Genomic DNA, 144179 nt, shown 5'->3' on the forward strand with positions numbered 1-144179 from the left:
GCAAACACAATACTTTTTATTCTGTGTATATTTTTAGATATGGTTTTCTGCCTGTTGCCTTTATAAATCTTGCCCCAAAATTGTGGTTTAATTACCGAGTCCTGGTCATTTTAAGTCTTAAATTTCTTCTGACTTTGCTACTTCTACTAAACTTTCTCCCCCCAAATTTCTCTAGATTTGTTTTTTGCCTTAAATAAATTCTGAGACCTTCCTGACACTTGCAAAGCTAGTATAAATTAGTTTTGGGTCCTTTCACTGTCCCTTGTAGTAGTTGAGTCTTGTGCAACTTTGTCAAATCAGTGATGATGCTACTTTTGTGATTGTCACAATGCTTTTGTAGAGTTTTTGTCCCTTTTCCTCGGAGATGTATGAACTTACTTCTGAAGCCTCAATTACTCCCCACAGATTCCTCCACAAAACATTCAGAGTTTTTCTGTTTCACTAGCTCAAATGTAGTCCAAGGGCCGAGACAGCAAATCTCTGCTCATGAAATTTCAGAGTGAAACCAAATGAGGATGAAAATGCATCACATTAAAAGCTGGGTTAGAACATGCAAATTACACTGTTGGATTGAGAAGCTGTGTAACCTGCTGAAATATGTAAAAAGATCTAAGCTTGCACAGTTTGAAAGGAAAATAGTTACAAATGAAAAAATTCCCCTTGAACAGATTAAGTCTCACTACATATTTTTAATTTATGAATTTGACAAATGACCTCTTAGAAGACAGGAAAATGGGACTCATCTATTTGCAGCATACCAAGATTATAAAGGAAAGCATTGTTTGATAAAGGAAGTCACTCCAGAAGCTTAAATGAGAATCTGGCAATGCATTCTTAGTTATTGAACTAACAAGTTGATCATCAACTGAATGAAATTAAAGATATTCCAGAGTGTTCCATAAAAGAACACATAATTTGCCCACACCCTCCATAACAATTACCATCAGAGGGCAAGTTAAAATGAATTGTTTGGAAACAAATAGAAGTTACAAAAGCAGGCTAATGATCCAGTTTGTCTATGTTGGCATTCTGCTCCACCTTCTTTGCTCCTGCACCCCCTTCATCTCAACCTTACAGCAAATCCATTCTTTCATGTGTTTGTCTATCTTCCCCTTAAAAATCACTTCATTATTCTTCTCAACTACACTTTCTGGTAGCTGAGTTACAAAGAGTTAAAGATGTTCTTTTTCCTGATGTTTCTTTTACCTTTTAAAAAGTAGACTTTGTATTAAGCAGTATATTGAAGTCAATTACGTAATGTTCAGATTATCTTTTTACACCTTTAGTTCAGACTAACGGAATGAAGCTGATATGAATGATCTGATATAATTATCTCTGTTATAAGGAGGAAGTGTTATGGGCAGCCACATAAGTTAAATGTAGGTATTAAAGAAACTTGATAACTATTGTGCAGAGGCTTGCAGTTCCGTTTCACACTCAGTACTCACATTGCATTACACTGGATGTCCAAGTCCAATGGTCCCAATGAGATATGATAACAGAGGGGGATTGCTGTCAGATTAGGAAAGTAAAAGCAAAGAGATAAAATCCCAATGTGTAAGTGGCAAGGCTGTATTTAGTGTCCAACTCCAGCTGAATTTGAAAAGGCAATGATGACCCTTTCCCTTGAATTAACCCAGCTCTGTTGGTGGTGTCCAAGCACAGAAACAGCTACAAATCTGGAAATGTAAGGGAGAGAGGAGCTCAGGAAGATCACAGTCACCGGAGAGGGGGGGAACTGGGTAAATTGCTGGAGCTACAGTCTGACAAGTATTTGGAACATGATGGACTTCATCCAAGAGTTTTTAAATAAATCGATGTTTTGGGTTTCAATTTTCCAAAACTCTACAGAGTTGGGGCATTAGATTGGAAGATAGCCAGTGAGTGTTTTTTATTCAAAAAACATAAGGAAGACAGAATGCGGGAAAGAATAGGGAGGTTAGCTTATCATCTGTCACAGGGAAAATGTGACATGCACTTAAATAAATTCAAAGTAATGAGGTAAAGTCAACATAGTTTCCAATCATAAAACTATATTTAACCAATCCATTGAAGTTCTTTGAGGAAGTACCACAATGCGGATAAGTTGGACTGTGAATATACTGAACTTAGATTTCTAAAAGGCATTTTGATAAGGTGCCGCATCAAAGGTTATCGCAATAAATAAAACTTCATGTTGTAGGGGGATATTTAGTCATTTTATTTAAGGAAGGATGTAAATGTTTTATAAACAGTTTGAAGAAGAGTTACCAGACTAATGCCTGAATGACAGGAAGAGTTATGAGGCAAGATTAGATTGGGTAGATATATATCCACTGGAGTTTAGAAGAGTAAGAGATGACTTGACAGAAATATATAAGATCCAGAAGGATCTTTGCAGGTAAAAGGTCAAAGGGTCAGAGATAATGGGAACTGCAGATGCTGGAGATTCCAAGATAATAAAATGTGAGGCTGGATGAACACAGCAGGCCAAGCAGCATCTCAGGAGAAGGGTCAAAGGGTGTCTATTTTTAATAAGAACTCAGTGCCTGTTTAAAAAGTTGTCTGTTTAAAACAGAGATGAGAAGAAATTCTCTCTCACAGCGATCATGAATCTTTGGAACTCATTTATTGAAAAGGCATTCGAAGTAGATGGCTGAAACCTAATTATTTTTTAGGCTTCTAAGAGTCAGTTTTGTCAAGTTTTTTGGGGCTCCTCTCCATGAGGTCAAAAGAGTTTTCTCACTGCACTTTACTAAGCTCACCTCATTAACCAGTGAATCCACCATTGTGCTGCCCCTCTCAACCCATCCCAGCCCCATTCTACTCTTGAGAATACAGACTCAGTTTGCACCTTCTCTCTTCATAGCACAGTTCTGCCATCCCAGGAATTATCTGGCGAACACTGGATACAATCCTGCTATGGTAATAACTCTCTTCCTGAGGAAAGACGACCATAACTTCACACAGTACTGCTGGTGCAGTTGAACTAACCTCCGAGACAATTAAAGTAAGACTTCACTACTGTACTCAAAGCCTCTTACAAAGGCTAACATTCCATTAAAACCAAAAGAGCTGCAGATGCTGTAAATCAGGAACAAAAAGAAAAGCAGACATTGCTAGGAAAGCTCAGCAGGTCTGGCACCATCCGTGAAGAAAAAAAATCAGAGTTAATACTTTAAGTCCGGTGACCCTTCCTCAGAGCTAATGGTAGCTTGAAAATCATTGGTTTATACGCAGAAAGTAGAGAGGGGATGGGGTGGGGAGTAAATGTTATATAAGGAATAAAGCCTGAAGAGAGATAAGAGCAGTTGGACGGACAAAGGAGTTGGTAACGATCTGGCTGGGAGAGTGAGTAGTTGTGAATGGGGACTGTTAGTGACTAACAATAGGTGGCGTGTAATTACAGGCTATGTGGTAACAAGATAACAAAGTATGAAGCTGGATGAACACAGCAGGCCAAGCAGCATCATAGGAACAGGAAAGCTGACGTTTCGGGCCTAGACCCTTCTATTTCTGAGGAAGATTCTAGGCCCAAAATGTCAGCTTTCCTGCTCCTGTGATGCTGCTTGGCCTGCTGTGTTCATCCAGCTCTACATCTTGTTATCTCAGATTCTCCAGCATCTGCAGTTCCTACTATCTCTGGTGTGTGGTGTAGGGGTTTCGGACATGGGAGAGATTAGGCCCTAAAATTACTGAACTCAATATTGACCCCAAAGGACTGCAGTGTCCCCAAGTGGAAAATGAGGTGTTGTTCTTCTGGTTTGTGCTGAGCTTTGCTGGAACACTGCAGCAAGCCTGAGACAGAGATGTTGGCCAGGGAACAGGGCTGTGCGTTAAAGTAGCAGGCAACAGGTAGCTCAGGGTCATTTTGCAGACAGAACATAGATATTCTGTGAAGCGGGCACCCAGTCTACACTTTGTTTCCCCAGTGTAGAAGAGACCACATTGTGACCAGCGAACGCAGTAGACTAGATTCTGGGAAGTGCAAGTGAAGTGTTGCTTCACCTGGAAGGTATGTTTGGGCCTTTAGATTTTGGGGAGGGAGAAGGTAGATGGGCAGGTGTTGCACTTTCACGGTTACAGGGGAAGGTGCTGTGGGGCTGTGGGGGTGGTGTTGGGTGTGAAGGAAGTGTGGACCAGGGTGTCCCGAGGGAATGTTCTATGCAGAAGGCGGACAAGGGAGGGGAATATGTGTCTGATGGTGGCATCTTACTACAGATGGCAGAAATGGCATCTGATGATCTTCTGGATGTGGATGCTGGTGGGATGGTAGGGAAAGACAAGGGGAACCCTATCGCTGTTACGGGAGGCAAGAGCAGGGGTGAGGGTGGAAGTGCAGGAGATGGGTCGGAACCAGTTGAGGACTTTGTCAACAACAGAGCTGGGGAATCCTCAGTTGAGGAAGAAGGTGGACATTTTGGAGGCTCCCTTGTCAAAGTTGGCATCATCAGAGTTGGCATATTCGATGGAGACAGAGGAACTGAGAGAGTGGGATGGAGTCTTTACAGGAAGTGGGGTATGAGGATGTATAGTCCAGGTAGCTGTGGGAGTCAGTGGGTTTGTAGTGGCTACTAGTGGCCAGTCTATCCCCAGAAATGGAAACAGAGATGTCAAGGAAGGGAAGGGAGAAGTCAGAGATAGACCAGGTGGAAGCCAGGACAGGGAGGAAATTAAAAGCAAAATCATTGAACTTTTTCAATTCTGGATGGCACCAATAATATTATCGATATATACCAGAGAAAGAGTTTTAGGTGGGGGCCAGAATAGGACTGGAACAAGGAATGTTCCACGCACCCCATGAAGAGACAGGCATAACTAGGGCGCATGCGGGTGCCCATGGCCACTCCTCTGACCCAAAGAAAATGAGAGAAGTTAAAAGAGAAGTTGTTGAGGGTGAGGATGACCTCAGCCAAGTGGGGGAGGGTGGTGGTTGGGGTTAGTTCAGACCTTTTGTCCATGAAGAAGTGGAGAGCCCTAAGGCCCTCCTGGTAGGGAATGGTCATGTAAAGGAATTGTACATCCATGGTAAAGAGAAGATGGCTGGACCCTCCAGACTGGAAGGGACTGTTTCCTCTGGGACACCCTGGTCCACTCTTCCTTCACCCCTAAAACCACCCCCACAGCCCTATGGCACCTTCCCCTGTAACCAGCAAATCTCCTCTATCCAGCTTCGATCACCTCCCCCTCTCTCCCTATTTATTTCAAATCCCCCTTCCCCTCCCCCATTTCCGATGAAGGGTCTAGGCCTGAAACATCAGCTTTCCTGCTCCTTAGATTCTGCTTGACCTGCTGTGTTCATCCAGTTCTACACATTGTTACAAAGTTGTAACACCAGCCCATTTACCTCCACGCTCCCCAGTATTCAAGGGCCCAAACATACCTTCCAGGTAAAGCAACACTTCACCTGTGCTTCCCAGAATCTAGTCTACTGCAATCATTGCTCACAAAGTGGTCTCCTCTACATTGGGGAAACAAAGCGTAGACTGGGTGACCGCTTTGCAGAACATGTACTCAAATTCTGCTCGCGAAAAAGACCCTGAGATTCCAATTGCCTGCCACTTCAACACACCACACACCACCCTGTTCCCTGGCCAACATCTCTGTTTCAGGCTTGCTGCGGTGTCTCAGTGAAGCTCAGCATGAACTGGAGGAAACAACATCTTATTTTCTGCTTGGGGACACTGTAGCCCTCCAGACTCAATACCGAGTTTGATAATTTTAGGGCCAAATCTCTTCCATGTCTCAGCCTCCTGCCCCACACACCAGGCTTTGCTATTACATAGCTTGTTATTACACACTAACCTATTGCTGGTCATTAACAGTCCCCATTAACTGCTATTCACCATCTCAGCCAGATCGTTATCGACTCCTTTGTCTATCCAACTCCTCTTCTCTCTCTTCGGGCTCTATCCTATCATTTACACTCTGCCCCACCGCGCTCCCTATTTTCTGCATATGAATCAACATTTTCCCAGCCATCAGTTCTAAGGAACGGTCACTGGACCCAAAACATTAACTCTGATTTTTTTTCTTCATAGATGCTGCCAGACCTGCTGAGCTTTTCCAGCAACATCTGATTTTGTTTATAATATTCTAGCAGCCTTCCAAATAGTTTGCTGCACCTACATGCCAGCCTTCGGTGGCTTATCAACAAAAGTACGGCTCCTTTGTACATCTACATTTTCCAAACTCTTAAGAAATTTGGGACAGCACAGAGGTGCAGTGGTTAGCCCTGCTGCCTCACAGTACCAGGGACGAGGTGCAATTCTAGACTCAGGCGACTGTCTGTGTGGAGTTTGCACATGCTCCCTGTGTCTGCGTGGGTTTCCTCTGGGAGATCCAGTTTCCTCCCACAGTCCAAAGATGTGCAGGCTAGTTGGATTGGCAGCACTAAATTGCCTGTAGTGTTCAGAGATGTGTAGGTTAGATGAGTTATATGGGGATGGAGCTCAGTGGGATGTCCTGAGGGACAATGTGGACTTGTTGGGCTAAAGGGTCTGTTCCCACACTATGATTCTATGAAACATTCTGCACATCTGTTCCACCTGCCAAGGTGGATAACCTTTCACTTTTCCACATGATATTCCACCCGCTGTGTTCTAGCACACAGTAAACCCATCCAAATCTTCCTGAACAAAGGTAGCCATTAGCAAATTCACACTGACTGTGCCAATCAAGTGTTGATTTATCATATCTTTCATTAAAAATATTCTTGTATTTCCCTACTACAAACATAAATATAATAGATCTGTAATTTCTGTTTTATCTCGTCTCACTTCTTAAATAGTGAGCTGACATTCGCCATCTTCCAATCTACAGGAACCATTCCAGAATCTATAGAATTTTGGAAGACAATCATCAATGTATCAATTATCTCTTTAGCCATCTCCATCAGCACTCTGGGGTATAGATTATAAGGTCCCAGGAGCTAATCAACTTTTGGCACCGTTCATTTTTCGAAAGCTGACTTCTCACTAATATTAATTTCCTTCAACTCCTCATTACTTGGATCTGTAATCCTGGGAGCTTACTTGCATCTTCTTCAGTAAAAACAGATAAAAAGGGTTGTGGAATCTCTCAGGGCTCAGAGTCACATGGCGTACGGTGAGCTGGGTGGCAGAATCGGGCCATGAGTGCAATATGGTTCCTCTTGATGTTGTGGTAATCTTGGTCATAACACAGTCAGGAACAGCCTGACTTCAAGCAGTGGGGTGAAGGGACAGTGTATGGTGACATCAGGAATGATCACCTTATATACCAGGGACCAGATGAGAAAGACAGGCAGGTGTAGGTGTGTGTTGACAAGTTTGGTGGGAACTTAGTGAGGCTAATGGGATGTGTTATTAGGGATGTGGATGTTAGGGGGAGCAAAATTACCAGCATGTTCAGGGTGAGACTGCAAGCTACTGGCAAGGAACATTAACTGTCATGGTGTCATACAGCACAGGAACAGGTCTTCCATCGTGATGGAAATTGAAGAAGATAATAGCTGTGACCACACCCAGAGTGGGTGGTGTAAGTGACTTCTCCTGTGAAGGGTGATCTGCAACAATCACCTAATATATACCATCTAAAGAGAAAGAATATTGATCACAGGTACATCAACCAGTTTGAGAATTCCGCCCTAAAATGGTTGAGAAACTTTAGGTTCTTCATCTCCCTGCTGGTTTTGACCTCTGGGCCTGCTTGTAGAACAGTTTCTGCAGCAAAGAGACAAAGGGGATTTGAGATACGATGGGAGTGGAATGGAAAAGCCATTTGTGGTGCTGGTCGAGAAAGAGCGGTGGTGAGGTATTCTCAGTGAGTGAGTAGGAAGCACAGAGGATAGGGAAGTGTTAGCAGTTTGGGAGAAAAAGCTGGATGAGTGCCGTTGTTTGGACATGACACACACAGGAAAGAGAGTAGTTTACCGTGGGTCTTGGTGAGAGACATGTGCAGTGATAGGCTGAGAGTAAGAGATGGCCCCAAGAGTGTGAAGTATCAGAGAAAAAATGGGGACACTTAGCCCTGTGGAGCACTGAAAATTATTGATAGAAGATAACAAAGTGTGGAGCTGGATGAACACCACAGGCCAAGCAGCATCTTAGGAGCAGGAAAGCTGATGTTTCAGGCCTGGACACTTCATCAGAAAAGGCAGATGGGGACAGGATTCTGAAATAAATAGGGAGGGGGGAGGCGGACCGAAGGTGGATAGAGCAGAAGATAGGTGGAGAGGAGAGTATGGGTGGGGAGGTAGGGAGGGGATAGGTCAGTCCGGGGAGGACAGACAGGTCAAGGGGGTGGGATGAGGTTAGTAGGTAGGAAATGGGGTGCGGCTTGAGGTGGGAGGAGGGGGTAGGTGAAAGGAAGAACAGGTTAGGGAGACGGGGACGAACTGGGCTGGTTTAGGGATGCGGTGGGGGAAGGGGAGATTTTGAAGCTGGTGAAATCCACATCGATACCATTGGGCTGCAGGGTTCTCAAGCGGAATATGAGTTGCTGTTCCTGCAACCTACAGGTGGCATCATTGTGGCACTACAGGAGGCCCATGATGGACATGTCGTCTAAAGAATGGGAGGGGGAGTTAAAATGGTTCGCGACTGGAAGGTGCAGATGTTTACTGCGAACCGAGCGTAGGTGTTCTGCAAAGCGGTCCCCAAGCCTCCGCTTGGTTTCCCCAATGTAGAGGAAGCCGCATCGGGTACAGCGGATGCAGTATACCACATTGGCAGATGTGCAGGTGAACATCCGCTTGATGTGGAAAGTCATCTTGGGGCCTGGGATGGGGGTGAGGGAGGAGGTGTGGGGGCAGGTGTAGCACTTCCTGTGGTTGCAGGGGAAGGTGCCGGGTGTGGTGGCGTTGGAGGGGAGTGTGGAGCGGACAAAGGAGTCGCGGAGAAAGTGGTCTCCGGCTATGCTAATTTGCCCATAGTGTTCAGGGGTGTGTAGATTATAGGGGGATGGGTCTGGGTGGGATGCTTCAAGGGGCCTTGTGGACTTGTTGGGCTGAAGGGCCTGTTACCACACAGTAGGGAATCTAATCTAATCCAATCGATAAAATACTAACTAAAAATGGAAAAAATGAGCCCACGGTGACCTAATCAATTTAATTCCTGGGCACTTGCAATATGAGATTTCAAAGCTGTTCAATGAAGATTTTTTGTTCAATTTCCATCTGTTCTGCTATTGGAGGAGTAGCCACTACCTGATGCCTCCCGTCAGTACATGGCAAATCAAGCAATAATTCGCATGGACAAACAAACCTCTACACTGCCACCCAAACTGCGTTGCATTGATATCTTAATCACTACACAGGTTCCTACATTTACTTTTTGTTTGCTTTTATAGATCAGTCATCTATGTCATCCAAAATTTATTTTTCAAAATAACTTTATACTTCTTAAAATAACAAGGCGTAGAGCTGAATGAACATAGTAGGCCAGGCAGCATCAGAGGAGCAGAAAAGCTGACGTTTTGGGTCTGGACTCTTCTTCAGAAACGGGAGAGGGGAAGGGGGTTCTGAAATGAATAGAGATAGAGCGGGGTGATGATAGAAGATGGATAGTGGAGCACATAACTGGAGAGAAGACAGACAGGTCAAGGAGGCGGGGATGAGGCTAGTAGGTAGGAAGTGGTTGTGGGAGTTGGTCAGTGAAGTGGGTGGAATGGATAGGTGGGAGAAAAGACGGTCAGGTCAAGAGGCGGGGCCGAGATGGGCTGGACTTGTGATGAGGAGGGGATGGGGAGATTTTGAAGCTTGCAAAGTCCACATTGACACCATTGGGCTGCAGGGTTCCCAAGTGGAATATGAGTTGATGTTCCTGCAACCTTCGGGTAGCATCGTTGTGGCATTGCAGGAGGCCTAGGATGGACATGTCGTCCAAGGAGTGGAAGTGGGAATTGAAATGGTTCGCGACTGGGAGGTGTTGTTGTTTGTCGTGAACCGAAGTGGCCCCCAAGCCTCCGCTTGGTTTCCCCAATGTAGAGGAGGCCACATTGGGAAAAGCAGATACAATATACCACATTAGCGGATATGCAGGTGACCATCTGTTTAAAGTGAAAGATTTTCTTTGGGCTTTGGATGGAGGTGAGCGGGGAGGTGTAGGGGCAGGTGTAGCACCTCCTGTGGTTGCAGGGAAAAGTGCCGGGGATCGTGGGACTAGTGGGGAGTGTGGAGCGGATGAGGGAGTCTCCGAGAGAGTGGTCCTCCAGAAGGCAGGTCAGGGTGGGAAGGGAAGTATATCCTTGGTGGTGGGGTTGGATTGCAAGTGGCGGAAGTGGCAGAGAATGATGCGTTGAATCCTGAGGTTGATGGGATGATACGTGAGGACGAGGGGGATTCTGTCTTTGTTGTTATTGCGGGGAGGGGATGTGAGGGCTGAGTTGCGGCAAACATGAGAGATGCGCTCGAGAGCATTTTTGACCACTGTGGAGGGGAAATTGCAGTCCTTGAAAAACAAGGGCATCTGGGACGTCTGGGATGGGAATGCCTCATCTCGGGAGCAGAGGTGAAGGAATTTGGAATGGGGTTGGCATTCTTGCAGGAAGATGGGCAAGAGGAGGTGTATTCTAGGTAGCTCTGGGAGTCGGTAGGCTTGAAATAGATATCAGTTTCTAGGTGGTTACCAGAGACTTAAGTTGGAGACTTGGACACATACTGCTTCAGGCATCATCAGTGTCATCATCAAACTTTCCCAGATCAGTCAGATGTTGAGTAAACCACTCAACTAGCCCAGCAGCATCCCTTGATCATGACAATAAAAGGGTATCCTTTTCTGTATTACTGTAACAATGTTTTCAATTTCCCACAAATCTTTCATAGACTCCATGAATGAATTGAATCCAATTCATCAAAAATCATAAATTTCAACTGGATTGGAACAAGAGATATCAAGTAGAGTGTCTATCCTGCTAAATCAGTGCAGTTCTATGTACTGTTAGACATGTACTATTGTCCATAAGTAAACATTATTAGGAGCCAAGAAATGCAAGATGGGCACTAATAAATTCAATACTGAAAAGAAAGCTGTTTTGCATAAAGGTTCTTAGTTTCACTGTCACTTTGTCACATCTCCTACCCAACCACCTTCCAAGCTTGTGCCTGGTTTATAATTGTACCATCACGGGATGGGGAGGGCAGAGTTTATTGTTTATCCCTACTTGCCCTGGAGAAGGTGGGGGAGGGGTGGCTGAATCATCTCCTTGAACTGCTGCAGACCTTGGGTTGTGGGTAGGCCCTCAATGCCATTAGGGAGGAAGCTCCGGGATTTTGACTCAAAGTCACTGAAAGAATGGTGATTTATTTCCAAGTCAGGATGTTGAGTGACTTGGAGGGAAATTTGTGTGGCTGGTGTCCCCATGTATCTGCTGCCCTTTTCCTTAATTACCTGGAAAACAATGAACAGCCAGTGTGCCTCCAGGTGCCAAAAATCTGACCTTTGACACGTCATGAGAGATAGCCAAAAATTTGGCAAACCAGCTAACCAGACATTATCTAATTCTGTGAGAGATAATAGGAACTGCAGATGCTGGAGAATTCCAAGATAATAAAATGTGAGGCTGGATGAACACAGCAGGCCAAGCAGCATCTCAGGAGCACAAAAGCTGACGTTTCGGGCCTAGACCCTTCATCAGAGAGGGGGATGGGGAGAGGGAACTGGAATAAATAGGGAGAGAGGGGGAGGCGGACCGAAGATGGAGAGTAAAGAAGATAGGTGGAGAGAGTATAGGTGGGGAGGTAGGGAGGGGATAGGTCAGTCCAGGGAAGACGGACAGGTCAAGGAGGTGGGATGAGGTTAGTAGGTAGATGGGGGTGCGGCTTGGGGTGGGAGGAAGGGATGGGTGAGAGGAAGAACCGGTTAGGGAGGCAGAGACAGGTTGGACTGGTTTTGGGATGCAGTGGGTGGGGGGGAAGAGCTGGGCTGGTTGTGTGGTGCAGTGGGGGGAGGGGACGAACTGGGCTGGTTTAGGGATGCAGTAGGGGAAGGGGAGATTTTGAAACTGGTGAAGTCCACATTGATACCATTAGGCTGCAGGGTTCCCAGGCGGAATATGAGTTGCTGTTCCTGCAACCTTCGGGTGGCATCATTGTGGCAGTGCAGGAGGCCCATGATGGACATGTCATCTAGAGAATGGGAGGGGGAGTGGAAATGGTTTGCGACTGGGAGGTGCAGTTGTTTGTTGCGAACTGAGCGGAGGTGTTCTGCAAAGCGGTCTCCAAGCCTCCGCTTGGTTTCCCCAATGTAGAGGAAGCCGCACCGGGTACAGTGGATGCAGTATACCACATTGGCAGATGAGCAGGTGAACCTCTGCTTAATGTGGAATGTCATCTTGGGGCCTGGGATAGGGGTGAGGGAGGAGGTGTGGGGACAAGTGTAGCATTTCCTGCGGTTGCAGGGGAAGGTGCCGGGTGTGGTGGGGTTGGAGGGCAATGTGGAGCGAACAAGGGAGTCACGGAGAGAGTGGTCTCTCCGGAAAGCAGACAGGGGCGGGGATGGAAAAATGTCTTGGGTGGTGGGGTCGGATTGTAAATGGCGGAAGTGTCGGAGGATGATGCGTTGTATCCGGAGGTTGGTAGGGTGGTGTGTGAGAACGAGGGAGATCCTCTTAGGGCGGTTGTGGCGGGGGCAGGGTGTGAGGGATGTGTTGCGGGAAATACGGGAGACGCGGTCAAGGGCGTTCTCGATCACTGTGGGGGGAAAGTTGCGGTCCTTAAAGAACTTGGACATCTGGGATGTGCGGGAGTGGAATGTCTTATCGTGGGAGCAGATGCGGCGGAGGCGGAGGAATTGGGAATAGGGGATGGAATTTTTGCAGGAGGGTGGGTGGGAGGAGGTGTATTCTAGGTAGCTGTGGGAGTCGGTGGGCTTGAAATGGACATCAGTTACAAGCTGGTTGCCTGAGATGGAGACTGAGAGGTCCAGGAAGGTGAGGGATGTGCTGGAGATGGCCCAGGTGAACTGAAGGTTGGGGTGGAAGGTGTTGGTGAAGTGGATGAACTGTTCGAGCTCCTCTGGGGAGCAAGAGGCGGCGCCGATACAGTCATCAATGTACCGGAGGAAGAGGTGGGGTTTGGGGCCTGTGTACGTGCGGAAGAGGCCTGAGATGGAGACTGAGAGGTCCAGGAAGGTGTTCATCCAGCCTCACATTTTATTATCTAATTCTGTGAGCTCATTTCTGCATATGTGTATACAACATCCATATATCTGTACAGATAATGGGAACTGCAGATGCTGGATAATCCGAGATAACAAAGTGTGAAGCTGGATGAACACAGCAGGCCAAGCAGCATCTTAGGAGCACAAAAGCTGACATTTCAGGCCTAGAAGGGTCTAGGCCCAAAATGTCAGCTTTTGTGCTCCTAAGATGCTGCTTGACTGGCGTGTTCGTCCAGCTCCACACTTTGTTATCTCCATATATCTGCAGCATGCTTTCTGTGGTTCACAGTGTCAACTCATATAGACCCGTTCCTGGTTTCAGAAATAAAAGCAAATACAAAATTGTGCAGAGATGCAAAGTAGGGGTTGTGAGCGAGGTATCAGTTCTACAGAATGTTGCCGCGGGATGACGATAAGTTAATTGCATCAGAAACAATTATGATTTTGAAATGTGAATGCCTATAATAAAACTATTCATCCCAAACTTTCTCATTATTGTAGGTGAACCATTGGTGTTATTAAAGTGGATAGGGAATTTAATACATGGGTCTAAAAGGGTTAATACTTAAATAAGATCAGTAAACACCACCCACTGTGAAGATGTCACAGGAATATGGTTCGAATAACAAAGAAGTTTGTAGGAAAATGATCTCTGTTCCCGAATAGTGTCTGCTTTAATGTAAGACACATTAATGTAATCTGTAAATATTATCATGAATGCAACAAACTTCATATTGTTTACTCAACAAGTAGTTAGATCAGAAAGATGGACATTCTAATCCACATTAGACTGCTTTGGACTTGACATAACCCACACACCATATGCTTGCAATGGTGAGCCCTGCCACAACACTGTAAGCAGTGGTAACCAGCACCATTTCAAAATGTTGCCAACGAAGAGAAATTAGAAATTAAGCCTGAAAAATAAACACCCAAGGAAAGCAAGACATGCCGGTGACCCAGAAGAGATGAAGAGAAACAGATATTGCTGATTGCTGATGACAGTGAACACTGCAATGCTTGGTCAAGATGGCGGCAGAGTAGGACACTCCAACTGGATCTCCGCCAATCCTGCTTAATTCCAGTTTTCTCTCTCTTTTTCCACCCTTTTCCCCTGTTAGTGTTCTCTCATGAGGCAGTGTGGCTGGAGGCCCAAGCGGAGCAGGGATAGTAGTTGACTGGGGACCCATGCAGGTGGTCAGTGGTTTACAAGCCCAGGTAGACCATGTGCGGAAGCCGCATTTGCGGATCTGGTGAAAGACTGGGATGCTTGTCTCTTTAACTTTGTTCTCAATTTTTTAACTTGTACTATGAACAACTGTAAGTAATGTAACATTTTTGTCTTTTTGTTTTCCTTTATTTCTCTATTTTGTACCTGGGATCTGTACCTAGGTACTTTGTACCTAAGACCATAGGAGTGGGAGTAAGGCCATTCAGCCCATCAAGTCCACTCCACCATTTAAATCATGGCTGATGGGCATTTCAACACCACTTCGCTGCACTCTCACCATATCCCTTGATTCCTTCTGAGATCAAGAATTTGTCGATCTCTGCCTTGAAGGCATCCAACGTCTCGGCCTCCACTACACTCTGCGGCAATGAATCCCACAGGCCCACCACTCTCTGGCTGAAGAAATGTCATCTCATCTCAGTTTTAAATTTACCCCCTCTAATTTTAAGGCTGTGCCCACAGGTCCTAGTCTCTCTGCCTAACGGAAACAACTTCCTAGTGTCCACCCCTTCTAAACCATACATTATCTTGTAAGTTTCTATTAGATCTCCCCTCAACCTTCTAAACTATAATGAATACAATCCCAGGATCCTTAGCCGTTCATCAAACGTTAAACCTACCATTCCAGGGCCCATCCATGTAAATCTCTGCTGGACACGCTCCAGGGCTAGTATGTCCTTCCTGAGGTGTGGGGCCCAAAATTTGACACAGAATTCTAAATGGGGCTGAACTAGAGCCTTATAAAGCCTCAGAAGCACATCGCTGCTTTTATATTCCAACCCTCTTGAGATAAACGACAATATTACATTCGCTTTGTTAATTACAGACTCTACCTCCAAGTTAACCTTCAGAGAATCCTGGACCAACACTCCCAGATCCGTTTGCACTTCTGATTTGCGAATTTTCTCGCCATTTAGAAAATAGTCCATGCCTGTATTCTTTTTTCCATAGTGCAAAACCTTAAATTTACTCACATTGAATTTCATCAGCCATTTCCTGGACCACTCTCCTAAACTGTCTAAATCTTTCTGCAGCTTTCCCACCTCCTCAGTACTACCTGCCTGTCCACCTATCTTCGTATCATCGGCAAACTTCGCCAGAATGCCCCCAGTCCCTTCATCTAAATCATTAATATATAAGGTGAACAGCTGCAGCCCCAACACTGAACCCTGCAGGACACCACTCATCACCGGTTGCCATTCCAAAAAAGAGCCTTTTATCCCAACTCTCTGCCTTCTGTCAGGCAGCCAATCCTTAATCCAAGCCAGTATCTCACCTCGAACACCATGGGCCCTCACCTTGCTCAATAGCCTCCCATGAGGCACTGTATCAAAGGCCTGTTGGAAGTCTCAATAGATAACATCTACTGGGTTTCTCTCGTCTAACATACCTGTTACCTCTTCAAAGAATTCTAACAGGTTTGTCAGGCACGACCTCCCCTTACTAAAACCATGCTGACTTGTTTTAATCTGACCCTGTACTTCCAGGAATTTAGAACTCTCATCCTTGGCAATGGATTCTAGAATTTTACCAACTACCGAAGTTGGGCTAATCGACCTACAATTCTCCATCTTTTGCCTTGATCCTTTCTTAAACAAAGGGGTTACAACAGCAATTTTCCAATCATCTGGGACTTTCCCTGACTCCAGTGACTTTTGAAAGATCACAACCAAAGCCTCCGCTCTTTCCTCAGCCACCTCCCTCAAAACTCTAGGACATAGCCCATCAGGGTCTGGAGATTTATCAATTTTTAGACCTTTTAGCTTTTCTAGCACTTTCTCTTTTGTAATGCCTACCATACTCAACTCTGCCCCCTGGCTCTTCCTAATTGTTGGCATACTACTCATGTCTTCCGCTGTGAAGACTGACGCAAAGTACTTATTAAGTTCTTCAGCTATTTCCTTATCTCCCATCGCTAGCCTTCCAGCATCAATTTGGAACGGCCCAATATCTACTTTTGCCTCTCGTTTGTTTCTTATGTATTGAAAGAAGCTTTTACTATCATTTCTATTATTACTAGCTCACCTACCTTCATATTTGATCCTCTCCTTCCTTATTGCTCTCTTCGTTATCCTCAGTCTGTTTTTGTAGCCTTCCCAATCTTCTGATTTCCCAGTGCTCTTGGCCACTTTATAAGCTGTCTCTTTTTCTTTGATATATTTCCTGGCTTCCTTTGTCAGCCATGGCTGTCTAATCCCACCCCGGATAATCATTCTTTTCTTTGGGATGAACCTCTGTACTGTGTCCTCAATTACACCCAGAAACTCCTGCCATTGTTGCTCTACTGTCTTCCCTGCTCGGCACTGCTTCCAGTCGATTTTCGTCAATTCCTCTCTCATGCCCCTGTAATTACTTTTATTTAACTGTAACACCATTACATCCAATTTTGCCTTCTCTCTTTCAAACTGCAGACTGAACTCTACCATATTATGATCGCTGCCTCTAAGTGTTCCCTTACTTTAAGATCTTTTATAAAGTCTGGCTCATTACATAGCACTATGTCCAGAATAGCCTGCTCCCTTGTGGGCTCCATCACAAGCTGTTCCAAAAAGCCATCCTGCAAACATTCCATGAATTCTCTTTCGTTGGATCCACCGGCAACATTATTCGCACAATCCGCCTGCATATTGAAGTCCCCCATGATCACTGTGACCTTGCCTTTCTGACATGCCCTATCTATTTCTGGGTGCATCTTGCACCCCTGGTCCTGATCACTGTTAGGAGGTCTGTACATAACTCCCATTATAGTTTTTTTTTGCCTAAGATGACACCATAAGAGTTGACATTGTAAACTTTTCACTGTACTCCCGTACTTGAGTACATGTGACAATAAAGGATATTCCATTCTACAACCTGGTGGCAGCACTCAACACAGAAGAATAATTCAGAGAATGATAGAAAAATCATGTTGCTCCTAACAGCCTTTATTGTGGAAAAGTGGAAATCAGCAGCTCCAGCTCAGAGTTACAGACTATAGCATGAGGAATGTGGAAGTGGTTCCAAGTCCGAGTTGAGATGTTGATTCAACCTGTTATCGTGATTGAGTGAGTCACAACCAAAAGTTCCTGGTGCATTCATTCAAGTCAAATGAGCAATAATTTTCTTTTAATTTGTAGCACCAATCAGGAGTTACTTCCATGGCACACGGATACCAAGAGGCAGGGCTGGGAGAATGAAACCACAAGAGAAACCTTCTATGTTCCGGGTACCAAGGGCCCAGGAAATCACTAACGTGGCCTTTCAAAGTGGATAAGTGTTTGGGATCTTTTCAGGAGGCAAGGAAAACACAGCAGGGGTCAGGGTGATAACACAGCGTGGAGCTGAAGGAAAACAGGCAGCATCAGAGGAGCAGGAAAACCGATGTTTTGGTTCGGGACCATAGTGAGGCTTTGAAATGTGGGAAAGCCATCCTGGCGGTGAGTGAAGCAGGGGTCCTGAAATAAGCAGATCAATCATAAGTGGAGGAGATAAAAGTTGACACAGCCCTCCTGTATCAGTTTTGTTTCTTAAACTGGAAAACCCTCAAACAAAAAACAGACCAGATAAGCCAAAGCAGAGGACAGAGTAGAGAACAGACACTAGAAGTCCTTGAGAATGCAGTAGAGCAAAGAAGTCTCAGAGCCATGGACAATATCCAGCTTTAAAAACCAAGCACGTTTACTGTAAGAAAGAAGGTCACTTTCAGAAATCCGGCAATGTAGGTCACAGCCACAGGAAAGTAAAACATTATAGAATTACCCACAGAAAGGGAGAAAATTGAAGTTGAACAATCTCCAGAGAATGATAAATCCAAAGACCTCCTAAGGTAAGTTGATAACTGAGACATAACATTTTAGAATGCGGGCAGTTACATCAATGAGTAACGCACCAACATTCACTGATACAAGTTCCAAAGAATTGTCAGATCGTGGACAAAGGGAGTGGCCATGGGCACCCGCATGGGCCCCAGCTATGCCTGCCTCTTTGTAGGTTATGTGGAACAGTCCCTCTTCCGCACCTACACAGGCCCAAAACCCCACCTCTTCCTCCGGTACATTGATGACTGTATCGGCGCCGCCTCTTGCTCCCAAGAGGAACTCGAACAGTTCATCCACTTTACCAACACCTTCCATCCCAACCTCAAGTTCACCTGGGCCATCTCCAGCACATCCCTCACCTTCCTGGACCTCTCAGTCTCCATCTCAGGTAACCAGCTTGTAACTGATGTCCACTTTAAGCCCACTGACTCCCACAGCTACCTAGAATACACCTCCTCCCACCCACCCTCCTGCAAAAATTCCATCCCCTATTCCCAATTCCTGTGCCTCCGCTACATCTGCTCCCAGGATGAGGCAGTCCACTCCCACACATCCCAGATATCCGCATTCTTCAAGGACCGCAACATCACCCCCGCAGTGGTCGAGAACGCCCTTGACCGTGTCTCCCGCATTTCCCGCAACACATCCCTCACATCCCGCCCCCGCAATAACCACCCTAAGAGAATCCCCCTTGTCCTCACATACCACCCCACCAACCTCCGGATACAACGCATCATCCTCCGACACTTCCGCTATCTACAATCCGACCCCACCACCCAAGACATTTTTCCATCCCCACCCTTGTCTGCCTTCCGGAGAGACCACTCTTTCTGTGACTCCCTTGTCCGATCCACACTCCCCTCCAACCCCACCACATCCGGCACCTTCCGCTGCAACCACAGGAAATGCTACACTTGCCCCACCACCTCCTCCCTCACCCCCATTCCAGGCCCCAAGATGGCTTTCCGTATTAAGCAGATGTTCACCTGCACATCTGCCAATGCAGTATACGGTATCCACTGTACCCGGTGTGGCTTCCTCTACATTGGGGAAACCAAGTGGAGGCTTGGGGACCACTTTGCAGAACACCTCTGCTCAGTTCACAATAAACAACTGCACCTCCCAGTCGCAAACCACTTTAACTCCCCCTCCCATTCCTCAGACGACATGTCCGTCATGGGCCTCCTGCAGTGCCACAATGATGCCACCCAAAGGTTGCAGGAACAGCAACTCATATTCCACGTAGGAACCCTGCAGCCCAATGGTATCAATGTGGACTTCACCAGCTTCAAAATCTCCCCTTCCCCCACTGCATCCCAAAACCAGCCCAGCTCGTCCCCTCCCCCCACTGCATCACACAACCAGCCCAGCTCGTCCCCTCCCCCCACTGCATCACAAAACCAGCCCAGCTCGTCCCCGCCTCCCTAACCTGTTCTTCCTCTCACCTATCTCCTCCTCCCACCTCAAGCCGCACCTCCATTTCCCACCAACCCAACCTCATCCTTGACTTGTCCATCCTTCCTGGGCTGACCTATCCCCTCCCCACCTCGCCACCTATACTCTCCTCTTCACCTATCTTCTCCTCTATCCATCTTCGGTCCGCCTCCCCCGCTCTCCCTATTTATTTCAGAATCGCCTCCCCATTCCTCTTTTCTGATGAAGGGTCTAGGCCCGAAACATCAGCTTTTGTGCTCCTGAGATGCTGCTTGGTCTGCTGTGTTCATCCACCTTCACACTTTGTTATCTTGGATTCTCCAGCATCAGCAGTCCACATTATCTCTGTCAGATCGAGAGCCTTGATTGACATTCAGCTGCATGATGAAGGATGTTCTGCATGCAACTCCACAGAAGACGTTACTAAGAAGAAATAAGTTGCCTTCTGTAACAGGGACCCCATCAATAACTGTAAAAGAATAGATCTCCACCCGTAAAATAAATGCAAGATGTTAAAAACGCTTTAGTTCCAGGGAGAACCACAGAGCTCAGACAGAACATTTCTGAATGAGAATTATACTGGACTCAAAATGTTACACGGTTTCTGTCTCCACAGACCCTGCCAGTTCTGCTGATTTTCTCCAACATTGTCAGTCTAAGCCAACTACCTTCTCTCCAACAACCTATCATTCTTTCAAAAGAAGAGAAAGAGAAATCATTTGGGGACAGCAGTGAAACCTCTAGATGATCTGAATTTGTAAATTCAAATGCTTGGTGAAAACAGGGTAATGATAAATGTAAAAATATAAGCAAATGCATAACAACATAATAATATAAAAATAATATAGGGAAGAAAGATTTGGAGGGAGATGTATACACTGACATACCTGAGGCTGGTGTGTTCATAACTGTCTCTGTAATGATGTAAACCATACTCATACAATCTATATATTGCTGCACAAAAGGAATGAACTTGTTTAGTCATCAAGACTCTTTTAGTTGGAGCAGAAAGATAGATATCATAATCACTCTAAACCACTTCAGGCTTGACTGAACCCACTTGCTTTGGGGATGAGCAAAGTCTGGTAGACCCTAATTTCTCTAATTCTTCACCTTTTTTCCTGTTTCCCCTGTGAATGGAACGTTTAAATTCTCTGGTGCTGGATGTTTTATTCCTCCTTTTATCGCTTTCAATGCAATGTGAACCTGTAACAGACAACCATTCAGAATTTGGCAGTGACAACAGCAGGCCACAGAAATTGCATAAGGTCAGTGTCCCTATATAAGCTGGATGTGGATAGGGTGCATTATGTTTCGACTTTTTTTATTCAGACTTATTGGCTGTGATATTACAAATTATGTATTCCCAGCCTTCAAAGCCTCCCATTACTCCCAGCACGCTACACCACCACCGCGCACCACCCCCCCCCCCCCCACCCCCAAGTGGATTTCCTCAGATGCTCCGATTGTGGTTTGGACGCCAGTCAAAATATACTATTACCCGATTCCAGGAATTCTAACAAAATTCAGCAAATAATTCTTTCATGCATCTCACCTTGCATCTTACTACAAGGTGGCTCAGTGATTAGTACTGCTACCTCACAACGTCAGGGGCTGGGTTCAATTCCACCCTTGGGCAACTCTCTATATGGAGTTTGCACATTCTCCCCCTGTCTGTGTGGGTTTCCCCTGGTGCTGCAGTTTCCTCCCATAGTCCAAAGATGTGCTGGTTAGGTGGATTGGCCATGCTAAATTGTCCCATAGTGTTCAGTGATGTGTAGGTTAGGTGGATTAGCTATGGGAAGTGGAGGGTACAAGGATTGGGTGGATGGGATGCTTTTTGGAGGATTGGTGTGGATTTGATGGGGTGAATGGCCTGCTTCCACAATCAGGGTCAGAACAGGATTGTTGGTCTGCAAGTCCATTAACATTAAATGGCACATTACATTAATCAGGTTCCAATCAACTTTATTTTAGGTTGTCATATGACTCTAAAATACGTACTTAGTTGCTCAGCAGTTTGAACTCTACATTATGTCCGTTCAAAAGTTACCTGCAAGATTAAGTGTTCAGTGGAGACTTCAGCAACCCATCTTGGATATCTATGTCAAGGAGCGAGGAAGAAATTATCATTTCAACAAAATCTTTTTGAAAACTCAGAGAAGTATGATGATATTGGTCTTATGTTTTTTCTGAATAGTTAGTATATCTATTCATCAACTGCTATGTGCCTCCAGTTTCCATATAATTCTACCTTTTGTAAATAAATTACAAATTGGTTTTGTTTGAGCCATGTAATCTGACAGCATAGTCTATGGTTTCTTCTGAAGTAAACGGGAGAACATTATGGACAGCCTATTTAATTTACAAATGCATAAGCTAAAAAAAATATAGTGGTCAGTCCTGTGACAAATTATCATTCAATTCACATATAAAATTCCAGTTAATATATGATAAGTTCATTTGGGAAAACATCATAATTTTGCTCTAAACTCAAATTAGGAGAAATCCCAAGTTATATCCCTGACCCTGAACTAAATGTAACAATGAATCATTTCCTGAACAAGTATATTGTATTCATCAAAACATTCCCAAGAGTAAGAGACCAGTAAAGAGTTAAACGATTTGCTGTTTGGTGAGTGTGCAAATATATTTTGATTTCCAGTCACGTGATGTTTTAATAACCAATGGCTTCAGTTAAATGTAGCACTATGAGAGGGTCATGCAAATCCAGTGTTAAATAGTCTGAAACATATATTTTAAATTCAAATACAGGTTGTGTGCAGTAAACCGAGCCATGGGAGATTATAACTGGAGCAGCATTTCTCTGACTCAACAAGGCTAAGCTTCAGGTACAGATATTATTCCCTTCCTTTAACTTGGGCCATCAAGTGAAAAATTTCAGCGGGTTTAATAATTAATGCATGATGCAGCACCTTTTGTGGTGGATGAAATGCTCCTTTGTTTCTCTACAATTAAACAAATAGACTATTAGATCAAGGCGACACTCCTGCTTCTCCAAGCTGCCTGGCGAAAGATGCTGTTGTCACCTCCCGAAATACTAACAAATGATCAGTTCTGTTTGACTCCTCTTATGGAAAAAGTTTCCTGTAATGGATCTGCTTCACTGAACTGTTCTTTATGAGTACACACTTACGTTTGAAGTACATGTAAGTAGCACCTTAGGCTGTTTTATAGACAAGTTTAGTTCAACAGATAGTCAACCAAGAATCAGGATATGTTTCACAAACTAATTGTGTTTTCTGCAGCTTTGTGGGCTTAAGACATGAATTCATTTTAGTGGGAAGTAGTTCATAAACATGCAACTAAGAAAAATGTTTGAATGTAACTTCTGGTGTGCAGCTTTGTTTTAAATTTGTTCAGTTTTATTCTTCAGCTTAAACAGATTTCTGATTCAGATAGAATGTTGTAGGTCTCATATGTGTTAATGTTACGCTGCGGAGAATTATAAGGAGACTGTGAATTCCAATGGTACACATTGTGCTAGCGGCACTCAATATACTTTTAGTTAGTGACTACAGCTGCACATCCTGGTAAATGTGTGTAATCGGATTTATGAAGAACCAGCGTATGGTTTGTTTTGGGGCCACACCCTAATGAAAACAGTAATTTAAGAGCAGGTTTATTTAAAAAAATCCACAGGGCAAGTATAATAAAATGTGAGGCTGGATGAACACAGCAGGCCAAGCAGCATCTCAGGAGCACAAAAGCTGACGTTTCGGGCCTAGACCCTTCATCAGGGCAAGTATAATGGTTTTTCTGCCTCATTATTACCCTGTCTCTGGACGTGGAGCTAAAACTAGTTTTATAGAACCAGTCCTGTAAAAGCTAAAATAGGTTTCATTTGGTGGTGAATCTTTGCTCTTCACAATGAGCTGATATGATTGTATACAAACAATTTAGACTGTTTTTATTGTAAGGAGTTTGGATAACATTATAATAGATGAATGTAGAGATTGAACACTCTTTAACCATGGCTTTGCTCAAACATAAGATTATTACAGGCTTGAACTCACTCACTCAGCTTAAATTTACATTTTTTATTAATCATACATGAAGCAACATTTATTGGTAATGTCTGATTCGGAAAATATAGTGTTTTGTTTTAATAGAGGCATAAATGAAAACTTTATATAATTTATATTATTAATGCCTGTAAAAGATTTTGTGTGGAGCTCCTTAATTGGTTGCAGGATATATGAGTATATGACAGGTGTATTATACTATACAACACAAACAGACTAGCTGTCAACTTCAGCACCTGGAAAGAAATCTACTGGAGCAGAACCTTCATTTATTGTGGAATCGCCTCATCCTCATTGATTGAAATCCATGCAAAGAAAAGTCTTCAGTTTTTCAATGGAAAGGCAGTGGTCCACTCCATCAAACAAAGATTACTCCATCTAATTATACAGGTCTCTCATGCTCCCAATGAAGAAAGAAAAATATACAAATATTGCTCAATGAGCAGAAATATACTTTTGCTGATGTAACATGAGGTTGCATGAATATAACACTGTGCACAAAGCTTATGAATCACCTATAAAGTGTTCTGACTATCAATATATTTTTGGGACCAATTGTGAAGAATTAGGCATGATTTTAGAACATCTAGTTATAATGGAAATGATTATAATTAATTATCAAGATTTTGTGATCAGCAATAAGTTAATCCTAAATAGAAGATGTGAGCTGGCATGTTTCCGGGGAGTGAAGTTTGAATGGTGTACTGTTCTATTTTATATGGTATCTGGTTGCCTCCTCACCATCAGTGCAGATGGTAGAGGTGATGTGTACTGTAAATGTTTGCATTATTTCAGAACAGTCAATAATGAATGTGGAACAGGCAGATCAGGCTAGCTGGCAATCAAAAATAGATTCTAGGAACGGATCAAGAGAAGGGATGTTGGTGTATGCTAAAGTTATAGAAGATAATAGAGATTTGTGCATTTTTCCAGTTTTTATTAGTTCATTCTTATGGAGCTCATTATTACATTAGAGGTGTTATTTCTACAGTTATGTGTTGGCATACACAATGAATCTATGTGGTTTGATTTTAAAGAAAATATCAGTGATGGCTAACGGAGCTAAAAGGATAGTAAATGGTAGTGACCTACGTACAGGCCCGAAATAACTGCATATGACCCTAATCAGAAATTGCCAATGAACTGTGAATCCCAAAAGGACATTTTAAGTAGCTCAATACTTTGACAAGTGCCACATTGGGCTAGTTGCCATTTTAGCAAAGGCTGTCAGTTAGGTTGTAGGAGAAGCAGGGGAGGGGAACCGTTAGCTGAAACTGGCCCTCAGGAGTCCTATAGAACAGTAAATGATGCATTTCTGCCCATTTCCAGCTCCGTACAAAGGCAAGTTTAGAAAAGCATTTACTTACTTCTAATGTTGGTGGTCTCCAGTGTCTCCTATCTGTGACGATTTTAACTGGGCCGTGTTAAATGCCAAATAAAATTAGCAGTTTGTAGCTTCTAGTTTTGCAAACATGTTTTCTGGATGCTTTAGAATTCCCACTACTCTATTCAAGAATCCCAAATCCTCTTTTAGGTGGCCACTATACAGTCAGAGGTATTTCAGTGCTTTGAAATTAATTTGATCTGCCATTTTCTGCACCTCAATGGGCCAAACAACCTCTATCAGCACTGTAGGGATTCTACAATTCTATGAACCTCATGCGTCTAAAGGATTTTCAGAAATCAAAATTAATGCATTTAAATTATCAGTGTCCATTGCTTTAAACAAAGGAAGCACGGTGGCTCAGTGGCTAGCACTGCTGCCTCACAGAACCAGGGACCCATATTTGATTCTAAATGTGGGTGACTGTCAATGTGCAGTTTGCACATTTTCCCCATGTCTGCGTTGGTTTCCTCTGGGTTCTTTGGATTCATCCCATAGTCCAAAGATGTGCTGGTTGGGTGGATTGGCAATACTAAATTGCCCTGCAGTGTCTAGTGATCTGTAGACTAGGTGACTTCGCCATGGGCAATGCAGGATTATGGGAATAGGGTAAGGTGCTAGATCTGGGTGGGATGCTCTTCAGGCAGTTGGTGTAACTCAAGGGGTTGAATGGCTTCTTTCCACATTGTAGGGTTTCTATGATTCAAAGTGCTTTGTGCCTATCGAAGCAATCTTTTTAAATCTAACGCATATGTTATGAACATTGGAACAGTTTACCAGATGCAACAAATCCATACCCAGAAAGAAAATGAGGTAGTATTTGTTTTTTATCTTGTGAGCTGCCTTTTATTTGGTTACCTGCCATTCCCATGCTTTGTTGTTTACACATACAACATCCGTCACTGAAAGTGAAGGAATAAGGGCTCTGGTGTAGTCAGTCTGGTTTTCCAAACAGTAGTTCACAGTTAATCACAAGACAATTATGAAATTAATATCCAGCAGGACAGCTTCCTGTAATTGTGATCTGATGCTAAGACTTGTTAATTCAGAGGCAATGAAAATAAATCCAAGCACATGCCCATTTGATTTAATACCTAATTAATGTATTTTATAACATATAATTCTTTGTCATTTTTATTTAAAATATTACCTTCCTTAGCCAGGTATAGTTAGACAATGTCTGCTAGCCATAATCTTTGCTTTAAGGTCTGGCACAGAATCAAAGTGTCAGGAAGCAGGATTTTCTAGTCTCTCTTAGCATTAATGTCAATATGAAACAGAACCGAGATTTGGAAATAAAGGAACATTAGTTCATAGATTTACTTCATTAACCAGATCTGCCAAAAATTAATTAAAGGGGTTCTTTCTCTCCTCCACCACCACACCAGGTATGAGTGCATTGAGGGAGTTCTGGCAGACCAATATCAGTCTTCTGTAGTCTGGCTCATCCCTCTGCAAGGAATAGAGCTCTCATTGTGCCGAATGCTCACAATTTTACTATGCCTGATTTGAATGCAGCACAAAATGCAAAAACCAAGCATTAAACTTAACCCATTGCAATCTTTTTTTATTATTTAACTTCAATTTTTTTCCATCTAACCTTACAAAAAAGAAAGCAATATTGCTGTAAGTGCAACAGAATAGATTGCTACATGCCAACAAGTGGAAGTGGATTTTCTTATTGGTCTCCAGAATACCACCAGCTTTTGATTGGTCCAAAAGCCATCTATCTTGGCTGTGGCAAAAGGGCGCTCACTATTGCGAGTGCTGAGGAGCAGGCCCTCATTGCAAAACAAAATGGGACAGGTACCGCACAGAAATTCTCCCACCTCCTGCCATAATTTTGATAAAAGATCATGAAAAACCACAGAGATGCATTATTAAAGGCACTTTCTGTCATATATCTGGGATTTCACCACACTTCCAGCAACATGACTGTAAAAAATAAGAAGTGTACCATATGGCATTTCTGATGAATATTCTTTGTTACAAAGAAATATACTAGCACTGAAACGCTGAAAGAGCATTTTCAGGTTTACACCCTATTTCTGGTAGGAAAGCAGTGAATATTCAAGGAAATTTCAAGGCCCACGTTTTCTAAACACTGTGAAGGTCCAGGTAGATATGTCAAAAAGAAGTGAGTCTATATCAATTACCAAAGAGCTGAAAGGATTAAAAGAACCAAAACTGCCCATCACTGCAGTATGGTTGAAGTAAATTTTTTTAATGTGAATTTTTATTTTAATAATGAAAAAAGAAGTTTGAAATAAGTTTTTGTCCTTCTAAGTGTCACAGATATTCTACAAAAGATATTAAAATAGGAGCAGGAAGTGGTTATTCAGCGCATTAAGCTTGATTCCCCATTCACTGCAATCATGGCTGGTCACACGTTTCAATACCTCTTCCCCCCCACACTATCCCCACATCCCTTTACACCATTGGTAATTAGAAATCTGTCAATTTTTATCATAACCATATTCAATGAGTGAGTGTCCACAGGTCTCTGGGGCAGAGAATTCAAGTAGAAGAAAAAACTCTGCAATTCTGTTTTAAGTGACTTCCCCCTTAAGTTGAAATTGTCCCTGCTTCTTTCTACGCTCTCAACTGTGATTGCCCAATCTAGCCCCTTCATTCTAATAAGACTGTCATTCTTCAAACTTCTAGAGAATACAGGTGCAGTTTCCCCAAACTGTCTTCATGTGACAGTGCTGCTGTCCAGTGAGCTAATCCGATGAATCATCACTGCACTCTCTCTCTCACAATAACAGCCTTCTAAGGTAAGAGGACAGAAATAGCACACAGTACTTGGTTGTGGTCTATAAAGGTATATCTTCCCTACAACTGAAGCAAAAACTTTCCCTCAAATCCTCTTGTGGTCAAGGTGAATCAGCTTTCCTACTTGCCTGCTGCTTATTCGCCTTCAATGACTTATTGATAAATATGTAGAGATGCATTTGTACATTTTATACTTTCTAATCTGTTACCATTTAGGACATAACCTGCACTTAATTTCCTCCTAATAATGTAAACAACTACTCATTTTTTCTACATTATCTTACATCTGCCATGCTTTTGTCTATTCATCACGAATGTCCAAATTCGCTTGAAGCCACTTTGCATTGTGTTACAGCAGACATACCAAATAGTTTTAAGCCATCTGAAAACTTGGAAATATGACTATTGGTCTTCAAATTTCAATCATTGAACGTAGGGGTCCAAATGCTGATCCTTGCAGTACACACTGGTCACAATGCCAATGTGAAAATTACCAATTTCCAACTTTGTTTTCTATCTGTTAGCCAATTCTTAAGCCATGTTAGTGAATTACCCCAAATTCCACATGTTCTTGTAGGGCACTTTTCAAAGCCTTCTGATAATCCAGGCTGGTGACTTCCATCAACAATTTTGCTAGTAATGTCCTCAAGAAATTCCAACAGGTTTGTGGAAGAAGATTTTCCAGTCATCAATCCATGATGACTATGCAATCAGATTATTATTATCCTAGTGCCTATTCATCATAAATAAAAACAAAGTTTTGTAGATACTGGAAATCCAGAATGAAAACAGAAATTACTCGAAAAACTCAGCATGTTTGGCAGCATCAGTGGAGAGTGACACAGAGTAAATGTTTAAGTCTAATATGATTTTTCTCCAGAAGTATCGATTTATTACATCTTTTAGATAATATTTTCCCTCTTCCTGATGTAGGGTTAGCTGGTCTGTAGTTCCTTGTTTTCTCTGTCCCTCATTTCTTAAGTTGTGGAGTGACAGTTGCTACTTTCAAATTTACAGGCTTTAATTCCAGAATCTGCAGAATTTTCCAAGATTAACACTAATGCATTAACAACCTCTACAGCAACCTTTCAACACTCAGGGGGCATAGAATCTCAGGTCCCAGGGCTTCTCTGCCTTCAGCCACATTAATTTCTCCAACACAACCTCATAATTGATCATTTTCTTCAATTCCTCATTTTCCGTTGCCCCTTGGCTTTTTAATACTGGACAGGATCTTATGTCTTTCTGATATATTATCTTGGATTCTCCAGCATCTGCAGTTCCCATTATCACTGATACAAGGATCTTATATCTTCATCAGTGAAGGTAGGCACAAAGTGATCTGTTAGCTTCACTGCCATTTCTCAATTTCCCGCAATAAATTCTCCTGACATTACCTGTAATTAACCACCATGAGACTTGTCCCTTCCTGTTAACTCACTTATGGGAATTTTTATTGTCAAGTTTAAGTTTTTTTGCTAGTTTAGGTTCATATTTTTTCACCACTTTCTTTATCAGTTTCTTGTTCCTCCTTTGCTGTACTCAAAAATCCTTCCACCCCCTGGTTTCTCATTATTTCTGGCTACTTTACAAGTCTTTTTTTCTTAATCTTATGCAATCCTTTACTTCCTTCTTAGCCACAGTTGCCTAACATTCTTTTGAATTTCATGCCTTGAAGGAATGCATAAATTGTTGTGAACTATTGAATAATTATTTAAAGGCTATCCATTGCCTATGCCTCATTATACCATTCAATATGTTATTATTACAATCCAGCTCAGACAGTTTACCTTCATACTTTCAGAAGTTCCCATTTTCAAATTTAACATCCTGGCTTCAGATTGAACTACCTCACATTCAAATTTAACATACAATTCTGTCAGATTACGGTCATTCATCCTTATTGGCTGTTTTGTAACAAGATTATTGCTTAATCTTTTTTCATCATGTAACAGGAGATCAAAATATACATTCGCTTGTCAGTTCCCCACCATGCTGCTCTAGGAAACCATCCCCATCACACACCAGAAGCTCATCAACAGCATTTTGTGCTCATTAGGTTTACCAAGTGTGTACACAGATGGAAGTCACTCATGATTACCCATGCTACATGCTTATCTAATCTGATTCATACCATGTCCCATTTTGCCATTACTGTTTGGTAGCCTTTAAACAATTTCTACTAAAATTTGCCCCTTGCTGTTTCTTAACTTCACCTAAAGAGATTTCAAATTTTCACTGAGATCTTACTGATATCATCTCTTATTATCAGTGCAACACCACCATTTTTTTCCAGCCCTTCCTCAATGTCAAATAGATAAGAATATTTAACTCATCTTACAGCTATGTTTCCATAATGACAATTAGATCATTCCCATTTACCTTTGGTATTTTAAATCATTTATCTTAAGAATTCTATATAGATTCATGCAGACGCTCTTAATGTTGTATTTTTGAAACTATTCCGCATTCTAAATTTAGTTGATGTTTGTCTGCATTTCACCTGGCTTCTAATTTCACTTGCCATGTTTCTACTTCCTATTACTAGCTTTACTGCCTATCGATTTGAGCTAACCCTGAAGGATCCCATCCCACTGAAACAAGTGTAAACCTTCCACAACAGCTCTCGCAAATCTCCCCACAAAGATTTGGTTCTGTTAAGATGTAATCCATTCAGGTTGTACAGGTCCCATCTACCCCAGAACCAGTCCCAGTGCCTCGGAAATCTGATGCCCTCCCTCCTACACCAGTTCTTCAGTCATGTGTTCAAACGAGAACGTGAAAATATTTTGGTTGTTAATGGGTATTCAGGACAACCGGGTCTACAGGAGAATTATACACAGTTCTCTGGAGTTACAGAAGAATCTGCATTTGTACCAGCGATGCAAGCTGTTCAGTGCAAATGTTTAATGAGAGTCAACTGACCTTAAAAATAATTGTACTTTTGAGCATTGATTGTGGCCAAATGCTAAGAGAGTAACTGTGAAATTCTGCCAGTTAGCTTGAGAAGCTATCTGCATTTTGATATATCTATAAGGTCTTGTTTGAAACTCAAGAATTACTTGTGAGGGAAAGGTTCCTTAGTGTAACAGATTTATGTTTAGGAAAGTGCCAAAATACAGAAGAGCTTAAGGGTTTATATACATTAGGACTATCGACAATTTGAGTGTAGTCCATGTTTTAGTTAAGAAGATGTGACTGAAACCCAGCAAACTGGTAATAACAATATCTCAGATTCTCTAGCATCGGCAATTCCTACTATCTCCATAACAATATGTGCATTGTGGGTATGATAAACAATAAAGAAAGATATCACGTATAGTTCTTACTGCAGAAGAATAATAGGAAATGCACTTATTTTGTCTCAATGCTATGTCAAGGGTCAAAGAAAAACCAAATGTCATTCAATAGCAGACACAGATAGTGAAGCAGAATTAGATGTTATTACATCATCAAGCCTGTTGTCAGTAGTGGAGGTGAGAGCAGCTGATAGAAGCCACTGCCCCAGCCTGTAGAGCTACTTTGTATGTTTACAACAGACCAGTTACCTTCCAGCTGGTTTATGTAACATGATCATCAGCAAACATCAGATAAGCCTGAGAAAGGTACACAATGAGCAAACAAGCCAGGATTTTGCAATGTATAATGAGACTGCATTAAAACGTTTGCAATGCTTCAGAATGTACCCAAAGACCAGGAAGAAATGCCATAAAGAATTTTAATCATCGAACAATTAATAATTGCAAAAAGCCTTGGTGAGAACATGCTATAGCAAATTTAAAACCAAAGAACTGCTGGAAATCTGAAAAAAAGCTGTTTTTGCTGAGTAACATTGATTTCCTTAGCTAAGGAAGGGTATTCTAGCTTCAGAGAGTGAGCAACAAACGTTTGCTAGATTGATTCCGGGATGCAGTGATTGACCTGTGAGAGATTGTCCAATCAGACAATTATATGCTAAACATCTATCCATCAAAACCTTTACACAGATTCTAATTATTTTGTTATTACTGACCTAATCCTAACAGGTCTGTAATTCCCTGTTTCCTCTTTCCATCCTCTCTTAAACATGGAGTTACATTTGCAAACTTCCAATCTCTAGGCACAGTGCAGAATTCGTGGAAGTTTGGAAGATGACTTGAAACCACAGCTTAAAGTCAGCACTTCCGTTTTCTCATGGTTTCTCTTTCAATTAAGTTTTCTTCCATTGAATCAATGCTGTAATGAGGTCAGGAACTGTGTGGCCTTGATGGAACCCAAGCTGGGAGTCTCTGAGCAGGTTATTACTGAGCAAGTATTGATGACACCTTCCATCAGTTTGCTGATGATTGAGAGTAGACTGGTGGGACAGTAACTAGCCAGGTTGCATTTATCCTACCTCTTGTGTACAGGTCATACCTAGAAAATTTTCCACATTGTTGTAACTATAATGGAACAGTTTCGCTAGGGGTGCAGAAAATTCTGGAACACAAGTTTTCAATACAATTGCCAAAATGTTGTCAGAGCCCATTGCCTTTGCAGTATTCGGTGCCTTTAATCATCTCTTGGTATCATGTGGAGTGAAAGAAATGGGCTGAAAGCTGTGGTCTGTGATGCTATGATCCATCATCCACTCAGCACTTCTGGCTGAAGTTTCCTGCGACAGTTTCAGCCTTATCTTTGCACCAATGTGCTGCGTTCTTCCATCATCGAGGATGGGGATATTTGTGGAGCCTCCTCCTCCAGTGAGTTGTTTAATTGCCCACCACCATTCACAACTGGATGTGGCAGGACTGCAGAGCTTAGATCTGATTTGTTGTTTGTGGGATCACTTAGCTCTGTCTATCACTTGCTGCTTATTGTATTTGGCACATGAATTATTGTGTTTGGTAGCTTCACCAGGATGACACCTCATTTTAGATATGCCTGGTGATGTTCTTCATAGAATTGCCAGAATCTGACCTGTTCCTGTAATCACTCTGTTTATATAGTTGGTCCAGTTAAGTGTCTGGTCAATTATAACTCCCAGGATCATGATGGTGTAGGGAAAGTCAGAAATGGAAATGCTGATGAACACTAAAAGATAAATAGGTTCTCTCTTGTTGGAGATGCTATTGCCTGGCACACATGTGGCACAATTTTAGAGATAATGGGAACTGCAGATGCTGGAGAATTCCAAGATAATAAAATGTGAGGCTGGATGAACACAGCAGGCCAAGCAGCATCTCAGGAGCACAAAAGCTGACATTTCGGGCCTAGACCCTTCATCAGAGTGGGGGATGGGGAGAGGGAACTGGAATAAATAGGGAGAGAGGGGGAGGCGGACCGAAGATGGAGAGTAAAGAAGATAGGTAGAGAGAGTATAGGTGGGGAGGTAGGGAGGGGATAGGTCAGTCCAGGGAAGACGGACAGGTCAAGGAGGTGGGATGAGGTTAGTAGGTAGATGGGGGTGCGGCTTGGGGTGGGAGGAAGGGATGGGTGAGAGGAAGAACCGGTTAGGGAGGCAGAGACAGGTTGGACTGGTTTTGGGATGCACTGGGTGGGGGGGAAGAGCTGGGCTGGTTGTGTGGTGCAGTGGGGGGAGGGGACGAACTGGGCTGGTTTAGGGATGCAGTAGGGGAAGGGGAGATTTTGAAACTGGTGAAGTCCACAATGATACCATTTGGCTGCAGGGTTCCCAGGCGGAATATGAGTTGCTGTTCCTGCAACCTTCGGGTGGCATCATTGTGGCAGTGCAGGAGGCCCATGATGGACATGTCATCTAGAGAATGGGAGGGGGAGTGGAAATGGTTTGCGACTGGGAGGTGCAGTTGTTTGTTGCGAACTGAGCGGAGGTCGGATTGTAAATGGCAGAAGTGTCGGAGGATGATGCGTTGTATCCGGAGGTTGGTAGGGTGGTGTGTCTCCATCTCAGGCAACCAGCTTGTAACTGATGTCCATTTCAAGCCCACCAACTCCCACAGCTACCTAGAATACACCTCCTCCCACCCACCCTCCTGCAAAAATTCCATCCACTATTCCCAATTCCTCCGCCTCCGCCGCATCTGCTCCCACGATAAGACATTCCACTCCCACACATCCCAGATGTCCAAGTTCTTTAAGGACCGCAACTTTCCCCCACAGTGATCGAGAACGCCCTTGACCGCGTCTCCCGTACTTCCTGCAACACATCCCTCACACCCCGCCCCCGCCACAACCGCCCTAAAGGATCCCCCTCGTTCCAACACACCACCCTACCAACCTCCGGATACAACGCATCATCCTCCGACACTTCCGCCATTTACAATCCGACCTCCGCTCAGTTCGCAACAAACAACTGCACCTCCCAGTCGCAAACCATTTCCACTCCCCCTCCCATTCTCTAGATGACATGTCCATCATGGGCCTCCTGCACTGCCACAATGATGCCACCCGAAGGTTGCAGGAACAGCAACTCATATTCCGCCTGGGAACCCTGCAGCCTAATGGTATCAATATGGACTTCACCAGTTTCAAAATCTCCCCTTCCCCTACTGCATCCCTAAACCAGCCCAGTTCGTCCCCTCCCCCCACTGCACCACGCAACCAGCCCAGCTCTTCCCCCCCACCCACTGCATCCCAAAACCAGTCCAACCTGTCTCTGCCTCCCTAACCGGTTCTTCCTCTCACCCATCCCTTCCTCCCACCCCAAGCCGCACCCCCATCTACCTACTAACCTCATCCCACCTCCTTGACCTGTCCGTCTTCCCTGGACTGACCTATCCCCTCCCTACCTCCCCACCTATACTCTCTCCACCTATCTTCTTTACTCTCCATCTTCGGTCCGCCTCCCCCTCTCTCCCTATTTTTTCCAGTTCCCTCTCCCCATCCCCCTCTCTGATGAAGGGTCTAGGCCCGAAACGTCAGCTTTTGTGCTCCTGTGATGCTGCTTGGCCTGCTGTGTTCATCCAGCCTCACATTTTATTATCTGTGGCACAATTTTAGTTGCCATTTACTAGTTTTGAGTGGAAGGGAAAGGAAGATACATAATGGGTAAAACTTTAAAAGTAGCAGAAGAACAGAGTCTTAAAGGCTCAGAAACATCTTATAAAATAGTAAAGTAAGTTAACAAAATAGCTAAAAACAAGCATGTTGAATTCCAGCTATACAAAGAGAGACTAATCCTATACGATTCATAGTAAGATCACCCTTAAAAAATGAGGACACAGTTAACTGCAACCAAACAACATTGTAATGGAAAAATGGTTTAGAAATCTAAATTTCAGTTTTGGCTGCTTTAATTTGTTTGGGTATAAGGGAGGGACAAACAAGCACTGAGACATTATGTTAAGAACGCCCAATGTGTTAGATGGCTGCATTTATTCAAGTGCACCACTAGGGTGGCAGAGCTACCAGCATATTCCAGAATGACCAATGTTGAGTCATGCAGCAAGGGAGGGGTGGGCAAGGCAGCAGCCTGAGGGATTTCTCAAGTGAGAAGTGGCCAGAAAGATTTGTCACACTTTCATGACTTGAACATGTGCAGGTGGCCAGTGGCCGTTTTTGCCTGCTGCTCACAAAACACTTTTTTTGTTTAAAGAGTTCTGTCATGGGATGTGGGTGTCGCTGGCTGGGCAGCACTTATTGTCCTTAGCTGCCCTTGAGAGACGTTGGTAAGCTGCCTCCTTGAACCTCTGCAGTTCCATTTGTTGTTGATTGACCCACAAAGCCAATAGGGAGGGAACTTTGACCCAATATCACTGAAAGAATGGTGATATAATTCCAAGTCAGGATGGTCGGTGGCCTAGAGGGAAACTTGTATGTGGTGGTAATCCCATGTGTCTGCTCGGTAGAAGTGTTGTGGGTTTGGAGAGTGCTGCCTAAGGATCTTTTGTTGCTGAATTTCAGCAGCACATCTGAGTGGCTGCTGAGTATCAGTGGTGGAGGGAGTAGATGTGGTGCCAATTAATTGGTCGTGGGGCAAGTGAGGCATATTTTGTTGCACTTCTGGCTTGTGTCTTGTAGATGATTGACCAGCTTTGGGGAGTTAAGAAGTGAGTTAATCCTTGCAGGATTCCTAGTTTCTGATCTGCCAATTAATTGGTCGTATTTATAAGACTAGTCCAAATTCGATTTGAGTAATAAACTGAAATATAATTGGTTGGGAGTGGCCTCAACCCCTGACTGTGTGGATACACTATGGTCAGGACTGCTGGCCAACTTTACTGGGCTCAGCTGGAGTCATTGCCAGCACTACAGGAAGGAGCAAAGAGAAGTTACCTGCTACAGAAAGGAAATTTCTGGAGTTTTAAGGAGAGGAATGGTCCAGAAGCCGAAGGATGGGTGGAAGGTGGCAGCGGTGATGCAGAAGGAAGGGCAAAGGGGACATCTTGGTGGGATTGCCCTAAAGAATGGCCTACATGACCACCCTTGACAGCTGGATTACGTCGTGGGTAGTACAATATGCAGATAACAAGACAAATTGACTTTTAATTATTTATTTACATATAGTGGGTGGGTGCCTGGCTGGCCTAGGCCTGTGCATGGGAGTGGGAGAAGAGGAATCAGGTTGCCCTTAATCCGTTGTCCTTAAATGCTTGGTAGAACTATTCTTCTTTGTTTTATCATAGTTCCAGGAAACCAAACAACTGGGTCCAATGATACCTATCACACTAATAACAACAGGAAGATACAGTACTCTCTGATAGACTGTCATGTTACTGCACATCAAGAAATATCCAAATCGACCACAAGACTCCTACAACCATTGGGCATCCGAGTGGCACACAAACCTATGTCAACCTTACCCACTATGGACAGAACCAACTTGATGCACAAGATTCCATGCGACAATATTGCATTGGACAGACAGAAAGGAATCTGACCACAAGAGTGCACAAACACCAACTAGCAACAAATAGACACGACCAGTACTCACTCATCTCCATTCACACAGACAAGGAGAACCACCAGTTAGATTGGAACATCATGACCCTGGGACAGGCCAAACAGAGACAAGCATGGGAATTCCGAGAGGCCTCGTTCTCCACTAAGAAGGCCATCAACAAACACATAGAACTAGACCCTATACGTGCTCCACTGTGAAGAAAAACTGGAAGTGAGGCAATCAAATCCAATGGATGCCAGATTTTAAATTTCAGGCGGGAAAACACAACAGCGCTTCATCGGAGGCTGCGCTGATGATGTTATCCAGGAGAGTAATGAAATGTTTGTGAACCCTCAAACCAGCTTGGTGAGCAAAATAACCACAGTACTTTTACAGTTTCAAGAAGGTGAAAGGCAATGGTCAGGAGTAATGTGATGTTTTGAAAATTGATTGTGATGTTGTCCTGTTTTCTCCTACTACCCAAAATAGGAGAGAAAATCCTGGTCCATGACTCTATGATAGTCTATGATGGTCTATGACATGGAATATGGCAGGTCAGGTCCCCTGAATTTTTTTCTTGTATATTGATGCCTGTATTGATGCCATCTCCTACTCTCCCTTCAAAGTGAATAATTGCAACAAACTTTCTACCTTGTCTAGCTTTCCACACAGTCCATCTCAGACTCTTCCCCCTCCCTGCCTTAATTTTTCTTGAACCAATATTCACCATAAATCCACAACTCTCTGCTGTCTGTGGGTTTCAAGGCTATGGGCCTAGTACGGGAGAGTGGGACTAAGTGTAGGTGGTAGTGTATATTTGGCAGTACAGACTCAATGACCAAAGGGCATTTTCTGTGCTGTATGATTCCCACTGCTTGACAATGCTTTGCAAGGACTTTATTCTGATCCCACAGCAACTTAATTTTAGTCATATCTGTTCTGATGGGCAGCATTTCAACATGTTCCTTTTTTGTTCAAAGGAGAATTTCTTTCCATTGTGGTCGATTTATTGATTGGCCTTTTGACTTTAAAGCTTTCTGGACACAGCACTGAGTTTAACAATTTCAGATCACAACATGCTTCTTTTTAAGTTGCGTAATTTTTTTTAAAAGGCTAGGTCACAAATCTTCTCCAGTAGACCGACAAATGCCATTTTCCCCAGGTCTGCACGTGGAAGCACAGAAGAGATGATAAATTCATGAGATGATGAATATTTACCTAAATATAAACTTTTTTGTCTCACAATGAACAAGAAGTGTGTGATATCAACTGTACACTGCACTGCAATTTTTAGTCTGTACTGTTTTGTAGCAGAACATGTTATGTCAATTGGATTGGAGAATAATCTGATGATGCAAGCTGATGGTAATATTGGACAATGCAGAGACAACAGTGGAACCTGCTTACTTTTCTTTTCTCAGAGACAAAAAAGACTGCAGATGCTGGAATCCAGATAGACAAACAGGAGGCTGGAAGAACACGTCAAGCCAGGCAACATCTGGAGGAAAGGAGCAGTGAACATTTGGAAAGGATGATACCTGCAACATGGACAGTTCCTTTCCTTCAGATGCTTCCTTTTTTTTATTTTCACTTACCATAGTGGTCAACACCGAACAGGTTCATGAGAGACTGTTATTGTATTTGCAACAAAAGAATATCGAAGATTATTACACAAAAAAAAACAAAACAAACTGTGTTACGATAGACAAAAAATACTGACATAATCTCAATACAAATATCAGAAAGAAAAGCTTATTGCTCTTATCCCAGCAATAGCCCTTATGTACAGTCAAACCTCAGCGAGCACTTGCCCCTATCTCCACTATAAAGCTTCTTACTCAGCTGGCACAGTTATAATTGATTTCTTTTTCAGGTAATTGCAATATTTTAAAATCAATTTTTCTATTTCACCCCACAACAAACTGCTAACTCATCTCACATATTATTTAGCATAGGCTCCCTAAACTCATGCCTTGAACAGCTTTGTAGAATGCTTTCCTCTTTGATATTTCCATAGCTACTGGAGGATTCTTCCCACTAACCTCTAAGCAACTCAAGATTTCTCTCCAGCACTGATTCCTTGAAGACAGCTACTAACAGCACCTCTGCTGCTAGAGGCCATTTCTCTCTACTTAAACCTGTTTCTACTCCCACCCACCTACACACACACACCATCCATCAACATCCAACCACACATTCTCCAGATCATAAAACCCAGGTTATCAAACACCATGGCAATATCTCCTTAGGTAGCTTGCCAGTCACTTAGCTGAAATCCCATGATTACTTATGAATGCTGTTTTGCTACAAGGGGGTCCATAAGCCAGAAGAACAAAACTTACTGCACAACCCCTAAATGAATATGTTACCAATTGAGATTTTTTTCGTAACTTTTACTTTAACTCTCTACATTTGCCCATGTGGTCAATGCCCTTTATCAGACTTCTTTTTAAAGAGCCAATGTTTCGATCTTTATCCCCCAAAGTTCCAAAACAATGTAACAGCTTATAAAATGGTAATTACTACAACTAGAATTTGAGGAAAGCTGCCTTATTGAACTGCTAATGTCTTTCTCTTTCATGTTGGCAACTCATTCAGACCCAAAGGCATCTAGGCTTTACAAACTGTGCTTCCCACAGATTGAGGAGAGGGGGAGATAATGATGTGACACACAAGGAAGGATTCGTTTGAGGAATCCCTGAAATATTTTTGTGTGGGGCCCCTCAATTCTGTTCAGCAGTGGGCAGCTCTTTATACAACACAATCTTAGACAGGTTGACAGTTCCAATTTGGTTCCCTTGAGGACAATGTTTGGTTGACATTATTTCTGATGTACAGGCTAATACATGATTTCAGTTTTCTTTAAGCTCATCCTCAGATCAAAAAGCTATGGCTCTTGGAAAAAATAGTTTTATGATTTGTTTCAAGACTTGAGCCAGGCAAGTGCAATCATCAATGAAAAGATCAAGGATGGGCTTTTCCTGTGTCTTTGTATGAGCTGAAGGTACCTGAGGAAACATACATGAATTGAATCCTTAACATCTTCCATCGTATCATGCTGAAGAAGATGCTGAATGAGGTCAGGACCACCATACACTCCTGCTTCACATGACTGGCGATTTGGAAGGGACTGAAGGGATCACTGTTGTATTCAGTCATCTGTACTGACTTTCACCAATAGGCCATAAAAAGTCTCATTGAACTTCGTACATCATGCTGGTTTGCCATACGTCAAATCTTCAGGTGGAATTCCATGCTGGTCTTCTTTTTATTGATGCTGATCACAGTGTGCTCCACAATTGACTTCTTTGTCTGAGATAACAAGGTGTGGAGTCTTCTGTTTTTGGATGTGGTTGTTGGCAGTATCAAACAACAGTTCATTTGGTGCTGAAGCGTGTTCCAAAGACCAGTGATATGAGGCTGAAAGCTTGTCAGAATGTTGTGCTATGCCATCAGTGAACCTCAAGGGGTTTCGATATGATATGCTGGTCTACTGACAGATCTGAGAGCTTCATAGATGTTTTTTGATTTGATTCATTATTGTCACAAGTACCTAATTACAGTGAAAAGTTTTGTTTTGTGAGCAGTACAGGAAGATCATAATGTACAAGGGTGTACAGATCATATGACGACTGAACAAAGTGAAACATACAAAGTTACGGCTGCACAGCAAGTGTACAAAAAGCAAGATGAACATTAGATTTTAAATTTGGGAGGTCCATTTAGTAATCTAATAACAGTGGAGAAGAAGCTGTTCTTGAACTTGTTGATATGTTTGTTTAAGCTTCTGTATCTTCCACCTGACAGAAGAGTTTAAAGGAGATTATAACTGGGGTGGGAGGGGTCTTTGATGGCGTTGGTTGCATTTTGCGGCAACAAGAAATGTAGATAGAGTCAATTGATGGGAGGTTGGATTGTGCGATATTCTGGGCTGTGTTCACAACTTTCTGTAGTTCCTTATATTCCTGGGCAGAGCAGTTGCACACAGCGTTATGCACACAGATAGAATGCTTACTATGGTGCATGTATAAAGTTGGTGAGAATCCTTATGGACATGCCAAATTTCCCTAGCCTACTGAGGAAGAAGAGACGTTGTTGTGCTTTCTTGACATTACACCAACATGGGTGATCCAGGACAGATTGGTATCTAGGAAACTGACACTTTTGAACACTTCCACTTCAGCTCCACTGATGTAGATAGGGATGTGTGTTCCTCCTGGTTTCCTGAAGTCCATGATCAGTTCATTAGAATTGCTGATGTTGAGGGAGAGATTGTTATCTTTGACCATGTCAACAGGCATTCTATCTCCTTCTGTCTTGTTACTGTTTGATATACAGCCTACAATGGTGGTGTTGTCAGCAAACTTGCAGATGGAGTTCAGATGAAATTTGGCCACACAGTCATGAATGTACAGGGGGTATATAGGAGGCTGAGTACACAGCCTTATGGGGTGCCAGTGTTCAGGATTATCGTGGAGGAGATGCTGTTGTCTATCTTCACTGATTGTGGTCTGTAGGCCAGAAAGTCAATGATCCAGTTGCAGAGGATGGAGCTGAGACCTAGGTTTCAGAATTTGGAGATTAGTTTAGTTGGGATTATAGTCTTGAAGGCAGAGCTGTAGTCGATAAGTAGAAGACTGATGTAGGTATCCTTGCTTCTCAGATGTTCCAGGGATGAGTGTAGGGCAAGGGACATGACATCTGCTGTGGACCTGTTGTACCAGTAGGTAAATTGCAAGCAATTGAGGCAGGCTGGGAGGCTGGGAGCTGATGTGAGCCATGACTAACCTCTCGAAGCACTTCATAATTATGGAGGTCAGAGTCCCTGGGCAGTAATTATTTAGGCATGTCACATGCACTTTCTTTGGGACTGGGATGATGATGGTCTCCTAGAAGCAGGTGGGGACTTCAGACAGTAGCAAGGAGAGTTGAAAATTCCAGCGAACACTCCCACCAGCAGGTCCATACATGACCTGAGTGCATGGCCAGGGACTTCATCTGGGCCAGTTACTCTCCTTGGGCTCACTCTCAAGAAGGTCAATCTGACATCGGCAACCGTGACTGAGGGGACAGGTGCCTCCAGAGTTGCCAGGGCAGGTGACACCATTTCACTAGCATTCTGCCCGAACCAAGCATAAAAAGCATTGAGTGCATCAGAGTGCATAATGTCATCACTATCAGCATACAGTTGACTTTTCTCTAAATGTGGCCCAACAATCGTTTTGGATGTTCTTCAATTTAAATTGAAGGGTGAATTTTGCTTCATGGAAGGAAATATTTTCTTCTTACTGGCCAGCTGAGCGTGAACAGCTAATCTTTATATTGCCAGCAGATCCTGGATTTATGTGTCATTTCCATCAAATCAGTCACCATTCATCTTGCTGCTGGCTCCATTGACCACATTGGAAGTGTCTAGTGAAACTTTGATATGTCCCCTTTCAGAGCAGTGCGATCCGTGTGTTCCAGTGTGGTCTCGAAGGCTGACGGATATCGGTCTCTGTAAAATGTAGTTTGCAAGTTGTTAATTTGACACTTCTTTGATGGTTTGTCTTCAGGTCTGTTCTCAGACTTAAGTTTGAAACACAAGTTCTGATTTAAGCAGATGAGCCACTAGTCTTTATGACAGTCATCAGTCGGCATGTCATAAAAAGTACAGGAGCACACTTAAGAGGGAAATCAGAAGAGCAAAAAGAAGGTGTGAGATGAATCTACTAGATAAGGTTAAAGATAATCCCAAGAGGTTCTATAGCTATATCAAGAGAAAAAGGGTGCCAAAGGAAAAAATAGGTCCCCTTAGAGATCAGTAATGCCATCTATGTGTGGAGCCACAGGAAATGGGGGAGATTTTCAAGGAATATTTCACTGAGCAGAGAACCATGGATGCTAAGGAAATAAGGGACACAAATGGAGATGTTTTGGACCACATACATATTACCAGAGAGGAGGTGTTTGCAGCCTTAGATCACATTAAGTTGGATAAATCCATGGGCCTGATCAAGTCCTTCCTTGGATGTTGCGAGAGGTTAGGGAAGAAATTGCAGAAGTCCTCACAAAGATTTTTGCTTCATTTTCAGCCACTGGTGAAGTTCCAGAAGGCTGGAGGGTGGCTAATGTTGTTCTATTGTTTAAAAATGCTGACAAAGACACTCCAAGGAACTACAGGCCAGTGAGCCTCACATCAGTTATTGGAGAGGATAGTGAGGGACAGAATCAACTAACATTTGGATAGTCAAGGTCTGATTAGAGATAGTCAGCATGGATTTGTGAACGGGGAGTCATGTCTGACAAAACATTTAGAGCTTTTCGAAGAGGTAACCAAGAGGATAGATGAGGCTAGGGCAGTGGGTGTTGTCTATATGGGCTTTGGAAAGGTCTTTGACAAGGTCGCACATGAAAGGCTAGTAATGAAGGTTAGGTTGCACAGGATCCAGGGAGAGCTAGCTAACTGGACATTGCCTCCAAGGTAGGAAGCAGAGGGTGATAGTTGTAGGTTGTTTCTCAGACTGGAGGCTTGTGACTAGTGGTGTGCCACAGGGGTCAGTGCTGGGATCTTTGTTATTTGTTATTTACATAAATGATTTGGATGTGATCATGAAAGGCATGATTAGTAAGTTTGTTGATGTTAGAAAATTCATTGATATCGTTAGGTAGCATTGATAGTAAGGCAGGTTATCAAAAATTACAGAAGGATGTTGATGAGATGGGGAAGTGGGCTAAGGATTGGCAAATGCAATTCCATACAGGTAAGTGTGAGCTGTTGCATTTTGGAAAGTCAATGCAAGATAGGCCTTATACAGTAAATGGTAAGATCAGTGTTGTGGGACAGAGGGACCTAGGATTACAAATATGTAATTCTTTGAAAGCATTGTTATAGGTGGGCAGGGTGGTGAAGCGGGCATTTATCATGCTGGCCTCCATCGGTCATGGCATTGAGCGTAGGAGTTGGGACTCTATGTTACAGTTGCATAAGTCAGTGAGGCTGCACTTGGAGTATTGTGTACTGTCTTGTTCACTCTGTTATAGGAAAGACATAGTTAAACTGGGAAATGTGCAAAGCAGGTTTACGAGGACATTGGTAGGATTAGTAAGCCTGAGTTATAGAGATAGATTGGCCAGGATAAGATTTTATTCCTTGGAATATAGGAGAATGAGATGTATAAAATCATGCGGGACATAGTTAGGATAAATGCATTTTGTCTTTTTCTCCCCAAGGATAGGGAATTGAAAACTAGAGGGCATAGGTTTCAGGTGAGAGTAGAAAGATTTTTCAAGGGCTTGAAGGACAACTTCTTCACATTGAGAGTGGTACGTATATGGAATGGGCTGCCAGAGAAAGTAGTTGAGGCAGGTACAATAACAATGTCTAAAAAACATTTGGATAGGTACAGGGATGGGAAGGGTTGATAAGGATATCGACTGAATGGGGGCATATGTAACTAGCCAAGTGGGCCTGTTTCCATGCTGTATTACTCTATGACTCGAGTATGTAGATCAATTTTAAGTCACACTAGTAACTGAAGGCATCTATCAAGTGCCAGGGATTGGAAGGGGGAAACATCTGGGCCTTTTGGAAATGATCTTTTTGTTGAAAGAAGGTGTTGGATATGCATTGCTACTTTTAAGACCATAAGACATAGGAACCATGGGAACAACAGTAGGCCATTCAGCCCCTTGAGCCTGGTCCACTATTCGATAAATCCATAGCCTGCCTTTGGCCTATATCCCCGAATAAATTTGCTTAACAAACATTAATCTACCTCAGATTTAAAATTAACAACTGATCTTACATCCCTTACCGCTGGTGGAAGAGAGTTCCAAACCTGGTTGGGGCCGCAGCTGTTCACTTTATATATTAATGATCTGGATGAAGGGACCGGGGGCATACTGGTGAAGTTTGCTGATGATACAAAGATAGGTGGACAGGCAGGTAGTACTGAGGAGGTGGGGAGGCTGCAGAAAGATTTAGACAGTTTAGGAGAGTGGTCCAGGAAATGGCTGATGAAATTCAACGTGAGCAAATGCGAGGTTTTGTACATTGGAAAAAAGAATACAGGCATGGGCTATTTTCTAAACGGTGAGAAAATTCATAAAGCTGAAGTACAAAGGTATCTGAGAGTGCTAGTCCAGGATTCTCTAAAGGTTAACTTGCAGGTTGAGTCCGTGATTAAGAAAGCGAATGTGATGTTGTCACTTATCACAAGAGGTTTGGAATATAAAAGCAGTGATGTGCTTCTGAGACTTTATAAAGCTCTAGTTAGGCCCCATTTAGAATACTGTGTCCAATCTTGGGCCCCACACCTCGGGAAGGACATACTGGCACTGGAGCGTGTCCAGCAGAGATTCACACAGATGATCCCTGGAATGGTAGGTTTAACGTATGATGAACGGCTGAGGATCCTGGGATTGTATCATTAGAATTTAGAAGTTCGAAGGGAGATCTAATAGAAACTTACAAGATAATGTATGGCTTAGAAAGGGTGGACACTGGGAAGTTGTTTCCGTTAGGTGGGGAGATGAGGACCTGTGGGCACAGCCTTAGAATTGGGGGGGGGTAAATTTAAAACTTAAATGAGGAGACATTTCTTCAGCCAGAGAGTGGTAGGCCTGTGGAATTCATTGCCACGGAGTGCAGTGGAGGCCGGGACGTTAAATGATTTCAAGGCAGAGATCGATAAATTCTTGATCTCGCAAGGAATTAAGGGCTGTGGGGAGAGTGTGGGTAAGTGGAGTTGAAATGCCCATCAACCATGATTAAATGGCGGAGTGGACTCGATGGACTGAATGGCCTTACTTCCAATCCTATGTCTTATGGTCTTTACCAGCCTTTGCTTCCTAACTTCAATTCACTCCACCTGACATCAAGAAATGGTTGGAGACACTGGATACCGCAAAGACGACAGCCCTGAAAACAATCAGGCTATAGTACTGAAGACTTGTGCTCCAGAATTTGCCACTCCCCTAGCCAAGCTGTTCCAATACAGTTACAACACTGGAATTTACTCAACAATGTAGAAAATTGCCCAAGTATGTCCGGTACATAAAAAGCAGGACAAATCCAACCCGGCCAATTACCGCCCCAAAAGTCTACTCTCGATCATCAATAAAGTGATGGAAAGTGTCATCAACAGTGCTATCAAGCAGCACCTGCTCAGTGGCACCCAGTTTGGGTTCCGCCATGGTCAGTCAGTTCCTGACCTCATTACACCCTTGGTTCAAACATGGCCAAAAGAACTAAATTCCAGAGGTGAGTTGAGAGTGACAGCCTTTGACATCAAGGCTACATTCAACCGCGTGTGGGTGCAAGGAGCCTTAGCAAAACTGGAATCAATAGGTATCGGGGGCAAACTCTCCAGCAGTTGGAATTACACCTGACACATTAGAAGATGGTTGTGATTGTGGGAGGTCAGTCATCTCAGCTGCAGGACATCTCGGCAGGAGTTCCTTAGGGTAGTGTCCTAGGCCCAACCATTTTCAGCTGCTTCATCAATGACCTCCCTGCATCATAAGGGCAGAACTGGGGATGTTCTCTGATAATTGCACAATGTTCAGCCCCATTCATGACTCCTCAGATACTGAAGCAGCCCATATTCAAATGCAACAAGATCTGGTCAATAAAAACCAAAAGAACTGCGGATGCTGTAAATCAGGAACGAACCCTTCCGAGGATGGGTCACCGGACCTGAAATGTTAACTGTGTTTTCTCCTCCACAGATGCTGACAGACTACTGAGCATTACCAGAAAGTTTGTTTTTGTTCAAGATCTGGACACTATCCAGGCTTGGGCTGACAAATGGCAAGTAACATCCAGGCCACCCAAATACCAGGTTATGACCATTAAGAATAACAGACAATCTAACCACCGTCTTTTGACATTCAATGATGCTACCATCACTGAATCTCTCACTATTAACATCCTGGGGGTCATCATTGACCAGAAACTCAAATGGCCTCACCACATAAACACAGTGGCTACAAGATCAGGTCAGAAGCTAGAAATACTGTGGCGAGTAACTCACCTCCTGACTCCTCAAAGCCTGTCCACCATCTACAAAGCACAAGTCAGGAGTATGATGGAATAGTCCCCACTTGCCTGGATGACTGCAGACCGAACAACACTCGAGAAGCTTGACACCATCCTGGACAAATCAGCCCGTTTGATTGGCACTACATCCAACAAGCATCAACTCCCTTAACCACTGGTGCTCAGTAGCAGCAGTATGTACTACGTGCAAGATGCACTGCAGAAATTCACCAAAGATTCTTCAGACAGAACCTTCCAAACCCACGGCCACTTCCATCTGGAAAGACAAGGGCAGCAGATATACGGAAACACCACCACCTCCAAGTTCCCCTCCAAGACACTCACCATTCTGACTTGGAAATTTATTGCCATTCCTTTACTGTCACTGGTTCGAAATCCTGGAATTCCCTCCCTAATGGCATTGTGGGCCAACCGAGAGTGGGAAGACTGCAGCAGTTCAAAAAGGCAGCATATCACCACTTTCTCAATGGCACCTAGAAACGGGCAACAAATGCTGGCCAGCCAGCGATGCCCATATCCTACAAATGAATAGAGAAGAAAAAACATCTCTCTTAAATGGGTTGATGCCAATTTTTAGACTATGCACCTAGTTCAAGGATTTTCAACCAGTGGAAATTGTTTATCTTTATCTAACCTGTCTTTTCCTATTGATATCTTGAAACTTCAATCATATCAGGCTTTAGCCTTCTAAGTTGTAGAAAAAACAGGTCTAATTTGTACAACAATATGTGGAGCTGGATGAACACAGCAGGTCAAGCAGCATCTTAGGAGCACAAAAGCTGACATTTCAGGCCGAGACCCTTCATCAGTAGGTCCGAAACATTAGCTTTTGTGCTCCTGAGATGCTGCTTGCCCAGCTGTGTTCATCCAGCTCCACACTTCGTTATCTCGGATTCTCCAGCATCTGCAGTTCCCATTATCTCTAATTTGTATAATCTCTCCTCATAATTTAACCCCCAAGTCCAGATATCAAGCAGATGTAGGATATTTGGCCTTTGAATTCTACTCCACCATTCTATGAGATCACGGATGATCTGATAACCTTCAGGTCCACTCTGCACTGAGTTCCAACAATAAGCATATGTTTTCATGGCGCTTTCCAATTCCAAGACTTCTGAGCACTGTCTTGTATATTAGAATATCACAGCCAACTCAGGCATCAAAATCACTACAAACACAATGTTGTCTTCATGAGGGGCATTATGGGTGAGTTCAGAGACCTGTGTAGAATATATCTTTGACAGCTGGGTTAACCTTCAGGGTTGGAGCAGAAACACTGCTGAGAGTTGTAGTGCTGGTCTTGAAGGGATAGGTGCAGGGATATGTTGTGTTTAGAATGGTGAATTGGTAGGCTGGAAGGTCCAGCAGTGATATTCTTCTTCAGCATGAAGCCATCACTGAGGAGGCATTGGTCAATTTCAGAGATCTTTCTTTCTTTCATCACTGGTAAACCAGCTGTCGATACAGTGTGGAGCTGGTGGAACACAGCAGGTCAGGCAGGTTCAAAGGAGTAGGAGAGTTGATGTTTTGGGCCTAGACAAACAATCAAGAACAACTAAGAAAATTATAGCACAAGAACAGGCCCTTCGGCCCTCGAGCCTATGCCGATCCAGATCCTCTATCTAAACCTGTCGCCTATTTTCCAAGGATCTGTATCCCTCTGCTCCCTGCCCATTCATGTAGCTGTCTAGATACATCTTAAATGATGCTATCATGCCCGTCTCTACCATCTCCGCTGGCTAAGCATTCCAGGCACCCACCACCCTCTGTGTAAAGAACTTTCCACGTATATCTCTCTTAAACTTTTCCCCTCTCACCTTGAAATCATGACCCCTAGTAATTAAGCCCCCACTCTGGGAAAAAGCTTCTTGCTATCCACCCTGTCTATACCCCTCATGATTTTGTAGACCTCAGTCAGGTCCCCCCTCAATCTCTGTCTTTCTAATGAAAATAATCCTAATCTACTCAACCTTTCTTCATTGCTAGCACCGTCCATACCAGGCCACATCCTGGTGAACCTCCTCTGCACCCTCTCCAAAACATCCACATCATTTCGGTAATGTGGCGACCAGAACTGTATGCAGTGTTTCAAATGTGGTCGAACCAAAGTCCTATACAACTGTAACATGACCTGCCAACTCTTATACTCAAATCAGGACAGGTCTCCTGCTCCTCTGATGCTGCCTGAACTGCTGGGTTTATCCAGCTCCACGCTGTATTGACTCTGACTCCAGCATCTGCAGTTCTTGCTCTCGCCTGGTAAATCAACAACATGCAATACACCATCTGACATTGCTGTTGAATTATCTATTTCCTCCTTCTCTTCCATGTGTATTTGGCAAAAATGTTCTTCCAATTCTTTGTGACCTGTAAACTCTCATCCTGTTCTTTTTCACTTCCATGCTTATCACTACTCAATAATGCAATCTCTAAATAGTATATCATTCATTCATAGCTGAAAAACTTCCCAATTCAGCTGGGAAAGAAGTACATTTATCTGTATTTTTCATTAATTCTTATTCCCATTTTACTCTGACGAGATACCACTTTTTTGGCTAAGATTTTGAATGTCTTCCTTTTCTCAAAGAAATCTTTCAGAATTCATAACAGAACATATATCTTATTACAATTTGCAGGTATTGGGACAGGATATGACTAACTGTCACAGAAAAGGCAAAGCTTCTAGTCCAGAACATGACAATTATTTAAGCCACTTAAATGCTTTCTTTGTTTTGTCATTATCAAACAATATATCCATCTACGTTTTGTCTGTGAGGGCGTGGCACTTGAAGCCTGCACTGAGAGTGGGGTCTCAATGAGGACAGTGACTCCAGGCCATCCTCCAGGCAGGATGCAGTTGACAGGAAACAAAGTAGTAGTCCTCTATGTCTACACCCACATACCAACCTGAATATTTATTACTAACAGATATAGTTGAAAATATTTAACTGCTCTGACAGGGAGAGAGAAAAACAGAATTAACATTTTCAGGTTGATTATCTTACATTGTTTCTCTGTCTACAGATGCTACCTGATCTATGGAGTAATTGCAAATTATTTTGTTTTTATTTCAGATTTCTATCCTCTAGAATATTTCGAGTTGCTGCGCAGTCATTAATTGGTTTTATGGCTACAAAGCAAATTATCCTCGTTGACAAATTTTGTTGGTTTTCTTGTGAAGTTGCATCTTTCAGCTACTGTGATATGGTCATTGGATAAAATCACTGCCTGGTGTGGCGCTATGGTCTGCAAAACAACTAGCTCAAGCTTGTGCAAAATTAGATGAACTCTGGCAGGACAGAAGTTTGCGATGTCACAGTTATCAATGTAAAAAGTCAGTGTCTTGGATCACAGTGTGTATCCAAGCGGTTCTTTTCAGATTCAGGTAAATATAATTAAGGGAAGGCTTGACAACAGTAGTTTGCTTAAATATACGTGTTTATTATGTAATAATAATGATTATAGTGGTAATAATAAATTATTATAGTGGTAATAAGAATGGAAGAGAAAAGAGAAAAAGCAACAAGTCTCACACCCTCCTGCCCATCAAGGGCTTTTTGATTAATGGCTGGTCTGGAAGCTTGGCTCAGAGGGGAATGTAGTTACAGCTTATACCCCAGACTGGCAGATTCAGAAGAGTAGGAGAGTTGACATTTTGGGCCTCTTCCAGAGGGTCATCCTCTGTGACCTGATGCTGACCTTGGGGTGTGTGGGCGGTCTGTCACCCCATTGATCGCAATGGTTGATTCGGCTGATCTGCCTGGCTAAGCAGGTATCCCACTTCCCTCACAGCTCCATGTACATCCCCCTCGAAGCTCAGCACCCAGTCGAGAGATGACCCCCTTGGAAAGGACCTGTCCACCGGTCTAGGGAATATGACTTAGCTACACTCCCCTGCTAGACCAAGCCTCCAGGCCAGCCATTGATTGAAGGGATTTCTCTCCACAGATGCCGCCAGACCTGCTGAGCTTTTCCAGCTTTTTCTGTTTTAATATCTCATCATAATCGCAGGTATTGTGACAGAATATATCTAACTGTCACAAAGAAAACTAAGAAGCTGGAGAAACCCGGAAGGTGTAGTAGCATTTGTGAAGTGGTAAACAAAGTACTGATGAAGGGTCATGGGGCTTGAACATTTACTCTGTTTTCCTCTCCACAGATTTTGCCAAGAACAGATGAGTTTCTCCAGCATTTTCTGTCTTTGTTCCAGAGTTGCAGCATCTGCAGTTCTTAGCTTTGTTTAATGTCAAACTGTAATTGTGTTTAATCATTTCATGATGTAATTTTGTTCTTTTATTTTTAAATTTTATACAGCTTGTTTCTCCTAGGATTTAACTACAACTGTTCAGATGGGGTGCAGATGCTGTAGAATGATAAGGAGGTGAGAAAAGTCTTAGATTCAACATATTTAAGATGATGTTAAATGACTTTGCCGGCTCAGGCTACACAAAATCCTAGCATTCTTTCTTGTCAGGCCTGAACTCAAACCCTAAATGCTAACCATCATGACTATTTTCTATGCCACAATATCACCCAATGCTTTAGTGTCATTTTCTATCCCATGAAAAGCCCTTGTAATGTTATCCATCATTACCGAAACCATAGCGCCTATATATCTCTGCCAGAAAATAGCAGCAAAGGACTCATTAGGTTGAAGATGGTCAAGTCTGGGGGCTCTTTCACCAGAGGCACAACAGAGGCAATTGATCTGACTGCTCAGGTTGCAGATGTCTTTGGGATTGACCGTTTGACACTCCTTCCCAGCACTCCCCCTTTCTAGAACCCCAAACTAAGTTTGATAGAAAAGCCATCATTGATTTTGAAGAACATTCCCCCAAGAAACTTTATCTTCCTTTACGAGTCACTAGAAAGCCGATGTCTTCAATTAAGACTTCATCAAGTTTGGATGGAATTACTCTGCCTGATTTCAGGTGACATTCATACAATTCTATACTGTGCAACATTTTCTCTTCATTAGTGTTTCTTTGCACAGACTTGTGCTTCAGTGCATTGGCAGGGGCTGTTAAAACATGCCAACATAAATTGCACATCACCCTGCTCACCAGTTGTGACTGTTGTGAAATTAAGTAGAGTACTTATGAATTAGAAGGCAGAATGTTAGAATTTGTTTGCAAAAATAATAAGGCGGAATAGGGTATGGCCCCTTTAAGAGGTTATGTGCTTTTCTAAGCTTGGGGATAAAATCAAGTCTGCAAACAGTTGCAGATGCTCTGTAATTGAAACATATCTATCAGTTAGCTGTGTGGTTGGCAAACCAGAATTGTTTTGATGTTAAGGTAGCCAGCTTGAATATCATTCACTTAATTTAAACTAGGCCCTAGATACCAAAACCCAATTAAATTTAACTCCAACGGTGTTGACAACCTCAGACCAATCCTATTATAAGAAAATTGACAGGTCATCAAGGGAATTTAAGAAGAGGGTTTTTGAAAAATCAGTGAGCGAGTGAATTGCCATTGGAAGAGTAAAACTCTGGCTTCCACAGAAATGTTTAAGCTTTCTGATTAAGCACCGTCTAAAAGGTATCATAGCACTTTTAGCTCATATTTCTGTCACAAGGATTAGATGAAGAAAGAATTCCTGACAGAAGAAAAGCATGGAACATTCCAGAAGATGCATCCTGACTGTAGTTTGGAGAGCCTAAGTGTTATTTTATTTTCCTTATTTCTTTCGGTTATATAAGTAGGATTTATAGCTATTGGAACTGCATGCCACTAGAATTTTGTTCTGTTTGGGAATAGTCAGTAGGTAATGGGGAATTGTTCCTTTAGTTAGCAGTTCTGTTAATTTGTTCACTGTTAGAGTTAGACAAATAAACTGTTATTTGTTGCTTGTAAAGTTAGTATCAAGGATTTCCTTCAGATTGGGAGGTGAACGGCAGGTTACATCATTTTTCCCATTTCCTTTAGCAGATTATAGGTGAGGCTTCTCTGGGTGTTTTGGTTTTAATTATTAGAGGGGTTCAACCTCCACGCCAAAACAGGTTGGGAACTCGTCCAGGATCTGAACAAATCTGGGGTACAAAAGTTCCCAGTAGATTTAACCAGACTTGGGGGGTTAGTGACCTAGGCCTTTAAATAAAACTCAGGTGCATAGTGGAAAATCTGTTTAATTTCACTTACTTGTAGTTGGTTAAATCAAAAGTTGGGGAAATGTGTCTTAACATTGCTAAAGAGGTTTTGGGGTTTGAGGATGCTTCCCAAATTTCTCAAGAAAGTTTAGAAGGGCAGAGGAAGGAGATACTTTTAGATTCAGCAAACGGGCTAAATTTGGGTTTAACTAAGGATGAGAAGATTGCTGAATATGTAATGGAGTTAGCCAAACATTTATGTTGGCCAGAGAAACAGTCAAGTGCAGCGTAGTTAGAAAAAATTAAATCGCAAATTAGAAAACTGGAGTTAGAGACTGAAAGGAAGGAGAGACAGTTTGACTTACTTTTAAAAACAGAAGAGAAAGAAAGGGAAAGAAGACTCCCAGCTGCGAGAAAAGAAAGGGAACAAAGGATCAAATTGGCAAAGATAAAGTTGGAACTTTAAACAAAAAGACTTTAAATGACAGAGGTAAAAGTACAAGATAGAAGTGATGATGAGCAAACCCATTGCGGCCAACAGCCTAGTTGGGATATTTACAATGCCCAGACATTACCAACATTTGATGAAAAAGATGGAGAAGCCTCTTTCATTTCCTTTGAGAAATTGACTAAACAGATGAACAAAGGATATGTGGGTAATGTTATTTGAGACCAAATTGTTGGGCAGGGCTAGTGAGGTGTTTACAGCGCAGTCAGAGGAGGTGTCAAGAGAATGTGAAGGAGTAAAATGGACTACTTTGAGCGTCTACAAATTGGCACCAGAAACATATAGATAATGGTTCAGAAATGCAAGGAGGGAACCAGGTCAGACAGCTATCAAGTTTGAAAGATTCAAATGGAGCAATTTCAATAGATGGGTGAGAGCAATAAAGAGAGAAAAAAAATGACAATCTTTGAGAGATTATTCTGTTGGAGGAGTTCAAAAACTCACATCCAGAGATGATAAAAACTCATGTTGAGGAACAAAAAGTCACTGAAGGAAGAAGAGCTGCAGAGATGGCAACTGATACGTATTAGTGTGTAAATCGAAATCTAGCTTCCGACAGCAATTTCATTCCGTGAGGGATAGAAATTGGGAAAGAGGGAGATCCTTATCCTGAGATGGATTAATAAAAAACTGGCTGGGCAACAGGAAAAAGAGAGTAGTAGTAGAAGGGAGTTTCTCAAATTGGAGACTTGTGACCAGTGGTGTTCCACAGGGATCTGTGCTGGGACCACTATTGTTTGTGATATATGTAAATGATCTGGAGGAAGGTGTAGATGGTCTGATTAGCGAGTTTACAGATGACATGAAGATTGGTGGAGTAGCAGATAGTGAAGGGGACTGTCAGATGACAGCAGAATATAGATCGATTGGAGAGTTGGGCAGATAAATGGCAGATGGCGTTCAATCCGGGCAAATGCATTTTGTAAGATCTAATTCAAGAGGAAACTATAAAGAAAATGGAAAAGCTCTGGGGAAAATTGATGAACAGAGAGATCTGGGTGTTCAGGTCCATTGTTCCCTGAAGGTGACAACGCAGGTCAATAGGGTGGTCAAAAAGGCATACGTCATGCTTTCCTTCATCGGACGGGGTATTGAGTACAAGGGTTGGCGGGTCATGTTACAGTTGAATAAGACTTTGGTTCGGCCACATTTAGAGTACTGTGTACAGTTCTGGTTGCAACCTTACCAAAAGGATGTGGATGCTTTGGAGAGGGTGCAGAGGAGGTTCACCAGGATGTTGCCTGGTGTGGACGGTGCTAGCTCTGAAGAGAGGTTGGGTAGATTAGGATTATTTTCATTAGAAAGACAGAGATTGAGGGGGGACCTGATTGACGTCTACAAAATCATGAGGGGTATAGACAGGGTGGATAGCAAGGAGCTTTTTCCCAGAATGGGGGACTCAATTTCTAGGGGTCATGATTTCAAAATGAGAGGAGGAAAGTTTATGGGTGGAAAGTTTTTTATGCAGAGGGTGGTGGGTGCCTGGAATGCATTGCCAGTGGAGGTGGTAGAGGCAGACACGATAGTGTCTTTTAAGATGTTCCTGGACAGGTACATGGGTGGGCAGGAAGCAAAGGGATACAGATCCTTAGAAAATAAGTGACAGGTTTAGACAGAGGAACTTGATCAGCGCAGGCTTGGAGGGCCGAAGTGCCTGTTCCTGTGCTGTAATTTTCTTTGTTCTTTGTTCTTCAAAAAAAACCAAAAAGTAGATCACACTGTGAACAGTTTACCACATGTGAAAAAAAGAAACCCAAGACGGTGAAAAAGAGATGGAAGATCTCAGGTGTTTCCAGTGGAAAAGAGGCGGGGACACAAAGTTACAGTGCTGGTGGTTTAAGAGAGGCACTAGGAGAAAGGATGCAGTAAAAGAGACTAAACCAGTGGGATTAGTTGAAGTAGTGAAGGAAACCCCAAGAGAAGCCAAGGAGCTGCAAGAGAACGCACAGTCCATTCATGGACTGGATAGTTAGCTAGCACCTGATCTCTTCAAAGGCTTTACCTGTGTTAGGAAGGTTCACTTAAGAAGAAGAAGAGGAGAAGGTAAATAAGTTAAAATATTGAGAAATATGGGAGCTGGTCAGTCTCTAATAGTAGGAGATAAAAGTATTTCCACTGCTTATAAAATGATACCCAGAAGAGTGATAATCTGTGGAATAAATGGCGAGAGATTGTTTTCCCCAGTGTAGGCTAAGGCTAGAAAGTCCAATCAAGACTGGAGAAGTGATAGTGGGAGTGATTGGACGGGTGTCTATTCCAAGAATACAGTTTGTTCTTGTAAATGACCTGGCAGGATCAAAGGTGGGAGCGTTTCTCCTTGTATTGGAGAAGCCAAAGTAAAACCAGGGAACTGAGAAATTAAAACAAAAATACCCTGACATTTTTCAGGACTGTGTGGTGAGAAGATCCCACAGTTATAGGTTAAAGCAAATGGAAGGATGAAGGAGATGAGGTCCAATTGGCTGACACCCTGTTTGATCAAATGGAAATGGAAGGACCTAAGCAGGTAGAGGAACAGGCAGAGGTGTTTAGTTCTGAAAGATTAATGGAGTTAGAACAAAAAGAGGAGATGATAAAGGATTTATATCATAAAGCCTACTCGAAAAATTAATCAGAATGTATTCCAGAGAGCTATTACCCTAAGGATATGGTTCCAGTCCCAATGTATTCCAGAGAGCTATTACCCTAAGGATATGGTTCCAGTCCCAATGTATTCCAGAGAGCTATTACCCTAAGGATATGGTTCCAGTCCTGGAACCAATATCTTCGGAGCTGCTTTTGCTAACGCTGTTGGGGAGGGTTTAAACTAATGTGGCAGGGGGATGGGAACCAAATGAGGAGGTTAGTGGACAGCAAGGAGGTAGCAACTAAAGCCTGTAAGGAGCTAGATAATGAAGTCAGTGTGACTAAAGGGAAGAGTAGGCAGAGAGCAGATGGTGAACACAAAGGAACAGGTGGTCAGTGGTGCACTTGTTTTAATGCAAGAAGTTTAGTAGGTAGGGCAGATGAACTTAAGGCTCAGATTAGTACCTGGGAGTATGATGTTATTGCTATTACTGAGACTTGGTTGAGGGAAGGACAAGATTAGCAACTAAATATCCCAGGATATAGATGCATCAGGCAAGATAGAGAGGGCGGTAAAAGGGGTGGAGGAGCTGCATTACCGGTCAAAGAGGATATCACAGCTGTGCTGAAGGAGGGCTCAAGAAGTGAGACAATATGGGCAGAGCTCAGAAATAGGAAGGGTGCAGTAACAATGTTGGGGCTGTACTACAGGCCTCCCAACAGCGAGTGTGAGATAGAGACACAAGTATGTAGACAGATTATGGAAAGATGTAGGGGCAACAGGATGGTGGTGAAGGGAGATTTTAATTTTCCCAACATTGACTGGGATTCACTTAGTGTTAAGAGTTTAGAAGAATCAGAATTTGTAAGGAGCATCCAGGAGGGTTTTATAGACATGTATTTAAATAGTACAACTTGGGAAGGGGCCATACTGGATCTGGTGTTGGGAAGTGAGCATGACCAAGTGGTTGAAGTTTCAGTAGGGGATTATAATGGGAATAGTGATCACAATTCTGTAAGTTTTAGAATACTAATAGACAAAGATGAGTGGTCCTAAAGGAAGATTGCTGAACTGGGGGAAGACCAACTGTAGCAAAGTTCAACAGGAGCTGGGGAATGTGGATTGGGAGCAGCTATTTGAGGGTAAATCCGTATTTGATATGTGGGAGGCTTTCAAAGAGAGGTTGACTAGAGTGCAGGACAGACATGCCCCTGTGAAAATGGGGGATAGAGAGGGCAAGATTAGGGAACCATGGATGACAGGTGAAAATGTGAGACTAGCAAAGAGGAAAAAGAAAGCATACATAAGGCCTAGGTGACTGAAAATAGACATAGCTGTAGAAGAATATTGGGAAAGTAAGGCCAATCTGAAACGAGGAATTAAGAGGGCCAGACGGCGTCATGAAATATCTTTAGCAAACGGGTTAAGGAAAATCCCAAAGCCTTTATTCATACATAAGGAGCAAGAAGGTAACTAGAGAAAGGATTGGTCCACTCAAGGACAAAGGAAGGAAGTTATGCGAGGAGTCAGAGAAATTGAGTGAGAATCTTAATGAGTACTTTGCGTCAGTATTCACTGAGGAGTGGGACATGCCAGATGTTGAGGTTAGGGATAGATATTTGATTACTCCAAGTCAAGTCAGCATAAGGAGGGGGGAACGTGTGGCATATTCTAAAAGGCATTAGGGTCGACAAGTCCCCACGTCCAGATGGGATCTATCCCAGATTACTGAGGGAAGTGAGAGAGGAACTAGTTGGGACCTTAACAGGTATCTTTACAGCATCCTTGAGCATGAGTGAGGTCCCAAAGGACTGGGGAATTGCTAATATTGTCCCCTTGTTTAAGAAGGATAGTAGGGATATCCAGGAAATTATAGACCGGTGAGCCTGATGTCAGTGATGGGGAAGCTGCTGGAGAAGATACTGAGGGATAGGATCTACTTACATTTGGAAGAAAATGGGTTTATTAGTGATAGGCAGCATGGTTTTGTGCGGGGAAGGTCATGTCTTACCAACTTGATAGAATTATTTGAAGAAGTGATGAAGTTGATAGATGAGGGAAGGGCTGTAGATGTCATATACATGGACTTCAGTAAGGTATTTGATAAGGCTCCCCATGGTAGGCTGATGGAGAAAGTGAAGTCACATGGGGTCCAGGGTGTGCTAGCTAGATGGATAGAGAACTGACTGGGCAACAGGAGACTGTTGTAGTAGAAGGGAGTTTTTCAAAATGGAGAACTGTGACCAGTGGTGTTCCACAGGGATCTGTGTAGGGACCACAGTTGTTTGTGATATAAATAAATGATCTGGAGGAAGGTATAGTTTGCAGGTGACACTAAGATTGGTGGAGTAGCAGATAGTGAAGGGGACTGTCAGAGAATGCAGCACAATATAGATAGATTGAAGAGTTGGGCAGAGAAATGGCTGATGGAGTTCAATCCAGGCAAATGTGAGATGATGCATTTTGGAAGACCCAATTCAGGTGTGAACTGTCTGGTAAATAGAAAAGCCCTGGGAAAAATTCATGCACAGAAAGAGGTCCATTGTACCCTGAAGGTGGCAATGTGGGTGGATAGAGTGGTCAAGGAGGCATACGGCATGCTTTCATTCATCGGACAGGGTACTGAGTACAAGAGTTGGCAGGTCATGTTACAGTTGTATAGGACTTTGGTTTGACCACATTTAGAGTACTGTGTACAGTTCTGGTCGCCACATTACCAAAAGGACTTGGATGCTTTGGAGGGCACAGAGGAGATTCACCAGAGTATTGCCTGGTATGGAGGACGCAAGTTATGAAGAGAGGTAGAGTAGATTAGGGTTATTTACATTAGAAAGACAGAGGTTGAGGGGGAACCTGATTGAGCTCTACAAAATCGTGAGAGGTATAGACAGGGTGGATAGCGAGAAGCTTTTTCCTAGAGTGGGGGACTCAGTTACTCGGGTTCATGATTTGAAGGTGAGAGGGGGAAAAGTTTAAGGGAGATATACGTGGAAAGTTCTTTACTCAGAGCGTGGAGGGTGCCTGGGACACATTGCCAGCGGAGGTGGTAGAGGCGGGCACGATTGCATCATTTAAGATGTAACTAGACAGCTAAATGAATGGGCAGGGAGCAGAGGGATACAGATCCTGGGTAAATAGGCGACAGGTTTAGATAGAGATTCTGTATCAATGCAGGCTTGGAGGTCCGAAGGGCCTGATCCTGCACTGTAATTTTCTTTGTTCTTTGTTCTTTGATAAAACCTTAAGGCAAACATGGAGACCTTGGCCAATAAGAAATGGGTGGAAGTTCACCAGCTTGTGTTTCCAGTAGTATACAGACTGGAAATATTGTGGGTAGCACACAAATTACCTGTAGGAGTGAGGAAGACCCATGCTAAGATACAGAAGCATTTCTGTTGGGTGGATTGCATTAAGATATGGTTGAATTTTGCCATACCTGTCATATGTGTCAGGCGGGAGGAAAGCCACAGGCAGTAATAAAACAAGCACCTTTGATGGTAATTCCCTCATTTGAAGAAACTTTCACATGTGTTATGATTGATTGTATAGGTCCCCTCTCTAAAACCAAAAGTGGGAACCAATGTTTCCTAAACATGATGGATGTGTCTGCCAGATTTCCAGAGGCAATTACATTATGGAATGTCAAGGCAAAAAAGGTTTAGAGGAGTTGTTTGCTTTCTTTACCAGTTATGAACTACTAGGCAGATTCAACCAGGACAAGGCTCCAATTTTACTGACAAATTACTTGAGGAGATCATGGATAGTTTAGGCATTCAACAGATCCGTACCATCCTGAATCTCAGGGAGCATTGGAAAGGTGGCATCAGACCCTCAAGACCATGTTGAGACTTCATTGCCAGGATTACCCAAAAAAATTGGAATAAATGTATCCCATTTATATTATTTGCTATTAGAAATGTTCCAAATGAATCCATTCATTTTACTCTATTTGAAATGATATTTGGACATGAAGTGAGAGGGCTGTTAAAATTAATCGAGGAAAAATTGATAGGTCCGAAGTGAGAGATCTCACAGATGGATTGTGTATCTGAGCTGAGAGAAAGATTAAACAGGATGGGTGAATTAGCAGGGCAACATTTGAAGGTGGCACAGCACCTGATAAAGTAAGAAGCAGGTAAGAAATCTAAAATTTGCACATTTGCCCATGGGTAAAAAAGTATTGGTACTATCACCAGTGGTAGAAGATCCCTTCAAAGCAAGGTTTAGTGGTCCCTATCAGATTGAGAAGAAATTGAGTCAGGTGAGCTATCTGGTAAAGGTGCCAGATAGAAAAAGCCTTTCTTCATTATGTTACGTGAACGGGCTGAAACTTTACTATGACAGGGAAAGGAAAGCAGAGAAACAGGTACTAATTACTGCCATTCATTGAGGAATCAAATCCAAAGATTCTGATTTTGATGTGCCTCATAATAAGTTGAATAATGAGGATATCCTGCAAGAACGGGATAAGGTAGTAAGCTATCTGTCTCAGCAACAGAGAACTGTTAGTAAAAGCTTCTTTCAATACATAAGAAACAAACAAGAGGCAAAAGTAGATATTGCGCTGCTCCAAATTGATGCTGGAAGGTTAGTGATGCGAGATAAGGAAATAGCTGAAGAACTTAATAAGTACTTTTGCGTCAGTCTTCACAGTGGAAGACATGAGTAGTATGCCAACAATTAAGGAGAGTCAGGGGGCAGAGTTGAGTATGGTGGGCATTACAAAAGAGAAAGTACTAGAAAAGCTAGAAGGTCTAAAAATTGATAAATCTCCAGACCCTGATGGGCTATGTCCTAGAGTTCTGAGGGAGGTGGCTGAGGAAATAGTGGAGGCTTTGGTCGTGATCTTTCAAAAGTCACTGGAGTCAGGGGAAGCCCCAGATGATTGGAAAATTGCTGTTGTAACCCCCTCGTTTAAGAAAGGATCAAGGCAAAAGATGGAAAATTATAGGCCAATTAGACTAACCTCGGAAGTTGGTAAAATTCTAGAATCCATTGTCAAGGATGAGATTTCTAAATTCCTGGAACTGCAGGGTCAGATTAAAACAAGTCAGCATGGTTTTAGTAAGGGGAGGTCATGCCTGACAAACCTGTTAGAATTCTTTGAAGAGGTAACAAGTATGTTAGACCAGGGGAACCCAGTAGATGTTATCTATCTAGACTTCCAAAAGGCCTTTGATACGGTGCCTCACGGGAGGCTGCTGAGCAAGGTGAGGGCCCATAGTGTTCGAGGTGAGCTACTGGCTTGGACTGAGGATTGGCTGTCTGACAGAAGGCAGAGAGTTGGGATAAAAGGCTCTTTTTTGGAATGGCAACCGGTGATGAGTGGTGTCCCGCAGGGTTCAGTGTTGGGACAACAGCTGTTCACCTTATATATTAATGATTTGGATGAAGGGACTGGGGACATTCTGGAGACGTTTGCCGATGATACAAAGATAGGTGGACAGGCAGGTAGTACTGAGGAGGTGGGGAGGCTGCAGAAAGATTTAGACAGTTTAGGAGAGTGGTCCAGGAAATGGCTGATGAAATTCAATGAGAGCAAATGTGAAGTTTTGCACTTTGGAAAAAAGAATACGGGCATGGACTATTTTCTAAATGGTGAGAAAATTCGCAAAGCAGAAATACAAAGGGATCTGGGAGTGTTGGTCCAGGATTCTCTAAAAGTTAACATGTAGGTCGAGTCCATAACTAAGAAAGCGAATGTAATGATGTCATTTATCTCAAGAGGGTTGGAATATAAAAGCAGCGATGTGCTTCTGACACTTTATAAAGCTCTAGTTAGGCCCCATTTAGAATACTGTGCCCAATTTTGGGCCCCACACCTCGGGAAGGACATACTGGCGCTGGAGCGCGTCCAGCGGAGATTCACGCGGATGATCCCTGGAATGGTAGGTTTAACGTACGATGAACAGCTAATGATCCTGGGATTGTACTCATTAGAGTTTAGAAGGTTGAGGGGAGATCTAATAGAAACTTACAAGATAATGTATGGTTTAGAAGGGGTGGATGCTAGGAAGTTGTTTCCGTTAGGCGGGGAGACTAGGGCCTGTGGGCACAGCCTTAAAATTAGAGGGGGTAAATGTAAAACTGAAATGAGATGACATTTCTTCAGCCAGAGAGTGGTGGGCTTTTGGAATTCATTGCCACAGAGTGCAGTGGAGGCCGGGACGTTGGATTCCTTCAAGGCAGAGATCGACAAATTCTTGATCTCAGAAGGAATCAAGGGCTATGGTGAGAGTGCAGGGAAGTGGAGTTGAAATGCCCATCAGCCATGATTTAAATGGCAGAGTGGACTTGGTGGGCCAAATGGCCTTGCTTCCACTCCTACGTCTTATGGTCTTATCGTCTAGCTGAATTAAAAGACTTGTCGCAGCACAACGAGGACATACATAGAAATAGAAATGGGAAGGACAAATACTATAGTACATGAGGAGGACATAGGGAATGCTGTTCTGATAAAACAACACCCCAACAGGCTTAATCCTCTCATAGCAGCACAGGTGCAGAAGGAAATGGAAGCAATGCTCTAAGAAGTCATTGAGCCAAGTCAAAGTGCATGGAGTTCACCAATTGTATTTGTCCCCAAACCTGATGGTACTTTGTTATTCTGGGTTACCAGAAGGCCAACACCGTAACTAAATCCGACTCATACCTGATTCCAAGGCTGGAAAACAGTGTGGAAAATGCTGGACAAGCCACTCGTATCACAAAGTTGGACTTAATTCATGGTTACTGGCAAGTACCTTTGTTGGAGAGAGCAAAAGAAGTTTCTCCTTTTGTAACCCCCAAATGGGCTGTATCAATTTAAAGCAATGCCCTTTGGAATGAAGGATGCTCCAGCCACATTTCAAAGACTTAAAGACAGAGTTGTGGCAGGATTTACTAATTGTGCCATCTATACAGATGACTTGTAGAGATCTTTAGCCATTCGTAGAAAGATCACATGGTGCATTTGGCAGTGGTCTTTGAAAGACAATGGAAGGCAAAACTGGTTATAAATTTAGCAAAAACTGAATTTGCTAAGGCAGAAGTGACATTCTTTGGGCTCAACATCAGGTACGGACAGATGGCACAAAGGAATGTGAAGATGAAGGCCATCAATGAATTTCCAAAACCATCCTCAAAGAAGGAAGTGCTACTTTTTTGGGTTTGAGTGGATTCTACAGGAAATTTGTACCAAACTTTAGAAGTGTGGTGGCACCACTGATGGATTTATTAAACAAGAGCATGAAATTTTGGGGGATAGAACAATGCCAGGGGACATTTGAGAATTTAAAATCAATGTTAACCACCACACCAGTTTTAGCTACGCCAAATTTCTTAAAGCTTTAAAGTTGCTATCAACGTAAGCAATATAGGGGTTGGAGCCGTAGTGTTGCAGGAGGATTATTGTGGCGTTAAAAGGCCAATTGGTTATTTTTCAAAGAAATTCAATAGCCACCAGAGAAAATATTCAACCATTGAAAAAATAGTGAGTTTGGTACTGGTCTTACAGCATTTTAATGTTTATATTACGAACAATGTATCAGTCAGTTGTGTATTCCGAATACAACACTTTGTCATTTTTCCAAAAATTTAAGGACAAGACCACCAGATGATTTTGTTGGAGCCTTGTGATACAAGCATTTAATTTACAAATTGTACATGTTACAGATCATGAAAATGTTATTGCAGATGTGTCATTGTGGGTTTAAAAGAAAATATGTGTATAAGGTAGAAATAGTAGTGTTCAATGTTATGTATATAGAATTAATATGAAATGTGTAATTTTAGACTAATGCATTTTGGATTTCGTAATGATGGTGTTAAATTTTTTTAAAAATCTATTCATAATTATGGTTTTTTTTCTTAAATGGGGAGGCTAGAAGGCAGAATGTTAGAATGTGTTTGTCAACATGATTGGGGGAAGAGTGTGTAGTTCCTTTTAAGAGGTCATGGGCATTTCTAAACTTGGAGATAAAAACAAGTCTGCAAGCAGCTACAGATGCACAGACGGTTCTAAAATTGAAACATATGTGTCAATTGGCTGTGTGGTTGGCAAACTATGCTTATTTTGACATTAAGGCAACCAGCTTAAATATCAGTCACTTTATTTAAACCAGGCCCTAGACACCAAAACCCAATTAAATTTAACTCCAATGATGTTGACAACCTAGGACAATCCTACTAGAAGAAAATTGACAGGTCCTCAAGGGAATATAAGAGGGTGTTTTGAAAATCAGCATGACAGTGAACTGCCTTGGAAGAGTAAAAGTAAAACTCTGGTTCTCACAAATCTTTAAACTCTCTGACTAAGCATCATCTAGAAGGTACCATGGCGCCCTAAGCTAATATTCCTGGTATAAGGCTTCAATGAAGAAAGAATTCCTGACTGAAAAATAGCAGGGAAGGCAGGGAACTTTCCAGAAGACTCATCCTGGCTATAGTTTTGAGAGCCCAAGTTTTATTTTAATTTTGTTATTACTTTGGTTTATATAAGTGGGACTTATATCTGTTAGAACAGCATGCCATTAGAATTTTGTTCTGCTTGGGAATAGTTAGCAGTTAAGAGGGAATTGTTCAGTTTGTTGGTAGTTCTGTTAATTTGTTCACTGTTAGAGTTAGATAAATAAATTGTTATTTGTTGCTTATAAAGTGAGTATCAGGGATTTCTTTCAGATTGGGAGGTGAAAGGCACATTATATTATTTTTCCCATTTCCTTTAGCAGATTATGAGGTGAGGCAAGCTTCTCTGGGTGTTTCGGTTTTAATTGTCAGAGGGGTTCGACTTTTGCTGTGTAACATTACTCAGCATCAATGAGGTATTGAATCTGGGATCTGTTTGTCTGCTTATTTGATGAGTTAGTACATTGAACAAACAGCAGAAAGGGAGACTTTGATCCCATTAGCCTTTTTGTGACATGAAAGGGCAGTGTGATAAAACCCTCAATTGCATCATCTGTTCTTAACACTTCCCTACAAAACAAATGCACTCGGCAACATTTACTCTTGTTGTTTCAGGTACATCTTTGGACCTACTATTGTAAGAGAACTACCGCCCAACAGTGTGAAAAATGAAAAAAATTATAGAAACAATGACATTAAACATGAGGCGTCATTTCACAACAGCAGCATCAAAACTAACAATATTGTCACTTCAACTTTGGACAAAGTGATAAACTTGGAAGAACAAAATATAGAAATTACAAGGAAGGAAATGAATGTAACACGTGCAGAAGAAAAAACAGTGGAAGGTGTTGAAGACAACACTGACAATGTTGTAATACGTGCACTGAATAATAAACTTGCACATCCAGAGTCTTACACAGTTACAGAACGTGATGAAATAACTCAAACCGCTAATACAGGTAACTGTTCCTCAAACAATAACATAAGAGAGACATCTGAGGATGAACTGACACAGCACCATGACCCAGAAACAGAAAGTGATTGCCAAATAGTCAATGGGCCATCCACGGAACATCCCACTGAAGCAGAAAACATCGAGAAAGCATGTGAAGTGCATGAAGGAGGAGACAAAACAACTGACAAGAAAATTGACTTTGTAAATAACAGTAAACTGTTGCATATGCAAAATAATGAAGTAAATCGATACAATCTGGAAACTGACACAGAAAAAGTCAAATCTTCATCCAACCAATCTTCTAATTCGGAAATGAATACCATAAATGTGTATGAAGATCTAGAAAACACGCCCTCTAGTATTACTGATGAAGCACCTAGCAATGATTTGTTTGAAGAAGTGAAACTCTGGGTAGATGGGGAAGATCCGGAGGTGGTTGCTGCACTTGCAGCACTGGAAGCAGCAACAGCAGGACAGGATGATGATCTGGAGGATTAGACTGTGCTAAACGACATGGGACTCACTGAAACACACTGATATTAAGCATTTAATATATTTTTGGGTTTCAAATGGCTTCCCTAGTCATCAGAACCTTACGACTGTGGCATCTGATTAACATGATACCAGTTATTGTTTCTAAACTGAAAAGTAGCTAAAAGATAAAAGGACCAGGGCATGGATCACTTGACTTGGATATTTTTGGCAGGCAACCATGCCAATTTGGGCACAATAAGAGTTACCTTTGGAAGGTGGGATGGTGGTATTGAAAAAGAGCACAGACAACATGCACGTGAGTGAATCAAAATGCCAAATCAGTTCCAGCATCTTGGAAGCTTTGAGTCCCAGACACACTACAATACCCAAACAATTATTCTTAGCCTGCATTTAGTTCAAAGAACAAGAAGGGGCCAGGACCTGTAGTAACTCTGGACAAATTATTCTGTTGGTCTGATTTCCTGGTCATTTCATATGATCTGAATGGGGCAGATCAAACTTGTGTTTGTTCCCAGCATGATGGAAACTCTTCAAGGTTCTTTCTTTCAGCATAACCAACTTTTCAACCAGCAAGAGCACATTTGCGGTCATGACCTTTCAATTCGTCTTTACCAATGCCGTCATGGGGTACTTTGTGCCTGGTGTAATGTAGAAACAGCACCATTACTGCATTAAGTCCGTCATTGTATTTTCCTTTGAGATTTTCAGTGTTTATTCTCACTCTTTTGGTCACCCCCTTAACCTTAATCATCGCTCTTTAAGAGCAGTTCACTGTAATGTAGAAATGTCATAAAGGTGGTGGCCATTCAATCCATTATATCTCTGGTGGCCAAAAAGAGCAAACTTGCCTAATCCCACTTTCCAGACCTGTAGGCTTCAACACTAAGCAGTACCTTTTCAATGTGATGAGGTGTTCTGTCTATTGCAGTTTTTCAATGAGTGAGTTTGTGCTTCCTTTATATTCAAACCTAAATTATCAGTCTTTTGAATGAAAATCAAGAGACCAGCATTGAACCTGATGGAACCCCAATGGAAGTTATGGAAGTAACTCCTGGCCAATGTTACATGCCACTTTACATCCAGTCTGCAACTTTCCCCTTGGTCTGATTACTTCTTACTTTGCAGATTAGTCAGCATGTGGGATCTCCTTAAAAGCCTTCTTAAATCCCTTGTAAACTAAATCAACCAAATTACCCTCGTCCACCCTCTTTGCTACCACTTCAAAACTAGCAATCTGTAAGACTGAATCTTCACTTCATAAAGCCATGTTGACTATCCTTGATTAATCCATATTTTTCAACACAACAATGAACACTATCCCTCAGAATACTTTGTAGTAATTTGGGCTGGGTACCCTGTAATTACTTGAGCAATACCCTCCTCTCTTTTTAAACAACAGTTACACTATTAACAACTGTCACAACATCTCAGAAGATTTCAGAGCCTCCATTACCTCCTTCCTTGTTTCTTTGAGCTGCATGGAGTACATTTTAGGCATAATGAGTTTCCTACTTTCAAAGATGCCAAACACTTCAATATTTCCTCTCTCACTATCTATGCCAATAGAACACTTCACACTCCTTTTTAAACTACAATGTTTGCATCATTCCCATAACCAGTAAAAACAAAATATTCATCAAGAACCATGACCGTGTTTTTTATCTTCACTTGGTCATTAATTGGCCCTGCACTTAGTTATCTTCTTGTTTATTGACTCTTTCTTAAACATCTTTAGATTCTCATTGATGTTATTTGCTGTTAATTAATGAAGCCTTGTTTTTGCTATCCTAATTTCCTTTTAGTTTCATCCTGCATCTTTTTTACAACTTCCAGGTTTTCTGCAGTAATGAGTCTTAATTGTTGACATAAGCTTGGTTTTACCTTATCATACATTCTCTGTCTTTGACTTATTTCCAGGGCATAGAACATAGAACATAGAACAATACAGCGCAGAACAGGCCCTTCGCCCCTCGATGTTGCACCAACCTGTGAACTGCTCTAAGCCCCTCCCCCTTAGTTTAACACACCTTGTCCTTCAAATGACTTCGTCACGTTCTCTTATCCAAGCTGTAAACTGGGATAGGAGACCAATTCTCGGAGATAATGGGAACTGCAGATGCTGAAGATTCCGAGATAATAAAGTGTAGAGCTGGATGAACACAGCAAGCCAAGCATGCTGCTAAGATGCCCTGCTGTGTTCATCCAGCTCTACACTTTGTTATCGAGCAGACCAATCGTCATTGCTTTTAGCAAGTGTACATTAGCCCATTGTATGCTGGCCAACTTAAACACAACAAAACTGTTGTAGTGCCATACAGTGTATGAAAATTTTCCATGGTACAGTTTTTTGTTTGTTTACAAATACACTGAGCCACATATATCTTTGGCAAAGGATTTAATACAGAACAGATATGTTGGTGTACTTTCTACAAAGTACACAATAAATCCCTGCAGAGAAAGAGCAGGCATTCATGCTGTAGCATGTGGTAAAAAGGTATCTGTGGCCAAAATTTTACCAATAGACAAAACTGTAACCAAATAAAAAGATCATTATAACGCAGAGCAAACTGGCGAGGAAGAAAACAACATAAAAATACGTACAAATACAGTCAGCATCTCTGAAATTGATATTAATAGGAAGAAGTTCATGTTTATATTACTATCTGGCTGATGAAACCTGTGCCTTTTAAGTGGTGGATAAGATGTCAAATGCAATCACAAAAACTGCCATAGATATGATTGTCCAGACAGCTGGAGTAATAAATGTACTGTATATATTGCAAAAGGTCAATGTACTGACTGTGAATGAAAGCACTTATCACTTATTGCAATAATCTCAGAAGATGTGAGAGCAGCCTGGAGTCACAAGTCTCAGCGGACTTGATTGGAAATTCTGTACACATAATATATTCAAATACAATATTGTAAATTCTATTTCAATTGTTTTACCAATTGTAAAGCTTTTCTATAAACTGTCAATACTTTGTATGAAACTTAATATGCAGCATGTTAGTTAAAAACAATTGAAGCTGCAGCAAAAAAACTATCACTTTTCCATTTAGAAATGTTAACTTGGATAATATTAACTTATATAAAGAAACATCATGAATACTATTAATGGTTTTGTTTCTGGACATTTTATGTGGACTACAATAAAATATTTGTTATAAGCTACAATCCTCTATTATATTATAAACTTTATGACACAGCGCTTTGTTAATATTAGGCAAATTAGCAAGAGTTATTTTCACAAAGAGCAACAGTGCATCAGCATGCATATCTCAATTTCTAGTTTGGTCATACTTGGAAGTTCTTCATCATATTTTCCAGCACAGGTTCAATTTAGCATTCAGGCATTTACTATAAACATCAAATACAGACAAGCATCACACTTAGTTTTCAAATCTCTATATATTGCTCCTATGATATCATAAGGCATGTGAACCCTTTTCTGTGGATCATTTTGACTCTAGCCATTGCCACTTACCTCCAGTTACACCCGCAAACATATTAAGAATGCTGCAGCGTTATCCTTCACTGACAATAGGACAAACTATGGGGCATTTTGTTTATTTTGCTCACCGAGAATAATAGACTCACGCACACTTCGGCAGCTTCTGAAAATGGGCACAGTGATCACAATTTGTGATCAAACCATGCCATCGATTCTGAAACAGGAAACTACCTTGGTATTGTAGCATGTGTCCAGGACAATGTATACTACTGAGCAACGGCCTGTCTGATTCAAGCCAGTTACTACTCTGTAAAGTCAGCAGACAACTCCAACCGGTTTTGGAATTCACTCCAGAAGTGAGTTTGAACTGAGAACAGCATTTTTTTTTAAAGGCACCATGTGACAAAGGGTTTGTTCCAAAGTTCTCCAGTAGTACTGGAAGCCTTGGTGCAAGCAGGAGTAAGTTTCCTTTCAAGAAGCCACACCAGCATAAGCACTGAAAGCCATGCAATCAAAGCTAGCAGTCTAACCACAAGTACCTGGGTGCAGTGTTTCAAGTGATTTAATGATCTCACAAGCAGTGAAGATCAGTCAATGCATTTTCAAATACCTTCTCCTAAAACTGCACCTCCACCATCACTGAGTTCAATGCATTGCATCCCATTACCTATTTAACAACTATCTGCATCAAGCACAAATCATGCCTTACATTGACAGTATCATCTTGCTATCACAAATTTTCACACACAGTAACATTATAATTTAAGACAAAAACATTTAAAACCTGATAACTTCAAGCAGCACCATAGGGGAGACAAAAGGAGTTTTTGCTCATTCAGTCACCGAACAATTGAAGCTTACGACCAGAATCACATTACTAAGCATCATTGTTCATGATCCTCTATCTCTCTCTCTCATTCACTCTGCCAGAAAGGTAGAAACGGTCTTACAACTCTTCAACATCCATTCTATCATAACTTAGTCAGTGGCACAAGCACTGGCTTGTGGACACATAAAGTGAAATGGGGCATTCCAATAAAACACACAAACTGAAACGTACTCCATTCATGGGTAAAATTTTCTTTAATACAGCAAAACTTATCTTTCTCCAAACATTATCATTAATTTCAAAATTTACTTTATTTCTCTCACCTTCTCTGTGTACACAGTAAATAAATACAGCTGCAACTGGCAGTTTTTAACTCTTTTTGCTGAACTCTTCATAATGAAAACAAAAAAAACTTCAAGAAAAACCCTGGTGTTGGAATTCAAACATTCCAATATTTTCTAGTAAATCTGGAACTATTAAACTGTCCTTGTCATCGTCTGTCCACCCTTGGACAAATATAACTACTTCTATAAAAGAATCTACATTGTAGTTCTCTGAAAGGGCTTTGCTACGCTGATTTAGTCAAAATATTCTTCCAAAGACATATTTTCCAATTATCTTTAAATGTAACATTATGTATCTTTCCAAGAACCTCTACTGGGTCAGCTTAATGGGCCAACTTTTGTAAGATATCTTCCCTGCAGAAACTATGTCAAAAATCACATGACACTAGGTTATCGTCCAACAGATCTGTTTGGAAACATGAGCATTTGGAGTCTCGCTCCTTCTTCAGGTGTTAGTAAGAGTTGTGGCATCAGACTCACAACTTATAAGCAAAGGGTAAAAGTGTCACAGAGCTGATGCAAATGTATTGAACAAACCGAAGATGGGCTGTTGAATCTTTAATCAGTAAGGAAGGAGATGCAGGTTTTGATTGATTAATTAGTAAATCTCAGAATTTCTTTCAAGTCGCTGCTCCAAGATAACTAAAGATTTTTTTCAGTATATCGGAGGTAACATCTCAGGTCAGACAATGCATTTTAGGTGTGAGGCCTTGTTTACAATCTGTCTGCGTTTTACCTTGGAGTCGCAATGGTTCTATTTCCAAAGTAGGAATTTATAAATTGCCACATTGGCCTACAAATTATGTGCTTTTGAACAAAATAGCATGTATCTGCAATTAGAAATCTACAAATGCAAATTCACCCCATGTATTTATATGTGTGTGTGTGTGTGTGTAGTAGGCTTGAGTATAAGACTACGTGTGAGAGAGTATGTATATGAGAGAGGATATGTGTTTGTGTATGTATGTGTCTTTGTGAGAGAGAGACAGAGGGAGAGAGTGTATAGAGTGGTGGGGTCTCCTCTAGTGCGACATGAATCCATGAGGTTTGGTACCCAAGAGGACGGCCTCAACCAGGATCTTGTGTTAAAGTTGCACTACAGATGACGACACTACACTAAACACACACACACACGTATACATGCGCACAAACTGTCTCACAGTCACACTGACCCTCTTTCATATACACACACACACACACAAACATATTCTATTTTGTTCAAAAAGCACACAATTTGTAGACAATGGGGTATTTTATAAATTCCTACTTTGAAAACAAAACTGGTCTGACTCCAAATTAAAACCCAGACAGATTCGAAATGCTGATTTACAGCATCGGCAGTTTTTTCGGTTTTTAGATTCTAAACAAGGCTTCACATCCAAAACGCATTGTCTGACCTGAGATCCTCAGGCATACTGATAAAACTTTTAGGTATCTCAGGATAGTAACTTGAAAAAAAAATCTGGGATTTGCATATTAATCAATCGAAATTGGTGTTTCCTTTCTAACTGATTACAGAATCAACAGCCATCTTAGGTTTGTTCAATACATTCTATGACCCTTTGATTTTTGGCTTATACATTCTGTGTCTGATGCCACCTCCCTCACTAACACCTAAAGAAGGTGCAAGACGCCAAAAGCTTATGTTTCCAAATAAACCTGTTGGACAAGGTGTTGTGTGATTTTTGACCTTGTCCACCTCAGTCCAACACCAGCACCTCCACGTGCAGGAATTAAACATCACTGGTTCCCACATTGGATTGAAACCACTTTGTTTAGGGGTTTCAGGTTTTCCATGGTTTCAGCACCCATGTAGAAGACTTTGAACTGCAAGACCCAATTATAATTATAGACATTTTTAATCAACCTGTTCAGATCTGCAGCAGGTGGACTTGAAGCCAGGCCTTCTGGCTCAGGTAGGTAAATTACTGCCATGCCACAAGACCCCTACAGTAAGCATGTATTCGCTGACCAGGAATCAAACCTGAACCACAGTGATAAAAGCACCAAATTCTAATGACTAGACCACCTGGAAAGGTTATGAATGTTAACAAACAACAGTAAAGGTTCCATCTCCGTTCAGTCTCCAGCCTCCAACCTCTCAGATAACAGTTGAATGTGGTGCCTAATTACACTATAGAAATTGACATTGAGTTGCAATTAGAAACTGAATATGAGAAATCTTGAGAAAGGTTCTTAGTATTGATTAGTTATGAGACCCATTCAATAAAACACAGTGACAAATACATATAATGAAGGGCTTCTCCCTGCAAGGCCTAGTCATTTTTCTTGCGCAATGTTCCAAAACAGGAAATGATAGCCTAATTTTACCACTTGATGCAAGAACTTGCCACTGCTGGGATATCCCAGAATGGACCATCATCCCTTGCACTGGTACCATCTCTAAAACGGTGTTTTCCATCAGAGAAGCACTATCAATCCAAACCTGCCCTGCACTGTTTATAGCAAAGTTGGAAAAGAAGGGAAACTTGGTGCCCTGGATAACAAAGTGTGAAGCTGGATGAACACAGCAGGCCAAGCAGCATCTCAGGAGCACATGTTTTGTGGGCAGAGTCTGGAGTTTGTGTCGGACAGCGTGGTGCTGAGAAGGAATATCCTTTTCTAATAGGACTGGCTGATGAGGCCATGACCTCAAATCCTGCCAGCCTGACTGGGGTTGCTGTCCAGGTGAGAGCAGTTTCAACCATCCAGCCATGTAAGACAAAGGTCAATGTCCTTCACCACTCTGCCACTATCTTCCCGCCCTCACACTCACTGCCTCTATCTTAGTTGCTGCAGCCAACAAGGTACCACAGCGTTGTTTGTTTGTAGTCACAAAGCCTGGCTCTCAATACCACTAGCCCTGCATGCCCTCTACGCTGCCTATACACTCAATCCAGACAGTTCAACATCTCACTCCCAATTATAACAGCACTGACAGTTGTGCCACCCATTTTCATCTGACTCGATCCCTCCCTTTGGCTCTATGGAGGATAAAACATTCCATAATAGACCAAGATGTGGTGGTGGGACACCTGACATTCCGCTTCTCACTTTTGAGGAGAGGGACCTCTCACTGACCACCGAAGCAGCTGAGTATTAGAGGGGAAATGTCTGCATGCACAGTAGTGAGCCCATGAAATTTTCCACCACAGAAAGTGGTTGATGCCAAAATATTGTATGTTTTCAAGATGCTCTCTCCACCCATCTTCTTTTCTCTCCGTCTTCGGTCCACTTCCCCCTCTCTCCCTATTTGTTCCGGGGCCCTCGCCCCGTCCCCCTCTCTGGTGGGGGGTCTGGGCCCGGGGCGTCGGCTTTTGTGCTCCTGGGATGCTGCTTGGCCTGCTGTGTTCATCCAGCCTCACGTTTTGTTGTGCTTTAATTAGTAATGGGCTGAAGAGCTATGAAGAATGAGCAAAAAGGTGGATTTGAGGTTGAGATGAGATCAGCCTTGATGGTTTCAAATAACAGAGCAGGTTTGAGGGGCTGAATAGCCTGCTGCTTGTGGTTCTTTATGTTCTGATCCCAGGGACTAATTGAGTACACCTTATTTCATCTGTTTTCCTACCAGTGATAAAGAGTACAATGCCAGCTCTTCTCTTGGTGTAATCTGCAGCTGTAACTTGAAAATTAAAATTTGGCCTTCAACATAAACATCACTGGAGATATAAAGTCATGCGAAGTTCTTTTTCATATAGTGGTTATGACATTGAATTTAAAAAGAAATGCTTGTGTTAATTTGGAGGTGATACAAGACTGAAAAGAGTTGGTTGTCTTTCAGAAAAGTCCAGAATGTGACAACCCCTGCGATCTAAAATATATTAACATGCAGAGTGTAATAACGGGATTGTTCAACTCTTGATGTTTTCTTATACTTTTGCCTTTCCTTATCTCCAATCACATCATAACCCACTTAAAGACCAAGGTGAAGAGGCTGTATAGGCTGGGACTACTTTCCCTGGAGCGCTGGAGGCTGAGGGGTGACCTTATAGATGTTTATATAATCATGAGGGTCATATATTTGGTGAATAGTCAATGTTTTATCACCGGGGTCGGGGAGTCCAGAAACTACAGGGAATATGTTTAAGGTGAGAGGGGAAGGATTAAAAAGGAACCTAAGGGACAACATCTTCACACAGAGGGTGGTGCGTTTATGGAATAAGCTGCCAGAGGAAGTAGCGGAGGCTGATACAATTACAGTATTTAAAAGGATCTGGATGGGTATGTGACTAGGAAGGGTTTAGAGGGACATGGGCCAAATGCTGACAAATGGGACTTGATTGATTTAAGATGTCTGGTTGGCACGGCTGAGTTGGACTGAAAGGTCTGTTTCTGAGCTGTACATCTCAAGTTAGATATGGCTCTTAAAGGTTAAAAAGAGAAAGTGGGAATAGGAGTTGGACGATTGCAGTGGTTCAAGACGACAGCTCAGCACGACCTCCTTAAGTGCAACTAGGGCTGGGCAAAAAATACTGGCCAACCAGCGATGCCCACATCCCATAAATGAATTTTTGAATGGCAGAATAGGCTGAAAGGGCTAAATGGCCTACTCATGTTCCTTTTTTCAATCTTTGGATTTTATTTGATTTATTGTAGTCACAAGTGCCTCATTACAGAGCAAAGCTTTGCTATGCAAGGCAGATCATAGCAAACAAGAATATATTGATGATTACAAACAAGGACATACAGATCATTGGGTGCTTAGGCAGGGTGAGGCATACAAGGTTATAGCTGCTCAGTAGGTACACAAAGCAAGATCAACATTATTCAAAGCCAGGAGAGGTCCACTCAGCAATCTAATAACAGCAGGGAAGGAGCTGTTTTTGAACTTGTTGCTACGTGTGTTCAAGTTTCCTTATCTTCTGCCTGACTGAAGATGTTGGAAGAGAGCATTACTGGTTTTGGTGGTGGTGGTGGTGGTTGGGGGCAGGTGAAGTCTTCAATACCATTCCTATTGGAACAGGCAAGTCAGGAGCCATAGGAAGGGTACAAGATAGAAATTAGCATCAATAGGGAAAAAGTACTCTGCAAACTATTATGATCGAGGGCATACGCGTCCACTGGGCCCAATGGCCTATATCTTAGTTTATTAAAGGAAGTGGCCGCAGAGATATTAGATCCATTGGTTACAATATTCCAAAATTCCCTGGACACAGGAAAGGTTCCAGTGAATTGGAAAAATGCTAATGTAATGCTCTTATTCAATAAGAGAGGGCAGCAATATGTGGGAGATTACAGACCAGTTAGTTTAACATTTGCTGTTGGCAAAGTATTAGAATCAATTATCAAAGAAACAATATCAGATCATTTGGAAGGCCAAGACGCTATCCATCAGTCAGCATGGTTTTATGAAGGGCAAATCATATCTCACTAATCTGATAGAGCTCTTCAAAGATGTAACAAGCAAAATCAATAATAGGGATCCTGAAGATGGAATAAATCTGGACTTCCAGAAGGCACTTGATAAGGTGCCACACAAAAGGTTAATTCACAAGGTTGGATCATATGGGATTGGGGTAATTTATTATCTTGGGTAGGTGACTGGCTGATAGACAGAAGACTGTGTCAGGCTAAATGGGTTTTTTTTTTCTGGATGGCAGGAATTAACTAGTAGGGAGCCGCAGGGTTTGATCCTTGGACCACAGCTATTTATAATCTATGTTGACAATTAGGATATAGGGATAGAGGGCTCTATAGCCAAACTGATGGGCAACATAAAAATACACAGGATGGTAAATTGCAATAAGAACCTTCCAAATGGATATAGTTAGGTTAGGGGACTGGGCCAAATGTGGTAAATGGAGTTTAATGCAGATTAAGTGGAAGGTCATGCATTTTGGTTAGGAAAATGGCAATGTGACCTATTTTCTAAATGGATAGAGATTTTGCAGTGCTCTGGTGCACAGGAGTCTGTGTATCCTCATTAATGAGTCACAAAGCTAGCAGGCAGGTACTGCAGATAGTAAAGAAAGCAAATGGAATGTTGGCTTTTTATAGCTGAAGGTATAGAAGGTGGGGAAGCATTATTGTAGCTATACAAGGCATTGGTGAGACTGCACCTAGAATATTTTGCACATTTTTGGTCTGCTTATTTGAGAAAAGATGTAGTGGCATTGGAGGCAGTTCAGAGGAGATTGATCCCAGAGATGCCATGTTTGCTGTATGAAGAGAGATTGAACAGTTTAGGCCTATTCTCTAAGGAATTCAGAAGAATGAAAGAAGGGAGATCAAATTGAGTATTCAAAATGACAAAAGGTATTGATAAAATTGATGTGGAGCAGAAGCTTCCTCTTGTGGGATATTCTAGGATGAGAGGTCATAGGATAAAGGATGGAAAATTTAAAACAGAGTTTGAGGTGAAACTACTTCTCCCAAAGGATGATGAATCTGTGGAATTCACTACCCCAAAGTGCAGAGGATGCTGGGACAACAACTAAATTTAAGAACAAGTTAGACAGATTTTTAATTGATAATGAGTTGAAGGGTTATGGGGAGAAGGCAGGAAAATGGGGGTAAAGTGCTATCAGCCAAGGCCATATGGCAGAGCAGACGATGGGCTGAATGGCCTGATTCTGCCCCAATATCTTATGAACTTATATTCATAAAATTTTGCTTAAAAATTCTACTTCATTCATAAAAACTGGTTTTTCATACTTTGTTAGGTCAAGCACAGAGGGCTATTACCATAAAAGAAGATTTTGAGAGAGTTTTAGGTAAAAGGATTTTACTTCTTGAAACCTCCCCCTGCCCCAAATTCAAGGATTATTGGGTAATTCATGGCAGCTATCTTGACCACATCTGTGCTAACCACAGTTTGTCTTTTAACTCAGAAATGTCTCATACATACAGTGAAATTACCCCAGTTCTATTCTTAAACATCACACCGTAGTGTCATAGCAGAACTCCACTGAAAGCCATATTTTACAAAGTTGTTCATATTTCAAGATTTTATTCAAAAACAGTACAAACTTGATAACAATTGTAAATACAGTGAATAATTAATGTGCCAGTTTGAAAGACAATATCCAACTTAGCAACAGAGGCTGCACATTGAAAGATATCTTACTTAAGTGTCAATCTGCTTAAATCACATTTCTTTTTAAAATGTTTGAAATGTAAATTTACAGCATTATATAAATGGAAGTAGTAGCAGTTTTGTTGAAACTCTCATACAGTACCATGGATTAAATTTCCAGACGAATTAAACATTTTTTCCTCAATTTGAGCATTGCTCAAAACATATGTTGCACTCTGATGATGCCTTTACACAGAGAAGCAGTTTGATAAAAAATACATCTTTACAAATGCAGCACCTTTGGAAGTAAGATAGATATACAGGATACATACAATCTATAAAACGATAAAATCCCAAAATGAATACATAACCATCCAAAAGGAAATTATGACTGAAAACCTGACATTACTTCAAAGACTTAGACAGAATTTAAAATTGAATACTGCACAAAATAACATTTCCAGAACACATACCATTTACAGTTATTGCCTTTTAAAGTGCACCACCTAATTACAAAGCTGCCTTAAGTATTAAATGCTTCACATTACTCAGAATAAGCGGTTGCAACATTTTCTATAAGGCAACTTTAATTGCTGCAGAACACCACATTTGTTTTAAACTAATCACTGGTTACACTGACAATGGACTACTTCCAAGGATATAGGTTTTGAACAAAGATTCCTAGGCAAGGAGTTGATGGAGCATTCATGAGTGTTACGATGCCTGGGGTCAAAACAAGTTTCCTCAATCAGCTTAATTACACCCTTAAACAAAAGTTTTGTTGGCAACTCTTCAGCCAAGGGGTAAAAGTCAGCTGAACCTATAGCTAAATATTCACACAACTTGGAGCCTCAGTGGTTCCATTTTCCCTGACATTTACTCAAAGAATAATAAAATACACCTGCAAGAACATTAATTATTGCAAAATAGGAATAAGACAGCTTTCATCGCAAGTATATATGTAGATATGTATTTGTTAAAGAAGCATTATTGCACTTAATTACAACGTAAACATTAGAAAACAGATTTTGATAACATTTTACTGTTCTGGTCAATGTTCAGTAAACTTTTATTGTTATTGTGTTAAAAAGTTTATTTGAAGGAAAGAGCGTAGAGCACATTCTTCATGCAAATACAGACAATTACTGCAAGCAGGTTATTCACCATGTAGCAGTACATTCTATCTAAGGTTGATGCCGCTTCCATTTCCTCTCCAAGTAAGTACACGCCCCAACAAGGTTGCTTGATAATAAATGTATTATGGTAACTCTGCCTGTGAGCACGAAGTAAACCTCCAGTCTTCTAATTCATAAGGCACAATGAAAAAAGCCACTATCCAATAAGCTTGTTTTTAAAATTACTTTTATAATTATATTTTACAATAGTTTTTCCAAAAGCAGCTATGCCATTTTCCTTTACAAAAAGTGTTTACAAATACTGAATCAATTATCACTTTGCAATGGTTCATTGTATACAATTCCTAAACCATCCTGTCAGTTTGGTACTGAATTAAGTTTAATTGCATTTATTTACACAGGTTGATTCCCATTTTGTTGTATGTTTGTTTCTGTTTACATAAATTTGCAACTAAAAAACTACATTCACATCAAACAGCAATACATACATATTTTCAGAATTTACATTTTGGTTACACACACTTTCTGCAATCTTCTCATCTCAGAAGTGCAAAATTTGGAGTAGTTTGTGGGAGGAGGATGCCCTTCAGCACCTCACTTTACCTGTCTTTTCTCAATTAGGAAAACCCACTCAGTAAATCAGGAGGTTCTGGAAAACGGTGGGCAATACCACTAATTACAATGTCTTTACCTAATCTCCATGTGAGAATTTTTTCCTCCTGGACAAGAGCAAGATTTCTGCTAGGCTTTTTATGTTCTATCACACAATAGCCAATTGTAGCTGCTCAAGAGCTGTCCTAGTTGACTTTATGTAATTTATCACAAATTAGGAATCATATCCAGGGCCTTTGGGATACAAGAATTACATCCTGAAATTATTTTTAAAACTTCGCTTAAGTAACAAATTTATTTCTAGTTAAGCATTTTTATAATAAAACCTGTTCAAATGCTTTGGCACTTTTGTCCTCAAACCATTTAATACCATGATGTTGTTAACATTAAGTAACCGGAAAAGATTAAAAGGCACAGCTTTTCTTCTATAAAAGGCAAATTCTTTCACACTCGGGTCAGACTTTCTCCTCCCCAATATCAGAAGAAATTGCCTTAAAATAGTATGACTGCATACTTCCCTGTTGTTAATGAAACAAAATTAATTAGGTCTATCCAACTTTGTACAGTCCTAAGGTATTGTAGCTCAGTGTCAGACTTGGTCAGTGAATATATTTTGGTGCAGATGTTAAGGCATTATCTAGAATTCTACCATTCATCTGCCTACAGTCATAGCATTTCAAAGAATAAAATCCTTCTTATCCCCATTTATACCATGCCAAATCCACAAAAGCTTCATGTACACACTAATGAACAGCAACAAAAATAAAACCCTGAAAATTTACCATCAGCTTATTTGTTCTGAGATGGGCTGCCCATTTCTAATGAGTGTAATTTACAGCATTATGATCATTAAAACTCTGTTAAGTTGAATCAATGATAATTAGAATATTTCTTATTTTTGAAAATCAGGTGAGGAATTAGACCACTCAGAAATATGCAAGGAAACGGAATGCAACTATGAAGCATGAAGTTAGTTATGACAACAGGTAGAAATGGTAGATGTAGAATTTTTTTAAACAATCATGTTGACCATTTAATCCTAATGTATAGATTTGAGGTTCAAAGAAGAAAATTAATCTCATTAATATGATTTGATCATTGCTAATTTTTATCTTGTGAGTTCCCACATATAAACACATTATAAAAATATAACAAAAGACATTCGGAAAAAATCCAAATTTCGCACAATTATCGATGCAACTGTAAATTTCATACTTTGGTTTTCATTCAGAAATATTCATCACTCTTCGATCTGTTCTTGACTGAAGTGTTCACTTTTCCCTTGCTAAGAGGTTCATTTTTAAAGAAAACAAAAGACAAAGACATTCAGTTTCATTATTATTAGCAATTAAACAGAATATTGTTCAGGACGTAAGTTTGCTCGCTGAGCTGGAAGGTTTGTTTTCAGACATTTCGTCACCATTCTAGGTAACATCATCAGTGAGCCTCCAGTGAAGCGATGGTGTTATGTCCCGCTTTCTATTTATCGGTTTAGGTTTCCTTGGGTTGGTGATGTCATTTCCTGCATTGGTGATGTCATTTCCTGTGTTGGCAACTCAGACCTCTTAGCATCGTGGTAACCCACAAACCCACCAACACACTAAAATAGCAGCTAATGAACTTAAAAGACCCTATACAGACAACAAGCAAAACGAATGTCATTTACAAAATACCTTCAAGAACTGTGATAAACACTACATTGGACAAACAGGCAGAAAGCTAGCCACCAGGATACATGAACATCAACTAGCCACAAAACGACATGACCCACTATCACTAGTATCCTTACATACAGGTGAGGAAGGACACCACTTTGATTGGGACAACATATCCGTCCTAGGACAAGCCAAACAGAGACACGCATGAGAATTCCTAGAAGCATGGCATTCCAACGGGAACTCCATCAACAAACCCATTGATTTGGAGCCCATCTACCATCCTCTGAGAAAAAGAACAGGAAATAACATCACCAACCCAAGGAAACCGAAACACAAAGAGAAAGCGGGACATAACACCAGCGCTTCACCGGAGGCTCACTGATGATGTTACCTAGAATGGTGATGAAACGTCTGAAAACGAACCTTCCAGCTCAGCGAGCAAACTTACATCTAGAACCTCAACCTGAGCTACAAATCTTCTCAAAACTCACTAAAATATTGTTCAGCAGAGATGCTCATTCCATTTGAAAATGTTCTCACTACAACTGCGTTCAAACCAAAAGAATAGCAGTATCAAAATATTCCTCTGAACACGGGTCAGACCCAAGGCCTACAATCTTGTCTGTAAAAAAAGGCTAGCTAGTTGGCAATAGCAGGGTGCACATGAACACTGCAGCAATGTGGTGGTCTTTCTAGTCCTAACACCAAACTGCATTTCAATAAATAAACCCAGGCACCCATCCAAAAGTCTGTGGGCATTTGGCAAAATTATGGCACAGTGGTGGATCTCTAAGAATGGAGCCAGAAGTTAGAGGGTTTACTCACATCATAATGAGAGGTCTATGGCATTTCCTTTCCATAAGGTTTGGGGGGGGGGGGGGGGGGGGGGGGGGGGCCAGTAATGGTGAAACTGGGGATTGACGGAAAGTCACAGCAATTACCATGCCAATTTAATGGGCAGCCCTACTGTACTGAGTAAAACAAAAGAACTGATCATTGACTTCAGGAAGAAAGGAGGATGACACACACCCATCTACATCAAAAAAGCTGAGGTTGAGAGGGTCGATAGATTCAAGTTCCTGGGCATGATGATAACCAACAATCTGTCCTGGACTTCCCACGAAATTGCAACTGTCAATAAGGCCAAAAACGCCTGGTCTTCCTGAAGCAGCTTAGGAAATTCAGCACTTCAAGGATAGTCACCAATTTTAGAGATTCATCATAGAAAGCATATTATCCAAGTACATAATGGCCAGATAGGGAAACCGGTCTGCCCAGGACCATAAGAAACTACAGAGGGTTGTGTACACAGCCCAGACCATCACGGAAGCCAAACTCCCATCCATGGACTCCATTTACACTTCTCATTGCAGAACGGCTGCCAACAAGGACCCTTCACATTCCCATAATGCTCACTTCCAACCTCTTCTGTCAGGCATAAGATACAGAAGCTTGAACACATGCACCAACAGGTTCAAAAACAGCTGTGTCCCTGCTGTTATTAGACTGCTGAATGGATATTCGAACTTCAAATAACGTTCATCATGCCTTGAACATCTCCTGTGCAGTTGTAAACTTTATCCCTCATTCTGTCTGAGCACCCTATGATCTATATGTCCTTGTTTGCGTGACTGCAATAAACAAATCAAATAGTCCGAGAACAAGGCACTAAATTCCAATGAACACAAAGCAGATGTTAATTGACTACATATTCATGTACAGGCTACCTCAGCTATACCTCTAGGCCCTTGGAGAGGAAGCATATTGTCAACCTGGAACTTCAAACTGTGGAATGAATCATCTCCCCTACTAACACCATTTTAATTTAGTCTCTCCTTTGCTTCCTCTCAGACTTGATTTTTGCTAATGGACCAATGACACTGGTGGACGGTGTTTACAATAACTTATATAATTTGGGATTCAGTTTGGTTGGTAGTGCTTTTTTTTTCAACAAAACAGAGAGAGAGGTGGATTCTTACCAAGGACTTCCTTGGGAAAACAAAGGTGGAATCTGGTGTTTCTGCTAAACTACAGATTTACAATAAACCCTGTACATTGCTAAGGTTTTTGCTTTCTAATTGAATATTAGGAACTCAGACCATCAAACAAGTGCAACAGATAGCAAGAAACAAGTGATCCGCAGTATAATGATTAGTTTTGATCAGAGTCTGGGTCTAGTGATAGGTCTGACACCTAAAAAGGCACAAGTATTCTGCAAAAGCAGTAATCCTCCATTTAAAAAAAAATCTAGAATTGAAGAATCTAATGGTGACCATGAAAGTATTATCAATTATTGGAAAAACCCATTTGGTTCACTAAGGTCCTTTAGGGAAGGAAACTGCCAACTTTACCTGGTCTGGCCTACATATGTCTCCATTCTCACAGCAATGTTGAAAATGATCTGGCAAGCCACTCAGATCAAAAGCAACTAGCACGGACAACAAATCCTTCTTCAATGTCCACAATGCCACCAGTGTTGCAGACATCTGCAAACTTACTGACTATACCTCTTACATGTTCATTCAAATCATTTATATAAAATGACAAAAAGCTGTGGACCCAGAACGGATCCTTGCAGCACAATCGGTGGCACAGGTCTCCAGTCCAAAAACCAACTCTCCACCACTACCCTCTGTCTTCTACCTTCAAGCCTATTTTGTATCTAAATGGCTAGTTCTCCCTGCATTTCACGTGATACAACCATGTTATCCCCCCTTATCCTTAAGGAATTATGGTCACTGTCCCAGAAATGCTCCGCCACTGAAATGTCAATCACCTGGCAGGGCTCATTCCCCAGCAGCAGGTCTAGTTTGGCCCTTCCCTAATTGAAGTATTTACATACTATTTCAAAACAAAAAGAAAAAAGTCCATCCTGGACACACCTAACAAAATCTCCCTCATCTATGCCCTAGCACTAAGCAAGTCCCAGTCAGTATAGGTGAAGTTAAAAATCACAACAATCTTGTCGTTTTTACACGTGTCCATAATCCATCCAGAAATCTGTTCCTCTATCTTCCACTGACTTTTGGGAGACATGCAGTATAAAGTGAAGGCACTCTTCCTGTTCCTGAGCTCTAACCACATGGCCTCACTGAATGAGTCCTCCAAGGTGTCCTCCCTCAGTTCAGCAGAGATATTCCCCCTAATGCAACTCCCCAACTCATTTCCACTTCTATCACGTCTGAAACATCTAAAATCGCAGAACATTAAGCTGCCAGTCTTGTCTGTCTCTCAACTAAGACTCTGGAATGACTACAGCATCATAATTCTATGTACCAAGCTCTAAGTTCATCTGCCTTACCTGTCATATTCATCTTAAACACACTTCAGACCACCAGTCCCATCATGTTTAGTCACTTCTCCCAGTCTGTTCTTTGCTTTTGTCTTATTGCCCTAGATTCAGACTGTTCCTAATCAGACTTGCTGGCCCACTGCTCTGGTTCCCGTTCCCCTTCCTCACTAGTTTAAATGCTCTCAAGTGGTGCTAGCAAACCTCCTTGCCAGGATTTTGGTGTCCCTTCAGCTTAGGTGCAACCTCCCCATCTTGCGAAGGTCCCTCCTGTCTGGAAGACATTCAAAATGATCCATACACATCAAGTCCTCCCTCCTCCACCAGCTCTTTAGCCACATATTTAACTCTACTTCCTTCCTGCTCCTAGCCTCACTGGCACGTGGCACAGGGAGTAATTCCAAGATTAGAACTCCAGAGGTTCATTTTCCAACATTGTACCTAACTCCCTTTGTAGGACTTCATCTCTCTTTCTGCCCATGTTGTGGTACCAAAATGGATCACAGCCTCCAACTGTTCACCCTCCTCCTTCAGAACATTCTGTGCCCACTCAGACATCCTTGGCCCTGTCACCAGGCAGGCCCTGTCACAGCATCCTGGAGAATGGCTTGCAGCCACACAAATGCCTGACTACAGAGTCCCGTATCACAACTGCTCTCCGGCTCTCCCTGTTGTACAACAGTGCCAGCTGTGGAACCATTGACCTGGCTGCTGTTTTCTCCTTGAGGTGTCCTTCCCCTGCACCCCCGTCAACCCCCTATCCACCACCAGTGCACAATGCTAGCAATGTGTCCCATACAAGATGCACTGCAGCAACCCATCAAGTCTCCTTCAATAACACCTTGCAAACTTAGAACCGCCATCATCGACAAGAATAAAAGCAGAGGACGCATGGAATCACCTCCACCAATCGCCTGCAAGTTCCCTTCCTAGCCATACAGCTTCCCGATTTGGAATGCATCACAATTCCTTCACTGCCACTGTGTCAAAATCCTGGGGCTCCCTTCTTAATAGCATTGTTGCACACCTACACCAAATGAACTGTAACGAAATCTAACATGGTGGGTCACCACCACATTAAAGGGCAGTAAGAGTTAAGAAATGCTGGTTTAGCTAGCAATGACTACGAAGCATGAAATGTATGGATTTTATATGCTCTGGTTCTATGCTCCATAAATATCTAAAATAATTTACTCATTAATACTGAGAATAATTATGTCTTATTGAAAATTTTATTCCATTCATTCATGCCTTGTAGTCATGGCTTTGTTTTCTGGGATTTTCAAGATTTGAGAGCGAGTTAGGAGTGTCAGCCATAGCTCAGGAGCGATATTGTTGTCACAGATCAGATGCTAATAGAATCAAAATTGGAAACAGAACATAGAATAGTACAAGCTCTTCGGCTCATGATGTTGTGCCGAACTTCAACCCTAATCCGAAGGTCTATCTAATCTCCACCCCTACCTTATACAATCATCCATATGCCTACCTAATAGCCAGTTAAATGCCGCCTAATGAGGCAGATGCATTCCATGCCCCTACCACTCTGAGTAAAGAGCCTACCTCTGACATCTCACCTATACCTACCACCACTCACTTTAAAACTATGCCCCCTCATAATAGCTACCGCCACCCCAGGAAAAACTCTCTGGCTGTACACTCTATTTACACGTAGAACACACAGAACATAGAACAATACAGCGCAAAACAGGCCCTTTGGCCCTCGATGTTGCACCGACCTGTAACTAATCTAAGCCCATCCCCCTATACTATCCCATCATCATCCATCTGCTTATCCAAGGACTGTTTAAATGCCCCTATTGTGGCTGAGTTAACTACACCAGGCGTTCCACACCCTTACCACTCTCTGAGTAAAGAACCTGCCTCTGACATCTGTCTTAAATCTATCGCCCCTCAATTTGTAGCTATGCTCCCTCGTACAAGCCGACGTCATCATCCTCCGAAAAACACTCGCACTGTCCACCCTATCGAATCCTCTGATCATCTTGTATGTCTCTATTAAACCCCCTCATAGCCTTCTTCTCTCCAATGAGAACAGACCCAAGTCCCTCAGCCTTTCTTCATAAGGTCTTCGCTCCAGACCAGGTAGCATCCTGGTAAATCTCCGCTGCACCTTTTCCAATGCTTCCATATCCTTCTTGTAATGGGGCAACCAGAACTGCACGCAATATTCCATGTGAGGCCGCACTAGCATTTTGTACAGTTGCAGCATGACATCATGGGTCCAGAACTTAATCCCTCTACCAATAAAACCTAACACACCATAAGCCTTCTTAACAGCACTATCAACCTGGGTGGCAACTTTCAGGGATCTATCTATCTCCAATACCTCTGATCATTTTGTACGCGTCTATCAAGTCACCTCTTATCCTTCATCGTTCTAAAAGGAAAAGCCCTAGTTCTCTCAATCTTTCCTTGTAAGACCTTTCCTCCATTCCAGGCAACATCCTGGTAAATCTCCTCTGCACCTTTTCCAACTCTTCAACATCTTTCCTGGAATGAGGTGACCAGAACCAGACACACTGCTCCAGATGAACCAGGCTTTTGTATAGCTGGGGGCATAACTTCACGGCTCTTGAACTCAATCCCTCTATTAATGAAAGCTAACACACCAAATGCCTTCTTAACAACTCTATCCACCTGGGTGGCAGCTTTCAGGGAACTGAGGACATGAACCCCAAGATCCCTCTGCTCCTCCACACTGCTAAGAATCTTTCCGTTAACCCTGTATTCAGATTTTAAGTTTTTCCTTCCAAAATGAATCACCTCACATTTTTCAGGGTTAAACTCCAAACGCCATAACTCAGCCCAACTCTTCATCCTATCAATGTCCTGTTGTAACCTAGAACAGCCCTCTGCACTGTCCACAACACGACCCACCTTCGTATCGTCTGCAAATTTACTAATCCACTCTTCCACTTCTACATCCAAATAATTTGCAAAAAATCACAAAAAGAGGACCCAGAACAGATCCTTGTGGTATACCACTCGTAACTGTGCACCATGTTGAATATTTTCCGTCCACTACCAAACTTGGGATTCAGAATTGGCTGACCCTTAGAAAACAATCTGCCACATTTCCCTCTATCCCATGCCTCCTTACTTTCTGCATGAGCCTACCAAGGGGAACCTTATCAAACGCCTTACATTAACCTATGCATACCACATCCACTGCTCTAACTTCATCCACGTATTTGGTCACCTCCTCAAAGAGGTCAATAAGGTTTGTGAGGCATGATCTACCCCTCACAAATCCATGCTGTCACAAATCAAGCTATGCCTAACCAAGGTGATCATAAATCCTCTCTCTCAGGGCCCTTTCCAATAATTTGCCCACCACTATCATAAGACTAACTGGCCTGTAATTTCCAGGGTTATCCTTATTCCCTTTTTTGAACAAGGGAATGACATTTGCCTCTTTCCCATCTTCCAGCACTATACCCGTGGACAGTGAGGTCGATAAGATCATTACCAAAGACCCCGTGATCTCTTCCCTCACTTCCCATAGAATCCTTTGATAAATCCCATCAGTCCCATCTATCCCCAACTTCCTTAAAATTCTTAGCACATCTTCCTTACTAACACCAACTTTCTCTAGCCTACCTGTTTCACACTGTCCTCCTCTACAACTAGGTCTCTCTCAAGTTGTGAATACTGAAGAAAAGTATTCATTAAAAGGACCTCTCCTATCTCTTTAGGCTCCGTGCACGAATTCCGTTCACAATCCTTGATCTCCCCTACCCTTTCTCTGGGCATTCTCTTATTCCTCACGTTGATAACACTTTGATTGAAATGGGAGAGAAACAGCTATTGGGCTCTGAACCCTAAACCTGGATGCAAGCCCTCAACCATTCTTCTCTTCAATGAGGCATAGAAGCAAAGAGTAGGCCATTCAACCAAACACGAAAAAGTGGATACACCTCTCGGTACACAGGAGACTAATTAAATCAAAAGGACGAAGACAATCCCATAATTTCAAATCTCTAGGAATGAGAAAATACCTTACCGACTCACAAAGCTCACTGCAAATCCTTTGTTTCCTGCAAAGTTTCCTGAAAAGATATAACAGAAATTTTTAAAACTAAGCAGATTCCATGCAAACATGTAAAATTATTTTTCTAATAAATGGCTTGGAGATACTTTCAGTTATCAACAATCCTCAGTACATCCAAACCTTCTGCCTTGTTTGTGGTTGATAACAAGTCAGACTTAAAACGCTGGTCAAAATTCTGTTCTTGAAATAAGACTCCATTACTTCCCAAATTCCAGGGCAACCAGAGCAGCAGGCACAATGATGGTACAGAGTTCTTGTAACTTTACATCCATTAAAGTGCCTGACTTGTAGGTTCCCCCTACCATTGCACCACAGGGCAGACCACATTTCAAAGATCACCACCTATCTCCCAAGCAATCCTCAGAGACCAGGTTAAATTCACATTGTTAAGTGGATCTTCTATTCACAGAAATCAACGGTGGAACAATTAACATTGGGGACAGTCAGGAAGCCTGGACTAGTTGAGGGGAAGATATTTCAAAAGATAATGAAAATGGAGGAGATTAGGAAGAAGGAGCAAGACCATGGAAGGAATTACTACCAAGGATTACAACTTTAACATCAAGAAGTAGCTTGAGTTAGAGCCAATGTAGGTCAGTGAGCACAGGGTTGAGAGGTGAATATTGCCGAGAGTGAGTTAAGGAAAAGACTGCAGAGTTTCGGATGACCTAAAATTTATATAGGGTACAAATTCACCCAGCGTAGCAGAATTTCAAACTTAAGATGCAATAATAACAACACAAATGAGAGTTTCTGCAGCTGAAACAGGGGCAAAGTTGGTGATGTTATAAAAGGTGAAAGTAAAATTGTGGAATGACTGATTCCCACAAAGCACAATATTTACATGAAACTCAGGGATGCTCTGTTTTCCTATTGGGCAGGGAACAATTGTGTCTTTTAAGTGAATCATTTCACTCACCCCTTTTACATCCAATGTTACTGGTGAGTTTGGCACTTCATGGTTGTCTGTATTTGCCTCATTACACATATCATCTGGAGGTGCAGCAATCAACACCTTTTGATCATTAGAATGAGGTTTAGGATCAACATGTGTAACACGAAACCTAGGAGGACAAAACAGTGGGAATGGGTCATCTACACAAGCATTATACAAATACTGGATTGATATTTACATCTTAATCCATTTCTCTTTCCAAATACACATTAATTTCTAAATATATATTACTCTCCCAAAAGAACATTCACATTTAGTCCATTCTTGATATGGCGCCTCCTGAAGATGATAGTTTAAACAACAAACATTCAGAACTTGTCATGAAAGAGAACTCCCATGGCGTAACAGTGCTCAGCTTGCTAGTATAGAAATTAATTTTAAGAACATAAGAGATAGGAACTGGAGCAGGCCACACCTCCCTCCCACCCCACTTCATTATTCATGGAGATCATGGTTGATCTTAAAACAATAAGATCATAAGAAATAGCAACAGCAGTAGGCTGTTAAGACCCTCGAATTTACTCTGCTATTCAATAGGATTATTATTCATCTTTAGTGAGGTATCTTTCTGAAGACCCTCTGGAAGTCCAAATTCAACACTGGTTCAGACTTCCTCAAAAAATCTCTATATTATATAAAAATAATCAGTCAGGCATAATCTCAGATGAAGGAGTTGCCATGCTGTCTGTTTGATTAGATTATGATTTTCCAAATATCCTGCAGTCCAAATATAATAATCGATTCCAACATTTTTCTGACAATGAATGTTAAGCTAAATTAGCCTATAGTTACCCCCTGCATTAACACCATTTTCCTGCACTGTCCCTCTATCCATCACTTAGATCTAGAAATCTACCAAGCTCTGCCTTGAATGTATTCGATGTCATAATATCAAGAGACCTATGGAAGCTAAGAATTTCAAAGATAAACCATTCTTTGAGTAAAGAGATCATTCCTCATCTGTCAGAAATACCTATTCCTTGTTTTTGGCATAACAGCCTGGAGAAATGTCCTTCCTGTATTTACTCTGGTCAACTCCTGTAAGAATTTTGTATATTTGAATGAGGTCACCTCTCAATATTCTAAATGCCAGAGAAAAAAAGGGCCAGTATATTTAAGATTTTCTCATAGGATAATCCTTCCATCCTAGGAATTAGGTTGTAAACATTTATTCCAGTTCCTCTGTGGCAAGTGCATCTTTCCTGACTTACCCACACAATACTCCAAATATCATGAGGAACCAGTGGCCATTTGGATTGCCAAAAAGTGTTCAATAACATACTGTATGTAAGGCTACTTAGTAAGGGAAAAGCACACACAGTTGGGTTAGAATATTAGCATGGATAAGAGACTGGCTAACCAACAGAAAATAGATCTGAGATAAAAGGTGGTATTAACAGGATGGCAATCTAAAACTAGTGCAGCACGACAGGAATCAGTGTAGGACCAGAACGACTTACAAAATATATTAACGATTTTGATGAGTCAAACGAATGTACAATCATCAAGTTTGCAGGTGATACAAAAATAGGTGGTAAAACAAATAGTGAGGATTACAAAGAGTCTAGACGAAGATATAGACAGGTGAGGTTATGCTGTTTTGCTTTTTGATAAGAACTGATTATTATTTAAATGGAGAAAGACTGCAGAATGGTGCAGCACAGAGGGATTTAGGGAACTTCTTGCGGGAATCACAGGTAATGAGCATCCAAATTCAGAGGGTAATAGGGAGGGTAAGTGGAATGCTGGCCTTTATTTCAAAGGGAAAGGAGTATTTTAAAAAATAGTTTTGCTAAAATTATACAAGGTACTAGTCAGACCACAGCTAAAAATGTGTGAACAGTTTTGGGTCCCTTATTCAAGGGAAGATATACTGGTATCAGAGCAGAGAGATTCTCAAAGTTGATTCTTGGCTGGTGTCAATAACAAGGGCAAACATTTATGTCAGAGATGAGGAACAACCTCTACACTGAGGGTGGTTTATCTTTGAAATGCTTGGCCTCCACAGTTGACTGAGACTAAGTTGTTAAGTATGTTCAAGGGAGAGCTTGATCGATTTCCAAGATTTTAACAAAGGATACAGGAATACCCTGTATGGTGCTAAGGTTGAGTAGATTGGCTGATACACATTGGGGGATGAGAAGATGATGTAGAAAGGTTGTTTCCTCTTGTCAGAAAGTCTAGGACCAGAAGGCATAATCTCAGATGAAGGAGTTGCCTTTTTAAAACAGAGGAGGAAGTTTTCTCTTATAGGATACTGAATCTGTGGAAGGAGTCACATCAGACTTGAAATATTAACTCTGTTTTTCTCTCAACAATACTACTAGACCTGCTGAGATTGTCCAGAATTTTCTGTGGTCATTTTACTCATTATCCAATCCACCATGCCCTGCATTGTAAAATACACATTACCTTCATTGTCCAAAGGTGCTGCCAAATATTTGGTTTTCCACGGAAAACCATCTGTCTGTGAAGCATGATGTGTTGTTACATCAATGATGGCTTTATGAATTAGAGAATGCTTGGGTATTGTAGACTCAATGCTGCAATCAAATTCTTGCAAATTTAACAATAAGAGAAAGAGTCTTGTATTTATATCAGAGCCAGTAAGACAAAAGTTCACCAGATTGGTCCCTGGGATGAGGGGATTGTCTATGATAAGAGGATGAGTATGTTGGGTCTATTCGCTTGAGGTTAAAAGAACGAGAGATTTATACATTCAGCTGGACAGGGCAGACTCAGGCGACGTCTCTCATCTGGGGAGTCTAGAACACGTGACAGATTTTCCTTCGAGCATGGTTCCCAGAACGGAACACAATACTCCAGCGAGGGCATACCCAATCTTCATAAAGGCTTAGCACAGCTTCTTTACTTCTGTACTTCAGGACTCTGCTTCATTCGAGAAAGTCTGCACAGGCCTTTCATAAGCGCCCTTAATCAGCCTCCCCTTTTACCTTTGCAGATTTGTGTGCAGCCCTTTAAAGGTGTGCTACAAAAAAAAAGTCATCCTGCAAAATTTCTCTACAACCCTCCACATTAAAATTCATCTTTTATTTTAGGATCTTCCTAGGCTTGTTTATTACTTATGCACACTGGATCTAACCAATGCAATTTGGACTATTTTAATGCTCATATCTCTTTAAATTTAATTATTTTGATTTAACATGTCTTAATTTTCAATGGCCCTTGGCTTAAAATCACTTCGCACCTCCTTCACTGCCCATTTACTCTGCTTAGCAAGCATGCCATTTAGCAGATTCATCTTTCATCCAATTCTTAAAAGTTCTCCACTTAGTTTCCACATATAAAATATTGAAGTATATTTCCAACAGTGAGATCACATTCTATTTACTTCTATAAAGCATTCAAAAAATGAGGGTTAAATGAATGTTTTAAATATTTGCATCGATTGCAAATAGAACCCTTTAGAACTCCAGCTGATTACTCGGTTACACAAGACAAATGAAATGCAAACCATTCACCATAATTTTAGCTTTCCACAATATATTTTACCTTCCCACAGCAAATACTGTGACCTCTCCAGCTCGACTCCTTCGGAAGTCCTTTGGCCGCTTCGATTTTCGATGGCTGCAACGTGAGCACGTGCTTTTCCCTGCAATTCCTCCAACAGTATGCAAATGATGTCCAAGCGCAGAGTGATTGGTTAGGCTTCCAGATGGTGATACAGGGCTGGTAGGACTTTCAGGAGTAACAGGGCTTGGAGGTCCATTAGGACTGTGAGGGCTTGTAGGGCTTGGCACAGGAAAACAATGGTTGGAAATTAATTCTCACTAGACAGGACTGAAAATATTCATAATATTATGAATAGCAAAAAAGCATCTAAGTTTCAACAATTAGCTTTACTAATTAGATTTCAAACAATTTCTGACAAACTTAAATATTTCCTCTTTAAATAATACATTTACATAATTAAGCAACACTGTCAGACTTTCACCTTTAGAACCCAAGTCAAAGTTAGCTTAAGAAATGGAAATAAATTGTGTTTGGTTTCCTAATACTTGAGTCCTATAACAAATGGGTTTGGCCATTTTAACAAAATTCCTAGTGATGTAGCCTTCAAAGCAAAAGTAGCCACTAGAGCAACACAAATGGCTGTTCAGGAAATGAAAACTAAATGTATTATCTTATGAAACTTGGGATAGAGTAGAGGCAGCTTGCAGAGTTTGTGGCATAGTGAGCAGCATTCCTCACCTTTGTGTCAGAAACTTTTGGTTTGACTCCCACTTGTGAACGAGGGCATGTTATTAATATGGCTAAACAGTCAATTATAAACTTGTAATTTCTTCCAATATGCCTAACTACAGTAAGTGCAAGACTCTGCTCATTAGCCACACTGCAGAAAGGAACAGCAAACTATTACAATACTTTGCTGGTGTAAACCTGAACCAACATGAATGTCAAAAAAGTAAAGTCCATGGCCTCCAGAAACGCTTTAGAGTACAGTATGTTTGGGGTGTGGGGGGGGCGTGGAAATCACAATTGTAAGACAACCCGCAACTTCTACATTATAAAACCATAAGAAACAGAAATAGGCCATTCAGCGCAGTCTGATCCACTCGTGAATGAGATCATGTCTGATCTGACAATCAGTAACTTCATTTTCTTGCTCTTTCCACATAATCAGCAAGGGAATCAAGGGTTATGTATACAGTATACATTAGATCTTCAAGCAAAATGTTTCACGAAAGTATTAAAAGATATATCAGTTATTCTGCTACCACTCCTGGCAGTGGTGTCGTAGTATTTCCATTGTGGTGTGGGCGAGTCCTAGGAAAAGTAAATCCTGCTTGCATGTAATGGCCAACTTAATTTTTAAAATTGAATTTGTTCATTAATACATGAATTTCTCATTGAGAAATGCAAACAAGGAGGCAGATAATGCTTTAAAATAGTAAATGAATGTATTCTCTACTTAGATAAATGGTGGATCAAAAAACAGAAAGGTAATCTTGGAAAAATATTGATGTGGAACTTGAGGGTTCAAATATAAAAATAATTCAGAGATTAAGTGTAACATAATTGTATTACAGCACTTAGAACTAGCATAGCCAACACTTCAAACTAGTTCTTTCAACAGATTTACATTTCCTCCTGACTTCCCCCCTCCCCTTCTAGATTGCTTTTACCGATGACTTGTAATTTGGTCTAAAAAGAGTACTTTTTTTAAAAAACGATAGAGATTGAATTTTCAGTATTCACGCTGTTACCAGGTATGGAGGGACTGTGTTATGAGGAGGGGTTGATCTAATGTCTGACTGGATAATTCGTCCAGAGAAACAACAATGTCCACTATAAACATCCAGCAATTTGAGCTGCATAGTTCACACAATTCACTAAGGTGCAGCCATAGTATTTCCACTGGTTACATGCCTGAGGTTGAGTTAAAATCCACTTATTTATTTTAAAAAGTAGCTGAAGACATGCTAGAGGATAAATTCCACAGACTTTTTCCAGGTAACATTTATTTTTCAGTTTGTTAAAAAGAAACTGTACGCAAGTGCAAACATTTGTAGATAAAAACAGAGACAAGGGAGACTGAAATGGAAGGAAATTTTGAAAAATGGAAGACACAGGAGAACTTCCAGAAGCTAAAGAACATTAAATATGGGAACAAATTTTCCAAAGTCCACAGGAGCAAAACCTAGACTTGTGTTGCAATCTGGGACATAATTACACAACGATCCCAGGGCCTTAGTCTAAATAGTGGGGAGGGTGTTCAGTTGCATGGAATATTAGAAAATCAAAAATACAGGAGAAGGAAGGATGCAGGACCAATTATTACCAGAAAATAAAAGGAAAAGACAGAATGTATGAATGTCATATTGTACCAAGGAACCATAAAAAAGTGTAGGGAAATTCAATTATAGAACACACTTTGTATTTTAACAAACTTTGTATCTTAATGCATGAGCATTCAGAATAAAGTAGGTGTCTTGACCACACAAGTTACAGTTAGTGAATATGATCTCACAGCCATTACAGAAAAATGGTTAGAAAGAAATCAAAACTGGGAACTTAACATTCAAGGATCTTTGATCTTCCAGAGGAACAGGAGGAATGGAAAAGATAGTAAGGTAGCCCTATTAAAAATTAGGCAAAATGAGGCTGTTGAGAGACGATTGAGGCTCGGATGACGAGGAGTTCATTTGGGCAGAGATTTTTAAAAAAAGAGCAGCAAGGGAAAGATGTTTATAAAAGCAATGTACGCTAAGTAGTAGCTACTTTATAAAAGGAGTATGTAAAAAGAATAGAGCAATAGTTACGGGGAACTGTAATCTTCATGTCGATTGGATTAATCAAATTGGAACGAGTAGCTACAAGTTCAGAGTACATTAGGGATAGTCTCCTACAGCAAAACATCATGGAGCCAACCAGGGAGCAGGCTAATTGTGTGAACTTATACAGCTCAAACTGCTGGATGTTCACAGTGGACATTGTTGTTTTTCTGGGAAAACTATCCAGTCAGACATTAGATCAACCTCTCCTAATAACACAGTCCCTCCATACCTGGTAACAGCATGAATACTGAAAATTCAATCTCTAGCTTTTTTTTTTAAAAAAAGTACTCTTTAGACCAAATTATAAGTCATCAATAAAAGCAATCTGGATCTGGTAATGGGCTTTGGCAGATTTAATAAATGACCTCAGAATAAGTGATCTCCTAGGAAGTAATTAATTTAATATTCAGTTTAAGATTGAGTAGCTTAGACTGGAAACAACAACATTTAACTCAATTAAAGGGAATTACAATGAAATAAGGATAGGGCTGGCTGAAGTGAACTAGATGGATCGATTAACAGGAATGGCAGGAAGCAAGCAGTGGCAGATTTTCTTTTGGGGGTGGGTGGTAATTCATGATTTTCAACAAAAACACAAACCAGTAAGGTGGAAAGATTCTAAAAGCGAGATAAGTCAACCATAGCTAACCAAGGAAGTTAAAGAAAAAGCATACAAAAGCCAGTGATAGCACTGAAGACTGGGATAAATTCAGAATCCAGCAAAGGAACACTAAAAAAAATGACAAAGGAAGAAAATAAACAACAACAAAAGCAAACTAGCAAGATGCACAAAAACTGACGAAAAAAGCTTTGTTGAATATATAAAAACAAACAGAAGGTCAAAGTGGACATAAGCCCCTTAGAAAATGAATCTGAGGAGATGGTTACTGGGAAGTTAAACAGATATTTTGCATCAGTTTTTATGGTGGATGATACTTCAAGCCTTCCATTAATACTAGTGAATATGGGGAAGGAATCAAGTACCATCACTGATTAGACAAACTAATGAGGCTAAAAGCAGATCTGTCGCCTGAGATGCTGCTTGGCCTGCTGTGTTCATCCAGCCTGACCCTGATGTCCTGCATCCTAGAATTCTGAAATATGTAACAAAAGAGGTAGTCGATGCATTGGTTTCAATTTTCCAAAAATTCATGGATTCTGGAGAAGTGAAAGAAAATTGGAAAACTGCTAATGTGACAGCCCTATTCAAAATGGGACAGAAGCAAAAAGCATGGAAGGATACGCTGATTAGCCTAAGATCAATTGTAGAAAAAGCACTGCAATCAATTACTAAGGAAGTAATATTTCATTGGAGTCAGTTCATTGAAGACTCACTGACATGATCCCTGGTACCAAGGGATTGTCTTTAGAGTGTATGACTTACTCAGAGCCATAGATGTAGAGACAGAAACAGACCCTTTGGTTTAACTCATCCATTCTGACCAGATATCCTCAATTGACCTGGTCCTATTTTCAAGCATTTGGCCCATATCCCTCCCAATCTTTCCTTTTCATTTACCCATTTAGATGCCTTTCAAATGTTATAATTGAATCAGTCTCCACCACTTCCTCTGGTAATTCATTCCATACTCGCACTGTCCGCTGTATGAAAAAGTTGCCCATCTCCCATACTTCCACCCTGACCCTTTCTACTCCCTCCCACAACAGCAATAGGATTCCCCTTATCTTCACCAACCATCCCACTAGCATCCACATCCAGAAGATCATTAGATCATTTCTGCCACCTCCAGTGAGATGCCACCACCAGACATATTCCCCTCCCTTGTTTGCCTTCCGCAGGGACCATTCCCTCCGGGACACCCTAGTCCACACTACCTTCACCCACAACACCACCCCCACAGCCCTACGACACCTTCCCCTGTAACCACTAAAGTGCAACACTTGCCCATTTGCCTCCTTCCTCCCCAAAATCCAAGGGTCCAAACATACCTTTCAGGTGAAGCATCACTTCACCTGCACTTCCCAGAATCTAGTCTACTGCATTCACTGCTCACAATGTGGTCTCTTCTACACTGGGAAATGAAACATAGACTTGGCGACCGCTTTGCAGAACATCTATGTTATGCTTGCAAAAAAGACCCTGAACTACCTGTTGCCTGTCACTTCAATGCACCACCCTGCTCCCTGGCCAACATTGGTCTCTGGCTTGCTGCAGTGTTCCAGCGAAGCCCAATGCAAGCTGGAAGAACAACACCTTATTTTCTGCTTGGGGACACTACAGCACTCTGGACTCAATATTGAATTCAATAATTTTAGGGCCTAAACTCTTCCATGTCCCAGCCCCCTACCCCACATACCAGGCTTTGTTACCACATAGGGGATGTGTAATGGCAGGCTGTTAGTCACTAACAGTCTCCATTAACAACTATTCATCCTCCCAGCCTGATCGTTAGCAACTCCATTGTCTGTCCAACTGTTTCTCCCTCTCTTTGGGGTCTATCCTATCGTTTACTCCCTATCCCACCCACCTCCATATTTTCTGCATATATAACTCTGATTTTTCCTTTACAGATGCTGCCAGTCGTGCTGAGCTTTTCTAGCAACTTTGTTTTGTTCCTGAAAAAGTTGTCCATTACGTCCCTTTTAAAGGTTTCCCATCTTACCTTAAACCTATGCCCTCTAGTTTTGGACACCTCTACCCTGGGAAAAAGACTTTAGCTATTTACCCTATCCATGCCCTTCATGATTTTATAGACGTCCGAGGGGTGACCCCTCAGATTCCAACACTCAGAGAAAATAGCCCCAAACTATTCAGCATCTCCCTACAGCTCAAACCCTCCAACACTAGCAACATTTTTGTAAATCTTTTCTGAACCCTTTCAAGTTTCACAACATCCTTCCTACAGCAAGGACACCAGAACTGAACACAGCATTCCAAAAGTGGCCTAACCAATGTCGTGTACAACCACAACGTGACCTCCCAACTCATACACTCAATGCACTGACCAAACAACTTCTCCACTACCTGGTTTACTGTGACTCCACTTTCAAAGGACTATGAGCCTGCACCCCAAGGTCTCTATTCAGCAACAGTCCTCAGGACCTTCCCATTAAGTGTTTAAGTCCTGCCCTGATTTGTCCTACCAATACTTTGCACCTCCATGTATCTGAATTAAACTTCATCTGCCACTCCCCGGCCCATTGGCCCATCTGATCAAGATCCCATTGAACTCTGAGGTAATCTTCTTCACCGTACATTACGCCACCAATTTGGGTGTCATTTGCAAACTTACTAATCATATCCTCTAAATTCACATCCAAATCATGTATATAAATGACAAAAGAGAATGGATTCAGCGCTGATCATTGCAGCACAATACTGGTCACAAGTCTCCAGCCTGAAAAGCAACCCTCCATCACCACACCGTTTCCTAGCTTTAAGCCGAATTTGAATCTCAATGGCCAGTTCTTCCTGTATTCCTTGTGATCTAATCTTGTTAACCAGTCAACCATATAGAACCTTGTTGAACACCTTACTAAAGTTCATGTAGACAGCATCCACCATTCTGCCTTCAATTCTCTTTGTCACTGCCTCAAAATACTCAAGTTAGTGAGACATGATTTTCCACACACAAAGCCATGCTGTGTATCCCTCATCAATCCTCGTCTTTCCAAATACATGTAAATCCAATTACTCATTGGAAGTTAGAAGAATGAGAGGCACTCTCATTGAAACTTATCAGTTTCTTATGGGACTTGACAGGGTAAATGCTGAGAGGACTTTGCCTCATGTGGGAGTTTGAGATCAGCAGGCACAATCTCAGAATAAATGCCAATTTTAAACTGTTAGGGGAAATTTCTTCTCAGGGAGTTGTGTGTTTTTGCAACTCCTTGCCACAGAGAATTGTGGTTCAGAGCCTTAGACATACACAAGGACCAAAATAGATAGATTCTTGGTTAGTAGGGCAATCGAGAGTTATGGGGAAGGGTAGGACAACGGAGGTGAGGGAGGACAACGGAGGTGAGGGAGGACAACGGAGGTGAGGGAGGACAATGGAGGTGAGGGAGGACAACGGAGGTGAGGGAGGACAACGGAGGTGAGGGAGGACAACGGAGGTGAGGGAGGACAACGGAGGTGAGGGAGGACAACGGAGGTGAGGGAGGACAACGGAGGTGAGGGAGGACAACGGAGGTGAGGGAGGACAGATCAGCCATGATTCTATCGAATGGCGGCGCAGGCTCAAGAGGCCGAATAGCCTGTTCCTATTTCTCATGGACCCTTAGTGAGGTCCTGACGTGTGTCCAGTGCTTTAATTGCCCAGGAATTTTACATTTCAATGCCCTGATTTGCACTGGCCAAAAATTTACATGAAGGTGTTCGATCCTGACCTCAGGATTGGAGGCTTGGGTCAGATATGTAGGGCCAGCCAACGTACTTACCCTGGGAATGCTACGCTGATTAACACCTCATCTAACTCAACAGACTGTCCAAGACAACTGAATGGAGTATCACAACCGAATCTCCAAAATCATCTTCCCCCAACCTAACCCCTCATTCAGCCATCCACTCACTACTGTGCTCATTCACTTAAAGACTTTATGTCTTTAGAACCACTTCACTTTCCATAAACTATTACTTAACAAATTTGTCAAAACATATTGGTTGGTTGCAAAGAAAGTATTTCAAACTGTCCTTCTGCAAAACAGCCATCAACAACTATCACCAGAGGGCGACAATATACCTAATTTACAAAAATATGCATTTTAATTCCATTTCTTCTGCATACAAAGTCAAACTAGATCTGACTCCAGCATCTGCAGTTCTTTCTATCTCAAACTATATCAAACAAGTTTTAATACAGGAGATTTGGAGAAATAAAATGTATGTGGGGTGGATTAAACAACTAAGTCAATACTCTGTGGTTAGACAAACTTGGACACAGAACTAGGTCAATTGTTATTAGTGTAGATTACAAACGGAGTGAAAACTGTGAACTTGGTGATACCAGGATTCTGGTACTGAGAGAAAAAGGCTGATTTTCAAAACCAACTCAAAAGGACTGAAGCTGTCAAACCCAAGAATTTCTAGGTAAGTACCAAGGTGATGAAGTATTACAAATTATTGTACTCAGCTTCTTTATAATTAGTTATTTCAATGGTTCTTTTATCACTAAAATAATTAGTTTTTGGTAAATTCAATGAAAAATTAAAAAAGGAAAATAAAACCAAGTTAATACATTAAAATAGAACAAACCCAAACTCATGGCAATTATATAAAACATCACCTTTTTCTCAGATTTCCAAATTAGAATGAACAGACAGCTGCAACCATCCTGCAATCCCTTCACCACATCAGAAGGAAGCACGCATTGCAGAAGTCATAGCAGTTTGATTGATTTGGGAAGTGCAGGAGAGAGCATCAGGGACAGTACCAAGTGTATGTAAATGGTGGATACGAAACTGATCAAAGTGGAGGACAGAGTTCATAGTCTTAAGTCATTGAGCTCAAATGTGGAGTCCAAAAGGTTGTAGAAATGCTGAAGTGGAAAATAAGGTGTTGATCATCCAGCTAATATTGGCTTTCATAAGCACAAGCGTAAAATGCTGTAATAAAATGACAAGTGACCAAAAGGTTGGGGTAATTCTCATTAAGAATGGAGGTGTTCTGTAAAACATTTACACAGTCTGCATTTAGTCTAGCCAGTGAAGAGAAGGCGACATTGTGAGCAGCAAATACAGTAAGTAATCGAGATTGAAAGCAGCACAAGTAATTTCTACTTCACCTGGAAAGCGTGGTTGTAATCTTGGACAGTGAGAAGGCAAGGAAAAGGGCAAATGCAACAAATTCTGTGATGGCATGGGAAGGTATCATAGAGCTGAAGAGGTGTTGGAAGTGACAGGGGAGTGGACTACAGTACAAAGAGGGGAAATGATCTATGTGAAATGCTGAGTGAGAGTAAAGAGTAAGGTTTGTTTAGTGGTGGCAGTTATGGCAAAAGATAATCCTTTGAACATGAAGGCTGATGGGATGACTAGTGAGGGCAAGGGGAATCCTGTCATTTCTGGAGGGAGGGGATGAAGTGAAGGCCGATGTCGAAGAAGTGGGTACGACACAGCACGCTGCCTTGCTGAGGAGGCATCCTTGGCGGAGGGAAAGAAAGGAAATTACTAACGTGCAAGGTGGCTCTGATTGGTTTGGAGAGAGGATGCACCATCAAAGTCCCATTTCCATGGATAGTAGGAGCTGCAGAATCTGAGATAACAAGGTGTAGAGCTGGATGAACACAGCAGGCCAAGCAGCATCAGAAGAGCAGGAAGGTTGACATGTCTAGGCCCGAAAAGTCAGCCTTCCTGCTCCACTGATGTTGCTTGACCTGCTGTGTTTATCCAGCTCTACACCTTGTTATCTTCCATTTCCATGGCTTTGCTCTCAGCACAGCTGACTGGTTTTCTACTGTCAACACATGCCCTTCAGCTATATATTAGCTCTGTTACTATTAGGAGACCCTCAATCTTTGCCCTATAGCACCATTACCATCTATTGCATGTTTCCCACTACCCGCCCCGCCACTTTGACAGCAGCATAAAACCCAACACTTTTCCAGTCACTTTTTTCCGCCCCTCCAAGCAAAGAAATGCTAGTGAGGGATTTCAAAATGACAATAAAGGGAGACATAATAGACTGATTAGTAAAACTGAAAGGTCATAAATGAAAGGGATAGTAGCAGAATGAATACAAAATTGGTCAAAGATCAGTGAAAAAGAAATAATCAGGGAAATACAGAATGACAGTCCTTTTGGATGGGAGTTGGGTATAGAGTGGAAATCTCTAAAATTTAATACCAGGACTGCTGTTGTTTTTGATATCTAAGGAAATGGACATGGGGAAACTGGGGCACAATTTCAAAATCTGCAGAGGGCACAAAACTAAGAACTGCAATGAACAGTGAAGATGATACCAATAGGCTCCAATAAGTCAAAGACAAGGCCGTGTAACAAATAGATTTGACTCAGCACACTGATGTGATATACATTTGGTAGGAACGAGGAGACATTAAGTGGTACAGTTTTAAAGGATGTGATGTAATGGAGAGCATGGAAGCACACAGATTACTGCAGGTTAAAAACATGTTAATAAAATATAGCATGCATGGGATTTGGGGCTTTATAAATTAGGATTGCAGAATTCCAAAGTACTGTTGGTCAAACAAATCCTTTCATTAAGGCAATCTCGACTGGTAAAAACACTCGTAGCATGGTGTGTGGAAATTTGAAAATTCTTAGAAACTGGCCCCAGTCAGCCAAGGTACAAGTCAAAGCCATTCTGGGTGTGGTAATTTTTGGTGAACTGGAAGCAAGAAACTTATCAGGACCACATTGCGCGTTCTCGTAAACTGTAAATTTAGACTATTAAATTGCAGAAAAATTACTCCTCTACAAAGATAGATTTTTGATTTTAGGTAAATTGTTTGTCCTCACAGGAAGAAACAAAAGGAAAACCTATTCATCAATTTTAAAAAAATAACTTAGTGTCAGCCTTTTGGACAGTTCCAATCAAAGAACAAAAAAATGCAAATCTTCTAAATATATTTTTTCTTCCTATAAACATTCTCTGCATTAATTACTCATCTAACTAAGAGTACAGGTTGGAAATACATACAAGGAACAAGAGGAGGCCAGTCAGCCCTTCAAGCTTGCTCTGACGTTCAACAAGATCACGGCCCATCTGTTCTCACACACTACAGTCCTGTATATCTCCGACTGAATATTTTCATCCTCCTGGTAATCAAGAATCTAAGATTCTGCACTCCTCCCAATCCTCATGAGAAAACAATGTTTATCCCAATCTGTCCCCAGTCTTAAAACTATGCTGCATTGTTTTTAAACAATGACCCCTAGTTCTGGATTCTCCCACAAGAGGAATTATCCTTTCCAAATTCATCCATGTCAAATCCCTGAGGGCCCTTTGGTTTCAATTAAGTCATCTGACTCTTCATTGAGGTTCTGTTTTTATTTTGATGCCTTACTCCTCACACTGGCTGTGCAAAATCTTTTTCATAGTTATACCTATATCCCTTACAATGGACCATAACAACTGATCCTCCTCATCTCACAGCAACAACTTCTCCAGTCCAGAGCAGATGCCTGGAATCCTAGCACCAGGCAAACAACACAGCATGGGGTCTCACACTTTCTGCTGCAATGTCCTGCTTGGGCTGTGTCAATACCACTTGATAGCCAAGTGGTATTTAGATAAGTGCAACAAGACCAAGCTGACTGTACTCAACAGTATTTAAAGTTCACAGTGATTACAGCAATAACCACTAACACCCACAATTTAAGTTTCTGCTTAATAAATTGCAATTTGCTCACAGCTTGTGGTAAAGTGAACACTGTCCCCAGCTCAGTGACAGGAACACAAATTTCAGGTCCTACTCCTGGACTTGATGACCAAGTAAGGAAAGCTTATAATGTGGCCAAACAAACAGTCATTCACTTGGAAATCTTAAGTTTGAGGATAAGCCATGTGATGGAAATAAACTGGAATATTTGCCATCACTATTCACAGCTCCAGGCTACATGTCATAGTGACTTAGACCAAAGGCAGGGGCCTTGCCAAATTGTTGAAAGGTCTTTGTGATCAGTCTGGTGCCAACAGCAAGTGTTAGATCTCCTTTCTGCAAAGGGTAGATGTGGGTCTTCGTCTGGTGGCACAAAGGACTGGATTTGCCTTCACGTAGAACACTCAGGAATGTCATGCCGTATGGTCACAACCAGGGAAGATGGTTGTGCAATGGTAATGTCAGTGGGCTATTAATCTAAACCCCCAAGATGACACGTTGGAATCAATTTTGTTTTTCTCTTTACAAATGCTGCTAAATCTACCATGTTTTTTTCAGTTACTATTTTGTATTTCAGATCCCCAGCATTTGGGGTACTTTATCTTCTTTACAATAATCCAGAGGGATGGGTTAATAGCCTGGTGACATAGGTTCAAATACTACCAGGGCAGCTAGTGAAGTTTAGAAGTAATTAATACAATCTGAAATTGAAAACTAATCTTAGTAGAAACAATCATGAAATGATCACTATTGGTCATAAAAACACAGACTTCTTTCCTCTGGAGAAGGTAATCTGCTGTTTTTTTCTGACTGAGTAGCATTCAATTAACCTCTGAAACAGCCTACACAAACTGTACAATCTTGCCACTGCTCTCAATGATTCTGGTAAGCATTTCAATTAGGATGGGAAACAGATGCCAGGCTTGCAATTCGTGATCACATCCAATAAAGAATCAAAGTAACCCCACCTTTTGCAGAAAGTATGCTACAGAGTGAGAATTTCAAAATCAATTAATTGTGAATAATGTAAAACAGGAAATAAAATAGCTTAGCTTGAAGATGTAGCAAAATCAAAATCCATAGGTAAAAATATGGGGTGAATTTTTACTGCAAATCAAAGCATAATCACATATTCTGCCTTCTTACTTATTTCCCACTTTCAGCATTTCTGTTACTTCTGAATGTCTGATTAGTTCCAAGAATGAAAGTACGAGGCTCTAATAAACATGCAAAGCTGCAATTCACTGTTCTCACTCAATGGATGCTGCAGCAGTAATCTAAAGAATAGAAATTGGGCCTACAGTCAAATTAATTTCACAACTTAATTCATTAATGACATCTTGTTGTAATTGTGATTACTGAACTATTCTTCAGGCATTTGTCTTTTAGCAGTTGGTGCAGAAGCTCGTGGACGTATGAAGTAGATGAACCCAAAGTAATGTCAGCCTCAACAGGTTGCATTGAGATTTTGAAGGTAGCTAAACATGCAAATTACTTCGTTGAAGTGTAATATTACTGAAAAGTGGGCACTAAGATGTTGGACAAGCTAACAGGAAAGGAGGCAAAAATTTTACTCAAAATTTATAAACCACAAACAAGAGATAAACTTGAATAGTGTACCAAATTCTACACTTTAAGAAGGATATTAAATTTTGAGTATTGGTACAGTTAGATTTGAGAACAGTTCCAGGAATGATGAAACAAACAAACATAAAATTGCCAGAGAAACTCAGCAGGTCTGGCAGCATCTGTGACCAGAAGGCATAGAGTTAATGATTCAAGTCTATTGGCCCTTCTTCAAAACTGGGATGAGGGACTTCAGTAATGAGGAAAAGAGTGGAGCCCTGGCCTACAGGTGTTATCATCACTTCAGGTTTTAAAAAAGAAAAATTACCTCTGCAAAGACTCGTCTTACTTATATTTTTTAGGCACACCTGCGTTTGGGATTAAAGGGATATTTTTCAATTTTGAATTGCATCTTAGATGTTAATCGGTACTTGCTATTTGCTTTAATTATTAAGATTTTGTTTCATGACTCAAAATAATCAATGCTTTAAAAGTAGTCTGTGGATGCCTCATTTATTCTGGATAGTAGTACTAAAGGTGAATCAATTTGCCATTTTGGTAATTAAACCAACTAACTTACATTACAAGTACAACTCGTGGAATAGCAAGGATCGATTGGCAGCATATTCCTCTCTCAGTCATAATACATTCCTATCTTCGAAATTGACAGAGCCCAGGTGTTGTTACATTCTTAATAAAAACCAAAAAAAAAGTGGATGTTGTAAATCAGGAACAAAAACAGATGTTGCTGGAAAAGCTCAGCAGGTCTGGCAGCACATGAAGAAAGAAAAATCAGAGTTAACATTTTGTGTCCAGTAACCCTTCCTCACAACATTTCATTCTTAGTTCAACTGTGGCCAAAGAGCAGAGTTCCAGAGATGAGGTGAAAATGACAGTCCTTGACAGTAAAGTAGCGCTCAGAGTCTACCATCAATCATTTGCAGTAAAATCTAAGTCAACAGGAATCAATAAATCCCTTCAATGGCTAAATTATACCATTGCAAAGATTGACTATTTTGATTACTTGAGAAGAAACCTCTTAGGAGGACGACACTGGTACAGGAGATTACTGAGGACAGAGCCCAACACCATCCATCCTCAGCTACCTCATCCTCCATCATAAAAAGGTCAGAATTGTGGATGGTCCCTGATGATTGACTAGTCTTCAGCCCAGTTTGCAACTCCCCATAATGAAACAGAGCTTGCCATCATGCACCAAGAGCACAACAACATTCAGACTTTTACCAACTAGTGGTGCTTATGTTATTTGCTACTCATAATAATTTCCAACAAGGGGGAGGCTGGACATCTTTCTTCAACAGCACGATCATTGCTGAATCCCTCACCAAATTCCTGGGAGGTAGCATTATCTAAGAATTGACATTCTGTGGTAACTTCTCATGCTTTGCAAGTTTGGCAAGTCAGAAGTCAGGAATGTGATGGAAAATAAAGTTATGCAGTTGCTGAAGACCTGAATTTTAACCAAAGTGCCAGAGAAACTCAGCAGGTCTAGCAGCATCCATGTGGAGAGGGAGTGACTATTTTGAATCAGATACTGCTAGACCTGCTGGGATTCTCCAGTACTTTTTGTTTTGGTGTGGGATGGGGTATGCTCAACTTGCCCAAATAAACACAGCTCCAATACCATGCACAAAGCACCCCTGTAGATTGCCTTCAGTACAAGAAGTGAGTGGGATGTCACTCACTGACAGCTGTGTACACCAACTATATGATACACCACAGCAACTCATCTCCCATACCCACAACAAGGGCCACGGACCCAACCTTCAAGTTCTTCACCAAGTCTAATACCAGATGGATTTGGAAATACATTGCCTTTATCAACGAGGCACAAACTCCTTTGGGATACCTTTACCACAGACTCCAGCAATTAAAGGCAATAACTCATGACCACCTTTGCAAGTGAAATTGTTTAGAATCTGTACAGCATGGAAACAGTCCACAAGTCCACATCAACTCTGAGGAGCATCCTATCCTATCCCTACAATGCCCAAAGCTAATCCACCTAACCTACACATCCTGGGCACTATGGTCAATTTAGCATGACCAATCCACCTAAACTGCACATCTTTGGACTGTCAGAGGAAACTGGGGTACCTGGAAGAAGAAATCCACGCAGACTCCACACAGTTGCCGGATGCTGGAATTGAACCCAGGTCCCTGGCACTGTAAGGCAGCAGGCTAACCACTGAGCAACCATGTTGCCCCCTTAGTGATTGGAGGTGAGCAATAAATAATGGCATTTCCAAAGGCAACCACATCCCATTAATGATAAAATAAACAAACAACAAACAAACAAGCATGTGGCTACAAGAGCAATTCAGAGGTCAAGAAACATGAAGTGAGTGACTCACCTCCCAGCTCCCTAAATTATCCCATCCACAAGGCCATCAGGAATACTCATTGCTTGTCCAAATACAAGCTATGCTGACTCAATTCTCCAAATGATTCTTCATTTGCTCCCTCAAAACCATAATGAATGCATGGTGGCTCCCTGGTTAGCACCGCTTCCTCACAGCACCAGGGACCTGGGTTCAATTCCACCCTCAGGCGACTGTCTGTGTGAAGTTTGCACATTCTCCCCATGTCTGCGTGGGTTTTCTCCAGGTGCTCCAGTTTCCGCCCACAGTCCAAAGATGTGCAGGATAGATGGATTGGCCATGCTAAATTGCCCATAGCATTCAGTGGTGTGTAGAGTGGGTAAGAGGGGGATGGGTCTGGTTGGGATGTTCTGCGAGTTGATGTGGACTTGTTGGGTCAGGGGGCCTATTTCCACACTGTAACAATTCTATGATTCTTACCTTACACTGGATTTTAAGCTATAGGTCCCTTTGCTTTGACTTTTATAGATGGACTTCATCAACCCCTTTATTGAATATCAAGTCACAGTTCCCAAATCCACTGATTCCAGCATGAATCCATAGCTCTCATTTTCAACACTAAGATTCCCACCACGTCATAAAACAAGGATAGCTATTTGTTTCATATCAGCCAGATGTCCTGAGGGAATACAGCCAGTGGAATATTTTTGAAGTATATTCATTGACCTGATACAAGAAAAAGTTAATTTATGCAGAACAAGCCCAAACAAACAGCAGCATAATTATATGCTTTGATTTATTTATTAACATGCATCTTTCATTAGAAGATACAGTGAAAAACAAAAAAAACTAACAAAGAAAATTACAGCACAGGAACAGGCCCTTCAGCCCTCCAAACCTGCACCGATCCAGATCCTCTTTCTAAACCTGTCACCTATTTTTCAAGGATCTATATCACTGCTCCCTGCCCATTCATGTATCTGTCTACATACATCTTAAAAGAAGCTATTGTGCCCGCCTCTACCACCTCTGCTGGCGATGCGTTTCAGGCACTCACTACTCTCTGCGTAAAGAACTTTCCATGCATATCTTCCTTTAAACTCTTCTGCTCTCACCTTGAAAGTGCCATATCATTTTCTGGTGCCATCTTAAAATAATAAACCAAAACAGAGAATAGAAAGGCCGAAAAATGAGGAAATAAAGAAACTGTCCAACTTTACAGCCTGTCTTGTTAAGTGCTCCATCATGAGCCATGGACCTGGTAGCCAGGCCCAAGTTCCCTTCGCCATGCTGCCACTGGAACAAAAGTCACCACTCTTCAGCACTTTCATCACCAATGCAGGTGTCACTGCTTGTGACGGGTACCACAACAGCCCAAACTCAACTTCACCACTGCCATGAGCCTGCTTTGGGCCACTTCACTGATGCAGCAGCAGCTGATGCCGCCGGGTCTCATATCGGGGCCAAAGTTGCCTCTGTCTTGGAGGCAGATGCCTCTGGGAACCCAAACTTGCCTCTGCTGAAGTAGCCATGAGTCGGCACTAGGACTGCCTCGATGATGCAGAGCCTGCTGGGAAGCCAAACTCCAAAGCTTCTACAAGTCCATGCTACTGGGCCTACTCACTGCCACCGCAACCAAACTCTCCCCCAAGAGCTAAGTAAAACAAAATAGAAGAGAACGCAAAAGAGATGAGAGGTTCAAAACAAAAAAAAAAGAGAAAAGCAGGTGCATCTTGGACTCAGAAGCCCTATTCCACCGCCATCTTACTACAAGTGATAGCCAGATAATTTGTGTTTGCGATGTTGACTAGAGGGTCACCAGGGAAAACCGTCCTCTTTGTTCTTCAAAATAGTGCCACTAGATCTTGTACATCTGCCCAAACAGGCTGCATGGGGCCTCAGTTAATGTCTCATTCAAAGGCAGTGCCACCAACTGCACTATACCTTGTCAGAACTAAAATGCACTCCTTAAGTGATTCAGCAGCAAGAGTGTTACTAACTGAGCAATATGCCTGTGATTTACTCAGTTTCTGAAATCTGAAAATTCGAATAGTCACTGAAGGAATAAAGCCACAAAAGGTTGATTTTTAAAACCAAAACAGTTTATATACAAATATCAAAGGAACATGAAGAATAATAATTATACTCGCTCTTAGATCATAAAGGTACATTACAGTTACTTAAACTCTAAACCAAATCTCTCAACTGAAGCAGTTTTCCACACCCATCTGGCTTATGTTCCAGAGAAATCCGAGGCAAATACTGAACAGATATTGAAAGGTTAACCAAAGTCGGAGGGTGGAGATTTCTTGTGCCATCCATTTACTTCAAACAAGTTATTCTCTTCAAATTTCTTCCAACCATTCTCATGGTTATAGATGCCAGTTCAACACAGGTGACTGATTTCCTAAGTATAGCCACCTTGGGTCAAAGCTTTCTTTTTTTCAATGTTGTTAAGCTGTGATGCAGCAACTCTTAAAATCCACAAGTTATTAGGATTTTAAATGCTTTTAGCAAACAAAAGAAATTCAGTTAAATTCTTCCAAAGGAGATATTCTATGCATCTAGTTTGCTCTAAATTAAACTGCATTGAAAAAGATGTTTCATACAATAAGCTTCTTATTCAGTATTTGTTTCTCTACTGTTTATCTCCCAGGAAGTTTAGTTTCCTGATCAGTTCCTAGAACAAATTGTTTTGTCCTCTGAAACCTAGCTGTAAAGGGTAACATCATCTCAATATAATATCTAGGCTTTTCCCTCAAAAACTACGTAAGCCATCAACCTGCTTGGACTGATGGTCTTAACTTCCAATAAGTTGTTCATGCTATTCAGCTAAAATTAACTTTTCTTAAAATCTTATTATTTTGACTGTGGAATTCTGCTTCAACGCAACAAAGTCTGTGTTAAGCTCTGTTAATAAGTAGAAGGACAAAATGTATCTTTAGTACACTGGTTATCCCTTGATAACGCGACTGAATTACTTCTGACATTTTTTGCATGTCCCACTGTTTCCTTATCTTTTCATGTTGGCTTTCCTCACTAATTTCTTAGGTTCCCGAACTTTATTTCTGTATTCTGCTCTCTAATCATTGACTTTTATTGAAGGAAAGGTATTTTCCCTTTCCTCTTGCAATACTTTCCCAGTGGATCTTTTCAGTTTCTTTTTCTTTTTGTCACTCCTTAATCTTTTCAAGTAGCATTTGGTTTCTTTTCATTGATTACAGAGTGTTTCCAAGAACCTTCCATTTTTATGATGTTCAACCATTTTGGAAGTGTGGCCCAATGTTCAGCCTGCTCCTTATTCCCTCAAAGTTCACATTTAATACTCTACTCCTTTGCCTAACCCAATACGAAATTATGTCCATGTTGTGATCACTATTTTTGAAGTAGTCTAATTTATACCAACAGCTCCTATTACTACAAGTACTAAGTTTAATGCCACTTCTTTCCCTAGTAGTCCCTTTAAATAATTTGGATCATGTAGTAGATAATGTCTAACTTCAAATATTTTTTTCTCTCACCATAGTTGCTCCCACATCATTCTAAACCCAATGTGTGTAAACTGAAGTCACTCATAAGATTGAAGGCTGACATTTCACGCAGACTATTTACCCTGGGAAAACATCTACTTTAAAAGCTTTCTGCAAATTCTCTTCCAAGCCCCACACAGTCCTGACTTGGAAATATATCATTGTTCTTTCACCTCTGCTGAGACAAGATCTTGGAAATTCTGTCCTAATATCTTCCCTATGGATGTGCTGACAGCACTTTAACTACTGCAGTTCAAGCCGGCAGCTTACTTCTACCTTCTCAAGGGAATTTAGGGAGAAGTAATAAATGCTGTAGTTAGCCAGTAGTAACTATATGAAAGAAGAAAATTACAAATTATGGTCAATTATATCCTTCTTTGAACAGTGCTTAACTCAATTTATAATACTAACACACCAACTACAGCCATCAATTATCTTGCACGTCTCTTTACGACAAAGGCCCTACCCAGAAGTTTTCACACAGGACATGCACATATCAATCTTTTTCATTGTACAAGCATGACAATGCACAAGATGATAAGGGCCCCACTTATTGAAGTTTGCTGCACATTTTCAAAAAGGAATAAAGAAGGTTTTTGTTGTGTATAAAGAGAATTTTAATAGGGCATATCATTTGTCAAATGATTGTTCAAAACACACAAAAAAAGTCATCTTACCACTATCTTCCAGGGAGGAGTAAACATACTTGGCAAATTCTCTACACAAGAATACCTAAATTGATAATAATATGAATACTCAGGTTCTCAAAAGGGGAAGATTCTAGGGATAGTGTACTCACCATTTTATTAATTCCTTTAAAAGATGAAAAGTTTACTTGAAACTCAGATAGCAACAATGGAACCAGGTCTCTTTTACTTCTAGCACATTTTACGCAGAGATGATAAAGGTAGTGAGCAGCCTGAGCACAAACATAAATACTACAGCATCTTTGAATTTGTGTTGAGATACTCCCAGTGACAAAAAAAAACTGAGATTTTCCTCCTATTCACACTCCAGATGTTTGACCAATGCATGTATTCTTAACAGGGCACAAGCTTCAGTTGAAGAACAAAAAAAATCACAAGACAAGACAAATACTAAAATATGTCAGATTCATCATTAAATGTAATTTTATAGAAATGATCAAACGTAAGTAATTGTTGAGGTTTAGAAAAAGGTTTATATAAATGCCAAGTTTGAGCATTTTTGCAAAATTTGAAGTTGTATTATTAATAAAAGGTCTTTAAAGTCAAACTTACCTTTCTGCACGATGGTCTAACATAGCGTGTAATGCTTCAGCATTAGCTGCAAGGACGGAAAACAACATTTACTCCAAAACTGAATTATAGATATTTGAAACTTGACAATTTAAATCAAATTAATTTTGATGGCTTGCTCAAATTCAGGTATATTTTCTCAGTCTAATTAATGCCACAAAATGTTATGACAAGTTGACTTGGAAATAGAACAGAATCCTAACAAATAAAAGGTTAAAATCAAGATTAAAAGAATGACAAGTATGAAAAGAGACATGGCATCAATAGGGAGAGAAAGAGTATACTTTTTTGAAGTGTGGTTAATTTCAAACAAGTTTGAGCTAGAAATTCAAAAGTACAATACAAACAAGAAAGCAAATTATTTAAGGGTCACATAGTCCAAACATAGTTTGCATGAATGGAAAAGCCTTGAAATTGCAGTTGTAACTATTAAATTATCTATAATTGTTGTCATTTCTGTATAAAGCTGCCAAAAACACACAAACTTGGGAAGTGACAGTGAAACAGGCCGCACAGCTGTAATCTTTGAAGATGCAATCACGGAAATAGTGATGTAATATGAATGCCAACGTTTTATAGGGCTATCGTTATGGCACTGGTGGTGACAATTTGGTCCATCAAGCCCAACCTCTTCCTACAACAAACTAGGCAGGTCCATTCCTCAGCTCTATTCCTACAACCCAGCATCTTGAATTCCCTCAACTATCCATTCAATTTCTTTTTGAAGCTGTTAATAGTCTACATTTCCATCACCGTCTTAGGCAGCAAGAGCCAAGACATTGGTCACTTTTGTAAAATAGTTCCTCTTTTCATCTCTTCTGTATTTCCTGTCCTAAATTTTAAATCTGACGGTCCAACTACTGGATGATCAGCCATTCTCATCAGCTATTTCTATAATTATCTAAGTCCGTCAATCTTGTACACTTGTATCAGATCTCCCCTCAAAATAAAACAAAGAACTGCGGATGCTGAGAATCTGAAAGAAGAACAAAGTGCCAGAGAAACTCAGCAGGTCTGGCAGCATCTGTAGACAGAAGAATAGTTAATGTTTCAAGGCGAGTCATCAGCACTGTTTTGTTAACTGAAGATAAGAGATAAAGGTTAAAGGTGGGGATACGGAGTTAGGTCACAGATGAACTACACTCAATAAATGAAGTTTTCAGAATCATAATGGTTCACTCCCGCTCAGATGTAAAAAATACACTACAGTTTTACAATAAAGACTTACCTGGATTTTTCATAATATAATGCACCATTTGTCCAACTGTGTCGGCATTGCACTCACCACTATCGCAGAAATCTAAAAACCAATATAATAAAAATAAAGCGGAGTGTAACAACATGAACAGTGGTTGTTGAATTTCTCTAGCTCTTCACAATTTCATATTAGGAAGATCAATTTTTGTTCCTTATGTACTAACTCTAAGTCAAAGAATGAACATTTAAAATTTTCCAGAGCAATAATTATTGTTCTTACTGATTTTTCTAACCTAACTACAGATTTTCTGTATGCCTTTCCCAGTTTGGATGATCCATGTGCAGTGTTTAGCACTGGGTTCTGGATTCAATTCCACCCTCAGGTGACTGTGTATGGAGTCTGCACATTTTCCTGTGTATGCATGGGCTTCCTCCAGGTTCTCCCGTTTCCTCCCACAGTCCAAAGATATGCAGGCTAGGTGGATTGGCCACGCTATATTGCCCATAGTGTTCAGGGATGTGTAGATTAGGTGGGTTATAAGAGGAATGGGTCTTGGTGGGATGCTCGGAGGGTCAGTGTGGACTTGTTGGGCTGAAGGGCCTGTTTCCACACTGCAGGGATTCTATGTAATTCATCGCCATTACACCTACTTCATAACTTTGTTCTACTATAACTTGTAAATATACAGAAGGAGACAGACAGTCTGTCGCTTCAGTTCTGAAACTGTTACATAATATCAGAAGCAGTTTCTGTAATTGATTTTAAATCCCTGAGTCAGTCTTCAAACTCCTATCTAAACAATGACTGGATGGAAGAAATAACCTTCACTTTCATTGAATATCAGTTTTAAAATAAATGTCCATTAATCACCAATACATTTCGTGTCGTCAGTCCAAATTTAACTAGTTTTAGTGGTTACCTCATTAATTGATACCCTTACCCATCTGAGTGTCAGCAACCTTTTCACCACATTCTGACTCTCTGTCTGTTGTGCATCGATAACCTTTTTTTGCCAGAATGTGGCAGATAAATATTCCCAGAAGTCCTGTTAGAAAGAAGACAGGTACCACTACAAACGCAATGTACTCTGGATGTGCATTATTTATTTCAGTTTGATTCATTCCTTTCACAGAGCTTTGGGATTCTGCAAAAAAAAAAGAACAAGTCAAGTATCTAAATAAATGTCTAAATATTTCTATGACTATGTTACCTATTTTTTTCTTTATCTCTGTTTTACAACTGCTTTTCCACTTTGGACTGGATATTCTGGCCAACTTCTTTCATTTCTGCCGCATTGTCCACTTCCGTCCCTTCTTCTATGGTGAGGTTACATTTAAGAAAAACAGCAACTAAATTTGCCTCGACAGCTTGCTCCATCAGTTAGACTTTGGAAGATTAGAACCTGAACTCATCTACCCATCTCTGCTCTATCTCTTTCCATGCCTAAAAATAAAAAAATCTTGTGATCAGACATCAAACCAACAACTGACCGAAGATCCAAGAGAGGAGACTGTGGAAAGAAGTTTCAGATTTCTACTACTGTAAGACATGTATTCACTGGTTCCAGATTTTCAACCCTTAGCTGCCTGCTTTAATTTGTTCATTCATAGCTTTTGGCCGGAATCCCCTCACTAAAGGGGATTGTTTCTCTAAACTTATTGCATCAAATTCTTTTATCATTTTTAAAACCCTTGCTTAGATAATCCCTCTCTTTTCCAAACCCAATGGAATACAAATCAGCTTTATGCTGAACCTACCCTCATATTTAATTCCTCAAATTTTAGTCAGCCTGGACCTACAAAAGCCAAAATTAATCTTCCAGACATTCAGTTCGCAAATGGGAAATCTTTCTTTACTTATTCCCAGTTTTCACCATTTAGAAATATTCCAGATTATCAACTTTGAAATGAAGGAAGACAATGTCAAATTTTCTTATATTTGACACCATTTTCCCTATGAACCTGTTTCTATTCACACTGCACTGCTTACTGTGCTTCCCAACTTTTTTTTAAAAACTTTTGTTTTGTGTTGACGCATTTGATATTAAATGTCACCCAAGGTTGCTTGACAAAGTTATTCACTGCATTGACAATGACATTATAGATACATTTATTCATTTTTTGAAAATGTTAAAACCAGGCTTGTTTAAAAACGTTAGTGGAGAAATAGGCCCAGAGAAAAGTTCTAAAGCAGGTACTAACAGTCAGTCTGCTGAAGCAAATCACAGTTGCTGGACGCAAAGCAAGATGGAGAACAGAATTCCTGGTCTAAAGTTTATGACTTTGATGCTGATACTAGAAGGAAAATGAATTACTGTTCCTCCAGCCCGTACTGGGCTTCGCCAGGATATTGCAGCAAGATTAGGATAGTAATATGAGCATGAAGCCAAGACATTGTCTTGAAATGACAAGTGACTGGCAGGATAAGATCATGCATGTAGACCAAACAGAGATGTTCCACAAAATGGTCAGCCAGCCTGTGTTTTGTCTGCCCAATGTTGAGGGGATCACATTAGGAACACAAATATATTTGGCTAGATTGAAATAAATAAATAAAGAAATAATGAACTGCTTCACCTGGAAGGATTGTTTGCTACCTTGGCCAGTGAAGAGTAGGACAGCCAACATTACACCTCCTGCAATTGCATGGGAATGTGCCACATGACAGGGTTGAGGTTCTGGGGCACCTGAGTTGACCAGGTTGCCATTAATGAAATAGCCTCTCTGGATTGCTGTTTGGGATGGAGAGGACATGTATAGTGGTGACATCATTTCTGGACCTGGCAGAAATGTTGGAGCATGATCCATTGAAATGGAAGTCTAGTGGAGTGGGAGCAGAGGATAAAAATGATACTAATCACAGAACTGTGATAAAGGAAAAGGGATGAAGGCAAGAGTGAGGGAATTGGGTTGGAAATTGTTGAGGACCCTACGCACCACAAAGGGAGGACATTCCAAAATTTGGAAAAAGGCAAACATGTCAGGAGGTACTACTATAAAAGGGCAGCGTCATCACAGCAGATGTGATTGACACAGAGAAACAAAAATAATCGAATAAAGTTCTTATGGAAGGAAGGCATTAGGAGATGTAGTTGAGGTAGCTGCAGGAATTGAAATGTTTGTAGTTAATATCAATACATAACTCATCCTGGAATTAGAGACAGAAAATTCAAGAAAGGGAAGAGAAGCAGATGAGACAGGTGAGCAATAAGTAGAAGTCGTATGTAAAATTGATTATTTTTTCCAGTTCCAGATGAGAGCAGCAAGTAGCAATAACGTAGTCATTGATGTAAAAGAAAAAAGTTGTTATCTTCGATGACAGAAAAGTTCCCACTTCCCAACATTCATCCTCATCACACTGAGCAAGGTCCCATTCTCAGAGCTGAAACGTTGTTGTGCAACTTAATGGTAGTAATTATGCCTTCTAGCCATTCAACAACACACTCATATAGCACCTATAGCATAATAAAATGTCTTAAGGAAACTCACAGGACAATAAGGGACATGAACTAAAAGCTTAGTCAAAAGGAGTAGCTTTCGAGAAATGCCTTACAGGTAGAAAATGAAGTGGGGAGACGAAGAGCTATACACAGGAAATTCCAGAGGTTGGAGCTTTGAAAACTAAAGACATGGACACCAACGATGCAGCAAGTTTAATTTGGAACACACAAGAGACCAGTATTAGAAAAATGCAGATATATCCAAGGTCTGTGGAGGTTGGAGGAGATTATATTCTTGCTCGTCTCTAGCTATAGTGGTATTTGAAGATGAGGTGAGAATTTTTTAAGTCAAGACATAGTAAAAAAGGAACAGCAGCAAGGTAATGCAACAACTGAAAACAATTTTCCACAGGGCTCTACAAGGGCAGGTTGGCTCAGTGGATCCACACTTTTGACGTAAGCTATCACTGCAATGCATTGCTGAATATATGCTTATCTAGATAAAAGAGAAATCAGTGCATTTCAAAACTGTTTTATAACATGTGCAGGCAATCCTTGGGAATTGTTAAAGCGGGCACTGTTCACAAGTCAATTTGTACGCAAGTCAGAACACAAGCCAGAACACAAGCGGGACAATATAAAACTGATGTTCCTAAGTGTAGGAAATGTTCGTGTGTATTTAAAATCTTCTGTATGAGATCATGTCCATAAGTACAAATGTTCGTAAATTCAGACCCTCCTGTAGTTCACTGCATTCAGGGTAATTCAGCCTCCATTCGATAACGCCAAAAAAAAAATCTGTAGATGCTAACCTCCAGACCTTCTAGGGGTGGCTCAAAGAACAGCTACAGTAATGCATAAATCAGTTCCAAATAAAAGTTAATTTACTGATGAAATTGTGACTAACTTAGGATTACTGTTAAAAGTCACCACTTAGCTCAAACTTGGAAGCAGCAAAACCTTTCGTGCAATATGCTATATAGGGCTGAATAAAGTTAAATATTGCTTCTGAAAAATTATTGTACTGAACATTATTGGCAACATTTTACAGAATTCAATGGTTAAACGCCAGCTGAAATTATTAGCATCAAGCTTCTACACTGTAATGTGTAACAATATGAAATAGAAATTAAAAATGGTAGATCACACGCTCAAAACAATCCACATACAAGTTACCCTCCTCTCTCCGGACCAACCTCAGGGAATCTCTCTCCCACTGCAACTTTCTTGTAATTACTCTCCTCTCTACCTATCTTCTTTTCTCTCCATATTCAGTCCACCTCCCCCTCTTTCCCTATTTATTCCAGTTCCCTCTCCCCATCCCCCTCTCTGATGAAGGGTCCAGGCCCGAAACGTCAGCTTTTGTGCTCCTGAGATGATGCTTGGCCTGCTGTGTTCATCGAGCTCCACACTTTGTTATCTCACATACAGGAGGTTTTGACTTGCTCGCCAAGCTGGCTTATTTTTGTTCTGACATTTCGTCACCATGTTAGGTGACATCATCAGTGGAGCCTCTGATGAAGCCTTCATTGGAGGTTCTACTGAGGTCACCTAGCATGGGTACGAAATGTTCGAACAAAAACAAGCCAGCTCGGCGAGCAAGTCAACAACCTCATCCACAAGCCGAGTTACAGATCTTTCCCAATACTTTAAATCCACCTGTGTTTCTGGTCCTATTTACAGTTGTCTACAGCATGGTCAAATGGACAGCCAAGCTCTTGCTCTTTCCCCAACTCAACTTCAGAACTAATTAGGTAATGTCAAATTCAAATTAAAAGCATGATTCTCAGGGACTTGGGATAAAATATGGAAACAATGATTTCTAACTTCACCAGATACCTCATTCATAGTGCATTAACAAACAAAGTATTAAGTCACTCATAAATTCACCTCGGAGGTTTGGAAAGATTATAGCAGGTTTTCACCAAAAGTGATTTTCATTCAGTTTGAAATTTACTGGCATTTCACCAACTCAAGAGTGTTTTGTCACATATGCATCGAAGTTCCTTTGAAACTGCAATATATTCCTCAAAGCTTAAAATAAATAAGGAACTGCAAACCAAAAAATATTTCAGATGATGTGAACAGCAAAGCTTAGGTTTCTTCACAGAAACAGCTTCCATCAAAAGATGGGAAGAATTTAACAAGTATATAGCACCTAACTATCAACATTTCACGCACTACTGTTATATGCTCTCGACTGCATTTATGCTGCAGTCTAAAATCTTTCAAATAATGCAAGTGATATGATCCTTACAAGCTTCACATTGTAAACAATGGAGAAATGACTCAGCCTTCTGCCATGTTGGGTGGTGTCACAATTAGTAACAACTCAGAGAGCATGTCTAAACCAAGCAATTCAGATTTCTAACAGGATTGAAGTTAGGCCATCGAATGGAAAAGTTTATTATGCCATTTTTAAAATCATATATGGAGCTTCCTCCAAAAAAATGGTAATCAACGAGCTGAACTCATATTCTTTTCTGTTGGAGCTGTAAGTTAATATTGTATACCAACATTTAACTAGTTGGCCAGCTGAATGTGTACCATGATAACAAAAAGTGTGTAGCTGGATGAACACAGCAGGCCAAGTAGCATCTCAGGAGCACAACAGCTGACGTTTCGGGCCTAGACCCTTCATCAGAGAGGGGGATGGGTCTAGGCCCGAAACGTCAGCTTTTGTGCTCCTGAGATGCTGCTTGGCCTGCTGTGTTCATCCAGCTACACACTGTGTTATCTTGGATTCTCCAGCATCTGCAGTTCCCATTATCTCTGAACGTGTACCATGATGCTTAATAGCACTCAAAATAAACTTAAAAGTGAACACACAGCTTACAGCAATGCCACAACCAACTAGATCAGCGAAATGAAGCATTAATTTTAGGAGTGGTGATTTTGGGTACTACACAAAATGCATGTTTGGGAACTGTACCGTGGGGTGTTTAAGATACCCTATTTCAAATTTATGAGTATTCAGGACCAGTGTGACTACACATGGAGCTGGACACTGGCTCAGAATACAAGCCAGCTTATAGATCAGAAGGCCCACCCCAAAATTAGAAAGCCCTGGAATGAAGTTAGGAAAACCTAGAATCTGGACCGCTCACAATTTTGAAGGACGGTGAGACACTTGACACAGCAAAAGTCCAGGCCAATATGTATGGTTTTGGTCAGAAACCCTGGAATATTGAGTAATTGTGAATTAAACAGAAATTTATAAACATCCAGTTAAGCAACACCCACACACAGTTTTAAATGACCTGGGAAGGTTACCAAGATGACGATGCAAAATTACATTCCAGAAAAGGCATGGACATATGGTTCTCAAATTCTGAATTCTGTAATTAGTGGCCACAAATAATCATTTACCATTTGCTACACTCACAAATGCAGTACAATTTTTGGGTTTTTCAGCAGTGACTTGGCATCATTGAGCCTTTGATCTAATGCATATCTTTTGTGTCTGCAATGGATATGATCTGGATGAGCAACGTGGCTCTTTTTAATTTCAGGGAACATTTTAAAGAGCCATTAAAATATTGTGTGTATCACAAAGAAAGAACAGTGAGTGGTGGAAGAATAAACATTTCTCAGAAACAGCATGTGTTTCATTCATTCTGAGAAATGCTCCAGCTTTGGCTCAATTGGCAGCACTCTGTACTGTATTTCATTTCCTTGACTGGATTCATATCCTGTAATGAGATTCTTAATCTCAGCAGCCATGGAAGCACGTGTACAAAGTTGCTTTTTCAACTCCTATTGTAGACATCTGACTTGAAAGCACCAAGATGCTGCATTTCAAATGACTTAAACCAAGGTACCAAAAATGGTGACCACAAGAGAGATTACTGGCACTATTCGAAGAAGCAAATGTGAAGTTCTCCCCAGTATCATGGTCAATATTTATCCCTTAAATAGAACAAAAGAACAAAGCAAACTACAGCACAGGAACAGGCCCTTCAGCCCTCCAACTCTGCGCTGATCCAGATCCTCTATCTAAACCTGTTGCTTATTTTCCAAGGATCTGTATCCCTCGGCTCCCTGCCCCTTCATGTATCTGTCTAAATACATCGTAAATGTGTGCCCGTCACAACCACCTCCACTGGCAATGCATTCCAGGCACGCACCACCCTCTGTGTAAAGAAATTTCCACGCATATCTCCCTTAAACTCTTTCCCCCCTCATCTTGAAGTCATGACCCCTAGTAACTCAGAACCCACTCTGGGGGGGAAAAAGCTTCTTGCTATCTACCCTGTCTATACCTCTCACGATTTTGTAGACCTCAATCAGGTCCCCCCTCAACCTCTGTCTTTCTAATGTAAATAATCCTAATCTACTCAATCTCTCTTCATAGCTAGCGCCCTCCATACCAAACAACACTCTGGTGAACCTCCTCGGCACCCTCTTCAAAGCATCCACATCCTTTTGGTAATGTGGCAACCAGAACTGTATGCAGATTCCAAACGTGGTCGAACCGAAGTCCCATACAGCTGTAACATGACCTGCCAACTCTTGTACTCAATACCCTGTCCGATGAATGAGAGCATGCCATATGCCTTCTTGACCACTCTATCCACCTGCGTTACCACCTCAGGGTACAATGGACCTGAACACCCAGATCTCTCTGTGTAGCAATTTTTCCCCAGAGCTTTTCCATTTACCATACAGTTTGCTCTTGAATCGCATCTTCCAAAATGCATCACCTCACATTTGCCTGGACTGAACTCCATCAGCCATTTCTCCACCCAACTCTCCAAACTATCTACATTCTGCTGCATTCTCTGACAGTCCACTTCACTATCTGCTGCTCCACCAATCTTAGTGTCACCTGCAAACTTGCTAACCAGACCATCTGTACCTTCCTCCAGATCATTGATGTATATCACAAACAACAGTGCTCCCAACACGGATCCCTGTGGAACACCACTGGTCACAGTTCTGCATTTGGAGAAGCTCCCTTCCAATACAACTCTCTGTCTCCTGTAGCCCAGCCAGCACCCTGGACCCCATGCAACTTCACTTTCTCCATCAGCCTACCACGGGGAACCTTGTCAAATGCCTCATTGAAGTCCATGTATATGACATCTACAGCTCTTCCCTCATCTATCAACTTTGTCACTTCCTCAAAGGATTCTATCAAGTTGGCAAGACGTGACCTTCCCTGCACAACACCATGCTGTCTATCACTGATAAGCCCATTTTCTTCCAAACATAAATAGATCCTATCCCTCAGTATCTTCTCCAGCAGCTTCCCCACCACTGACGTCAGGCTCATCAGCCTATAATCTCCTGGATTATCCTTACTACCCTTCTTAAACAAGGAGACAATATTAGCAATTTCCCAGTCCTCCAGGACCTCACCCGTGCCCAAGGATGCTGCAAAGATTTCAGTTAAGGCCCCAGCCAGTTCCTCTCTCACTTACCTCAGTAACCTGGGATAGATCCCATCCAGACCTGGGGACTTGTCAACCCTAATGCCTTTGAGAGTATCCAACACTCCCCGCGCCCCCCATCCCCCTCCTTATGCTGACGTGACCTACAGTAATCAAACATCGATCCCTAACCTCAACATCTGTCATGTCACTCTCCTCGGTGAATACTGACGCGAACTGCTCATTAAGAATCTCACTCATTTTCTGACTCCTCACATAACTTCCCTCCTTTGTCCTTGAGTGGGCAAGCCCTTTCTCTAGTTACCCTTTTGCGCCTTATGTATGAATAAAATGCTTTGGGATTTTCCTTAACCCTGTTTGCTAAAGATATCTTGTAGTCCCTTTTAGCCCTCTTAATTCCTCGTTTCAGATTGGTCCTACTTTCGTGATACTCTACCGAAGCTTCATCTGTTTCCAGTCGCCTAGACCTTATGTATGCTTCCTTTTTCCTCTTTGCTAGTCTCACCATTTCACCTGTCATCATAGTTCCCAAATCTTGCCCTTTCTATCCCTCATTTTCACAGGGACAGGTCTCTCCTGCACGCTAATCAACCTCTCTTTAAAAGCCTCCCACATATCAAATGTGGATTTACCCTCAAACTGCTGATCCCACTCCACATTCCCCAGCTCCTGTCAAATTTTGCAGCAGTTAGCCTTCCCCAAATTCAGCACTCTTACCTTTGTCCTTTAGTATTCTAAAAGTTACGGAATTATGATCACTATTTCCAAAGTAATCCCCTACTGAAACTTCAACCACCTGGCTGGGCTCATTTCCCAACACCAGATCCAGTACGGCCCCTTCCCAAGTTGAACTATTTACATATGTGTTATAAAATCCTCCTGGATGCTCCTTACAAATTCAGCTCCATCTAAACCCCTAACACTAAGTGAATCCTAGTCAATGTTGGGAAATTTGAAATCTCCCATCACCACCACCCTGTTGTTCCTACATCTTTCCAGAATGTGTGCGCCTCTATCTCACACTCGCTGTTGGGAGGCCTGCAGTATAGCCCCAACATTGTTACCGCACCCTTCCCTTTTCAGAGGTCTGCCCAAGTTGCCTCACTGCTCAAGTCCTCCACAGAGCCCTCCTTCAGCACAGCTGTGATATCCTCTTTGACCTGTAATGCAACTTCTCCACCCCTTTTACCTCCCTCTCTATCCCACCTGAAGCATCCATATCCTGCGATTTGAGTTGCCAACCTTGACCTTCCCTCAACCAGTAACAGCAATAACATCATACTCCCAGATAGTGATCCAAGTCCTAAGTTCATCTGGACCTACCTACTACACTTCTCACATTAAAACAGATGCACCTCAGACCACCTGTCCCTCTGCGGTCATCATCTGCTCTCTGCCTACTCTTCCCTTTAGTCACACTGACTTCATTATCTAGTTCCTTACAGGCTTTAGTTGCTACCTCCTTACTGTCCACTAACCTCCTCATTTGGTTCCCATCCCCCTGCCACATTAGTTTAAATGCTCCCCAACAACATTAGCAAAAACACCCCTTACGACAATGGATCTAATCCTGCCCAGGTGTGGACCAGCCGATTTGTAATAGTCCCACCTCCCCAAGAACCAGTCCCAATGTCCCAAAAATCCAAACCCCTCCCTCCTGCACCATCTCTCAAGCCACTCATTTATCCTGCCTATTCTTTCATTTCTGCTCTGACTTGCACGTGGCACTGGTAGCAATCCTGAGATTACTACCTGTGAGGTCCTACTTTTTAAAACTTGGCTCTTAATTCCCTAAATTCTGCATATAGGACATCATCCTGGTTTTTAAACTATCATTGGTGCCTATATGCACCCCAACAGCTAGGTGTTCACCCTCCCCTTCAGAATGTCCTGCAGTCAATCTGAGACATCCCTAACCCGTGCACCTGGGAGGCAACAGACCATTCGGGAGTCTCGTTTTTGACCACAGAACCACCCATCTACTCCCCTTACAATCAAATCCCCTATGACTATAGCCCTTCCACTCTTTTTCCTACCCTTCTGTACAGCAGAGCCAGCCACGGTGCCATGAACCTCGCTACTGCTGCCTTCCTCTGGTGACCCATCTTCCCCCAACAGTATCCAAAACAGTATACCCGTTTTGGAGGGAGATGACTGTAGGGGACACCCGCACTACCTTCCTGCTTTTTTTCCCTGCCTTTTGGACAGCCATTCCCTTTCTTCCTCAGCGACCCTAATCTGCGGTGTGACCAATTTGCTGAACGTGCTATCCAAGACATCCTCAGTATTGCGGATGCTACGAAGTGAGTCCATCCACCGCTCCAGAGCCACCATACGGTCGAACAAGGGCTGCAGTTGGACACACTTCTTGCATGTGCAGGCATCAGGGTCATCAGTCACGTCCCTGAGCTCCTACATTGAGCAAGAGGAGCATTACACGGGTCTGGAATCTCCTGCCATTTTTACTTCTAAGCTTAACTTAGTCCTACTATAATATCAAACACTAGGTAAATGAAGTGGAAAAAAAAATTGTACCAAATCACTCTACTTACGAGCACACGATAAAACAAAAAGGAAAACACTTACCTTATCAAAGCAGCAGAGTCTTTTTTTTGGTCGGAGGAGGGTGGTCAGTGGGATACACTACACATGTAATAAATGGAGTATCTGAATACTACGTTAACAATTTTTGTAGGTGCTTGCTTTGCACAAATTAGCTAATTCCTTACATGCGCACCACCCAAAAATCAGTTCACTCACTTCCCAGAGCACAATTCAACCACTCCCACTTAGCTCCGTTGCCGAATTGAAGAAGAACTTAACTCTCGGCAGGCCCCTTGTCCTCGCCCTCGCTGCTACAATAAATGGAGCATCACTAAAAACAGCGTACCTGAATACTACATTACCAATTTTTGTAGGTGCTTGCTTTGCACAAATTAGCTAATTCATATTTTTAACAATACAAGAATGACTGCACTGCACAAGTATTAAGTGACTGAAAAATCAGTCAGTCCACCAACATTGCTGTATAACTTCCTGGCTTGTGATCTTTCCCAGTCTTCAATTTAAATTTAGTTTTCCTTAAAATTAGTATAATTAATTAAATTAGTTATATCTACTGTTTTGTGAAGAGAAAAGCTATTTGTCAATTATGAAACAAAATATAAAATTTTATGTGGCATAAACTATGAAAATCATGAATTAGGCAGAAGGGACCAAATTTAGAAACATCTGACAGTGAATGCTCATGTTTATGAATGTGATCTCATACAGGGTGTAATTATAAAGATGCATGAACATATCCCCTACTTACAAATGGCAATTTTATATTGTTCTGTATTATGTTCCAATTTGCATTTGTACTCAATAATGGAAAGCTTTGCCAACCCAAGACTGCCGATATTTCCAGAAATTCCTGGAAAAATACTCAACTGGACAGAAAGCAGAGTTAATGTTTCAAGTCCAGTAAGCTTTCTTCAGAACTGAAAACCCATTCTGAAGAATAAGTCTATTCTGGATCCAAGAGATTAACACTGCTTTCTCTCCGCAGATGCTGCTAGATCGTAGCTTTCTTTTAAAATAAAATCAAATTTCTGGTTTTGCTTTTGATTTCCAGCACCCACAGTTCTTCCAGTTTACTGCCTATATATACACACACTTGGGGAGGTGTATGATCTCTGCGATCCACAAAAATATGAAAAATTTCCTCTGCTTACATTTGGAGCAAGCAGGAGTGTAACATTGTAGTGCTTTAAAATTTTATTAACTGTTAAATGAAAGGGACGAGTTATCATTTGGGAAAACTAGTTTCATGTTTGATTAATGCTTAGAAAATTAGTTTTATCTCAAGTCTTGGTTTTATTCTGTGAATAAATAAGCAACTTCCAATCTGCAATCATACTTCTAACAATAGCTATTGGATGAAAAATTTCAAAATACATAATAACAATTTCCACAACTGAGAAAAATGTATCAAGTATCTTGATAAAATAAAGCACTTTTTTGTTTTGGAATATAGAACCTGCGTATTGCTGGAAAAGACGTTTCTTGCAAACACAAGTATGCATCATTGTAAGCCAGCCTGACAATCCCAAATTGGTTGTCAACATAATTCTTTGCACATTCAGAAATATTCATCAAATGTTGTCCAACTGCAGTATCACTATTGGACATAGGAGTTCTGCAAGCACAAGCTGGTTGGTTAAGCCATAACCCTACGTTATTTCTTGTGGTAATTCATTTACAAATAATGTGTTGATTAGCTGAGTGTGATGATCCAATAGGATGTTATTTCCAGATTTTAAGAGTAGCCAGAAAAACACGATAAGCATCCATGCTATATCCCATGCAATGTACTATAGTGACAGGAAAAATGCTAGTCCTCCGCCAGTCATTGTACACTTTGAACCTCTGATATCATGCAGTAAAAGGTTTGTATTACAAACAGCTGCCGCTAGCGAGGCTCTCCAATTTATTACATTTCCAGGCACCATACCGAAAATCAGCAAGGTAACACGTGAGACAGAATGAACCGATTGGTCTTATCACATTCAATTTTTAAAAAGTATCCCACTACCTTGTGGATACCTTTCTCCAAGACCACGTTTACATTGTACTCAGGCTTGAGTTAATAAGTGAGCTAATTAAGTTACAAATTGTGAGAAGAAATAATAATGCAACACACATTCACAGATTAGAAATAAAAGGTGAGTTAAAAAGGATGAAAGCTAAAAAACACATATGGGCCAGTCTCAGAGTTCAGTGAAGTTCGCATAACAGAATGTTGCAACCAGAATGATAATAGCACTGACTTTGATCAGTGAATTGTTGATTTCAAGGTGCTTGGCTTTGGGTCAGCTAAAAAGGTCTTTGTCATGCTCAACTGCAGCTATACTTGCTTTTCGCTTTCCAGGCAAAAAAAGCAACTTCCTTTCTTTTCACATGTAGAATATGGGTTTTCTCAGATTTAACCGAAGAGCACACAATTTCACCCACATGCACCCAAAGACAAGAGCTGGACTGGCTTTTAACCTCTGTTCTTGTGTATTCTTAAAAAAGGGGGGAAATCCAACTTGTCTCTCTACCAGAGCGCTCCCCTTCCACCTTTCATGTTCTAATCAGATAGTCACCGGATATTCTCATTCAGTTTGCAGTGCATTTCTTCCTTCTAAAGTCCATTCATTGAAGCTTCTTTGCCATCAGTCAGGTGTTACATTACAAGGTCTTTCTCGAGGTAGAGGATAATTCACACAGTCCTTCCTGGCAGACATAGAGGTACATTGCTCAGAATTCACATTCTCAGCCATTTTGACTGTACGCCCTCTTCTAAAAAAATGTCGTAATTAATAGTTCAATATAGGTGAGCTTGGGTCATGACATTTGGCTTACTTTGCATTCTTTTTCTCCCCCCAAAATCAGTGGTAAGTAGTAGTGAGAAGAGACCACAACAGTTACATGCAACAATAGCAAGCATAATGTTACAAACCACAAAGTATCACTGCGCACCAACAGGTCAAATCATCCAAAAAAAGTTTTAAGATGGTTAAATCATACTTTTGTGTTTATGCATTGAAATCACCGTGTAGTTACATATACTCCACTTCAATCTAAGTGTTTAGGATTATACAGCAAGTATGGCACAGAAACTGCTCATTTGTTATAAATGGTCTATGGTCTAGTTGAGGCTCTTCACATCACTTCTTATTTAAATCTTCATGGCTATCTGTAAGCTTTTCTCTCATGTTTGTCTACTTTCCCACTGAATACATATTTCCACTCCATTTCACATGGGGTTTGACATCTTCGCCACCCTTAGGCTCTCCCACCCAAGAGGGATCATCCTCCATGTTGACTCTAGCAAACCTTCCATTATTTTAAAGGTCACCTGTCAGCCTTATTTCTTCCCCCCACACCCTCCCCCCAAGAGAAGAATGAACCTAATCCCATCAATCCATTTCTAATATGTGTACCCATGCACTTCTGGTATCATCCATATTAAAGTTGTGATTGCGGAGATAATTTAAGTGTACACTACTTTTACTTTGAAGGAACAGTTTCAGGATGTATTATTATTTAAATAAATCATAACGTATAATATAACATCAATTTTGTTTAATAAGGAAGTTAAATAATTTGGATGAATTATTGAATGATATAGCAGGTTCAAAGCAGCAATGATGGCCTTTTTTTCTCGTGTATCTAATATGCTCATTTGATTATCTACTTATCAAAAAACAAACAGGCTATTCATTCCACCAGAAATCTCAAATTTAAACAGATTTTAAGTTTTACATGAAGTGGAATAAAATTCAAACATAAGTTTCTAGCCTATGATGAGCCAAAATGTATAAAGCTCATTCAGAAAAAGCACCAAACATAACAGAAGACCTTGTCAGGAACAAATAGTAGTGAAGTAAGCTGTTGAAGGAAGTACAAAAACCTCTAAACAACCTACCCAACTGATCCTTCAAGCGTAACGGGCAACATGCAGCAGAGTTGGCAGATTACAACTTGGAGTCACCAACCAATTCAGCACCAAGCTAGCAACCCGGAGTGAAATCAAATCACCCTTATTTCCAAAGGGCTGCCTCAGCAGCACGAAATAAACAAAAATCTAATGGTTTGGGCTGTTGAGCAGGTAATATGTTCTAGATAATAATACCTAGAAGTATAGCTCCCCAAAACAGTATACTACTTGTGAACATGACACAGAATACCTCAAGGTGCTAAGGCGTGTGAAGCATTCATGCAGTGATGCCTAACTTGCATAAAACCACAGTTAGAGAATCTTACAAAGAAACAAATCAGAAAAAGAAAATCATATTTTCACAGACTGCCAGTGTTCTACCATAAAACAGAACACATAAGAAGCTGAGGGATACTGGTGAGTGCTTACAGACACTTTTCTTTCGGTGAAACTTATTACATAATTAATCTTCTTTGCTCTTCACTAACCCAATTCTAGCATGGATCAAGTTGATAGGACCTCACTTTAGCATGCAGTTGTCATTATATGAACTGATGCTACAGACGAAGAGGAGTACAATGAGAAAAGACTGACCATCGTGCCTTGAGATCTTGATGCTATAAATGCAAACATGTCATAACCTACCATTTTTCTTTACAACTGGTAATGGACTTATGATTCACATAACTTTGTTTTTATTTCTGTTGTGCACTCTGATAAATTGCTAGTTATACAATTTACCGCCAACTATAATTAAAGTTTGAAGCTGAAATAACATCAGACAGAGATTGGAACTCATGAAAATAATTAGCAACTGGACTTGAAAAATCCTCCATCCTGGCTCTGTTTTAGCTTCTAACTGCGCTGTTGGTCTGTTATGTAAACATTCGGCAAGACAATAACAAATACCAACGATTTTGATCAGAAATTCAAGCATTAAAGCAGACATTAAAGCGCCTGTAAAGATTGTGTCTTTTTATTTTTATGTATTTTAGATCATGGACTGAAATGGGAAAAAGACTGTTTTAAAGAATCAAGGATTGCTGCACTTTTTACAATCAAGTAAGCTGACACTCATTGTTTACACAAGTGCTTGTTCAATCAGTAGATCTAGGCCACAGAGGAGCTGAAACCAAGGGGTGTACATGAAGGAGATAGTAGGAACTGCAGATGCTGAGAATCCGAGATAACAAGGTGTACAGCTGGATGAACATCTCCCCGTGTCTGCTTGGGTTTCCTCCCACAATCCAAAAAGATGTGCAGGTTAGGTAGACTGGCCATGCTAAATTGCCCGTAGTGTTCACGGGTGTGAGGGTTATAGGGGGACGGGTCTACGTGGGATACTTCAAGGGCGGTGTTGTTTCCCGAAGGGCCTGTTTCCACACTGCAGGGAATCTTAAAAAAAACCCACAGCTGGCGGAGCAGCATCAGAGGAGGAGGAAAGCTGACATTTCGGGCCCGTCATCAGAAATGGGAGAGGGGAAGAGGGTTCTGAAATAAGTAGGGAGAGAGGGGGAGGCAGATCGAAGATGGGTAGAGGAGAAGATAGGTGGAGAGGAGACAGAAGTTAAAGAAGCGGGGGCGGAGCCAGTAAAGGTGAGTGTCGGTGGGGAAGTAGGGAGGAGATAGGTCAGCCCAGGGAGGAAAGACAAGTCATGGGGAGGGGGGGGGGGGGGGAGGAGGAGAGAAATGAGATTAGCAGGTAGGAAATGGGGGTGCGGCTTGAGGTGGGAGGAGGGGATAGGTGAGAGAAAGATCAGGTTAGGGAGGTAGAGACGAGCTGGGTTGGTTTTGGGATACAGTAGGGGGGAGGGGAGATTTTGAAACTTGTGAAATCCACATTGACACCATTGGGCTGCAGGGTTCCCAAGCGGAATATGAGTTGCTGTTTCTGCAACCTTCGGGTGGCATTGATGTGGCATTGCATGAGGCCCAGGATGGACATGTCATCTGAGGAATGGGAGGGGGAGTTGAAATGGTTCATGACTGGGAGGTGCAGTTGTTTATTGCAAACAAGCATAGTTGCAGCTTTGGCCAGCAATCAACTGATGGATAAGTGACCAGCTATTGATGACAAAGGCTTTTGGCCCTGCAACAAGTACGTGATTGTGGGGTAGTTGACTGGACTATAGCCGTAAACGAGATAGGGAGAAGTCAACAGATCTCCAAACTAAAAAAAAAAACTCCCTTTTCGCACTGCAGAGAGAATCATTTGAAGCAAGCCAGTTGCACAAGCTGTGGCTCTTAAACAATAAACCAGAAATTTTAAAAGTGTGCACCAGCCACCAATTACCCCCTTCAAGCAAGTGGCTGGAGGAGGAGGAGAAGAATCACAGAGCAGCGTGTCTTGACAAGCTAAGAAGGACCAGCACATCAAACCCGATGAACAGGAACCGTTAAACTGCTAGCCCCGTCTTTCACTCCATCCATAAAACCCTTTTCTTTTTGCTGTGTATGTGTATGTCTCTGCATGTGAGTTTGCTCGCTGAGCTGGAAGGTTAGTTTTCAGACGTTTTGTCACCATTCTAGCTGACATCATCAGTGAGCCTCCGCTGAAGCACCGGTGTTATGTCCCACTTTCTACTTATCTGTTTAGGTTTCCTTGGGTTGGTGATGTCATTTCCTGTTCTTTTTCTCAGAGGATGGTAGATTGATTTGGAGCCCATCTACCATCCTCTGAGAAAAAGAACAGGAAATGACATCACTAACACAGGAAATGACATCACCAACACAAGGAAACCTAAACAGATAAATAGAAAGCGGGGCATAACACCAGCACTTCGTCGGAGGCTCACTGATGATGCTACCTAGAATGGTGACGCAACGTCTGAAAACTAACCTTCCAACTCAGCGAGCAAACTCACATCCAAAAACTCAACCTGAGCAACAAATCTTCTCAAAACTCATTATGTGATTGTCTGCATATATGAGGAAAGGGGAGTCTATAAGAGTTTAAATTTAATTAGCAGAGCTATATGTCGATGGATTATAATTATTCATTTCCAGTTAGTTAGAATCTGTTTATTAATATTCATTTGTAGAAGTCATCCTGAAGTATTAATAACCTGGTCCATGCTTTTCATTAACCTGGGTCTAAAAGATAGGTAACCTGGGGAATTCTGCATGCTTTCTGAATCTTTAATTTTTGTGATGACTCCAGGAATAGCTGGGCTTGACTTCCAGTGCATGACCCTAACGATACGCGTCAGTGCACTGGTGTTATTTGCATTACAGCCTGCCTTGGAGCTATTATTCTAACCACAGAGCCAAATTTAAAAGAAAAAAACCCAACAGCAAACATGTCAGAAAAGTACACGTTAAATGCTGTATCTTTTAATTATCTTTGAAACAGTTTTTAAAATCATGAATTTAACTTTAAAGGAATAATTACTGGCAAAGAACCAACTATGCTGTATTTTCAATACCTTATACACCCAGAAGCAGGGAACAACTTGAGAATTTTCTTGGTCAAATTCTATGATCCAATTAAATCAGCACAAAGCTAAAATCGTTCCCCGGAAGCCATATATTTACAAATACATTTTTGTATAAAGAGAAAAGCTTTAAATACCATTACATAAATACTAAATTGAGGTTTGCATTTGAGCAACTTATCATTTCAGCTATCATTATAGTATTCTATTCTTCTACACTAGCGACAATTCTTTTATCAGCTATTACAAAGCAAAAACAGATAAGGGAAGGTCGTGCCTCACAAACCTTACTGAGTTCTTTGAGAAGGTGACCAAACAGGTAGATGAGAGTAAACCGGGTGATGTGGTGTATATGGATTTCAGCAAGGCGTTCGATAAGGTTCCCCACAATAGGCTATTGTACAAAATGCGGAGGAATGGAATTGTGGGAGATATAACAGTTTGGATCAGAAATTGGCTTGCTGAAAGAAGACAGAGGGTGGTAGTTGATGGGAAATGTTCATCCTGGAGACCAGTTACAAGTGGTGTACCGCAAGGGTCGGTGTTGGGTCCACTGCTGTTTGTCATTTTTATAAATGACCTGGATGAGGGCGTAGAAGGATGGGTTAGTAAATTTGCAGACAACACCAAGGTCGGTGGAGTTGTGGATAGTGACGAAGGATGCTGTAGGTTGCAGAGAGACATAGATAAGCTGCAGAGCTGGGCTGAGAGGTGGCAAATGGAGTTTAATGCAGACAAGTGTGAGGTGATGCACTTTGGTAGGAGTAACTGGAATGCAAAGTACTGGGCTAATGGTAAGATTCTTAGCAGTGTAGATGAGCAGAGAGATCTCGGTGTCCATGTACACAGATCCTTGAAAGTTGTCACCCAGGTTGACAGGGTTGTTAAGACGGCATACAGTGTTTTAGCTTTTATTAATAGAGGGATCGAGTTCCGGAACCAAGAGGTTATGGTGAAGCTGTACAAAACTCTGGTGAGGCCGCACTTGGAGTATTGTGTACAGTTCTGGTCACCGCATTATAAGGATGTGGAAGCTTTGGCAAGGGTGCAGCGGAGATTTACTAGGATGTTGCCTGGTATGGAGGGAAGGTCTTACAAGGAAAGGCTGAGGGACTTGAGGCTGTTTTCATTAGAGAGAAGAAGGTTGAGAGGTGACTTAATTGAAACATATAAAGTAATCAGAGGGTTAGATAGGGTGGATAGGGAGAGCCTTTTTCCTAGGATGGTGACGGCGAGCATGAGGGGGCATAGCTTTAAATTGAGGGGTGAAAGATATAGGACAGATGTCAGAGGTAGTTTCTTTACTCAGAGAGTAGTAAGGGAATGGAACGCTTTGCCGGCAACGGTAGTAGATTCACCAACTTTAGGTACATTTAAGTCGTCATTGGTCAAGTATATGGACATACATGGAATAGTGTAGGTTAGATGGGCTTGAGATCAGTATGACAGGTCGGCACAACATAGAGGGCCGAAGGGCCTGTACTGTGCTGTAATGTTCTATGTCAACACAGTCAACACGGCTTTGTGAGGGGTAGGTCATGCCTTACAAACCTTATCGAGTTTTTTGAGGATGTGACGAGAAAAGTTGATGAGGGTCGAGCTGTGGATGTGGTGTATATGGACTTCAGTAAGGCATTTGATAAGGTTCCCCATGGTAGGCTCATTCAGAAGGTCAGGAGGAATGGGATACAGGGGAACTTAGCTGCTTGGATACAGAATTGGCTGGCCAACAGAAGACAGCGAGTGGTAGTAGAAGGAAAATATTCTGCCTGGAAGTCAGTGGTGAGTGGGGTTCCACAGGGCTCTGTCCTTGGGCCTCTACTGTTTGTAATTTTTATTAATGACTTGGATGAGGGGATTGAAGGATGGGTCAGCAAGTTTGCAGACGACACAAAGGTCGGAGGTGTCGTTGACAGTGTAGAGGGCTGTTGTAGGCTGCAGCGGGACATTGACAGGATGCAGAGATGGGCTGAGAGGTGGCAGATGGAGTTCAACCTGGATAAATGCGAGGTGATGCATTTTGGAAGGTCAAATTTGAAAGCTGAGTACAGGATTAAGGATAGGATTCTTGGCAGCGTGGAGGAACAGAGGGATCTTGGTGTGCAGATACATAGATCCCTTAAAATGGCCACCCAAGTGGACAGGGTTGTTAAGAAAGCATATGGTGTTTTGGCTTTCGTTAACAGGGGGATTGAGTTTAAGAGTCGTGAGATCTTGTTGCAGCTCTATAAAACTTTGGTTAGACCGCACTTGGAATACTGCGTCCAGTTCTGGGCGCCCTATTACAGGAAAGACGTGGATGCTTTGGAGAGGGTTCAGAGGAGGTTTACCAGGATGCTGCCTGGACTGGAGGGCTTATCTTATGAAGAGAGGTTGACTGAGCTCGGACTTTTTTCATTGGAGAAAAGGAGGAGGAGAGGGGACCTAATTGAGGTATACAAGATAATGAGAGGCATAGATAGAGTTGATAGCCAGAGACTATTTCCCAGGGCAGAAATGGCTAGCACGAGGGGTCATAGTTTTAAGCTGGTTGGTGGAAAGTATAGAGGGGATGTCAGAGGCAGGTTCTTTACGCAGAGAGTTGTGAGAGCATGGAATGCGTTGCCAGCAGCAGTTGTGGAAGCAAGGTCATTGGGGTCATTTAAGAGACTGCTGGACATGTATATGGTCACAGAAATTTGAGGGTGCATACATGAGGATCAATGGTCGGCACAACATTGTGGGCTGAAGGGCCTGTTCTGTGCTGTACTGTTCTATGTTCTAAAATGGTCAACTCAGGTAAATGAATGATACTATCTTCAGCCAACAAACTGGGATCCTCTGACTGCTTGCACTCATTTAAACATGTATCACAAACAAAGCAAGTTTGAAATTCTAAATGTGCGAGAAGGCACCATATTAATGTTCAAGTGTTAAAGAAAGGATTTCCATTTCACTTTGCACACATAAGCACAAAACAACCAAATGCATCATGTGCCTGAGTGATGAACACAGCATCCTTAAAATTTTCCATATTGTAAAACGTCAATGTATTCTACAAGCAATTACTAAGTATTTCTTATCCAGCTGTCTTCCTAACCATAAGGCCATAAGACATAAGAATGGAACTAAGGCCATTTGGCCCATTGATTCCACTCCGCCATTTAAATCATGGCTGATGAGCATTTCAACTCCACTTCCCTACACTCTCCCCATAGCCCTTGATTCCGTGAGACCAAGAATTTATCGATCTCTGCCTGGAAGACATTTAACGTCCCGGCCTCCACTGCATTCCGTGGCAATGAATTCCACAGGTCCACCACTCTCTGGCTGAAGAAATGTTTCCTCATTTCCGTTTTAAATTTACCCCCTCTAACTCTAAGGCTGTGCCCACGGGTCTTCATATCCCCGTCTAACAGAAACAACTTCCCAGCGTCCACCCTTTCTAAGCAATGCATTATCTTGTAAGTGTCTATTAGATCTCCCCCTCAACCTTCAAAACTCTATTGAATACAATCCCAGGATCCTTATCCGTTCATCGTATGTTATACCTACCATTGCAGGGATCATCCTTGTGAATGTCTGCTGGACACGCTCCAGTGCCAGTATGTCCTTCCTGAACTGTGGGGTCCAAAATTGGACACAGTATTCTAAATGGGGCCTAACTAGAGCTTTATAAAGTCTCAGAAGCACATTACTGCTTTTATATTACCTCTTGAGATAAACGACAACATTACATTCGCTTTCTTAATCACGGAATCTACCTGCAAGTTAACCTTCAGAGAATCCTGGACCAACACCCCCAGATCCCTTTGTACTTCAGCTTTACAAATTTTCTCACCATTTAGAAAATAGTCCATGCCTGTATTCTTTTCACCAAAGTGCAAAACCTCGCACTTGCTCACGTTGAATTTCATCAGCCATTTCCTGGACCACTCTCCCAAACTGTCTAAAATCTTTCTGCAGCCTCCCCACCTCGTCAGTACTACTTGCCCGTCCAATTATCTTCGTATCATTGGCAAACTTCGCCAGAATGCCTCCAGTCCCTTCATCCAGAACTAGCACCCACTGTCTCCTAAATTTCCCCTGCTGACAAAGACACTTACATATGGCTACGATTTCAGTGATAGAAGTACCAATTTAGTCAAACTACTCTGATTTTGAGATCAAAATCAAATTGTGCCTTTAACAGTTTTGAATTGGTGTTCTGAAATTTGAAAATATTCTGGGGAATGCATCCCCTTCAAGGAAGAGGGAGCAGTAGTATGACTATGTGCTCTTTGCATTTTTTCTTAAACAAGAAACATACCATTTACACTAGAAAACCAATTGTTATGGACCAAACCAAACCCCAACCCCCAAAATACACATTCAGAACATCACCCTTCACCAACCTAGAACATAGAACATAGAACAGTACAGCACAGAACAGGCCCTTCAGCCCACGATGTTGTGCCGACCATTGATCCTCATGTATGCACCCTCAAATTTCTGTGACCGTATGCATGTCCAGCAGTCTCTTAAATGACCCCAATGACCTTGCTTCCACAACTGCTGCTGGCAACGCATTCCGTGCACTCTCAACTCTCTGTGTAAAGAACCCGCCTCTGACATCCCCTCTATACTTTCCTCCAACCAGCTTAAAACTATGACCCCTTGTGCTAGCCATTTCTGCCCTGGGAAATAGTCTCTGGCTATCAACTCTATCTATGCCTCTCATTATCTTGTATACCTCAATTAGGGCCCCTCTCCTCCTCCTTTTCTCCAATGAAAAAAGTCCGAGCTCAGTCAACCTCTCTTCATAAGATAAGCCCTCCAGTCCAGGCAGCATCCTGGTAAACCTCCTCTGAACCCTCTCCAAAGCATCCACATCTTTCCTATAATACGGCGACCAGAACTGGACGCAGTATTCCAAGTGCGGTCTAACCAAAGTTTTATAGAGCTGCAACAAGATCTCACGACTCTTAAACTCAATCCCCCTGTTAACGAAAGCCAAAACACCATATGCTTTCTTAACAACCCTGTCCACTTGGGTGGCCATTTTAAGGGATCTATGTATCTGCACACCAAGATCCCTCTGTTCCTCCACACTGCCAAGAATCCTATCCTTAATCCTGTACCCAGCTTTCAAATTCGACCTTCCAAAATGCATCACCTCGCATTTATCCAGGTTGAACTCCATCTGCCACCTGTCAGCCCATCTCTGCATCCTGTCAATGTCCCGCTGCAGCCTACAACAGCCCTCTATACTGTCAATGACACCTCCAACCTTTGTGTCGTCTGCAAACTTGCTACTACCACTCGCTGCCTTCTGTTGGCCAGCCAATTCTGTATCCAGGCAGCTAAGTTCCCCTGTATCCCATTCCTCCTGACCTTCTGAATGAACCTACCATGGGGAACCTTATCAAATGCCTTACTGAAGTCCATATACACCACATCCACAGCTCGACCCTCATCAACTTTTCTAGTCACATCCTCAAAGAACTCGATAAGGTTTGTGAGGCATGACCTGCCCCTCACAAAGCCGTGTTGACTGCATTTGATCAAGCCATGCTCTTCCAGATGATCATAAATCCTATCCCTCAGAATCCTTTCTAACACCTTGCAGACGACAGACGTGAGACTTACTGGTCTGTAACTGCCGGGGATTTCCCTATTTCCTTTCTTGAAGGGAGGAATTACATTTGCCTCTCTCCAGTCCTCAGGTACGACTCCAGTGGAGAGCGAGGATGCAAAGATCCTCGCAAATGGCGAAACAATTGCATTTCTCGCTTCCCAAAGCAGCCGAGGACAAGTCTGGTCCGGGCCTGGCAACTTGTCGATCTTAATGTTTGACAAAATTTTCAGCACATCAGCTTCCTCTATGTCTATCCATTCCAGCATGCACACCTGCTCTTCAAAGGTTTCATTCACTACAAAGTTCATTTCTTTCGTAAAGACAGAAGCAAAAAAAAAACTCATTTAGGGCTTCCCCTCCCTCCTCAGACTCCACACACAAGTTCCCTATGCTATCCCTGATCGGCCCTAATCTTTCTTTGACCATTCTCTTATTCCTCACATAAGTGTAAAATGCCTTCGTGTTTTCCCTAATTCGTTCTGCCAAGCCTTTCTCGTGGCCCCTCCTGGCTCTCCTCAGACCATTTTTGAGCTCCTTCCTTGCCCGCGTGTAATCCTCTCTCGCTGAACTTGACCCTAGCTTCCTCCACCTTATGTAAGCTACCTTCTTCCTTTTCACAAGAAGCTCCACCGCTCTAGTCATCCAAGGTTCCTTTATGTTACCCCTTCTTGCCTGTCTCAGAGGGACATATTTACTCATCACTTGCAACAACTGTTCCTTAAACAGTCTCCACATGTCTATAGTGCCCTTACCATGGAACAATTGCTCCCAGTCCATGCTTCCTAACTCATGTCTAATCGCGTCATAGTTTCCTCTTCCCCAATTAAATATCCTCCCATTTTGCCTAATCCTCTCCATAGCTATGTAGAATGTGAGGCAGTTATGGTCACTATCACCAAAATGCTCTCCCACCACAAGATCTGATACCTGCCCCGGCTTGTTTCCGAGCACCAAGTCTAGAATGGCCTCTCCCCTCGTCGGCCTGTCAACGTACCGAGTTAGGAAACCCTCCTGAACACGCCTTACAAAAACAGCTCCATTCAAATCTTCTGCTCGAAGGAGGTTCCAATCAATATTAGGAAAGTTAAAGTCACCCATTACAACAACCCTACTGCGTGCACACTTTTCCAAAATCTGTCGACCTATGCTTTCTTCAATCTCCCTGCTGCTATTGGGGGGCCTGTAGTAAACCCCTAACGAGGTGACTACTCCCTTGCTGTTCCTAATTTCCACCCATACTGACTCAGTAGGCAGATCTTCCTCGACAATGGAAGCTTCTGTAGCTGTGATACCCTCTCTGATTAGTAGTGCTACACCTCTTTTTATTTTCAGAGGTGTGTAAAGGATTGCATTCCAGATGAAATTCAATTGGTCAAAATATCAGGTTTTAAGCAAAAGTTTATTCTTACATGTCAGAAAATAAAGAAAAAAAAAACCCAGAATAATTTAACTCACTTGGAAAACTTAATTTAATAACAGATTATTTAACGACTAAACAATAACTGTTCCAATACAATAACATCCCATAAACACATGCTTGGCAAAAGTAAGTTCAGATAAATAGATTGTCTCACTTGCAGTTCTCCAGTCCAGGAGGAATAATAGCAAGTGAAACCTCAGGAGCAGGGAGCAATGTACTGCAGCTTCGAAACCCAGCTTCAAGACCCCAACAGCTGCTACTGAAAAACTAAAGCTACAAATCCTGAGTCTGCTGAGCTTGACCCCATCTGTTCAGATTGTTTCTATTGTAACAACCTGTGAGGAGGAAAAACTCCGAAGCCCTCACAAGCTGTTTACTTTATGGGCTTTGAAGTAGACTACACATCACTGCAGATCTCACCCTTTCTTCATTTAAAAAAAGGACAAAATACATCTCTTAAAGCCATAGTATTGTCACATAATGTGCTATCAAACACATGTCATGATTGTTTTACTTGCCTGGGACTAGGTATTTACACAAAATCCTCACTTAAAGTCACCACAATCTCACCCTGGCTCCAGCCTTGCCTCTGCCACAGACTTCAGCTCCTCACCTAACTTTGATTCCTGGCAGTGCCTTGCCTTGTGCCTCACTTTCTCTTCCAACCAAGGTCTTGCTTCTCATCCTCTGTTCTTATGTTAGGCTTTAATGTTTTCAGGCTTGCTTGCTCCCTTCCCAAACTCTCACTTTTACTAGACGGAGCAAAACTATCAAAGGTAGGGTCCAAATTGGTCTGGGAGTCCAATTTCTGCCTGCACCAATTCCTGCCATTAAATGGAAACCAGTGAACTTAACAGAACTGAGCAAATTTTTTTATACTGTATCTCTTTTATATTTAGCGTTTTGCATGTTATTTCAGCAAGGACAACAGTACTGTACAAGTACAGTATAGCTATCAACTTTTATTTTCTTTCTGGTAGAAAACATCTGAAGGAACTCAACCTTAGTATGCAATAACATGGCTTCCCATCAGAATAATTTTCAGCTATTTAACCTATAGTTGTGTTTCTAGGTAATGCAACCATAACTTTAAGCATGGACTAAGTGTTGTTACATATGAAAAATGACAGATACCTGACTGTTATTTGCATATTGCTGATTCAGTTGGAGCAATTCACATTTTAAATTATAGAACGCAATCAAAAGACAAAGTGGCAAATCAAAAACAGTATAAAAAGCACAATGCAAACTAAAACTCCTTTGGTTTGCATTCATGCAAATTATTACGCATTGAACTGAGTGAAAAAAGTAGAATCAGGTTAAGTTATATGCACTGACTGAACAGCAAAAATCTTGATTCAGCCATTTATTTAATTTGTCATGATGACTATCCATTTTAAAATTTACAGATTCAATGGTATGGACACTAAATCTTCAAGGAAGTACAAATGTTGGCGGTGTGTCATCTAATCATACAGTTAAAGATCATTACAACCAAACTTGATAAGATGCCATTTATCAGATATCCAGTTCCAAGCAATGACTAATTTGTCATAACCATAGTGGCTTTTTAAATCTCTCCAAGCAGAAAATCAATCTAAACATCTCTATTATCTCTCCGCCTCAAAAGATTACTCAGCAGCTGACTCCTACTGGCGTCCCTCGGTAAAACAGATCATTCTGCATCATTAATTGTTAAGCAGTTAAATATTTCCTCCAAAAGCACACATAAGGATCCATGATTACAAACAGCAACTTTTATTTACAACTATCATTACCCAGACTGCACAGCTAATACATTTCTAAACTATTAAATATAATCATGAATTTAAAAAAAAGTTTAGGCCTAATGCATCATACTTTTGGTAATAAACCATAGGTAGATGGCAGACATTACACTTTATTAACTTGTGGAAACTTGTAAAATATCCAAAGTTAAAAACTGTGATTTTCGCCTTCCGGTTTGCGAGGTTTTTTGGATAGTAAAGTTTATTTTAGAAACTTCCAATTTGTTCCACACTGCTGACTTAGCCCGCAGCCTAGCGAGGTCAAATAAAAGTTCTACACGAATTTTCCGACAAATATATCCATTCCTGCAATACTCTCCTAACAGGATATAATGAACATTGTTGCTTTCATTCCCCCACTGCTACAGATCAGAAGACTAACCCAAAAGCGGGTGCTAGTAGAATTAAGGTTTCGGGTCTAGTTTTGAGTGGTCACTGGACGCGAAATGTTAACTCGTGTTTCTCTACCACTGCTGCCACTTTGGCGAGTTTCTCCGGCAAATTTGTTCCAAACCAGAAACGTGATCACAAACTGAGTTAAGAATTCACAAAATACTGTACTTTTACTTTGCGGATGCTGGATAAAAGGTCTGGAGTAATAACAAACGTTGCGGCAGATTCCAAGCAAACCATTTGGCAAAGCGACGGTGTTGATCAGAAAGTGGGAGGTGTCCTCTCCCCTCCCTCACCGTTAAAGAGCCACGCTCCGAGGGATCGCCACCACCGGGTTAAACGCAGCGTGAGCAGAGATCACACCGTGGGAAGATAAACATTCGCTACTCCCTCCCCGCCAGGTCCCGAGTGCACCGGAGCCGCGGGCACCACCCCTCTCCTGACGGTAATCCACTTAAAGTGGCCAGCAGACTAGAAAGCAGGTGTGGTGTACTATAACTCAGACCCCCTGTTGCTCGCCGGAAACAGTGACCCACTCCCTTCCCCACCCCTCACTCACCCATCTCCGCGCGCGCGCGCGCACTCCCCTCTTTACAAACTCCAACGGATCCCGCTCGCGCCTCTGGCCATGGGAGAGCAGCCGGGAAGTGAGGATCCAGCAGAGGCGGGGTTATAACCCTAACTCCTCCTGCAACCCAGCAGCAACTTGTCTTTGTAATATCTGCAGGTCCTTTCAGAAGACTCCAAGGCACTCAACACGAACTTCATCCAGCGAGATTCAACACGACTGAAGTACATACCTAGGCCAAGTATCCAGACGGCTTAGCTTTTAAAGAGCACCCTGAAAGGTGCAAGAGTGATTTAGGGTGGGAATTCCAGGGTTTAGGTACTCTTGACAGCTGAAGTCAAGACCACAAACCCAACTGTAACTGGAGCATGCGTAAGAAGCCAGAATTGGAGGAGCTAATGTGGATACCCTGGAGGGTTGTAGAGCTAGAAGTATGTTGCAGGCGTAGGTTGGATGCGGCAAATGCAAGGCTTCGAAAATAGTGCTGAGAACTTTAAAATCGAAACCTGAAATCAAACGTGGAGGTCAGTACGTACACCGGGTAATTAGGGAATAAGACTTATGTTAGGACAGAGAATTTGGAATGATTTCAAGTTTAAGGAGGGTAGAATGGATACGCCCAGTTGGAACAGTTAAGTCTGGGCTCTGAATGAGAGTCTGCAGCAGGTGAATTGAAACAGGCACATCGGACAATATTATAGAAGTGGAACTAGAACTGGCAAGAATATCCAGGTAATCGTAGGCTAAAATATGATAGCAAGATTGCAAACAGAATGGGCGGTAGAAAGAGACAGGTAGAAAGAGACCCCACACCCGAGCACCAAACCATCATCTCCAACACCATTCATGACCTCATCACCTCAGGGGACCTCCCACCCACAGCCTCCAACCTCATTGTTCCCCAACCCCGCACGGCCCGTTTCTATCTCCTTCCCAAAATCCACAAACCTGCCTGCCCTGGTCGACCCATCGTCTCAGCCTGCTCCTGCCCCACCGAACTCATCTCCACCTATCTGGACTCCATTTTCTCCCCTTTGGTCCAGGAACTCCCCACCTATGTCCGTGACACCACCCACGCCCTCCACCTCCTCCAGGACTTCCAATTCCCTGGCCCCCAACACCTCATATTCACCATGGACGTCCAGTCCCTGTACACCTGCATTCCGCATGGAGATGGCCTCAAGGCCCTCCGCTTCTTCCTGTCCCGCAGGCCCGACCAGGCCCCCTCCACCGACACTCTCATCCGCCTAGCTGAACTCGTCCTCACACTCAACAACTCTTTTGACTCCTCCCACTTCCTACAGACTAAGGGGGTGGCCATGGGCACCCGCATGGGCCCCAGCTATGCCTGCCTCTTTGTAGGTTACGTGGAACAGTCCATCTTCCGCACCTACACAGGCCCCAAACCCCACCTCTTCCTCCGGTACATTGATGACTGTATCGGCGCCGCCTCTTGCTCCCCAGAGGAGCTCGAACAGTTCATCCACTTCACCAACACCTTCCACCCCAACCTTCAGTTCACCTGGGCCATCTCCAGCACATCCCTCACCTTCCTGGACCTCTCAGTCTCCATCTCAGGCAACCAGCTTGTAACTGATGTCCATTTCAAGCCCACCGACTCCCACAGCTACCTAGAATACACCTCCTCCCACCCACCCTCCTGCAAAAATTCCATCCCCTATTCCCAATTCCTCCGCCTCCGCCGCATCTGCTCCCACGATAAGACATTCCACTCCCGCACATCCCAGATGTCCAAGTTCTTTAAGGACCGCAACTTCCCCCCCACGGTGATTGAGAACGCCCTTGACCGCGTCTCCCGCATTTCCCGCGACACATCCCTCACACCCCGCCCCCGCCACAACCGCCCCAAGAGGATGCCCCTCGTTCTCACACACCACCCTACCAACCTCCGGATACAACGCATTATCCTCCGACACTTCCGCCATTTACAATCCGACCCCACCACCCAAGACATTTTTCCATCCCCACCCCTGTCTGCTTTCCGGAGAGACCACTCTCTCCGTGACTCCCTTGTTCGCTCCACACTGCCCTCCAACCCCACCACACCCGGCACCTTCCCCTGCAACCGCAGGAAATGCTACACTTGTCCCCACACCTCCTCCCTCACCCCCATCCCAGGCCCCAAGATG

General features: G+C 41.7%; 2 protein-coding genes across 10 annotated transcripts; one reads left to right on the plus strand and one right to left on the minus strand.

Annotated features, from left to right (window-relative positions):
- Positions 1–22291: 22291 nt before the first annotated feature.
- On the plus strand, positions 22292–67799 carry LOC125455567 (uncharacterized). 7 transcript variants are annotated; one of them, XM_048537701.2, is made up of 4 exons: positions 22292–22432; positions 49723–50033; positions 50963–51029; positions 64814–67799. In XM_048537701.2, exons 3-4 carry the CDS (start codon positions 50998–51000, stop codon positions 65652–65654), a joined length of 873 nt encoding a protein of 290 aa, XP_048393658.1. In that variant the 5' UTR covers positions 22292–22432; positions 49723–50033; positions 50963–50997; the 3' UTR covers positions 65655–67799. The 7 variants fall into 7 exon arrangements, with proteins under 7 accessions (XP_048393658.1, XP_059507372.1, XP_048393666.1 ...); XM_059651389.1 differs by having other exon boundaries at positions 50977–51029; XM_048537709.2 differs by having other exon boundaries at positions 49830–50033.
- A 9439-nt stretch (positions 67800–77238) lies between these two features.
- On the minus strand, positions 77239–142151 carry rell1 (RELT like 1). Of its 3 annotated transcripts, none has more exons than XM_059647112.1 (8): positions 142021–142151; positions 114474–114677; positions 113564–113635; positions 112318–112363; positions 92532–92771; positions 88983–89127; positions 88016–88061; positions 77239–80326 (listed from the first exon to the last, which is right to left on the minus strand). In XM_059647112.1, the coding sequence occupies exons 1-7, from the start codon at positions 142022–142024 to the stop codon at positions 88029–88031; spliced, it is 744 nt and encodes a 247-aa protein (XP_059503095.1). In that variant the 5' UTR covers positions 142025–142151; the 3' UTR covers positions 77239–80326; positions 88016–88028. The 3 variants fall into 3 exon arrangements, with proteins under 3 accessions (XP_059503095.1, XP_059503097.1, XP_059503096.1); XM_059647114.1 differs by lacking the exon at positions 142021–142151 and adding an exon at positions 141758–141944; XM_059647113.1 differs by lacking the exon at positions 142021–142151 and adding an exon at positions 141630–141747.
- Between the last annotated feature and the right edge of the window lie 2028 nt (positions 142152–144179).

This window comes from Stegostoma tigrinum, chromosome 1, assembly GCF_030684315.1.
Source record: "Stegostoma tigrinum isolate sSteTig4 chromosome 1, sSteTig4.hap1, whole genome shotgun sequence".
Lineage (NCBI taxonomy): Eukaryota > Metazoa > Chordata > Chondrichthyes > Orectolobiformes > Stegostomatidae > Stegostoma > Stegostoma tigrinum.

What these genes read in the sequence shown, in the direction of transcription:
- rell1 (XM_059647112.1), bottom strand. An exon ending in ACAGTATTTGCTGTGGGAAG is followed by an intron (nt 89,128 to 92,531) that starts GTAAAATATATT and finishes TTGTCCTCCTAG; the next exon opens with GTTTCGTGTTACACATGTTG. An exon ending in TAACATTGGATGTAAAAGGG is followed by an intron (nt 88,062 to 88,982) that starts GTGAGTGAAATG and finishes ATATCTTTTCAG; the next exon opens with GAAACTTTGCAGGAAACAAA.
- LOC125455567 (XM_048537701.2), top strand. Translation starts at nt 50,998, where the DNA reads ATGGGGTGCAGATGCTGTAGAATGATAAGGAG. An exon ending in TGCTGTAGAATGATAAGGAG is followed by an intron (nt 51,030 to 64,813) that starts GTGAGAAAAGTC and finishes TTGTTGTTTCAG; the next exon opens with GTACATCTTTGGACCTACTA.